This window comes from Dermochelys coriacea, chromosome 2 (genome assembly GCF_009764565.3).
Source record: "Dermochelys coriacea isolate rDerCor1 chromosome 2, rDerCor1.pri.v4, whole genome shotgun sequence".
Lineage (NCBI taxonomy): Eukaryota > Metazoa > Chordata > Testudines > Dermochelyidae > Dermochelys > Dermochelys coriacea.
Window position 1 is genome coordinate 71,985,220 of NC_050069.1, and position 144,179 is coordinate 72,129,398.

The 144,179-nt window shown below is 40.3% G+C and overlaps 1 protein-coding gene across 1 annotated transcript; it reads left to right on the forward strand.

Annotated features, from left to right (window-relative positions):
• Positions 1 to 22,077: 22,077 nt before the first annotated feature.
• Positions 22,078 to 69,959, forward strand: ALKAL1 (ALK and LTK ligand 1). The gene is made up of 5 exons (XM_038392330.2): positions 22,078 to 22,583; positions 58,569 to 58,622; positions 64,267 to 64,347; positions 66,010 to 66,086; positions 69,342 to 69,959. Exons 1-4 carry the CDS (start codon positions 22,238 to 22,240, stop codon positions 66,072 to 66,074), a joined length of 546 nt encoding a protein of 181 aa, XP_038248258.1. The 5' UTR covers positions 22,078 to 22,237; the 3' UTR covers positions 66,075 to 66,086; positions 69,342 to 69,959.
• Positions 69,960 to 144,179: the final 74,220 nt, after the last annotated feature.

Genomic DNA, 144,179 nt, shown 5'->3' on the forward strand with positions numbered 1-144,179 from the left:
CCAGTGCTCTGAGGAGGCAGTGACTATTCTTTTTCTCAGGTGCTTGGCTCACTGGTTCTTGCTCACATGCTTGCAGTCTACGGGATTGCCATATGTGGGATTGGGAAGGGATTTTCTCTCAGGTAAAATTGGCAGTGACCTTGGTTTTTTTTTTTCACCTTCCTCTGCAGCATGTGGATGTGAGTCACTTGCCCGGATTAGCTGAGTATATCTCACTTAATCATCTCCCTGCCATTGTGGGGGCCCTGGACACTGGTGCACCTCGGTCCCGCCTATTCTTTCCCTGTGGTACATAAAATTCTAGTCTTTTATGGACTGTAATATTTTGGCATGATTTTGGTTGTTGGCTTGTGTGTGTTGGTGCTGGGTGGTGCCGGTGGCCTGTGAGATATAGGAGATCAGACTAGATGATCTAGTGGTCCTTTCTGGCCTTAAATTCTATGACTCAGTGACTCTAGATGTGAATTTCAACCCCTCTTTTGGCTAGAACAGGTTAACCATTAGAGGAGGTTCATGCTTCTAGTTCAAGAGGCCCCAGGTTCAAACTCTGCTGATGACTTGAACAGGGTCAATTGCACTAGAAATTATAGAGTGTCTCCATAACTGGCTAAGCAGAGATTCAGCTGGCAGTGAGTACAGATGTGTTTCCCCATTCCCAGTGCTCCAGTTTTGGGGGCAGGCATTTCTTGTAACTCTAGAATATCCTTGTATGGAATTGGGGAAAGTGGCTCCTTCGCTGCTTCTTAGGCCGTGTCTACATTTACTGGTAGATCGGCACTGCTGCGATCAATACAGCAGTGCTGATTTCTTGGGTCTGGTGAAGACCTGCTAAGTCAATGGCAGAGCACTCTCTGGTTGACTCTGGTAATCTAACTCCCCAAAAAGAGTAAGGTAAGTCGGTGGGAGGGCGTCTCCCATTGACATAGCACATTGTAAACACTGTGGTAAGTCAACCTAAGCTATGTCGACTTCAGTTACATTATTCACATAACTGAAGTACCAAAACTTAGATCAGCTTACTGAGGTAGTGTAGATCAGCCCTTAGTTTCTGGGTGACTAGCCACTCAATGACTCCTGAAGACTTGGGGTGTGTTTGAGGGAACTGAAGATACAGAGGGGGAAAAAAAACAACGTTCAAACTGTAGGTGGTATGCTTGAGTCCATCAAGCACCATCTGGTTCTGAGAGAGAGACTGTCTGGAACCCAGCCAGGGCAGACTTGCTGTTTGTCTCTCTTTTCCTGATCTCACATCAGGAGTTGGGAACGGGTGATAAGGGATGGATCACTTGATGATTACCTGTTCTGTTCATTCCCTCTGGGGCATCTGGCATTGGTCACTGTAGGAAGACAAGATACTGGGCTAGATGGACCTTTGGTCTGATCCAGTATGGTCGTTCTTTTGTTCTTATGACATTGGTAGCATAGTAAGCCTAACCTACTTCTATTCTGCTTGATCCTCTTATCAAGGAACGAAAGGAAAAAACAAAACAAGAAAATGCTGAATCTGTCATAGACACAGGTGAGAATAATTCACCAGGCTAACAACAGCATAGAGCAGTTCCTCCAGGGAATTCCCCATTCTTGTTCCCCAAATTTTATCTGGCCGTCAGCCCAGAACAAGACTCTCCAAATAGAGTCTGTGATTGGCCTCAAAATAGGTCACTGTCCAGCCATACTCCAGTCTTCTTCCCAACTTCTTCATCTCCCGGGGCTGATCATTGAACCTAAGGTAGCCACAAAGGGAAGGAAGAAGGGAACAATGAAAAGGGAAAAGATACATCGGAGCCACTTATTCAATGGCAATGGACAGGAAGAAATTATACTGATCAACTAAGGCAGTGGTTCTCAAAGCTGGTCTGTTGCTTGTTCAGGGAAAGCCCCTGGTGGGACGGACCGGTTTGTTTACCTGCCGCATCCGCAGGTTCAGCCGATCATGGCTCCAGGCCAATGGGGGCTGTGGGAAGCGGCATGGGCCAAGGGACATGCTGGCTGCCCTTCCCACAGCCCCCATTGGCCCGGAGTGGCGAACCGCGGCCTGTGGGAGCCACGATCGGCCGAACCTGCGGAAGCAGCAGGTAAACGAACTGTCCGGCCCGCCAGGGGCTTTCCCTGAACAAGCAGTGGACCAGCTTTGAGAACCACTGAACTAAGGTACTGAAGGAATAAATAGTTCAGTGATGAAAACTCCAAGCCATCAAAAACCAAACTGGAGACAACCACGCTGGAGGGCGTAGCATCAAAATAGGTTCTAGTCGCCTGAGAGGGTCAGGTGGCCTGATACCTGCACACATGAAACCATGGAAATGTTCTGTCAAAATACAGATTCAAAAACTTAGGGAGTAGAAAAATGTGTATGTGCAGTGAGTGTATCTGTCTACTGTTCAATGCAACAATGTTATGTCTTCAAGAAAATGAGGGATCGCTGCCATCTATTGGTAGATGAGATACACAGATGAACATTACCTTCTCACGAATGTACTAGAAGCTACTGCATTTACCTAAAAATTGTCGTGTTATAACAAGTATGATTATATGTACTGTCACTCCACTTGGTATCACAATGATTTTTTTTCTTTATAAAAGAAAACTATACCACAGAATATGTGTAGTATATTTTTTTCTTGATAAACTTCTTTCCTTTATATTATCTCAATGTTTTGTCTGTTCTAATATTTAATTTTTTTATGGCACATGTTGTATAAGACCCCACTCATTTTCTCAAAAGCAGGACATCTCTTCTAAGGGCATGTCTACACTACAAAGTTAAGTTCTCTTAATTTAAGTTGACAGCCAGACACCACAGTAATTAAGTCAGTTGGGCATGTCCACACCACACTCATTGCATCCTCATCAATGCATAGAGCAGTGCACCAGAATGCAACTAGCTACAAGGGGTTTTGGGGTGGGCTTGCAATGCGTTATGGGACTAAAACATTGTCACAAAGAGAAATGGGAGCATGGCTTCAACTTTCCATGATGCAGTTTCCTTCCTCCGTACCCTGATATCAATGGCAAACAATTCATGTTTTTTGGTGCCTTTTTTCAAAAGCCAGGCTTAGTCGTGCATATGCCTTGGCCTGAGAAGCATGGACCCCACTCAGCTGTGCGCTCTTGTTGAGAGCATTACAAACACCTTGAGCCCTTATCCCACAGTATTTCCAGAGTCGAGATGGGATCTGCCACACGGAACATTGTAATGTCATTCAAGCAGCCCTGCTGCAAGCCATAGACTGAAAAAATTCCCGGTTGTTGCTGGCAGTCGTTCAGCAGCTGAGCATGGTTGAGCACCATTTCTGATCCCAGGAAAGAAGCACTGACTGGTGGGATTGCATTTTTATGAAGCTATGGAATGATGAGCAGTGGCTGTAGAACTTTCAGATGTGGAAGGCCACTTTCCAGGAACTTTGTGCAGAGCTTTCCCCAACCGTGAAGTACAGCAACACTAAAATGAGACCTGTTTTGACAGAGGAGAAGCAAGTGGTGATGGCTCTGTGGAAGCTTGCAATGCCAGACTGCTACCAGTCGGTGGGCAATTCGGAGTTGGTAAATCCACTGTGGGAGCTATTGTGAGCCAAATGTGAAGGGCCATTAATCGACTTCTGCTAAGAGGGGTAGTGACGCTGGGCAACATGCAGGACATAGTGGATGGTTTTGCCGCAATGGAGTTCCCTAACTGTGGTGGGGTGATAGACAGAACGCATATCTCTATCTTGGCACTAGACCACCTTGCCAAAGAATATATAAACTGAAAGACATACTTTTCAATGGTGTTGCAAGCGCTGGTGGATCACAGAGGGCATTTCATTGACATCAATTTGGGATGATCAGGAAAGGTGCATGACTTGTACATCTTTAGGAATACAGGTCTGTTCAGAAAACTGCAATCATGGACTTTCTTTCCAGATCACAAACTAACCATTGACGATGTTGAAATGCCAATTGTGATCCTGGGACACCCAGCCTACCTCTTCTCCAACATGGTCAGCAGTAAAGAGTGGTTCAACAATAGGCTAAGCAAGTTCAGAATGGTAGTAGAAGGTGCCTTTGGATGTTTAAATGGTCACTGGCACAGTTAGCTTACTAGGTTAGACCTCAGTGAAAGTGATATCTCGTTGTTATTGCTGCCTGCTGTGTGTTCCAAAATATCTGTGAAACAAAGGAAGAAAAGTTTCCAGCAGGGGGTGGGGTTGTGGCAGATCACCTGGCAGCTAATTTTGAGGGCCAGTCATCAGGGCAATAAGAGCAAGTATCCCAAAAGCAGATCTTAAAAACTATATAAAGCTCATCTGATGTTACCATTTCCAAATATTTTGGGCATATCAGATATTATTTTTTGTTTTTTATACCTTTTACTTTTTATCAAGACTTAATGACTGTTAATGTACACTGGCTGTGGAATATAGCTAGGTATTTATGACCCTGTCACACAGAAATCAAGACCTTGGATGAAAACCTGGCCCCACTGAAATCAAGCTAGTTTTGCCATTGACTTCAATAGGGCCAGGATTTTACCTCTAAGCTTCCAGCACTGCAGCATGCTGATGCAGTGGTTAAGTAAGGGTTCTGGGAGAATAGATCCACTGAAATCAAAGGGATTATTTGTGTTGTTAAGGGCTACTTGCTTGAATAAGGTTTGCAGGATGGGATCCATACCATATCCATTGAGATGTCACCCTAGGAAAATAAATGGATCATTGTGTGCATATGAGCATGTACGAGGCTGAAGGTGGTGTAGAATCATTTGGTTTTGTATAACACCTGGTTTGGTGTTCTCTTGTTACGGGCTAGATAGTGAACTCCTTACTCGCATTGGTGAGCAATTATTTGCATAATGTCTGTCAAGTTTAAAATGTTTCTGTTGTTTTAAAATAATATTTTAATGAATTTGTATTTTTTATCCAAAAGGGTTATTATTTTTATTATTAGAAAAACGTCTAGAATGGTAGTTTTTGTCTCCTGCTAATGTTAAGTAGATAATTTTGGCATTAATAACTGTATTTATTCTGAAGGTCTCAGTCTCTATTATATTTCTGTACTTGAAACATTAGATTTGGTGTTGTTAAAAGAGAAGATTTCACTAACACTGTAAGAAGAAATGTGATATTGCATAGTTTAGTTTGGGTTCATTCCTTGTTTCAGAAAGTGTTCTTTAATCCGGTGAGATATAATAAATAATGTTCGAGAAATTATTCCAAAAAAGTCAACAAACTGTCATATTTTCTCATTATTCTCTATTTACTTGAAAAAATCTTAATAATGCACTTTTCAAGTTCTTTAGTAACCAATCAAATGAAATGTTGCTAATGTCAGCATGAAATATGTCTTCATAGGAAATCATAAGGCATAAGTTCATTGCCTATCAGATTGCTGGAAAGCCTGCCCTCTTACAGGCCCTGATTTAGCAAATTACTTAAGCACATGCTTATCTTTGAGCATGCCAGTGAGACATAAATACATGTTTAAGTGGGATCAGAAGAGGACCTAGGAGAGAGTTCTGAGGGACTAGCACAGAAGGGCAGATGGAAGAGGCTTTGAAGTCTCTGAAAGAGACAATGAAGGTGCAGTCAAAAAGGTAAGACAATAACCAGGAGAGTAGTGAATTTCGGAAGCCCAAGGCAAGGAGAGAGTGAAGAATAAAGTCTGTCTAACTCAAATGTCACATAAGAACATAAGAAAGGCCATACTGGATCAGACCAAAGGTCCATCCAGCCCAGTATCCTGTCTACCGATAGTAACCAATGCCAGGTGCCCCAGAGAGAGTGAACCTAACAGGTAATGATCAAGTGATCTCTCTCCTGCCATCCATCTCCACCCTCTGACAAACAGAGGCTAGGGACACCATTCCTACCCATCCTGGCTAATAGCCATTAATGGATTTAACCTCCATGAATTTATCCAGTTCTCTTTTAAACCCTGTTGTAGTCCTAGCCTTCATAACCTCCTCAGGCAAGAAGTTCCACAGGTTGACTGTGTGTTGAATGAAGAAGAACTTCCTTTAATTTGTTTTAAACATGCTACCCATTAATTTCATTTGGTGGCCCCTAGTTGTTATATTATGGGAACAAGTAAATAACTTTTCCTTATTCACTTTCTCCACACCACTCATGATTTTATATACCTTTATCATATCCCCGCTTAGTCTCCTCTTTCCCAAGCTGTAAAGTCCTAGCCTCTTTAATTTCTCCTCAAAGGGGACCCGTTCCAAACCCCTAATCATTTTAGTTTCCCTTTTCTGAACCTTTTCTAATGCCAGTATATCTTTTTTGAGATGAGGAGACCATATCTGTACGCAGTATTCAAGATGTGGGCATACTATAGATTTATATAAGGGCAATAAGATATTCTCTGTCTTATTCTCTATCCCTTTTTAAATTATTCCTAACATCCTGTTTGCTTTTTTTAGTGCTGCTGCACACTACATGGACGTCTTCGGAGAACTATCCACTATGACTCCAAGATCTTTCTCCTGATTAGTTGTAAATTAGCCCTCATCATATTGTATGTATAGTTGGGGTTATTTTTTCCAATATTCATTACTTTACATTTATCCACATTAAATTTCATTTGCCATTTTGTTGCCCCATCACTTAGTTTTGTGAGATCTTTTTGAAGTTCTTCACAGTCTGCTTTGGTCTTAACTATCTTGAGCAGTTTAGTATCATCTGCAAACTTTGCCACCTCACTGTTTACCCCTTTCTCCAGATCATGTATGAATAAGTTGAATAGGATTGTCCTAGGACTGACCCTTAGTTACCCCTAGTTACCCCTCTCCATTCTGAAAATTTACCATTTATTCTTACCCTTTGTTCCCAGTCTTTTAACCAGTTCTCAATCCATGAAAGGATCTTCCCTCTTATCCCATGACAATTTAATTTACATAAGAGCCTTTGGTGGGGACCTTGTCAAAGGCTTTCTGGACATCTAAGTACACTATGTCCATTGGATCCCACTTGTCCACATGTTTGTTGACCCCCCTCAAAGAATTCTAATAGATTAGTAAGACATGATCTCCCTTTACAGAAACCATGTTGACTTTTGCGCAATAATTTATGTTCTTCTATGTGTCTGACAATTTTATTCTTTACTATTGTTTCAACTAATTTGCCCGGTACTGACGTTAGACATATCAGTCTGTAATTGCCAGGATCACCTCTACAGCCCTTCTTAAATATTGGCGTTACATTAGCTTATTATTATTATTTTTATTTATTTATTATTAATAATAGGAAGAACAGAAAGGGGAGAAGAGTTAGGACAGAGAAGAAGTTGTTGAAATTAGCTAGGAGGTGGGCATTAGTGATGTTCGTTAGTAAGAGTGGGTTTTTTGTAATGAAGGGACACGCATCAGATTGGAGGCTATGACAAGACTTAGAATGGCTATCTTGTCCCTTGTGACAGATGGGTAACTTGAGTTCAGCTCTTCCCTTTCCTTGCACAGGTGTCAGGTAAGGGTGCTTGGGAAATAGAGTGGAAAGAATGTTTTCAGGTTCCACAGCAAGGAGTCATTGACCAGAACTGAACCTTAAATTGAAGAGATTTTCTACTGTCTGAGTATGTTCATTATTTTGCTTTCTTGTCATGAATGGAAGACACTTGGCTGACTGCAGTAGGGGAGTTTTCTCATGAGTCACTCTGCCATGTTTCAGAGCTGAAAAGTAGGGCTGGCCAGAAAAGAAGAAAAATTTTGAGGTTTCAAAATTTGTTTTTATCCCACTTTCAGAATAAAACTGAGATCTTTTGAATTTGTGTGTGTGTAAAAATCACACAAGAGAAAGACACCACTCCCCCAGAATAGCCAATAGTCCAGTATTATGGTGCTCACCTGAACTGCCGGAGACTGAAGTTTATCTCCCTGCTCTGCCTGGTTCAGAGCAGGGACCTGAACCTAGATCGCTCACATCCCAACTGAATGTCCTAACTACTGGCCTTTGTTGGTGGGGAGGAGTTAAACTTTCTCTCTCCATTGTGGCCAGAAATTCTATCCTGGACCTCAGAAGCTTTCCAGTGAACATTGTGTTAAAAATTATACTTTTCTGCAAAAAGTTCTGGTTTTGACAAATTGGCATTTCCTGACCTAAACTAAAATAAAGTAAAATAAAATAATTAACAAATTCCCAAACAACTCTACTGAAGAGAGGAAATCGAAGAGTGAAAACAGAATCTATCAAAGTAAGGAGTCTGATAATGGAGGTAATGGAACGCAATTAGAGAGACAGCAGGCTGCAGAGATTTTTAGTTTGCTTGTTTGTTTAGGATAAGGGAGGTGGCATGGCCAAGTGGATGGGGCACTGGAGTGGGGATCAGAAGACCTTACTTTTCTGTGTAACCTTGGGCAAGTCGTATAATCTCTCTGTACCTCTGTTCACCTTCCCACTTTTTGGCTGTATTTCCTGCTTATATTGAAAGCTCTTCAGAGCAGAAAACAATGTGTATTTGTTAGAATTTTCCCTCCTGTGAATTTTTTTTGAGTTTTTGAGAAATGTTTTGTCTCAAATCAGGAAGTCAAAAACTTGTAATTTTTTGTGGGAATGAAATTCCAAAAAAAATCTGTTTTGGCAGAATTTAGATGGAACATTTCAATTTGTTGGGCAGCCTGGTTTCCCAGTCAGCTCCACAGTTCCCCAGCTGCTCAGCTGGCTTAAAGGCCAGTTAATAAGCCAGACAGCATGCAATCAAGGGCAAGAGGTTTAAAGGTCTCTCTCAATTTAAAAATGAGGGGTGGAGGTATTGTGTTGGTGGTACCAGTGACTTCTGTACTCTTCTTTCTCTCCCCACCTTTTACAGAAATAAATCAGTTTGTGTTCCATTAATTGATTATCAACGCTCAAAATTCTATCACACTGAATAATCAAACATTTATTTTCTGTTTAAAATAAAATCTTTATGAAGGTTTTGATGGAATCCTTGAGGTTGGCCATCTGGCACTTAGGGAATGCCTATGCTTCAAACCAGGAGTATAAATTCCAATGATTGAGACAGCACACTAAAATTAGAATGTAGCCACAGTGGTGCGAGGAGCTAACTTCTCCTAGCACATACATAGGGGTTCCAGGCTGTATTCTGGGCAGCTAACCCTTCCTGTTTTTCATGCTGCTGCAGCTACAATCTATTTTTAGCATGCTAGTTCCATCAGAGCTAGCACAGGTATGTCTCCTCAAGCTGGGAATGCCATGCCCAGCTTGAAGTGTAGACATATCCACATGATGCAATTATTACTTCTGTGCTTTATAGAAAGACTGAAGAGGGCACTACGATAATCCATCTCACTTGGTTGATTTTTTTAAGTTAAATTACTCTCCAACTGTCTAGAAAGGTTTAGGCTCAAATTAGTTAAACCTGATCAAGTTAGATTTAATAAAGGGCCATATGGTGCAGGCAATCTGGGGTTGTTAGTGAATGTTCTTTGCTTGACCCTGTCAAAGGCTAGCCCTACTCTTATTTTTTCTCTTGAAATAGATAAATTCCATTGTCTGGGATGAGAATATCTAGTTATCCCAGACCCTTGAGCTTTGGTAATGGATTTTTCACTGGGTCTTATAGCACTTCTAAAGCATCCTTAGTCACTCATGGAATCTCCCTCCTTTTAGTTGGTGTGGGGTGCCCGTCTCAGTCCCCCCCCCCATTTCTTAAATCTCTGAGTAAAGCTGCTGGCCTGTACAATTATCAATAGTCAATAATCAACCACTGTAATCAAAGAATGCACGTTAGTCAAACTAAGAGAGTAACAAATGCAGGGTCCCTGCAAAACAATGTATGTGCCCATTACTTTCTGATCTATGACCAACCCTTCTATCTTTTAGAGTTCTCCTACTGTGACTCCGGAGCTGTGGCTCCGATCTGGGTTTAAGATCGACGTGATTGCTGTGCGCTCGGTGTTAGAATGGGTGCAGAGTGGTTTCCAAATAGTCCACAGAAATGTGCCTTTTGCTCAGCAATGTGAGCAAATTTCCTTCTCCATGATGAAAAGAGCATAGATGAGGAGGATACCTGGTCATGATGCAGGAGAGGCATAGAAAGGGAACTGGTGTTTTAAATACAGCCTGTGAGTTCAATAATGGGCCCAGTCCTCCTTCCATCCAGTCAGTGGGAATTTTACCATTGATTTCAGCAAGAGGAGGATGGGGCCTGACAGGCAAAGCAGCCATTTTTAGGGATATCCAGTTACTCCTCTTGCCAGCCAGGCTTACTCAGGTGTGCTTAGGAACTGCATTTTAAGGAAGAAAGAAGAAGCAAAGGACAGTCATGAGCCATAGGCGCTGCCTCTGTGGGTGCTCCGGGGCTGGAGCAGCCATGGAAAAAAAATAGTGGGTGGTCAGCACCTACCAACCACTGCCGATCAGTTGTTCGGTGGGTCCTTCCGATCAGCTCCTCCCCTCCCCCAGCGCCTCCTGCCCGCTGCTGATTAACTGTTTTGTGGTGGGCAGGAGGCGAGTGGGGGGCCTGATGAGACAGGGTGAGGGTGAGTTTGGGGGAAGGGGAGCGGCCTCGGGGCAGAGTGGGGATGGAGGACCCCTAAGGAAAACTGAAAGTCAGTGCCTGTGGTCATGAGTCCCAGTTGTGATTAGAAATGCTTCTGAAGGTTCACATGAAACATTGTTTCACAGCCAAGCACTTCAAACACATACTCAGCACAGTGATCTTACCAGCACTGCTCTCCTTTCAACTTACTTCACTTTATTAAATTATAGGTAACAAATCACCATTCTTATTGCTGTTCTCTGAAACCTTCATCCACAACCCATAGTGTAAAAGTACACAGCTTAGCCTAGAACAGTCCCTCCAATGGAAATACCCCTGGGAAGTAATCTGTAGGGAGGAAAATCCTGCAAAGATGCCCTTGAGCAGCAGTTATTGACCCTCTGGATCATAGAATCATAGGACTGGAAAGGACCTCAAGAGGTCATCTGGTCCAGTTCCCTGCACTCATGGCACGACTAAGTATTATCTAGACCATCCCTGAGATTCCATAACCTCACTGGGCAATTTATTCCAGTGCTTAACCACTTTGACAGCTAGGAAGTTTTTCCTAATGTCCAACTTAAACTGCCCTTGCTGCAATTTAAGCCCATTGCTTCTTGTCCTATCCTCAGAGGCTAAGAAAAACAAATTTTCTCCCTCCTCCTTATAACAACCTTTTACGTACTTGAAAACTGTTATCATGTCCCCCCTCAGTCGTCTCTTTTCCAGACTAAACAAACCCAATGTTTTCAATCTTCCCTAATAGGTCATGTTTTCTAGACCTTTAATCATTTTTGTTGATCTTCTCTGGATTCTCTCCAATTTGTCCACATCCTTCCTGAAATGTGGTACCCAGAACAGGACACAATATTCCAGCTGAGGCCTAATCAGCGTGGAGTAGAGTGGAAGAATTACTTCTCGTGTCTTGCTTACAATACTCCTGCTAATACATCCCAGAATGACATTTGCTTTTTTTGCAACAGGGTTACACCGTTGACTCGTATTTAGCTTGTGGTCCACGATGACTCCCAGATCCCTTTCCGCAGTACTCCTTCCTAGGCAGTCATTTCCCATTTTGTATGTGTGCAACTGACTGTTCCTTCCTAAGTGGAGTACTTTGCATTTGTCCTTATTGAATTTCATCCTATTTACTTCAGACCATTTCTTCAGTTTGTCCAGATCATTTTGCATTTTAAACCTATCCTCCAAAATACTTGCAACTCTCCCAGCTTGGTATCACCCGCAAACTTTATCAGTGTACTCTCTGTGCCATTATCTAAATCATTCATGAAGATATTGACAGAACCTGCCCCAGAACTGATCCTGCTGGACCCCACTGGTTATGTCCTTCCAGCATGACTATGAACCACTGATAACTACTCTCTGGGAACAGTTTTCCAACCAGATTTGCACCCACCTTATAGTAGCTCCATCTAGGTTGCATTTCCCTAGTTTGTTTATCAGAAGGTCATGCAAGGCAGTATCAGAAGCTTTACTAAAGTCAAGATATACCATGTCTACCACTTCCCCCCCATCCACAAGGCTTGTTACCCGTCAAAGAAACCTATCAGGTTGGTTTGACATGATTTGTTTTTGACAAATCCATGCTAACTGTCACTTATCACCTTATTATCTTCTAGATGTTTGCAAACTGATTGCTTAATTATTTGCTCAATTATCTTTCTGGGTACAGAAGTTAAGCTGACTGGTCAGTAATTCCCTGGGTTATCCTTATTTCCCTTTACATAAATCTCTCCTGTCTTCCATGATTTTTCAAAGATAATCGCTAATAGCTCAGATATTATCTCAGTCAGCTCCTTGAATATTCTAGGATGCATTTCATCAGGCCCTGGTGACTTGAAGCTATCTAATTTGTCTACATAATTTTTAACTTGTTCTTTCCCTAATTTAGCCTCTTATGATCCTACCTCATTTTCACTGATATTCACTATGTTAGACATCCAATCATCACCAACATTCTTGGTGAAAACCAAAACAAAGAAGTCATTAAACACTTCTGCCATTTCCACATTTTCTGTTATTATTTTCCCCTACCCATTGAGTAACAGGCCTATCCTGTCCTTGGTCTTCCTCTTGCTTCTCATGTATTTGTAGAATGTTTTCTCGTTAGCCTTTATGTCTCTAGCTAGTTTGATCTCGCTTGGTGCCCTGGCCTTTCTAATTTTGTCCCTACATACTTGTGTTAGTTGTTTATATTTATCCTTTGTAATTTGACCTAGTTTCCACTTTTTGTAGGACTCTTTTTTGATTTTTAGATCATTGAAGATCTCCTGGTTAAGCCAAGGTGGTCTCTTCCCATACTTCCTATCTTCCTACGCAGGGGGATAGTTTGCTCTTGTGCCCTTTATAATGTCTCTTTGAAGAACTGCCAACTATCTTCAATTGTTTTTCCCCTTAGTCTTGCTTCCCATGGGATTTTACTACCAACTCCCTGAGTTTGCTAAAGTCTGCCTTCTTGAAATCCATTGTCTTTATTTTGCTGTTCTCCCTCCTACCATTCCTTAGAATCATCAACTCTATCATTTCATGATCACTTTCACCCAAGCTGCCTTCCACTTTCAGATTCTCAACCAGTTCCTCCCTATTTGTCAAATCTAGAACAGCCTCCCCTCTAGTAGCTTTCTTCACCTTCTGAAATAAAAAATTGTCTCCAATACATTACAAGCACTTGTTGGATAATCTGTGTTATTTTCCCAGCAGATGTCTGAGTAGCTGACAACTATCATTACCAAGTCCTGTGCTTTGGATGATTTTGTTAATTGTTTAAAAAAAGCCTCATCCACCTCTTCTTCCTGATTAGGTGGCCTGTAGTAGACCCCTACCATGACATCACCCTTGTTTTTTACCCCTTTTATCCTTACCCAGAGACTTTCAACAAGTCTGTGTCCTATTTCTAGCTCAACCTCAGTCCAAGTGTATACATTTTTAATATATAAGGCAAAACCTCCTTCTTTTTTTCCCTGCCTGAGCAAGCTGTACCCTTCTATAGCAATATTCCAGTGATGTGTATTATCCCACCAGGTCTCTGTGATGCCAACTATGTCATAGTTGTGTTTATTTACTAGCATTTAGCGTTCTTCCTGCTTATTTCCCATACTTCTCGCATTATTATATGGACATCTAAGATACTGATTTCATCTTGGGGAACCAAGAGAAGGCTGGGACTATCCATGGGGAAGGCCTTGGGTGTGTCTATGCTGGGTTTAGGGTCTCTCTCACTCTGGGTCCATGCAACTCCTTTGGAGATCTTAGCTGCCAACAGAATCCTCTTAAAAAGGAATTCACAACCAGACTCCACACAAATGCAGTACAGTCTGGCTTCATGCTCTATTTTGTATTGATTCTCTCAGGCTTGAGGGGGGATGACATACATTCTTTTCAGTTCCTCTCTGCCCCTTATGCAGCGGACCAGTCTTCTCCCCATGTGCAGGTCTATGTTTTCAGTGTAGAGTTCTCTATGAGGTACCAGAAAAAGGAAGATGTTGATGAAGAGAGAGTTGCGTGACCCATTATTCCATTTGATGATACTCTTCAAGTGTGCATCCCAATGGTTTTATTGGGCCCCAATTAGATATGCACTTGTTAATTCTTGTACATGGCAAATACCTGTGGTGAAAGGAGATGAACAGGTATGGAACGAGAACTGTACAGCTCAGCATAAATAAACCTCCATTTCAGTTAAACAGAGAAAAAGCCTACAACAGAAGAGCTTATAAGTCATTTACATTGATCACTTCCTGATTTTCTCTTATATTTTTTCTTCTTTTCTCTCCTTAAAAATCCCCATGGAACTAACAAAAATGTTAATGTAACATTACAGTTGCAGGGCCATTAAAAGTTAGGGAATTAAAAATGTTAAGGTTGCCTCAACAATAACTAGGGCACAACTCAAATGCCACAGTGAAAAGCACGATATGACTGATAGATTGCACATATTCAGCATTTTCTCATGTTAAATGTACATCTTAAAATATTGCTGTCTGTTATTAAAATATATGGGATGTACAACATTGAAGCCTTAACTCTTGGAATTTCTTGGTGTTTGATCTTGCAACTGTAGTGTGTGTGTGTGTGTGTGTGTTTATAAATTAAAAGGAAATATAAGGGATGAGAGATTTCTCTGTGTGTGGGTGGATACATGGATGGATGGAAGGGATGGGTAAGGGAGGACTGAGCAACAGAAGGAAGGATTTAAATGAGGAAATAGGGGCACCTGGAGGAAGAGGCAGAGAGACTGTTGCAGAGGATACCATGGCAGAAGTCAGGGAAAAGAGGAAAAAGGGCCAGAAAGGTAACAAGACTAGGAAGAATTAGTGTTTTCATTATATTTAAGCTTTTGAGGATAGGTGCGTCAATGCATCCAATATCATAATACACAAAAAGGGGAAATTAACTGAAAGTGAAATACAAAAAAATTTAAATTCATAAGAAAAACCCACACTACTAAATAATGCATAATTTGCCTGTGAAATTCTTTACAATAAAATACACTTGGGGCAAGAGATTATGTGATTCCAAAAAGGATATGAAAATTTATATGGATAATAAGAACATTTCATAATTTCATGGATTATAAAACCAAAAGGGACCATTGTGATCATCTAATCTGACCTCCAGTATAACACAGGCCACAGAACTTCCTTGAATTAATTCCTGTTTGAACTGAATCACATCTTTAAAAGGAGACATTTAGACTTGATTTATAGATTTCCAGCGCTGGAGAAACCACAACAGACTGGGTAAATTGTTCCAATGGTTAATTATCCTCCCTGTTAAAAATTTGCATTGTATTTCTAGTCTACATTTTTCTAGCTTCAACTTCAGTGATTGGGTCTTGTTATACTTTGTTTGCTGGACTGAAGAGCCCTCTATTATCAAATTTGTGTTCCCTGTGTTGATACTTATAGATTGTGATCAGGTCACCTCATAACTTTCTCTTTGATGAATTAAATAGATTGAGCTCCTTGACTCTTTCACTATAAGGCATGTTTTCTAATCCTTTAAATATTCTTGTGTGTCTTTTCTGACCCCTCTTCAATTTATTAAAATCCTTCTTGAATTGTGGACATCAGAACTGGACACAGTATTCCAGTGGTGGTCAAACTGGTGTCAAATGAAGAGGTACTATTACCTTTGTACTCTGACTTGTATTGTTTATACTTCCAAAGATAACTTCAGCACTTTTGGCCATAGCCAGTTATGTTATTCTTCAAGTATGTGTCAGTGTGTAGACCACTGCAGATGAGCATGTGCCTCATGTGTGAGACTGTAGTTTTTGGGGAGGTTGTTAATAGCAGTGTCTGTCATGACTGTCCATAGGCCTGTGGGTCCTCATGATCCTTCCAAAAGGTGGGGTAGCCACAACCTTCTCCCAGTTCCTTCTTACCACCCATGGCCATGAGACAGAATCTGGTGACTGTCTGATCCACTAGTTCTTAGCTCAGGTTAATATCCAAAATCTTCAGAACAACTTCTGATCTCCTGTTTCCCTCACCATGATCTGATTCCAACCATCTGGACCAAACTTTGTTAGTTGGACCATTCCCCCCACCTCCCAACCCATACAGGGCTCTTCAGAATGGCAGACTCAAACCTGAAGGCTTCCAATTCTGTCCATCCTTTGATAGACTAATTCTACTAAAGGGCAGGCAGAGTAGATTTCTCTTTTGCCTGGGGCAATCACCTTCTGAGCCGATGCTTGGTATTTTTATCCAGGCTTGATATGAGAGGCAGAGACTCCACTCTCTGGAACAGTCCAGGCAGATTTCATCAGACCCTATGGAAACAAGCTCCAGAATCTTACTGGTGGACAAGCCAGCATCTTCAAGCATACTATCAAGAAGGGGGGAGGGTGACATCTAAGACCACGATGGAGAAGACAGCATGAGGAAAGATCTGGAATAGATATTGGTACTGGCACTAAAGTCAGCTTAAACGTTGAAGCCTGCAGCAACACCTCCAGCAAAGAAGTAGAGCATCAAAAGGAGCTGCTCCAAGCACCCAGGCAGAAATTCAAGAAAGAGCTCAGTGTCCTCCCATGAGGACAGTCACAGCAAAGCCTCTGGAGAGAAATCCTACAAACTCTGCAAGACATTAATGCAACAGACTCTGATGGTGTTCCTCTCTGTATTGATCCCACTGGGCATGAGACTCAGACTGAACAAGATCCTTCATTGGTGCTGAAAAATCTACCAACATCAGTACTGACTCTAATACTGACTCTGACACTTTAAACATGGGTGATGTCTATTAAGAAATACATTTTCCCCATCACTGAACAAAGAACCTTCTCCTCTAAGGTCTGCAATCAGCAACACCAAGAGACATACAGAATTCTCCTATAGGACCCAGCTGCCACTGGTTTGTCAAGACTCGCATTTGTCTAGCCAACAACCAGCAAACCTTCCATATGCACATGATATGCTACCGTGGCACTACTGAGGGTCTCTCCAAGCTCAAGACTGGTGCGTAGCTTTTAATTCGTAGGATGTTTACTTCCATACCACCATCCACCTGGGCCACAAGAAGTATCTAAGATTCACGGTGGGGTTAATACAGGGTTCTGCCCTTCTGATTCTCCATGGCACCAAGAGTGTTTACCAAGTGCCTGGAAGTAGTGGCAACACATTAATGAAAACAGGAAATCCACATTTACCCCTACTGGCTGATTAGCAGCAGGTCCCAGCAGGAGCCTGAGACAACCTTAAATTGTGTCCTTTCTCTGTTCTCTCAACTAGGATTCCTTGTGAACTACAGTAAATTGTCTCTCATACCATCACACACTATAGAGTTAATAGGAGTTTTAGTCAGCTTCAGAGCAGCAAGTGGTTACCTGCCAGTAGACAGGTTCTGGTCTCTTCAGTCTGTCATAAACAATTCACAGATGAAATAGACTATGACAGTCCCTATGTGTCTGGAGCTCTTAGGCTACATGTCGGTGTGCACCTTGCCACACTTCACCTGTGGTCCTTACAACTTTGGCCTCCTCATCCAGATGGCTCATGAACACGGTACTGCCTCATTTGGTGGATAGACCCCTTGAATGTATGGAAAGGGGTAATGTTTTCAGTCACTTCCCTGAGGATAGCTTTTATCATGGATAATGCTGGAACAGGCTGGGGCATCCACCTCAACCACCTGCAAATGTACTGAGTAACATAAAATTGATGATTATAAGTTAAAACTCCCATTGACTTGAATAGGAGCAGGATTTCACCTTCTGGGTTTTCTTGTGTAGCCGGGTCAACATGAAAGACATGCTAACAGATTCACTTTGACTCAGTCAGGCACCTATCCTTTGAATCTTCACTTTATCTGCTTTCAGGTATATGGATAATTTGGGGGTAAACTTGGGTAATTTGTGATTTTTTGGAACCTAGAACCTGTGGTAAAACCTCATCACTAAAGCAACACTTGCAAGCAAGTCACCCACTTGCAATTGAGCTGTGTTGACCGAGGATAAGATATGTCAGTATGACTTTAATTTCAGCCCAGCTAAACACAGATTTGTTACTGAGGAATGTCAGAGAAGCAAAAGAAAATACCACTAATCGATGCAGTAACTAAACCAGTGGTTTATAGTTCGGCTAGCACGTAAATATCTCAAACAATTTATGGCTATTGTGGTCAGGTTCTTTACATGTGTCCTAAATAAGGGGCTGTGTCAAATTATAGAATTAAGAATTACTCTCTTTGCTGTCTTCCAAGTACTTTGCTATAAAAATCACACTGGAATTCTTTCCAAGAATACTGATGTAGCGGCTCTTCATGGCCACTGCTAGATAGCCCTGCTGCAGTCCTGGCCTGAGAATAGGTTTTCAACCTATCAAAATTGTCTGGGATTAGTAAAGCAGTCTTCCCCCCCCCTCTCCCCCCAGTTGCTGCCCATGTCTCCTTCTTTGAAATACTTTCTGAAGAATGCACATACCCAAACAACATAAGCAGAGGTAAGGCTTTGCACAATAGCAGAAAATAAATCATTAAAACAAATCATAGTCTCTGAGGCTCTTGGGTGCTTTTTTTAAAAACAAAATAGGAAAAGCTACTTAAAAGTAGAGATTCAGGATGCCTGTTGCCCTAATTAGTTCTTGTCATTATTTTAGGCTTGATCCAACTCCCATTGCAGTCAATGAGAATCTTTGCAGTGACTTTAATGGAAGATAGATCAGCCCTACGGTCTATTATGCTTACTCTCTTTACTCCCTGATTTCTTATTTACTCTCTTGAAAACAGAAGAGGAATACATTAAAAAAATGTAAAAGATGGGATCGTGCATTGGGCTTTCACCTCTGGCAACCTGGTTTGTTCTTTTTATATTTATATTTATTTATTTGAAAGTCTTTATTGTTTTTTTAGATGGGGATACCAGTATATTGTTAATCCCAAAAAGATAAGTGCAGGTCATTGGAAAGAGAGAAAGAATTGGCAGCAAGCATAAAAGAGAAAGGAAGAAGTTGGGTGGTCCACAAGGTATTTGATGAATGGCAATCAAATAAAATGAAAGTGTGACACAGAGCTTTGCAGTATATAACTATAGATTATTGACCATACATGTCAAGGAATAGGTTACGGCTACCTACAACCAAATTTGCTGGTTTTATACTAATTCCTAGCAGACATCCACTTCCCAGAACCACCTCAGAATTTGGATGGCGTGAGTGGTAGTTTTTGCTCAAGAGACGCTCAGGAGTCCAGATCAGGGTCCATAAGATGTTACAGATCAAGATTCAGCTGCATTTGCAGAGTCGATTAGGGAAGCTTGAAAAATGCCTGCTCCTTACTATGGTTTTGAGATCTGAGACTGGGAAGATTAATTTAGAATCATAGTGATTGCCACTGACCAAGGGAAAGTTTCTTCCTAGCTCCCCTATTAGTTAAAGTTTGGCTTATATGTTTAAGCATGAAGATTTATATCTCCTCCAAAACTCTTGCTTAAAAAAACCCCTTCCTCTTACAACTTTTGTTACTCCATATAATGTCCAATTTTTTTTTTTTGAATCCTGTTAAACTTTGGCCTCAGGCAACTTGTGGCAAAGGGCTCCATGGGCTAATTCTGTGCTGCTGTGAAGAAGTATTTTCTCCTATCATTTTTAAATGTGCTGCTTTTCAATTTACTGCAGTACCTTCTGTGCCTGACTGTTCTTCCAGTGCAGAGGTCCAATTCCCAATGATTTCAAAGCTTTCTTTCCAACTTTATGAATCTTCAAGGCATATTTACACACATTTTGAAATTAATGATTTTGCTAAGGGAGTGGTAACTATTTTGCCTTTTTATTTTTTGTCTCCCATGTTTGGAAATTATTTTTTAAAGAAAAGAATTAACTTTTAATGTGCTTTAGTTTATCGGTTCATTAGAAACTCTCTCTCCCTATCTGCCCTCAAAACATAACCACTTTCAATCATGACAAACCTGGGTGTGTGCAATTTATACACACTTCTTTTCTGATGGCTTCTTTTTCCTCTTCATTCAACAATATGAGTTCAATTAATTTTACTTTCTCTCGATGTATTAATAGTTGTACAAGGGAATTCCACTACGTTCAAAAGTGTTCTCCTCTCTTATAGGTGTAGGTTTATTAGCAAGCATTTCTTAATCCACAGAAAAATCTAGTTTCACAAATAGATCGGAGCCACTTCAATTGATGGCTTTCAATTTCTATCCACTGGGGGACGAAAAGGGAGGAGGAAGTTTGTCAGAAACACTTTCGCTGAGCAGAAGAATGATTACCAAAGAGGTCTTCATTGACTGCCACCCACCTACAGTCGATAGTACTCAAATGAATACGCTGACAGTAAACTATATAAGACAGGTGAATGGCTGCTAAAGGCGCATCCTGCTGTTTTGAACCGATCGCTCCCCATTCACTCCCTAACCAAAGAAGTAAGTCTGCACTTGGAGGAAGAGGAAGGAAAGTCTCTTAGCAACTTAGAGATACCAGAACTGAGCAAAATTTGATTCTACTTCAAGGTAAGCGCTCCCCCTTGTTCTCTCTTTAGAGAGAGAGAGAGAGAGCGAGAGAGATTTTACCAGGCTGCTGCAATTCTCTTTGTAATCAAGATGTGGTGGCTGGGGTTTAGCGATTCCTTTAATTATTCCACGGGTATTGTTACCACTTAGAATAATCAGAATCCGCTCGTCGCATCAATGAATGAAAAGCTAAATCCGTTCCTAATTCATTCCCAGAGCTAGTCATATGCAATAGCTGCCGTGGGAGCGCTGGAAACTTGAACCATTTTGAGGGCAGTTCGCTTGCTGCGAGATCTTTTTAACTCTTTGGACAAAAGGGAGTTGGAAGCGATGCAAACATAAATCGGTTTGTAAATAACTGAATTATTCCCCCCTTTCGTAATCCTAATTGTTTGCTATATTTAGAGTGGCTTACTTAAATGTATTAAGTTCTCTGCTAGGAGTCTCAGCCCGTCATGATTGTGTTTGCCTTTTAAACCGCCTTTCATATTTGTCTCCGATCCAGAATAATGAAACACCCCAGCCTCCGTTTTCCTAAGATACTTCTGGAAGTATCTTGGCTGTAGTATCCACACGTGTGCAATGTGCCCGCGTGGAGGGCGTTGAGCTCTCACCCTGATATAGTGAAGCATATTAAAGGTTTGGACTTTTAAAATGTAGTCCTATCAGAACAATAAAGAGCCTAAATTCCCTTACCAGTCACCAAGCCAAATCCCTTACCCCCGCCTCCTCCCCCCCCCCCCAGAATGCCAGGAGTTTGGTCAATGAAAGTGCCTAGTCGATTCACAGAGATGAAAGGAAAGGAGGACTTGGGGCACCTTAGAGACGAACGCATTTATCTGAGCATGAGCTTTCGCGAGCTACAGCTCGCTTCGTCGGATGCATCTCACGAAAGCTGATGCTCCAATAAATGCGTTCGTCTCTTGGGTGCCCCAAGTCCTCCTTTCCTTTGTGCGGATACAGACGGACACGGCTGCTGCTCTGAAACCAGAGATGAAAGGCGAGCCCTTGACAAGAACCGGGGGGACCTGTCATTCTAAGGGGAGAGACCGAGAGAGTGTATTTCACAGGATGAATATCGGTAGGAAACTCCAGAGCAATGCCAGAGTAGTGTGGGGATTTCTAGTCCTACGGTTTACAAGTCCTGGGAAGATTTCTCCCTCCTTCTGTCTGGGTTATTTGTGTCCAGCTGAAAGTTAAAACTGGTTGTGATTCCGCTGAATGACTAAAGCCTTCAAGAGTGATCACAGTGGGAGAAGCAAGCCAGGCAAATCCCCCAAGAAAGCCCTGGATTGTAATATGTGCGGCTTGGTTAATACCCTGGTCCTAATCCGCGTCTATAAATGTGTCCTAAAGGGATCCGGGGTCTGAGCTGAAACGGCGGCGCTCGGCGCGGTGGGCGGGGAAGCGTGGCGGGGCCAGGCAAGCCGGAGACCCCTCCTCCTCCCCCGCCGCCCCGAGCGCGGCGGGGACTGGCACTAGCAAGGTCCCCAGCCCGGCAGCGCGCACTTGGAGATAGGCGCGCGCGAGGCGAGGGCGGCGCTGAGCCCAGCGCCCTTGCGCCCGCCCGGCGCCCACTAGCCCCGCGCCTCCCGCCAGCCGGCTCCCAGCAGCGCTCTTCTTCGCCCGCGCCCTGCAGCCGGCTCAGCCAGCCCCCCTCCCCCCCCCGGATTGGCTCGCTTTCCCCAGCCGGGGGGACAGGAGCCGGCCCCGGCATGAGGAGAGGGCCGGGTGCGGGCATGGCCAGCGGCTAACCGTGCTCTGCTCTCTCTTCTCCCAGGAGCCAGAGAGATGCGAGGGGCAAAGAGATGCCACGCTCTGCCTGCCCTCTTCTTCCTGCTGCTCACTTCAGCCCCTGCGCCGCCGGGGGTCGAGGGCAGCAGCAGGGACCTGGAGGCGCCCGGAGGGGACAGGAGGACTCTGCTCAACCTCCTCTTGCAAGCTATCGGGGACAGCCAGAGCCACCCGCCCCAGCCCCCTCCAAGGGGGGACAGGGTGATCTCCCGGCGCTACAGCGGCAGCGCCCTCTACTCCGCAGCTGTGGACCAAGACCCCCGCGTGACCTCCTCCTCCTCCTCCTCCAGGGAGCGAGCAGCGGGGCAGGTGCCCCGGCTCTTCACCAGCTCCAGGCACGTAGGTAAGAGCGGCGTCCTTTTCCCCTCCGCACCCCCGATCCCAGCAGGCGGGGGGGACGCGTTTCGGGCACTCGCCGCTCAGCCTCTCTCCCCATCCCTGGCCTGGCGCAGGGAACTTGGCCTCAGCAGCTGCGGTGCTCGTCAGGCCCAGGCCGGGAGGAAGGGCGCGTCTCCCCTGCTCCCCCGAGGGCAGGCACGCGTGGGGGATCTGCATTTCGACCCTGCCCTTCTAGCAGCGGGAGCGGGAGCGGGACGTGCTGACGGCTTTCGAGCCAGCAGGAGCCAAGCTGACCGTCACCCCTGGCTGGCCCGAGATCTGCCGCTTTCACGGGGATCCCTGCCGCGCGGGGGAGCTGGCCTGAGCCTCGCAGAAACCCGGGAGCGGAGAGCGAGCTTCCAGGAATCTGCTTCTCCGCTTCCTGCCCCCCTCCGCCCCGGGGTCCCTTGCCGCTGCCGCCTGGCTCCCGCGGCAGCCACCGCGGCGCGAAAGCTGCAAACTTTCGGAGCAGGAGCCGCGCGCGGAGGGTTTGACTGGAGCCGAGCGCGTGGCCCGATGCGGCGGGATGGGAAGCTGCCGCCCGTGTGAGCTGCGCAACTTTCCCCACCTTGTCCTTAAAGCTCCTCCCTAGGCGATTCCCACTCGCTTGCAGGCCCTCGGCTGCCTCGTGAGCCTTTAAGCGCCGCAGGGCTCCCGAGGCTAAGAGCCTGCGTTTGCCCCGTGAGCCGCGGTCCCTCTCCCTTACACACCCGCAGGCGGAGCGCAGGAGGTCGGAGGAGGGGCGGCAGCAGCGGCAAGCGCCGGGGCAGGGAGAGCCGCTGGGGGCGGGGGTGAGCCGCGGCAGCACGGGAGCCTCGTGCAGAACAGGGGCTTCTTTATCAATCGCCCTCGTTTCCAGGCGGCTCTACGCTCGGCAGCCCCTGGATTTGTTTCTGCCTTTGCGTCCCTCCCGGGGCAGACGCAAAGGCAACTAGCAAACAAATACAGGAAGCGATTTGTTATCCTGCCGCCTCCGCCTTGGCTCCATTCCCCAAACTAGGAGTTCAGCTTACTCTCGGGGTGTGTGTGTGTGTCTGTGTCGGGGGGAGGATAAAGTTACACCACACTTACCAAATCACGCGGTCCTTATCTGGAGGTGTGGGGGGGGGGGTGGGGAATCGAGTTTACTGGTGCCATGTGGTTGTCACTTGGGCTGCAAAAATTGAGCTTCGTCCCTTTTTGCAAAAACAAAAGTTGTTTTAGATCAAGCCCTTCGCTTTTCACATTTACATTGACTTGTTCTCTCCTTGGGTCAGCACAGAAACAATTTGCAGGAAAACGAATTCCTACCCACATTCTGCGCTGGCAGTTGTGTTCTTCCTAGAATTAAGCACAGAGAAAATAACTGGTGTTACATTTAGCTCTGGATTTATTAATTCAAGATGTCTTCAGTTTTATTGACACTGACAGCACCATTTGGTCCAGATATTAATTAAATGTTAGCCACTTTCATGAGTCTGCGTGGGGGAAATGCAGTTTAAGTTTTCTTCTTTTTGTGTGAAGAAGCTCGGAGTAGGTCAGAAACGTTAGTACCATTAAGCAATGAAGTATGGCAGGGGAATGAATTGTGGGTTTGGGCACAAAAGTCAATTATGATCAACACAATTGTGCACAATAGAGATCAGGTACTAAGGTCTTATTGTGATGATAACATCTTGTATCCACTGATGATGCCAATACACTGAGTTACGGTGATTAGTTAGCAGAATTCTTTAATAGACAAGTGTACCACACAGTCTTTTGTCTATGCATGGTTAGGCTATGTACATTCTACAATAGTGGTATTTTTGCTTGAAGGCAGCATTATAAGATTTACAAAAAGTAGATTAAAGCGTGAATGTATCCCGGCTGTAGCCCACTGGCGTTTTCCATCAGGCTCACTGCTTTTTCCTCCTGACGATGCTGAGGAAAGGACACATTAGAAAAGTTGACATGGCAAAAACAAATAAAGTTTGGCCCTTCAGTATTGTGCTTTTGCCTCTTCTATACATAGTTCTCCACTTCTACTTTTCAAAGGGGCAGGAAGATGCAATTAGTAAATACAGTCCCAGGAAGGAGAGTATCCTTAATGAACCTGCCAATGTTTCCCCCAGTGCTTAGACTACTAGTTTACTGAAAAGAGACGTGCCCATGATGCTTGATCTATCACTATTCTGGCTTGGACTACATGTGAGACAACTGCAAATATGTCTGATTTTTCACTGGTCCCCGTTTCAAGGCAACATGCAGGATGCTTGCCCAAGTTCCACCATAAGTAATTTATGCTCATGACTGGATGGTAGAAGGACAGAATAATCTCACCCCCCACCCCCCATGGATAGAAATCCTCAGGCAGGGGAGTGCTATTTTTTAAAAAAGCATGATAGATGCAAAAGAAGGATAAACCATTTAGCGCTGAGAGCAGCCAGACTAACCCTGGTAGTTAAGAAAAAGTCTAATAGAAAGCATGTTCAGACAATATCCCCACAGATTCATGTGCTGACAAGAAGGGTGATAGCAGGGAACATAGGTATTGACATACTGGATAAGACTAGTGGGCCATCAAATTCTGTATCCTGTCACTAACAGTTGCTAATATCAGATGCTTTAAAGGAAGGCATAATTATACAATACCTATCATAGAGGAAGTTTCTTATGCATTAAAATATAAAAGTTATAGGCATATAAAATATTTATATCATATCTAATATAACGGTGACTCTTCATTACCCATATAAATCTCTATTTTTTTAGAATCTTTTCTGATGGACAGAGAAATACTTTTGAGTGCAGTGTGGTTTCTTTCTCTTTAAAGACTTAGTTTTAGAGAATGTGGTACTTGTGAAGAATGCAGAACTGATAACCTTGGAAACTACAGACCTCCAGTTATCCATAGAACAGGTACAACATGGTTAACCACCTAGCAAGCTTCCTCCCTGACCTAGAGAGAGCTTCTCTAGAGTTTAGAAATTTTCATGCTTACTCAGCTTCTGGATTTATTGACACAATAGACAGCGACGGTGCCAATTAGCAGCTATTTTTATGGCTGAGGTTTTTGAGGTGGCCACCCATCTACTTGGAACTGGACTTAGTTCATCGACTCTTTTCATTTATGTCGATGGCATGGTGACAACTTTTGTTTCAGATGGTCATAAAGTGTCTATTGAACTGGATTGATAAAGGGATCTCTCAGTCAGAAGGCTGGTTCACTCAGCTCAGGACTCAGGCAGAACTCCTTATTTGGATCATCACTCTTATGTTCATTTCTGAAAATGATCATTTTGTGTCAAATAACAATTCAGTACCGCTTTTTGTTTCTTCTTTCAAAAACAAAAGGTACATGGAGCTATGGAACAGTAGGAGAAACACCTATTTTATGTCCTTCCTTTCCCTTTTCTGCTAGGAGCTATTCAATAGATTTGGAAAAAGAGGTCTTAGATTATACTAAATCATCTCATATTGTGCATGGAGACCATTATTTCCAGATCCAGTGAAGATGTCAGCTTCATCATCACTTTCTCTTTCTCTCCACTCAGAACCCAAGTCTCAGGAACCTCCATCGCCCAGATCCTTCCAAGTTACACTTGTCGTTTTGATTAACGAAAGTGAGCATCTATTCCCCAGAGGGGTATTCAGACAAAGTAATATCTAGCAACCAAAAGACAACCTTCTGCTCGGATTTCTTCTAGAATGTGACTAAAAATACACGTTGTTCCTTTGAATAGTGTTATCCCTAATGGAGTTAAATTTGCTACTGCAACATCCATACTTTGAGCCTCTATAAACCTGACAACCCTTCGTATTAAGAAGCGTATTTTTTGCTTTGAAAAGTTTTTATGGGTCCCTCCTTTTTGAACCATGATTGAAATTATCTCCCTATTCCCTGTATGTAACTGTGGCTCCCTAATCATCATTACTCTGAGTACATGAGTTTTCAATTCAGCCTTTTCATCTGAAAATTAAAGCAGTATTTTCCACAAAGATAAGGTGGTCCTCAGGTTATCTTCTAATTGAATGTTGGGGTAAACATGAACATTTCATTAATTTCATGAGAATTTCTTAGCTGCCTTTTATCCAAATACTTTCTTCAAAACAGGAACAGCTTTGGTATATCCTACATGCTAAAGTAGTCTAAAAATTAAAAGACTGTATGTATTCACTATTCTCTCTTTTTGTAGAGGAAAGAGTCATCTAAATTCACAACAGCTAGGTAGGTCAAATTTTGCCTTTGTTATGGCAGGTCATTATTTTAAAAGATATTAGTTGATTTTTTTCCAGGATTTTAGGCCACAAAGCCAGGTTCTGTTCTCAGTTACATCAGTGTAAATTCAACAGACAACTTCAGATTTTAAATGATGTAATGGAGAACAGAACTGAGGCTGATGAAGAATAGAAATTTGCTAATTATTATAAAAATAATAGGAAATTAAAAAGTATGTTCTGTCACGATGCACATGGGATATTCCAGGCAGTGCCTATGCCTTCTCCTATTAATTATTATTATTTATTATTATTTTCAATTTTGAAATAACCTTTTCCTATTTATGGTGTGAAAGTAAAGATTTCTGGATATTGAGAGAAAAGGAAATAACAGTTAATTGAAATTTTCCATTCTCCAGAATAACATGTCCACCAGACAGACCCACCCCTAAAGATTAGCTAAAGTAACAGATGGAGCCACTTTATAAGTAATTCTACTTTATTAAGTTAAGAAGTCATATATTTTTATTTAACTTCCTTAGTTAATCTTGTGGTTCCAAATCTACAATTTGTTAGTCAATCATTTTTATTGGAAGGTTGGTGAGCAAGTCCTTCTGTGAGCTGCTTCCAGCCACTTAATCCATGATTAAGGATTAGTAGTTTTGCTGTTTTGAAGGAAATAAATTGATAGGTAAGCAAAATTATAATTGTGTGTGTATTCAAAATCTAGTAGCTAATAGACAACAAATTAATTCTTATGGAGTAAACAAACCATAGCATGTTTAGCTCTTCTGATTGTCTTCTTGTTGAAATAATTATCAAGAGATATTTCAGCAGAATTTCTGGACAGTGTTTGTATGATTATCAGGTTTCAGTTAGCTCACAGTTCGTTATTATTTTATAATGGCTAATGTGTATTTTGTATAGTTATTTTGGAAGGAAGATTATTTTTAGCACAGGGTTATACCATGTGCTTTACAACTCAACTAGCTCTTTGTGTTTTCTTCTGTTTTGAGAGGAATCTAATAATATTGTGTTTATTATGGTAGTGCCTAAGAGCCAACCAAGAATGGAGCTCCATTGTGCTAGGCACTGTACAAACAATTGATAGAGGGTGGTTCTTGCCCTGAAGAGCTTACAAATCAAATAGGCAAGACAGACAAAGGGTAGGGGAAGGGGTAAAACACCCAAGCAGATGGCTTGGATGAACAATGTGACGGCAGACCAAATTCAACCAGTATCAGTGCTATTAATACAGAGCCTTTCAGTTACAGTTTTGATTTGTTTGGTGCTATAATTCAGGCCTAATTTGCCCACAGTTTTATGACAGTTTTATTCACATATTGATCCTTAAGGCTAATTTCCATTTTAATCTTAACAGGCGTTGGCAGAGGGTCCGGTTCGGCAAATGAATAATATGAAGCATAACACTTACAACCCTGAGTATTCCTATTGAGTTCAATGAGGCTAACAGTTATATTCTTTATCTACACTGGTACTAAATTTAGCACTGAGCCCTAAATGAACAATAAGAGATGTGAAATAGGTTTCTGTTAATGCTACAGGAGTACATGGGATAGCTCAGTGGTTTGAGCATTGGCCTGCTAAACCCAGGGTTGTGAATTCAATCCTTGAGGGGGCCATTTAGGGATCTGGGGCAAAAATTGAGGATTGTTCCTGCTTTGAGCAAGGGGTTGGACTAGATGATCTCCTGAGGTCCCTTCCAACCCCCATATTCTATGAAACACTATACATTTTGGGTGGAGAGAAAGGATGACATTTTTATTAATTAATTGTACTATTATTTTGCCCTCAGAAATAAAAAATAAATAAACATTTCCCTTAGGATCTTCTCTGTGAGAGCTTATATTAGTCATATTTTTTTTTCTGATCCAGTGTTTAACATTTTTCCTATTGAACATGCAGTTTTATTTTATTTCATTTTATTCCTTTATCTGACACCCTGTTTCTCTGTCCCTACTCCCCTCCCTGGAACGAACCTCTGTGATCTCAGTCTGTCCCCTCCACCTGGTTAGGAGCCATTTTAGACCCACCCTTTCCTACCAGATGCAATATTACTTTGTATTACTACTGACATCGAATCATAGAGATGTAGGGCTAGAAGGGATCTTGAGAAGTCATCAAGTCCAGCCCCCTGTGCTGAGGCAGTATCAAGTAAACATAGACCATCCATGATAGGTTTTTGTCCAATTTGTTCTTAAAATCCTCAACTGATGGGGATTCTACAACCTCCCTTGGAAGCCTATTCTAGAGTTTAACTACCCTTTTATAGCTAGAAGGTTTTTCCTAATATCTAACCTAAATCTCCCTTGATGCAGATTAAGCCCATTATATCTTGTCCTACCTTCAGTGGACATGGAGAACAACTGATCCCAGTCCTCTTTATAACAACCCTAACATATTTGAAGACTGTTATCAGGTCCCTCTCAAACATGCCCAGTTTTTTAATTTTTCATCATAGTTCAGGTTTTCTAAAGCTCTTATCAATTTTTCCTCTGGACTCTTTTTTTCAATTTGTCCACATCTTTCCTAAAGTGTGGCACTCAGAATTGGACACAGTACTGCAGATGAGGCCACACCGGAACCAAGTAGAATGGGACAATTACCTCCTGTGTGTTACATACAACAGTCCTGTTAATACAGCCCAAAATGATATTATCCTTTCTCGCAATTGTGTCACCTTGTTGACTCACATTCAGTTTGTGGTCCACCAAAACCCCTGACCCTTTTCAGTGATATTACAACCAGTTATTCCTCATTTTGTAGTAGTGCATCGGATTTTTCCTTACTAAGTACTTTGCACTTGTCTGCATTGACTTCTGACTAATTCTCCAAAATTTGTCAAGATCTTTTGATTTCTAATCCTGTCCTCCAAAATCCCTGCAATCCCGTCTAGTTTGGTATCATCTGCAAATTTTAGAAGCATTCTCTACACTTCATTATTTAAGTAAGGGATCAGCAACCTTTGGCAAGCGGCCCATCAGAGTAATCCGCTGGTGGGCCAGGACGGTTTGTTTACCTGCAGAGTCTGCAGGTTCGGCCGATTGCAGCTCCCACTGGCCGCAGTTTGCCGTTCCAGGCCAATGGGGACTGCGGGAAGTGGCGGCCAGCACATCCCTCGGCCCGAGCTGCTTCCCACAGCCCCCATTGACCTGGAGTGGCGAACCACGGCCAGAGGGAGCTGCGATTGGCTGAACCTGCCGTCGCTGCAATTAAACAAACCGTCCCGGCCCACCAGCGGATTTCCCTGATGGGCCACGTACCAAAGGTTGCCGATCCCCAATCTAAGTCATTAATGAACATATTGAATAGTACCAGACCCAGGACTGATCCTGGCAGGACCCTACTAGATACACCCTCCCAGTCTGAAAGAACACCATTGATAACTACTATTTGAGTTTGGTCTTTCAACTAGTTATGCACCCACCTTAAAGTAATTTAGCCTAGACCACATTTCCCTAGTTTATAAGAATGTCATCTTTATCTTGGCTCTTAATTTAAATAATCTCCACACAGAATAGGAATATGTGTTCCCTGAGCCCCAAGCACAGGGCAAGTGTTAAAGGGTTAGGATTGTCACTGAATTTACTGAGGTCTCAGTGGATTAGAATTGTGCTGCTACAGTTTCTCACCTGATGGTTCTGCCCTCAGGTTTATTGTGCACAGTATCACACTTACATTTTGAAATCACTGTGTGTGTGCCTGCCAAACATGGTTTGACATGCTGTAAAGGGATATGGACTCACATGTGGACAGCTATTACAAACTATGATTTGCCAGCAGTTCTCAAACCCATACTGGATAGGGTCAAGCCTACAGGCTACTGTCCCAGCTACTGTGTGAACAATTAAAAGTACAATATATTGAGTTTTAAAATATAATGAAATCCATCAAATAAAAATTGTTAGATAAGTTCCAGTGACACTTGCATATCTTTTTACAAATGAAATCCAGACAGGACATATTTCATAGGATGTTGAAAAGCACCTAAGTGATTTAGGAATACAAGTCCCATTGAAATTCAGTAAGAATTGTGCTTCTAAGCCACTTAGGTGTTTTCAAAACCCCACCTTGTGTGACCTTTAAGGCCAGTGACCCCGAACTGTGGGGCAACCCCCATCCTAGGGGGGCACAGAGGAATGTTCAGGGATGTATGGAGGGATCCAGGCCAACTCCCTGGGGCGGGGGGTGGGGAAGTGCCACCCAGCTCCGCTCTTCCCCCAGCTCCCCTTTGGTCCTGCCCCCAGCCTAAGCTCCTGGCCCTGGCTCAAGTCCTGGCCTCAGCCCCCGGCCCCATTCCTGGCCATCGCTCCCAATCACAGCTGCCGGAGGAGTGCACAGACAGATTATATTAGTGGCAAGGGTGGGTGTGGCTTAAAAAGTTTGGGGACCACTGGTTTAGGTTAAGATTTTAAAAAATACGGGCCTAAGGTTAGGTTCCTAAATCCATATCTAGGGATCTAATGAAGTGATGTGATTTTCAAAAATCCTGAGCACTTCAATGAAAACAGCTGGGTGCTCAGCACTTTTGAAAATCAGGTCACATACTTAGGAATCTAGATAAAGACTTAGAAGCCTAACTTTTACCATCTAGGTTGAGATATTCAGTGCTGCATGAAGGATTAAAATTATTAAAAACTATGCACACAGGCCTCCATAGATGGCTTTGCAAACTTCTCCCCAATCTGTAACCTGGATGGGTGCTCACATATTTTGTATGAGGCACTGTTTTTGCTGAGTTCATGTCTCTTTCCCTTTTGTGACTCGCTTTATATACCACTCTAGCAGCTCTTCTTCTGTTACCCTGATTAATGATGGTTTGCCCCATCCTATAAGTAAATGCTGACACATATTGGGCTCACACCTTTTAATGGTTATGAAGGCATTGTGGGTGTGATTATAGATTGTGTTACGAATACCCATTTGTGTATTAGCTACTCCCAACTAGGTGTAGTGGTTTTGTAGCCCAGGCTCAGTTTTCTTGAAATCCTATCTTGCTCTTAGTACAATACAGCTGACATTTCAAATTCTTCTGGGTCACTGTGTACTGGGATTTCATGGGATTTGGTCTGATGCAAGGTGATAGCTGTCAGTATGGGATTTCCTCTTTTCCGTGCTTTCTCATGGACTTGTTATTTACTGTATTCCAGTAACATCCAAAGGGCCCAATCAGGGTCAAGGGCCTGTGCTAGGTATTGAACAACCATATAAATTGACAGTGGGCTGGTTTCTCTGGTCTGCTAAGTCCACAAATTGACTTAAAATGGCCAAACAGGGCCAGTGAAGAATCCCCTCGTGCAGGGGAACTCACCACTGATGAAAACCTGGCAGATGCAGATCAGCCACCTCCTGTAATAGCTGCCCTACCCACTCCCATTGTAGAAAAGGATGAAGGGGGTGGCTAAGTAGAGAGGGAGTGTGGTAGAAAAGCACTCCACTAAGCTATATCCCACAGCTGAAACTGTATCCACTAAGCTATATCCCACAGCACTTCAGGCCTGGATACACAAAAGAAGTTAGGCATTGTGACTCAGAGTCACAGCACCTAATGTTTAGGTGCCTAGAAAATCACAGGAGCACATTACGATTCACCAAGCTGAATTAAGTGCCTAGGCTCCCTGTAGAATAAAGGAGAAGAGAGAGATGCCAGACTGTGATTCACTAAAGTCAGCGTGCTAGTCAGGAAGCTGCCAAAGCTAGCCAATGGGAGTTGCCAACCAGAGGGGTATATGCTAAGCTCCACCCTTCTCTGAGAGATAAACACTTAAATCTGGGCTTCAGGGAGGCCCCTGCCTTTGAGCAATTTACAACCAGGAGCCCTCTTTGGATGCTGGGTATTAGGAAAGGCTTAAAAAAACAACAACGAAAAACAGTGATGTCTCCATTACTAAACAAGGGAAAATCTTCTGATGCTTTCTGGAATCCTGTTTGTATTGTATACCTATATTTAGCATGACAAATGAGCCCCAGTGAATAATGGGTTAAATTTTGACTCCATTGAAATCAATGGCAAAATTCCCATGGACTTTAATAGGGCCAAGATTTTACCCAATATAGAAGTAAGTAAATAACAGGTAACATAAATTAGCTTCAGAATAATCTGTGACGAAGACTGGATGGTTCACAGGATCAATAATGGGATGTGAATTTTTACCTATATGCCAGCAATGTGACTCAGCCTAGCTTGGTAGTGAGTCTGTGACCAAACTGTTGACTGACATAAATCAATAAGCTATTTATTTTATTCTGTATTATTATCCAATTACTTGTTAACCCAGCAGGGGCACAGCAATGAGTCAAAGGTGGTGGGTGATGGTATGGATGAACAAGGGTTACAATAGGGTAAGACTATGGGATATGTTTATTGTTACATAGGCATCTATTCAGTGGCATGTAGTGTACATGTAGCTACAGACAGCAGTGTGGATGCTGTGAAAGGCTCTGGCAGAGGCAAAGCAGTGGAAAAAGGCTTCTGCAGCTTCCTGTTGCTGGAGCCATTCACTGGGATGAGAAAAGGTGTTGGTGAGGGAGAGATAGCAGGGAAAGGCTGAGCCTTTTCCCACTGCTCAAGTCTTCCCCTGAAGTGAAGGAAAGCCTCCTGCGGTGGAGAGCTGCTGGAGTTTTGCCTTGAGACGGGGAAAGGCTTCAGCTGCTGGCAGAGACTTTCCCACTGCTGGAGTCTGTTACTGTGGCAGGGAAGGACTCCAGCAGCAGGGAGCAGCCCCCCACCCCGCCCCGCCCCGCCAGAGCCCTTCGCCTCTGCCTCAGTCTTTTCCAGGGAAAAGCTCCAGCAGTGGGGATCCAGCTGGACACTACACAGCTAAAACAGCATTGTAGGTGGGGAGGAACAGTTTGGGTGAGTAGAACATCATGCAGGGGATGTACTTCAATACACATCCACTCTCTTCAGGTATGTCTTTACTTGTCTAAGCCACACCTTACTGTTTACACTGCTATTTAGACCCATGCTAGAGGGGCTGTATGAGTATCTACAGTACACATCACCAAACAAAGTGGTTCATACCCCCATAGATTTTTAAGGCAAGAAGGGACTACTCTGAGCATCTAGTCTGACCTTCTGTAAACACAGGCCACAAGACTTGCCTCTGTTAATTCTGGCTTCAAGTCTAACATCTGTGCTTGAAGTAGAACATATAATTTAGAAAAACATCCAATCTTGATTTAAAATTTTCCTTTGACGGAGAATTCAACACAACCGTTGATAAATTGTTCCTAGTGCCAGATTAAAGGATATTTGGGCTATGCACTCTGGAAATTGTGGGCTGCCCACCATCATTCAAATTAGTCCTGGCTTCCCCCTCATCATGACTGAGGGGCAGCTAGGCCAAACCTGAGCTGTCCTGAGTCTCTGTGTTCCAGGTCACAGCATCACCCACCCAAATCCTGTGCAAGTGCACTAAATAGACATTGGTTAATCCAGGTATGGTTGTTCCAGTGGTTAAGTATCTTCATAGTTAAAAATGTGCACCTTTATTTTTAGTCTGAATTTGTCTAGCTTCAACTTCCTGTGTTGGATCGGGTTATATCTTTTTCTGCTACACTGAAGAGTGCATTATCAAATATTTGTTCCCTGTGTTGGTACTTATAGACTAGGATCAAATCAACCCTTAACCTTCTCTTTGATAAAATGAATAGATTGAGCTCTTTGAATCTTTCACTATAAGGCATGCTTTCCAACCCTTTAATCATCCTTTTGATTCTTCTCTGAACTCTAATTTATCAGCATCCTTGTTGAATTGTGGATACCAGAATGGACACATATTTCCAGCAGTGGTTGTATCAGTGCTAGATACGGAGGAAACCTACTCTTTCTATGCCTAGTTGATATTCCCCTGCTTATATATCCAAGGATCACATTCACTCTTTTGGCCACAGAATCACACTTGGAGCTCATTTTCAGCTGATTATCTACCATGACCTTCAAGTTTTTTTCAGAGTCACTGCTTCCCAGGATAGAGTCTCCTCCATGCTGTACTTATGGCCAGCATTCTTTGTATGAAAAAGTATAACTTTACATTTGGCCATACTGAAACACATACTGTTTTCTTGCAGTCAGCTTATCCAAGATATCCAGATTGCTGTGTATCAGTGACCTGTCCTTTTCAGTATTTACCAGGTCCCCCTGAATCTTTGCAATATCTGAAAATTTTATCCGTGATTATTTTATGTTTTTTTCCTCCAAGTCATTGATAAAGATGTTATATAGGCCAGGAACCTATCATCCTGAGACCCCTCTAAAAACACAGCCCATCGACAATGAATCCCTCTTTATAATTACATTTTGAGACCTATCATTTAACTAGTTTTTAATTCATTTAATGTATGCCATGTTAAATTTGCATCATTCTAGTTTATTAATCAAGATATCAGGTGGTACTAAGTCAAATGCCTTTACAAAAGTCTAAGTATATTATATCAGCACTATAACCTTTATCAAGCAAACTTGTAATCTCATCATCAAAAAATGATATGAAATTAATTTGACAAGATCTGTTTTCCATAAAGTGATGTTGATTGGCATTATTATGTTAATCTCCTTTAATTCTTTATTAATCAAGTCCCTTATCAGCCATTTCATGATTTTTCCTGGAATCGATATCAGGCTAACAGGGTTGTAGTTACTGGGTCATCCCATTTACCTTTTAAAATATTGGAACATCATTAACTTTCTTTCAGTTCTCTGGAACTTCCCCTTTATTACAAAACTTACTGAAAATCAGTATTAACAGTCCAGAGAGATCCTTGGTCAGATCTTATAAAACTCCTGGATGCAAGTTTTCTGGACCTGCTACTTAAAAATGTTTAAATTTAGTAGCTGCTGTTTAATATCATCCTTACTTTCCATTCCAACAGAAACTATTTCATCATCATCATCTGATATGAATACAGTTTTCTCTCCAAATATAGAATTCTACATGTCCATCTAGTAATGGATTCATTGCCATTGTTAGGATTCCTTTCATTCTTGATATATGTAAACAAAATCTATCTCTGGACCTAAATTTATTACTCTTTGGATTTAGTTTTAATTTAATTTTAAATGTTTTGGACTATGTCTGGAATGAGGGTCAGCAGAGCTGGCCCACAACATTTTGGCCCCTGAGGCGGGGAGCTCAAATGATGCTCCCATGCCTCCTTGCTTGGGCCAAAACTTGGAAAAGTGTCAGTTCTGCCTTCTTCCTGTTCTACTCTCTCATGGTACAGCTCTGCTACCTACCCCAACAAAGGAGAACTAACAACTTAAAATGCCTTGTTCAAAAATTTTAAGTAACACTTAACTTTCACAAAAAAGGAGTACTTGTGGTACCTTAGAGACTAACAAATTTATTTGAGCATAAGCTTTCGTGAGCTACAGCTTTGAGTCTCTTACTTACAACATTTATTTCAAACAGTATGTCATGCCACAACACTAAGCCACACAGAATTTTGAAGTTAACTGTGTTTCTGGTGATTCCATTTCCCTCTGGCAGTGTTCTCCCACGAACAGTTCCTGTCATAGCATTATCCCAAATAATGGCAACTATGGCATCATCTATCTACCCAATTTGGTGTTTGATAGGCTTTATCGCCTCCACTTGACTTTCCCAACGTGTGGCACTCAGTGGTTTCAGTGTCAGAGAGGATGTTCCTAGATGTTGCTTCAAAATTTGCCATTGATGAGTTGATGCAGAAAAAAATACATAGATGCTTTGACTTGCATTAAAAAATTCAGCAGCCTCACTAGAAGCTGATTCTGCATCACTGGCCACCAAGTTCAATGAATGAGAACTGCATGGGACAAAAAAAGCTCGAGGGTTTAACTCTGGGATCCGTGTCTGCATTCCTCTGTTCTTTCCTCTCATGTTGGCACCATTATCATAACCCTGACCTCTCATGTCAGCTATCGCAATTCCCGTATCTTCCAGCTTTTTAAGAAGCACATTTGTCATACCAGCTCCTGTAGTATCATCAATGTCAAGAAATTCTAGAAAATACTGTCTGACAGTCACCTTTGCAGGGACATTTTCACTAGGTTCTGTTGTTGTTACAAAATGCATCATTAAAGTCATTTGTTCCGTATGACTGATGTCAAGTGTGCAGTCCAGAATAACAGAGTAATATCTTGCTGACTTCCAATCTGCCACAATCTTCTGTTTGACTTTTGTTTCCAGTAACTGTATGATCCCATTTTGAATTGTTTTTCCAAGGTAGTGGTGTGTGTACATTTCTTGGGTGGTGACTCTTCTTAGATGCTCCTGGAGTACAGCATCAAACTCAGATGTCAGCTCCACAATTTTAAGGAGTTTCCATGGTTTGGCACATACAGCTGATCTGAAGCACATCTGACATGTTCAAAAGCAGTAGACAAAGAAGATGCAGATAAGTTTGAAGGGTATACTGTGAAATTTGGGGAGGCCAGTGAGAGGATGTTACAGGAGTCAACAGGACCAGAGTAGTGGGAATGGAGAGGAAGGGATGAGTTTTAGAGAAACTCTAAATTAATTCAGCAGAGTTCACGTGGACAATTAATATGGGGCAGGCTAGTCCAGGGTAGATTCACACTCCAGTTTGCCACAAACTAATTGTTTATGTAGACAAACCCTAGATGTGGTGGAGGAAAGGAAAAAGGGTATCCTTAGATTACTCTACTGTTGTTAACCTTGGTGTCATGAGAGATGGTGAAGTTGTTGATAGTGACAGAGAAGAGGGAGGATTTTTTTTTTGGGAGGAAAAAAAAGGAGTTCCTGAATTCCTTTTCACTTTGAGTTTAAATTGATGACTGGACATTTGAGAGATATTTCCCAGTGAAAGAAGCAGGGCCAGATAGAATGAGAGCAGTCAGAAGTGCTAAGGTGGATTTGGGGGTGATAACTGAATCAGTGAGAGTTGGTGGGATCACCCATGTATACCACAAAAAAGTGAGAAGAGAAGGGAGGGAGTGAAGGGGCCCTGAGAGACACTGGATGAGAGTGGAAAGTATGTAAGAAGAAAATGAGGGGCTACCTAGTAATACAGTGACTGGAGAGGTAGGATGGAAACTGATTCAATTTGCCATAGTCCAGTTTCTATCAGAAAAGTGTCCACATCACAGTTAGCAGTTTTTGGAAGCCTTGTTGCCAGTTTCACCAGGTGCCAGAGGCTGATCTTTTATTTTACAGATGTTCTTTCCAAGTGAGAGTGGAGGGAGTTTGCCAGGGTAAAAGTATGCCTGTGCTGTGTCTGTATTGTAGAGAATTTAATCTCCAGCACTGCTTATCTAGCACTTTTCACAAATAAATTTACTAAAATAATAACACATTTTGTGCTTTTTCTAAACAGTGCCATTTAAAATGTTTTTTAAAAATATTTTCTCAATATATCCTTATTTCAAAGAATTACACTTATATAAACATATCACAAGTGTTTTCTTCTGTAGAAGAAGTCCTTGACTGAGACTGTATTGAAAGCTATAATTTCCTGAGTAATATTTTGATGTTTGTGCTTTGAGTAGGTTTGCTTTTGGTGATGAGGTAGGAATTGACTGTGGGTTGTTAGAAAAGTGTATGGTGTCTGTGGACATATATATACACATTCATGTACACAGTGAGATAGTATTTTCTATTAAAACATCTTTTCAACTGATTACTTGTGGCTTTTATAATAACATAAGTTTTTAAGCAATAGTATAAATTCCATATGCATGAAAATAATTCCTCCAATTACTCTGGACAAAAATCAGCAATGTCAAACTATACTTTACCAAATCTCCAAAAATGGCTTATGTACTACGGGAGAAATACCTAGCCGGACACTCTGGGGAGGAGCCAAAACCCACCGAACAGAATGGAAGAACTTCCATTGACCTCAGTGGGCTTTATGTCTAATTCACTTACAAAATCTCTCTGGTAAGTGACAAAGAACTGCCTGGAAGTGAGTTTTAGTTTCTAAAGTGATAGTTACAATAGCTAATAAGTTGACAGTCTGATTTCTTTCACACTACATACTTTTATTAGTCATTGTTATTACACTAGGGCTGGTGATGATTTTGTAAATTTGTCTGCACACAACTTATGAATTCAGACTGATGTTGTGAAATTGATGCCTGATGGAATGCATCAGTGCATAGTGAGTCAGCCATAAATTGACTGGAGTTTGTCAGACAAGGTACACTGTTTAGTTCTAATACGTTAATGATCAGCTTAGGATAGTGGGATGTCTGAAGCCTGGGGAAAACAGTTTGACCGAGTCATCCGATGAAGTCAGCTGTAGCTCACGAAAGCTTATGCTCTAATAAATTTGTTAGTCTCTAAGGTGCCACAAGTACTCCTTTTCTTTTTGCGAATACAGACTAACACGGCTGCTACTCTGAAACCTGTCTACAGGGAGGGGGTCTGGAGAGTGGAAGATCCCCAGATGCAGAACAAAGAAACCAAAGTGTTGATGCTAGCCTTTGAAAACTACAGAGACTGGATGAGTCAGAGGAGACTCACAGAAACACACAGGGAGCTTTGGGCAGGAAAGAGGAAGAGATAGGAAGAGGCAACAGCTATCAGGGATGGTATACTTGGTCCTTCTTCCGCATGGGGGAATGATCTAGGTGAACTCTTGAGGTCCTCCCCAATCACACATTTCTATTCTATGCTTTTGTAGCAGGGGGGTCCTGTTTAATTGTGTGAGCATCTGAGGAAAAAGGGAGCTAGCTGACCTAGAGAGAGAGGATCCTGGACACCCCAGAGGATTCTGTACTAATTCCCGAAAATGCTCCAGAATGGTGAGGAAATTGATGCAGGGAAATAAGTATTAGTATTTGTGATTTGTCTAGATCTGTGTTTCCCTTGTGCTATCTAAGTCAAGAGTATTTGCCTTTAGAATCCCTTGCAAATCTACCTGTGTGTCTATCTGTTGTTCAATGAAGAGCTAAACTGTTATCCCAGAGCACCCAGATGGTTGGAGTTCCAGGAAAAGGTGTACTTAAGCTGTGGGGAAATCTGAGGGGTCGGTACTGGTCCTGGTGGCCACTGGTAGCAGAACTACCCATTTCTGTGAAGGGATAACAGACAGAAGACTTGGTTGGAAATGTTAAAGAGAGGCCACAGACACTGCTGGAGCCTGCTCAGCTAGAGGGAAGCTTAAAGCACTTGGGTCCAGTGGATTAGGACTCAGAATGGCAGCCTGATGCCAGAGAGATCTTGATCATGGTTGTGTGTGTGAGACAGAAGTTATTACTGATTGTTGCTTCAATGACCTTTTTATAGGCTATTTATTCATGTTTAGGACATGTTTAATATCAGTTGGTTGAAACATGGTGGTTCTAGTGAAAATATTGATTTTGCTATCGTGTGATTGTTCATTTTTTACAGTATGCCAAAACTAATAAGAACTGAATCAGAGACATTTAGAATACAGCCATTTGCCTGGCTACTGACATTTTTGATATCATTCTATTCCTACTATATTTTAGTATGCCTAATGGGTAAAATTAAGTGCTGCGCAAGTGGATTTAACCCTGTTAATTTCAATAAACCTGTGCTTACTCTTACAAGAGGTGAATTGTCTCATCTAAAGAAGGAAAGTGTGTTTAATGCAAACACTAGAGCTGATTGAAAATGAGCCCCTGTTACGAAAAAAATGAAAATTTGAAGTTTTTTGTTTTGAAGTGTTAGAAATCAATCCTTTTTATTTTTGAAATATGTGATTTTTTGTCTTAAATTTTTGTTTTTGAAAATGGTTAAGTTCAATAATTTTTTCGATGCTTTTAAAAATAATCGGGAAAATGGCACAATTTGTCTCAAAAATGAAACATTTAAACAGTGTCAACAATTGTTTGTGAAACAATTCATTTTAGAAAAAAGCCAGTTTTTGTTCCAAAATTGAAATCAGCTGTAATAATTGTAGTCTTAGTTCTTTTCTTAGTAGCTTAGTTCTTAGCTATGGTAGTTAAGTTTCATTTTAGCAAATATTCCATTATGATACAGTTGGAACCTAAGTGTCTGGGGATGGTGATGGAAAAAAAAAAGTTAAATTGCACCACCACTTACTGCAGCTATTGTCAGCTTTAAGATTTACTACAAGATTAGGGATGCTATGACACGAGCACAATGACAGATTTGCCTTATAAAGCATAGTGCTCACAACCCTATTAAATCCTTAACTACACTGTTTCTCACCCTTTCACTATTTATGAACCAAGGTTAGGTATTTCAGTGGAAGATACCTTTAGAGAAATAGTGTTAGTAAGTAGTGCATACTTAACAGTGCATGTGGCAGCAGCAATGGATAAATGTGGCAGCACTAGATAAGTACAGTAGATCAGCAAACCGATTAAATCCTGTGGGATTAAAATAGTCAAAGAGTTAGCTGTGATGTTGTTAGAATAGCTTTGATAAAGCATTCTTTATACTCATTCTTTGTCCGTTAATGACATATAACTAATGTATGGGCAGTGTATCATAGTGGATAGAGTAGCGGATTGCTACTCAGAAGACCTGGGTTCTATTAGTGGCTCTGCCACTGGCCTGCTGGGTGACCTTGGACAAGCTGCTCTGTGCCTCAGTTTCCCCATCTATAAAATAGAGATAATGACACTGATCTCCCTTGTAAAGTGCTATGAGATCTACTGCTGAAAAATATTATTTACAACAGACATCTAGTTTGTCAGACAAATTTTAATAATTTCATAGAGATTTTTGTCTTGTATTGTACGTAGTATGGTTTGTTTATATCCATTTGCATCATCTTAAAATTATTTGATATGGCTTCAACTGCATCACCAGCTTGTAATAACCATGAAACCATAGAATATTCTTTCTTGTGTGTAATGCTGGTGAAAGATTTCAGAAAAATGGCCTGTGGTCCTTTTTCCACCACACCCCTTCCAGTATAACCAATGTAATTTATAATCCTTATCTGCTTTGACAAGATGTTAGCAAGCCCTTTCGGACAATAACATGATACCTTTTCAATGCAGTTAAACCCCTGACCACCCTACTACTAATCATTCACTGAAACTTCATATGACTAGAAAACTGATGTGGGTATGAGCTCATGTTGGTTTCCAACTGGCTTCCTGTCATCAGTGACTATTCCACAACCCCCATAGAAGGATTACTTGGTGGCTTAGAAATGTAATTATCTGCTTGAGCCTCCAGCTGCTTGTGCCACAATCAAGCAAATTAAATCATTACAAATCCAATATATCTTACTATACTGATTATAGTAAATTGCAGAGAACCTACATCAGGCATTGTACAATCTTGTCCTCATCTTAAGTGTCCCCTCAGTATTCCCTGGACATATTGTAATAGATTTCATTGTAGCAACAACTCTATTCACTATTATTACTAAATTCAATGCCATTGTGCTTATGGGATCTAAGGCGTTTAGCTTTCAGATAGCCGTGGCTATTTCTGCACTGAATAATGTAATTTAGGAGACCAGAAAAAGTCACAGTTCAATGTTTGGTAGAAAAAAAATTGCTGTGAAAACTCCTTCCTATGTATTCAGAAGCAAAGCATAAATCCTTCATTTGGTAATTTTTCAAAGTACCATTTCCAAATGAACACCATGATTCGCCTTGTCAAGGTTTTTGTAGTAAACAATGGATCTGAGTATTCAGGGCCACATATTGGAAAACCCACAGCAAAATTGGGATACTCTGCAAATTAAATCTTGCAGTTACTTTCACATCACACCATGGAGAGGTGAGCTTTATAGATAGCCATACTAACATGAGGATGTCCTGAGATCTGCAGGGAAAGCTCATGGATCTCAGGAGAATCTGCAAAAGGTTGGCACATCTACATTGAGACCCAGGAACTCTGCTGCTCACTAACTGCACTCTAACCTTGTTCCCCCTGGCTCCTCACTTCTTCCTAAAACAGCTCTTCATCCCCTGTAGGGGCAGAGAGTGGTGTCACGAACAGTACTGAGAATAAGATAATACTATCAAGGTCAGCATTATCTTGCCTAGAAAAATCCTCCTGGGTTTTGTGGGTAATGATACCATTGCTGGCCCAGCTCCCTTTCTCCCCAGCTGTATACGTACATACGTACGTATGTATACACACACACACACACACACACACACACACACACACACACACACATTAAATTACAGTGGTGATAGGCATGGCATAAAAAAACAAATATGGGAACAACAGGGACATAATATATGAAGATTATTTGTAGGGGATTAGATGGAATCTGTTTAAGGCCAACACTCTTTGCCTCCCAAACTTTGGCCCATTTCAATGTGAGGTTTTCACATTTTTCCCTTTGGTTCATCTTTCCTAGATAGGTCCCCATTACCATAGTGTACCTTAGTGTACCATAGTGTATGAACACCTCATAAATACATTAAAGACTTAACACACTGGATAAGCAAATACTTTGAGTCTAATTCTTATTTATAGAAAGGCCTCTTTATACCACTCTGGCAGTGTAAAGTATCCTTAATATGGGTGCAAATATAATTTGTGTTCAATTTGACGCAGTTTTAGGCTAACAGAGCAGTCTAAAGGTGTAAATGAGAATCTGGCCCTAAGCTTTAAGTGTAAGGATTCCTTGTAGACTGGTATGTCCTTTATTTAGATATTCAGTCCAGATTACTAATTACTCTATCTGCACCATTACTGTTCTAATTCAAAGAAAAAATAGAAACATTTCTAAAATAAGCATAGGAAATGTCAAGTACACTGAAACATTACCACCTACACTGCAAGTAAACTGGAGCCTAATATGTCTCATTACTTTAAATAACTTGTCCTTTTAAAGCTTTTTAAGCAGTTAATGTTTATAGTAAATCAGGGTTTGTTCAAAATATAATAAATATTTTTTGTTCCACAGTCAGGTGTGCCTGCTACTTTGTCTCACAAACAGCTAGGGTAGTATCCTATCCTCTTTTTTTATTGAAATCTCTCACTAATGCTCTCAGATTGTGCTCAGATTAATACAACATCTAATAGATTAATATAACATAATGCTCTCACTCAACTTAATTTGTGTGTGGTATATATAATTGTCTTAATGCCTTTTTTAACATAAAAAACCAGGCAATATAAGAAAACTTGATAAGAGGGCTTTTTAAGCAAATATCTGCATTTGCAACTCTGACACAGGAGAAAGAAGAATAGTTTACTGGGGAGCTTTAGACTGGCATCCAAATGATGCTTAAATTCAAATTCATTGTTTGGTATAAGCAGACTCATGATAAAAACTATGGTCGCTAAAATATTTTTTTCTTCATTTTGTTTAATATAAAACCTGCAAAACTGCATATATCTACATTTACTTCCATTGGAATATTTTTAAACAGCTTGCTGGGAAAACCAATCTAGCATGAAGTGAGAAAAAAGTGTGTGTGTGTGTATCTATGCATATATATAGTAAGTTTGGTTTATTTCACTCTCCTGCCAAATTGATGGATTGAAACGGAAGCTTACAATGGAAAAGAAGGAGAAGTCATGTTTCTTAATGGTCTTTTGTTAAGTGAAACCTCAAAGTTTCCATAGGCTAGGGTTAACTCACACAACTATGCTTTATGAGAGAGACCATAGAAGAATCATTAATAAGCATTGCTATAGCTGTTTTTTTGTGCTCAAAGACAATCAGCCTTGTAAATATATCCTGATAATTTCATTGTGGTTGAGGCTGAAGAAGAAGCTGGGCATTTCAGACTCTCTAAGTCAAGTATTACTGAAAGATTAGAAAACAGCTGATTAGAAAGCATTCGGCTTAGAAGAGACCATTGTATTTTGAACATTATTCTTTAATGATTTTTATTTATCTGCTAAGTTAACTCATTCACTGGCAAAGGAATCAAAATCCCTTGGCAAGTGAGGGATCGTGGCCCATGTAGTTATGGGCTTCATTTGCTGGGCCACTACATGGAGCAGAAATGTATGTCTCAGAGAATAGAATTGGTTGGGGTATAAAGAAATAAATACAAAAATTAAATCAGCCTAAAGTGGGCCATAATCCCTCCTCTGTAATGATGCACATGGGGATCAAAAAGGAGGATGGGAGTCTGCCCAAGTATGGGGTCAAATAGGCAGTCACAAGTGGCTAGATAAAGGTGGTGGCCAAGTAAGGGACCCACAAGGTCATTTAATGGCCTTCAGAAGGTCATTAAAAGCTAGGTGAAACTCATTGTGTCCTCCTTGCTCCACCATTCTGTTTGTCTGACTAGTGTTCTTGGTGTCATGTCCCCTCAGATATTTGATTCGGGCCTGGTTTCTTTCAGTTGTGTCTGAAGTGGATAGCTCTTGAATTATTAAGAAAACAAAAAAGACTGATTACCTTTTTAAAGCGACTGCTTAGCACAGTTCACATGCTTTCAGAAGTATAATAAGTGAGTTTCTCTGCAGATTTCTAAATTTCATTCCATGCTCTACACTAGCATTTCACAGCAGAGATACCCAAGTCTACATGTCATTTGTCAAAGCTCAAATAATAATAATAAAAAAAGGCAGCAATGGAGCAGATTGTGGGCCCCTTTTGTGTCCTTTAAACCACTCTCTTTGTAGATCTTTCTGATCTGGAGAACAGTTGTTAACCACAAGACCTGCCCCAGGGAATGGTTAGCAAGTAATCATTTGGATCCATTTGAATGTCCTGTGATATGCCAGAGCTATTGAATTGTGGATTTTCTTCAAATTTGAGGGATTAGGATCATGATTCGCAAGTATAAAATCTACCTTCAGGCTCCTCTCAATGCGCCTAAATGAGTGATCTCTTGGGAGGTTGTTTATTTGGGCTTACAAGTGTCATCATATAGTCTTTTAACATGGTGATTCGTATCTTGAGCAGCCTCTGCAAAATTCAGCTCCTTCTTAGAATGGGTACTAAAAAGTAGAAGAGTAGATTCCTTTTGTTGCACACTTATTGGATACCTTCTTATTTGTTGGGCTTGGGGATATACAGATATAATTTTTAGATTCTCAGTTGCACCTCGTATCTTGCTGGGCAGAGCTGCTTGCACCAAAAGAGCCAGTTGCAGTTTCCTGATCATACTCTGGCCTCATTTTAGTTTAAAACAGTCCAAAGGCTACTCTAAAGCCTCAAGAGACCCGTACACAAAATGAGAATAGCTAGAGTACAGTAGTGCGCTAGTCATGCCCCTTTCTATGCCAAGGACTGAAGGAGCCAGAAGGAGGGAATATAACATAGAAGATGACTGTACAAACTGGAAACTCACTCATTCTGGGGGAATCTCCAACTGGGAAAATCTATTGGTATTATGTCCTTTGTGCCACCAGAGCAGAGAAAAAAAGGCTGTACTGAAGAAGATAATCTGGCTCAACGAACTTAAAATAAATATCAGCTGTTAGAGCTCTGACTTAATTGTTTTGCTAAGTAGATCATTTGAATTACACACAGATTAGGGACCTGTTCTTGCTTCCACTGAAGTCAAAGGGAGCAGGATCAATCCTAAATCTGCTACTACAGTACTGTCTTTCAGCAGCCACAGCTGTATCACATGTGAATATTACACCTTTAGGAAATATACCTACCAGGCACCCCACGCAACAGCTACTGATGCTTTTCAGTTTATTACTTTAGACATAAGTCAGTTATCTAAAACAGTGTATTTTTTTGTCCGTCATTGTTTGGTTGTGATTTTATACAAAGCCTTTTTATAGTTTGATGATACAAGATGTCTAATAATGACATGAATGATTCTAAGTATCATAATAGGAACATCAATTTCAATTTCCAGTTTTATGATAATAGATAATCAATAATATTTAGAAGGTATGTACTGTGATATTAGCAACATTTTCCTTTTCTCAACACATTCTTATCTTAAAACTCTGATGGAATAAAAATGACACTTGTGTCCTAAATGAAAGAGTTTAGTGTTTTATAGATAACTTGAGTAATTCTCTTGATCTGTTTTTTTTTTTACATTTCAGTGAAAATATTTGATCTTTTCCCCCTTAACATATTCATCAGAAATGGTTATTTTCTCTTGAAACTAAAACATTTAAAGCAAATTTCCTTTTATAAAATTAACCACTGATGTTACATGTTTCCTTTGACATTTTAAAATCTTATATTAAATAAAAACATATTTAATCATGGAGTTTCTGCTGCAGTAAACAAACAATCAGGAGAAAGAGAGTAGTAACTGGAAACTTGAAAAGATAATTTAAGCATAACTAGAATTAAATTTACTCAGGATTTGTTTGATAGTCTTGCTCCTTGCATTAAGGATTGAGAGACAGTGGGTGAAGCTTTCACATGTGCAGCTGAAAATATATTTCTGCTGCATAGCTAAAGCCTACACAAGGCGTTACGGACTCAGAGTGAAATACAAGCTGACAGATGACAGTAGGAAAGTATTTGAGAAGATCTACAGTCAATTTATGGATTAACATGTATTGGTATAAATTCTGACTGGGAAGGTAAATGAATACAGATATTATATGTAATTGTTCATAATGTAAATGAGCTGATATATAGAAATGCCTTAATACAGTGGCAAATTTTTAGAGGTGTTCGGAAAACAGTGGAGGCAAATGCCCAAATTATTAGAGAAATGAATAGGTGCTGTCTTCAGATAGCTTTTATTTTCCTTTGTACTGTTCGTCAGTATAATAGGAGAGCTGACCCTTAAATGAAATTGGCATAGTGCTTCTGTTCTAGTCCAGGTGCACCCTACTTTGGTGTAATGAGGATGATGGGGTTGCCCTTGGGAATTATTAAGGAGAGTTCAGAAAGCTGAGAGGGGAGGCTAGAATCCTGAGAAAGTTTAGAGGGAGAGTTTAAAACCCAGAGGCTAGGAAGGGAGATCCCAGTGTCCTCAGGGTAAAGAGAGCTCAAAGGAAGAGCAGAGCAGAGCTGGGCTGAGAGCCTGAGCATGGGGATGCCCCCAAAAAAGGAAAGGTGAGAGTTTTCTGGCTAAGCACTTGAGCCAGATCAGGCTAGTGAAAGTGGAAGGCAATCAGGGGCTCACCTACAAACTTTTCAAGGCCATAGAGCCATGACCAGAGAAAGCTGAGGAATGATGGATACCAAGGGGGACCTTGGTCTGTTAAGACTTCAGGTCTCCCCTTTCTCTTTATGGCAAAAGTCCACCAGCCATATCCTACTTTCCATTTACTTCAGAGAACTGGTCCTTTTATCCTTTATGCACACTGGACACCAGCTGCAAGTTTTGACAAACTAAACATTCCTTTATTACTTCCTAACATTTGAATTCCTACCCTTATTCCTTTTTACCTAAAGTGGGCTCCATAGTACTGCAAGGAAGGGAAAAAACCTTGCAGACTCTTGCCAGTTTGGCCCAACAAATAAAAATTCCTTCCTGATCCCCCGCCCAAAAGAAGTGATTGGTCAGATCTGCAGCATCCTGGAAACACAGCTCCAGTATACTTCAACTACAAGAAGGGAGATCAGGCCAGCAACAGTGGCAAGATGTCCACCAGACACATAGCAGGGGTTTAATGGAGGAGGCAGGGGATACATGAGAGCCAATAAGCTTCCCTCAACACCCCCTGACTAACGAATCAAAGAAAGAGAATCCCCTCCCCCCAGGTACATCCCCAGTAGCAATTTAAGGCACAAATTGCTCTCCCGTTCTCTTCCCAAGAGTTGGCCATCCCGCCTCTGGTCCAACCAAAATTTCTTCTTGCTGAGAGAGAGGGAGGGGCATTTTGTTTGTCTCACCATTTCTGAAGAATTCATGTAGAGATTATAAAAGTGCTACTCGAGACCTTATTCAATCTTGCCTTTCATCTTATGTAGTTATTTACACTGGTGAAAAGTGAGTGTAGAATTCTATCATTCTGATTTGAAATGCGTAACTGAGACACAAAATAATATTCAGTCAAAAAAGTACGCACAGGCATGTTTAAGTAACTTTTTAGATCAGATTCACTTTAGGGCTGTGCACATCTGCTGGTCTCATCATTTTTGCTGCTAGAGTGACATAATGGGTCAAGTTCATCTCTGGTGCAATTCCGTTGATTTCAGCAGATTTACCTCAGGGATGAATCTGGCATATTATTTTGCGACTAAGTGTACCCACTCAATATAATACATGGTCCTACAATTAAACCTCTACACTTGTAATGTTAACCTCTTTAGAATACCTCTTTTTTTTTTTAGCTGAACAGTGAGTGAAATGCCATATGAGATAGCCACACTAGTATACTTACTTGTACATTATGCTTATTTAAAAAGCACTTTAATCTGGGAGAAATACTTTCACATTTATTTTGATATTATATTCATTTGTTTAGTTTTGGCTTTTTTGGTAATTTGGCATATGAGTGTTGCTAATAACCAATAACATTTTTGTTTAAAGAAAAGTTTATCATACAAACATTCTATGTTATTTTTGTTGGCTGATTCCTCAGTGAAGTTATACGTGCTGAAATTTGGACAGCACTAGCTGTTATAATATCACAAAGACAGGATTACAACTTTGCTGGATGGACAGCAAGTTAGAAAGCTGGGTTAGAAATCCACATGGGTAGCAGTAATAGAAAATGGAAAAGAGAAATGCAGGTAAAGTTAGTTTGCATTTTCCTTGTCTGTTCTCTTCTAGTTTTCCTGACTGCGAAAGCCACTGTTGAGGGACTAATTTCTCTGCAAATGTCAACAGACCTGGTGTGTCCCCTGCTTGCATGAGAAAGGGGAGCCAAACATCGGAAATCTGGGCTTGGGAAGGCACAGAAATAGGGAGAGCATTGGTAGGCAGCAGACCTTAAGTATGCTCTTAAAAGGAACTGATTCGAGAATAGCAGTGCAGAGTTAAGGGGCCGCCTAATGGAAGCAAGTTAAAGGGACTGAAGTCCCTGCCTCTTGGACAGGAGGGGAAACCCAACTTTCCCACACATCCCTCCAACAGAAGAACAAAAAGAAAACTCCACAAATCAAAACTCTAGGACTTGGAACTCTGCTATGCAGGAACAACTGGCACAGTAGAATATGGGGCACCATGTTAAGTGTAATTTCTCACGGAAATGGTTGCATATACATCCTGTAAAAGCAGCACTCGTGCTTCTCTCCTCTTGTGGGAGACTGAAGAGCATCTTCTTCAACAGACTTATTTAATGTTAGAAAGGGAAGAATTCTATGTGCCTGGGCCAATGGCTGGTATGTTAATAACTATCAGTCATTTAGAGTTGTAAAACATATCCACAAAGGACATCATAAAAGACAGATGATTTAGCAAGTGCTATTTATGAAACAAACATGGGCTATGGTTCATTGGGAGGAAGTGTTGTTATTTGGGCATTTCAAGTTTAATCTCATGTGACTCTTGTGCAGCTCTAGTCAACTATTTTTTTATTGCACGTTAGCAACAAATAACACTGATTAATTCAGAAACTATCCATAGTTAGGTAACTGAAAAAAAGGATAAACAGAGCAAGTAACTCTTTTAAGAATAATGGGTATAATGTCCCCTTCTGTATAAAGATCGTGGGAAGAGAAAATTCATTCCATAAACTCAGAAATAGCTTCCTGTGTGAAGATTCTAAGGCATCAAACCCTGTAGGGGAAGAATTTGGGGCTGTACAATGGGAACCAGGATATGTTCTCATGTCCAAGAGGAAACTGAAGATATCTCTGCAGAAAGACAGGCCCTCTGTGCTTTACCCCATCTTGATCCTCTCTAGACAGCATCGCTTGTCCACAAGTGGCTTTGCTCCTTGTGGGGCTCTTGCTAATTAAGAGTGAATGCTGCTCTGAAGAGCAATAACATTCAGTGGGAAATTTTCAGGCAGTAGCGCAAAGTTCTCAGCAGATCAGGCTATGCCTCATCTGAACTATCCTCTCCTTCCCTCCACATCCAGAACCTTGCAGAACCCTCATTTTACCACCTAGTATTCAGATGGAAAGGGGAAAAAAGGAGAAACGGTGACAATACCTCCACTTCTTCTCTCCACTATTTTTGGGACCTTTGCAGAACCTGGCATTGATGCAAATGGCTGGAACCCTGTGCTGCAGGGATGTGTGTGATGGAGGTGAAGGATGAAGATTGAAGAAACTGGTGCTCCCTCTGCGCCCTCTTGCACTGCCTCTAAAAATATACCAGGATGGTATTTATATATAAATGTAGAGCTCATGTCAGCAAGTGACTGATATTACTAGCATGAATCAATCATAGTGCAGGAAAGCATTGTCAGGCTAAATTGCAGACACTGTTACACTCCAATCCTGACTCATATCATGCCCCTACTCTTCTAGTCTTTGGCTTTTTAATGACTTGTTACTGAATAAAGACATTCTGGGTCTATCTGTTGGTGTTTGTGTGTGCGTGTGTGTGTGTTCATGTAATACCACAATAGTGCTCCTAACTAAAGCTGGGAGAATAGTGTATAAAATGTTCTTCCTTCAACATTTAATAGAGTTTTCTTGGCCATGTTCATACCCCCTTTGAAGCTCACTTTCTGTGAACATCAAAAAATTTTACTCAGAAGAAAAATCACAAAAAGTGAATTACAAATTCACTAGCTTGAGTATATACAGAAGCAAAATTTAAAAGTTGGACAAACGAATAGGCAGGACGTAAATGCACTCATCTAATAAGGGGACAACAACAATGCCATGTGGCTTGGCTGACAAATCGCAACCAACTATCACAGTTTACATTTTGAATATTCTCTACAACTAGAGTAAAAATACTGAATACAGATTTGTTTTACAGCAAATAAAACCACCAGGCTGGTGCTGTGTTCACAGATATTGCATAACTAGACAAGGAAAATAAATTAGTCAAATGCTTCATTGTGAATTAGTCACTGCACTTGACTCACAGCTTTCATTCCCCAAAACAGACTTTTATTTGGAGAGCTATAGGAGTGGCCTTTACGTGGTGAATTAAATTAACAGCTCAGTTAGCTCAAATAGCAAAGAGGAATGATATGCATGAGCATGTCTGGCATCTTCCATTCAGTAGAGGGCAGTGGTATATAAGTTCATGATATTCTATTGAACAGACAGGTTTCAGAGTAGCAGCCGTGTTAGTCTGTATTCGCAAAAAGAAAAGGAGTACTTGTGGCACCGTAGAGACTAACAAATTTATTTGAGCATAAGCTTTCGTGAGCTACAGCTACAGTAATGCATCCGATGAAGTGAGCTGTAGCTCGCGAAAGCTTATGCTCAAATAAATTTGTTAAGTCTCTAAGGTGCCACAAGTATTCCTTTTCTTATTGAGCAGACAGTGTTTTTTGGTTTGTTTTATTATTTATTTATTTTGAGTCCTATACTAAGATGAAACCAGCCAATCCATTTTCACTTGTGGTATCACTGGTAATAGATCTTAGAAATTGATAAAACATTAGTTAAGTTCCTTAAATCTTCATTACACTACAATGCAGTGCATTGTCAGTTTTGAATTTCAAACAGATTTGTACTACTCCTCGGAAGGAAATCTTCTCTGGGTGTAACATCCCTACTGAGTGTCAAATCATTTCCCATTAATCCCCCATAAAACAATACACATACCAAACCCTCAAAATAACCCTTCAGTCAATAAGAGTTGTGCATCTTTCTTAACAAAAGATATATACAGTGCCTCTTCTTAAACAAAAATAGATATTTCACTTAGGCTGATGGAATCAATGATATATATTGATATAATGATATATATGGTGTGTATATGGTATACACACCATATATATAGGAGGTGTTTTTTTTTTTATTGGGGGTGGGAGGGGGGAGGGCAGGAAATCTACCCAGTTAACTATGCATTTATTAGTTGCACCAATTAGATTGTATCTGGAGAAAGAAAGAGAGAAGCTCAAAAATAGAACAAAGACTGAAATTGATCTGGGAGCCAACATGGATGGATTGATTTACAAGTATTGAACTAGACAGTTGAGATGAATATTTCCTCATTTAGCAGCCATCATATTTCAGGGAGCTCTATACCTTCATGTACACTTGCTCCAGGAAGACGATTTCAGCCCATTTGCAAAGTGGGACACTGGGCAACATGATTCCCCAGAGTGAACTAGACTCAGAAGCTATCATTAAGGAAAGTGAACACTGTGATATTGTACAATGAAAGCACAATGCACCTAGTATGTAAATATAATTTCTCAGTAACAAGCTCAAAATACAATCCTAGCAACAGTCTGCAAGGAATGCAAGAATGTGCGAAGAGGTGTATCCTTGAGTTGCGAGATACCAATACTGCCCGAATAAGCTGTGCATTCATTTGTGAGGCAAACTGAGGTGCTCCATACCTCCATAGCCATTGTGTCAGGAACTGAAAAGGTGACAGTTCCCAACAGTGTATGATATTCTTCCAGAACTTTCCAGGCCAAATATGATGTCGAAACTGGGTTTTGGCACATAGGGCTGAATAGAGTCCACTATGCCTTTTCCTTTGGTCACCACCAGAGTATCTGCAGGATTTCCATAATAATGGGTGAGGAAATATTCCTCTAAATTGTCACAGTGAATGATTTGACTAATTAATTTGCATTGGCAATATTTTGTTTTTGCTTTTAGCATTGTAACATTTTTTATTTATATAAATTTGTTTAAACTGGGTGTAGCAAGATCTAGACAATCTCACAATAACTTTGTTTCATCTTGGTGTTGTAATATTGTCTTAATCGGCTGTCTATGGGCTCCTTAGACATTATGGGATGGTTTTGCTGAATAAAAGCCCCATAGAAATGAATGGAGAATTTCTGTTGTGACAAAGAATGCTACTGAATTTTCCTATTGAGCGTGTTCCAGTATGTTTCAAATCAGAATATCTTCTTGGCCATTTTAAAGTTTTATTCCTAAACCAACAAACAAGCCCAGTCCACATTAAGGACAAGAGCTTTGCAAAATCTTTTTTTTTAACCCCCTCTCCCTTTTTAGTTAAACAATAACAACAACAAATACAACATAATAAACGGTATCATGAATTGAAATAATTTTTTGGAGAAAATGTTGTTTGGATTTATGGCATACATGCCAAAATGTGATTTGGGATGACTGAACATCAAGGTTTATAGCAGAAGAGCCAGATTCTCATTCTCTAGCTGCAATACTGGTGCCAGGAAAATACACAAAAAAAGAGCTTACATAGAGCTTAAAATACATAGTTGTAAAATAATTTGAAGTCCAAATATGTGGAAATAAGTTCAGAGCTGACTTGTAAACATTTGGTTCTTTTTTAAGGCAGATATTCTTAAATGTATATTTTTGTAAGATTACCATTCACAGAGGAGGAGTAAGCAGAGACAATGCTAAATATTTCAATGGAGGGATTCAAAGATAGAAGTGATGATTCTGGGAATTTGTGTAAAATCCATGAAAAATATGTTCCTATAGGCAAGGTAGGTGTATCCATTGGGCTCCTGACAAGTTGTCATTGCCTATCTCAGTTACACAAAGTCTAAGTACCTCTAAACTAGACTAATAGAAAAAATACTACTAAAACATAGTGTAGGATCTGTTCCAAAGTATTCCTTAGTAATGGAATTAATTTGGCTTCAGTAGAACCACAAAATAAAAACCACCTTTTCAGGCATTTCTCCTGAGAAATAGGATGAAACAAAACAGCTTTACACGAAAATGTTTGGTCATATAACCAAAATGAAATACCCCTTGCTTTCTGCTTGAAAAATAATTTATTTAAGACCACTTACACAATATTTGCAAAAGTAAATGCTGTATAGTAATGGTCACTAGAGGCTTGCACAGTGTAATGTTCTATATGTAAGGGGTTGTCCCCTGACTAACATTCAGTGGGGGTGTTTTTGTTGGCTAGCTCCCAGTACCAAAAGGGGAGAGGCCAATGCTCCAGATCAGCCTGATTGACAGGGCAGGCAGGCTAATTAGGGAGTCAGGAGGACGGGGCGGTCCCGTCCCCCGTGTGAGGTGGAATTGCTTGGGTCAGACAGAGTGGGGCCGAGCTAAGGAGAAAGTAGGGGCCCAAGCTGAGCTGGGGAGCAGAGCTGTGCCAGATCCAGGGGGGCCAGAAAAGCAGCCCAGGAAGCAGGTCAGAGTTGGGAGTAGAGTCACAGAAGCAGCCCAGGGAGAGCAGATCCTGTGCTGGGAGCAGAGCTGCAGCCACAGAGCCAGGTGTGGTGAGCAACTGGGGCCAGCCAAGGAGAGACCTTGAGCAAAGGGCCCAGCGCAGAAAGACCCCCCTCCCCAGCCAAGGGTCCTTGCAGGTCTGACTTGCAGGGCAATCTTAACCCAAAGGGGGGCTGACGCTGGGAAGAAGGGTCCCACCACCCAAAGCGGAGGTGTGTGGCCACCACCATCGCAAGTGTCCAACCCGCAGCATCCCTGCAGCACAGCCTGGGCCTGAGAAGAAGGCCTGGGACCTACAAGGAACAGACTGTGAACTGACCGGACATTCCAGAGACACTGTTTGTGATGTTCCCTGCCACAGAGTGGGGTGATGTGTTTTCCTTTAACCTTTCCCATTTTTCCTTGTTCTTTTTTAAAATTAATTGTTAATTAAACAACTTGTGTTTGCTTTAAATTGTATGAAATGGTCAGTGGGTCAGGGAAGTGCCCAGTGCAGAGAGAGTACCAGAGTGAGGACACCCTAGCCCCTGTCCTAGGTGACCACAGCAGGGTTGGGGGTCGAGCCCCTCAGGAAGCCTGGACCCAGCCTTGTCAGGGTTACGAGGACTCTGCCAGACAGAAGAATGGTAAGGGAGTCCTCAAGGGCAGGGAGGCCTCTGGGTAAAGGAAGTGGGAGCGAGGACTCAGATCCTTTCGCTAGCCCACTTCACCGGGGTAGTGCAGAAGCCAGGAAAGTTCCCCACAATAGCAGGACCATTCCCCCACTTACATATAACCCAGACCTTGGAATGCAGAAAGTGAACATGGAGTCACTTGTTTTGTTATAGGAAGAGAATAATGGAGTAAAATAGTACAGAGAGGCCCAGCCAAGGTCCAGGGCCCCATTATGCTAAGTACAGTTCAAGCGGAGTAGAAAACAGTTCATGACCTCATGAGCTCACAGTATATCTAGACAAGACAAAGAATGAGAAGGGAGACAGAAGCAAAGTCATGCACAAAATCTGTGGGTTAGATCCAAGGAAAAGCATAGCTCTCAATCCCCCTTTGATACTTTAACCATAAAACCATCATTCCTGCCCCAGGCATCAGAGCAATTGTAGAACAGTTCTCTCACCACTATTCCAGCCTTAGTAATTTTCATGACTATCACCACCTATGGAGGGGGAAATGAGGGGCAGGATTTGCCCCCATTGTGCTTAATTATCCAAAGGAGACTAGACATCCAAGATGAGAGATCCCACTGGAACCAAGGAAGAAATCCCTGAGTAAAGAAGATTTCTTATGATTATTAATGGGGATTATACTAGGGATGGAACTCTTGCTTATATAATACAAGTACATGCCATTATAATTAACTTGTAACTTTGCCTATCAATAGAAAGGAGAAATGCAAGATTATAAATCTATGCACAATATGTTGTATCATGTATGTTCTATATGAGAACATACATGGCTTAGTATCCTATACTCATATATTTGCGGTGTTTAAATAGTACTGTGATTGTATTTGACCTCCCTATGCCACATTCTCTTCATGTTCAAAGAGTAAAATATATAAGCTGCTTACCTTTATAAAAATTTCCTTTGCATCTTCCACACATAAGATACTATTCTTCTGTATTTATGCCCAGTGCAGCTCCATAGTAAGCATAATTTAAGCAAAACTTTGCAAATATAGCTCATTTCTACTACAATGCTGTTTTCCCTTCATGAAATGATTATGCATCTAAGCAATTTACCTTGCTACGTGAGCATCCTTTAATAGGTGATGCGTACCATGTGAAATGTTACTAAAACTGTTAAAAAGAGCTGGTTACAAGCCTGGCTAAAGTAGCACAGGGCTCTTATCTTTGGAAATTTTACACCAACTTTTGGAAGTTTACTCTGTGTTAAGATTCTGCTTCTGGCTTCTGTTGTTGGGTCCATCATATACAGTCTATCCAGCAATGGCTGCCATTAGTTTCACTTAATTTAAAGTCCTTTGGGAATATGGCTTTTTTTTTGTAGTCCTTTAAATCTTGGTAGAATTTGTTGATCTTTAGTGTCAGTAATTTTGAAAACATGCCTGCTTTTAAAACTGAGAAGACTCGACTAAAAAGATGAGAATTAACTCTCTTAACAAAAGTACCATCATGCTGGCTCTCACTGTTAGCCTCATAGTCTGGTCATGCTTCCTTTAAATTGAGAACTGCTTCAGAGTGCAAGTTACTGTTGCTCCTCTAGTGCTACCAGTTAGTTTCAGGTACAGCTGCTGATGTTAGCAGGTGCAGTTGGGAAAATGCTACCAAAAAAATCTGTGACTATTCACATTTTTAATACAAATTAATTTCAGCTGTGTTTATGGCTTGTGTGTATGTGTGTTTTCACTTTCTGGGAATATTCTAGTGAAATGAAAGTAAAGGCCTTTTTCACATTTCACTGAGAGTAATTTTAAATCCCCTGAAATTTCATGTAAATAACTTTAGTGTGCTGGGGAAGAAATGAATTGGCCAACGAATGAAATCCATGTCAGATCAAGCTGGGATTTTCCAAGGTGCCTATGGGAGTTAGATGCCCAAGTCTCATCAAAATTCAGTAGGATTCAGTAGGGGACATAAATTCCTTTGAAAATTACAACCTAAAAAATACAGTCTCTCCCCATCTCTGCCCCATCCCCCAGCCAAAAGAAACCCCAAGCCAAAATCTCTGCCCAGAGTCACTAACAATTTATTTTGGCAGATTGCTGCCATCTTCCAGTCTATGAAAGGGAACTTGCTTTCTATCTTTAGTTGAATGGGAGTTAATTCAGACCAGAGCTGGATTCATTGCTGATAATATTAAAAAATTCAGGTAGAGCCATTTCCTATTGTTTGTCTCTGGGAACTGGGTAGAGAGCAGCATAAGAATACAGAGACTTTAATGCTATATAAAGAAGAAGGAAGGAAACAGCTTATAGTGCCTATACATGTTTAGTGACAAGTCCATAATGTTAATTCCTAATTTGTCTACTTATTAGCATGTATTTTGTGATCCAAGTATTTACTATCTGATATAATGATATTTAAAGTGTAAATTGACTGATGCAGAGTTATAAGGAATGGATGTTGGAGAAGGGGCAAGATCTAACTCCTACTGACATCAGCGGAAAAGCTCCATTTACCTTAATGGGAATTTAATCATGTTTTAGGTGCATTATTGAGTGTTTCCCCCTTCCTCCGAAGCCAGAAGTTCTAGATATCTGTAGAACAAGATACTGTATTCGGCTATCTAGTTTTTTATATGGCCACAGTCACTGTGGTACCTGAGTACTTATGGTCTAGCACAGCATTCCTGTGTTTAGATTGGTTTCAGAGTAGCAGCCGTGTTAGTCTGTATTCACAAAAAAGAAAAGGAGTCCTTGTGGCTCCTTAGAGACTAACAAATTTATTTGAGCATAAACTTTCGTGAGCTACAGCTCACTTCATCGGATTGTGGTCTTTCTAAAAAATATGGTCTAGGTCTACTAAAAGATATGGATTTAATTAATACAGGAATTACTGGGTGAAATTCTATGGCTTGTTTGATGCAGGAGGTCATACTAGAAGATTGTAATGGTCCCTTCTGGCATTAATCTATTGACCTATGAATTATTTGGAAAAAATATTAAAGCTAAGTTAATAAACTATATCATATCTATGAAACTGAGAATGTTTACCAATATGGGTTGTTATTGTGTGCATGTATAGCATATTTTTGTGCACATTATTTTTAGCTTATTGTAATAAAAGTATCATCTGTATAATTTTTTTTTCTTCAGAAATATTTCCAAGAGATTCTAATTTAAAAGACAAGTTCATAAAACACTTTACAGGTAAGGACAACTCTTTGCTTTAATTCGTGTATATGATTATATTCTAAACAGACATGAAAAACTACTTACATGGCTAATACCATTCTTAATGTCTGGTTCTGAATTTAACATTTGTGAAATTAAATTAAGGCTGGAATTTTCAAAAGAGACTAAGTGAGTTCAGTCCCCATAATATCACTGGATTTAAATTAACAGTTTGCCAGTGCTATAGATGAACAGAATATATCCATATACTGCAATAGATAGATAGATAGATAGATAGATAGATATCAGATTGCCATTTGCAATCTGATACGAGGAAAATGAGGTATACATGAATGTAAATCACATCTGCTTTCTCTTGATGATTTTTTGAAAAGTCACCTTGAGTTCGTCTCTAATTTTACCCTATTCTGTCCTTGACCATAAAGTTATGTCAGAGCTATGTTACTGTTCTTATTTTCAACTTCATTAGTATTATGGCTGTTTCTGGGCTATGTTTATTATTTATAGGTAGGCTCAGAAAGATTAATTTTTTATTGATTAAATGTTAGTAAACATCAATGTCACGATACATAGAAACTGATGACAAAATATTTCCACCGATGATAATTGAATTGCAAATAGGCAAAGTGGGGAAAATGCTACCTGAGAACTTATTAGAGTCAAAATGCAGGGATTTAGACTTCTGAATTAGGCTTATTACAAAAGGACTAGCAAATGAGTAGTAAAAGCAGGTATAATTTGTTGATTTAAGTGTGGAAATTTTGACATGTGATGTTGACAATTTGTGTTTTAACAGATTATAAAGCTTAAACGTTTTGAATTTCAGTGTCTACTGTCATTAAATAATTGTGGCTATTCCATAATTTTATGTAACTGAACATTTAAATCAATCCAAATCTAAAAAAATACTTAAAAATAAACATCAATATTTTCTGTCAAAATTATAAAACATAAAAATAAAAAAAGGATTCTGCCAAGTTTATTTATAGGAAATTCTATGTCACTCATCAGCCTAAAAGTGAAGTGCCTCTCTCTCTGTTCTTATCATGTTCAGTCACACACAGGACCATGATTGATGTGTAAATATCAAAGTTTATTTTAAAGAGCAAAAATAAGTAGACATTTAGGAAATGAAAAAGATTAAATCAAATAAAAATCATAAGAATAATTCATTGTTTAAAATGTATATGTATAAAATGGTTAAAAAACCAAACACTTGTTTCAATTTCAAAGCTTGAAAACCTCCCAACTCCTCTCCAGTCTCTTCCCCCCACCATGTTCAGGAATTAAGGAGTAGGAGAATATCAGATGAGTGGTGATGGTGTGAGACCTGTAGAAGAGTGCTCCTGAACATTATGGGGCATAGAGGACTTGGGAACAAGAGAACTGGAACAGGAGAGAGGAACAGGAGATTGGAAGGGAAATAGCAGCAACCAAATGAAAAAGGAAGCTGGAGAGAAGCCCCAGGTCTGTGGGGAGGAGAACGAGATGCAGCTTAGGGCAGGAAAGAGTGGCAAAGCGGAGACTGGAGAGGAGACAGGGAGATGAGGAAGTCTTGGAGGGTAAGAAGGAGCAGGAGATATGACCTCAGGTAGCAGAGGGATGAGATGTAGCTCCAGCCAAAGTGGAAGATAACTCAACTAGGTGATATAGAGGATTCTCTGCAAGGGTCGAAAGAGATAGAGGGGCAGCAGGGTGGACTGAAAATATGGGAGGAAGGAGGGGGAAGAGTAGGAGAAAGAGACAAAGAGAAATACAATGAGATTAAAAGTCCTGTAGTTCCCAAGTGTTACTATTGTGGTGTAAAGGAATCCAGCTGTTCCAAGCTTTTTTTGACTGAATAGAAGAATGTACATTCAACTGATAACCAAATTTTCTTTTATTAATTCTTGCTTAGTTGTTCTTAAACTAAGAATCCGTATCTACCTCTTTGCTGAAAGATTTAGTGGAGTCAGATTACAATTTTACTTCTCCTGGACAGGGCCTGCTTCCAGCAGCTTTAACTTTCAATGTCTCTTGGGTTGTTCAAGTGTTCTGGATACTACTGATGTTGAGAAATGAGTTGCCTTGGTGTATCGTGGGTACTGTTTTCTAAGGTAGGAAAAAATAAAAAAAAAAGGAAGGGTGGCCTGAATTACTTAAAATGCATATACTCAAAACACAAATCACGTGATTTTTTATTTATAAATAAAATAATAACACTGAGAAGCAGAAAGCTCCTTCTCTTTCTCTCCCCCTCTTTCCCTTCTCTTTAACCCCTCTAAGCTTTCAATCATTTAAAGCCTCCTTAATCACCTTCGGAGCTGGTTTAATAACATGATTTTTTTTATCTTATCCTGTTCCTCCATGCCAAAGTCCTCCCTTTTTCAATGGAAATCCATTTCCATCTGCTAAAATGTCTTCAGATTCTGAAGTTCTTCTACCAATGGACTAATGGCAAGATTAAACAGAATCTTCCTAACCATTCAGCCTCTCCTTCTAACTATTTCATATGCCTCTGTAAATTCACCTCTGACTTTTTCCTACATCACTGAGAGATTTCTTTAAAAATAAAAATTGGTTTTGAACATATTTTTCCTTGATATTTCAAAGCGATATTTAGAGGCAAAAGGCAATGCTTCACAGAGCTTGCTACCTCAGTGCTGTCTTCTTCACTCAGTGTCAAATGTCCACAAATCTTCAAGCTAAGCACAGTTTAAGGGTCATTCTAGAATTTCTGATGACTGTGGATTTTTGCACAGTTGCATCTGCATAGAATCTACTCTATCACCTGAAGTTTTAGAAACCAATAAAGACATGGCCTTGATCATATACACCATTGTTACTTCCTAACTGGTTTACTGCAAGACAGCGTACCTGGGCTTGAAAACTTGAGTCCTGATAAAATTACAAATGGTGTGGAATGTAGTAGCACATCTCAGAAATACAGAATGGAACCAGCACATGATCCTGTACTTTACTAGTTTCCTATAGAACAATGGGTTAAATAGAAGATTTTGGTCCATATTTTTAAGGCTCTAAATGATGGGGCTCAGATTACATAAAGTATTGTCTCACCCTGTGGAATCTCCTTCACTTTTGACTCTTCTCAGGAATGGTAGAATTGTCTACTTTGAGTAAATCATGTGTGAGAGGAGAGAAGGGTTTTCTAGTGCTTGATCCCCAGTTTTAGAATTCACTGTTGAAGGAACTAAGAGTGACTGCAAACCTTACCCCTGTCCAGTACACATTAAAAAAAACAAAAACAAAAACACATAAAACCACCATCAGCAAAAGTCTTTGACTTTGCTTTCCTGTGTAGCAGTGTGTAATACACGCATTTTATTCATTTTAAAAACAACAACAAAAAACACTCGTAAGAGTTCTCTTTTGGGGAGCAAAAAAAGAAAATGTCACTTGACTGATGTTAGTCATATTGTTTAACATTAACTGCTCAAATACTGAAGTGGGTACAGTATAAGAACTTAGATGGAATAGAAATCATGCCTAAAATAGAGTACATTGGTCAAAAATGATAGTGAAAAGTATCCATGAATACTATAGAACATATGACCAGAATACAGAAGTTAGCGATGGATAAAGACCTAAATAAGGCCTGATCCTGAAGCCCTTAATCATATAAGTCCATTTCTATATGAGTAATCCCATTGAAATTAGTCAGACTGTTTACCTCAGTAAGAATTCCTTGCATGAATAGGGAAAGCTTGATTAGCCCATAGATCACGTAGTCTATTCACGTAGTCCAGGATTATTCCCTATGGTATATTTTGTAGTGTTCCCAATATACATTTTAAAGGTCTCAAGTAATGGGGACACTTCCCTTGAAAGACTATTCCATAACTTTAGTAGATCTCACCATCAGTAAATTTTTCTTGAAATTTAGTCTACATTTTCAATGTCTTAATTTCATTCTATCATTCCAAATTATAATCCTGTTTGCCTCACTGTAAACAACATAAGCCATTATACAGACAATCATTGTTAGTTTTAGGGCATCCTAAATTTATGAAGGGGTTGAGATGCAGAAAAATAATCACAGGTTTCAGAGTAGCAGCCGTGTTAGTCTGTATTCGCAAAAAGAAAAGGAGTACTTGTGGCACCTTAGAGACTAACAAATTTATTAGAGCATAAGCTTTCGTGAGCTACAGCTCACTTCATCGGATGCATTTGGTGGAAATGCATCCGATGAAGTGAGCTGTAGCTCACGAAAGCTTATGCTCTAATAAATTTGTTAGTCTCTAAGGTGCCACAAGTACTCCTTTTCTTTTTGGAAAAATAATCAACATTTTTCCACAGTCCATATGCTTCCAAATTAAGAAAAATATTCTACACATCAAATATGCCAAGAGATTGTGATCAATTTAAACATTGAATAAATATTGTATGTAAGATTCTTGGACAATAAACACATTAAACAAAATACGGGTTTAATTTAAAACCCCAGATGTTCCCTAATATAACAATCAATTTTAAATATTTTACTTTTGTTTCATCTCACATGTGTAGGGGGAAAAATAACCATTTTCCCAGGTATTCCTACCACCTTCATCTGACATCCTGGCCTATTAGCTACTTTTGGGCTATTTTGTTTCACATTCTTTAACTCGTGAGCCAAGTTCTGAAGTCATCCTCAGTTTCAGCATATTTGTGCCATGCAAACAGAAGACACTGACCATATGCCCAGACTAGGAGCACAGCTAGGAAGATGTCATGGATCCAAAATAGCAGAGGCAAAACCAGTTACTTTCCCTTGGGCCTAACTCTGAAACACCGTGAGTGGTTGAGGATGCATAATACTTTGCAAGAGACACTATGGGGCCAATCCTGCAAGTTGCTATCTTATTGAAACAGTTTAATAAAACAAATCCTTACATAGAATCAAAAAGTCTCCATGCAGCATCTAAAGCAAACTGAAGTTGTAGTCTAATTACTTTAGCTTTACTGGACTTGGGAACTTTGTTTAAAATGCTGCTTCTTTAAAGATAATAATTATAGCAACCAAACAATGACCTACATCATATTTATTCCTTCTGTGTTCGACTACTGTATATTGAGCTAAAGTGGGCACTGTGGTAGCTACACAATTTTATTTTTTACTTTATTGGAAAATTTACTCCTGGCTTTGGACTTATTTCCAGGACTTAAAGATAAAGAGCTGTTTCACTTTCAAAGGACTGTATTCCTGACACTCAGACCATGATCATATCAGTGAAAGAATGTATGATAGCACCTCATTACGGTGACTAAAGAGATAATGTGTTATATAGAAAAAAAGGAAATAAGGGAAATTTAACGATAAAAATATATTGACTTTGGAATTTAAAATTTCCCACTACCTCTACACCAATTTACATGTAGCTCCCTTTCTGTTATCTTGTGGCATCATAATCAGATTACAATGTAATTGTTTAAATTGTATTAACAGATTAAGCATAATTGTATTAAGGCTGTAAAACATTAGCAGTTGTGAGATGGCTCAGACTTGCTTTTTTCAACCTGTGATGTCTTAGGCAAACACAGATTTTTTTCTGAAGATTGTGTTTCATCCAGAAGAATGTTGGAGCAGGGGGATTTATATACACGTGTACCAGCTATCAAACAGGCTTTGAAATACTCAAACATTTTCTTTTGTCGCTAACTGCTATTTGCGATCCAACAGGGCCAGTCTCATTCTCAGCTGAGTGCAGCAAGCATTTCCATCGGCTCTATCACAACACAAGAGACTGTTCAACACCAGCATGTAAGTAACAGATGAAATGATTTTTAGCTCTAACAGCAGTGTTTTTCCATCTGTAAACATGCTTGTTTTGCCTCCCAAGGATATGTCTTTAATATGTAGACTATGCCAGCATATCTCTGTAGTATAGATGCAGCTGACACCAACAGAAATATGTGATCTGTTGGTGTAGGAACACCACCTCCTCAAATGATGTTAGATAAATGGGTGGAAGGCCTCTTCTGTTAACATAGTGATGTCTACATTGGGGGCTATGTTGGCATAGCTATATTAGTTGGGATGTGTTTTTTCAACCCCCTGATCAATGTAGCTATGCTGATATAACCAGGCCTAAATGTGAGCCATGCTAGGCCTGATCATAACCTTTGCTTATAGCGGTCCTCACTCCAGTGCCATACCATGGAAAATACACTGGGTCTGATTTGTCTCTCACTTTCATTGGTTTTACACTAGTGTAATTCCATTAACTTCAATGGAGATGCTCCTAAATAAGACTAATGTAAGTGAGAAGAGAACCAGGCCTCTGGAAAATGGATAAATTGTAGCAATAAAATGCCAATTTTTAGAAGAATTTTCTGTAATTACATACACACCTTAAAGAATGAAAATCAATGAACTCCCAATTTTCAATTGGTTTTTGCAAATAAAAATAATTCCAGCAAGAAGAAAATCATTGCTTTTACTATTGACAGATTACAGGCCCAGTCCTACAGTCCTTACTGAGCTAAAATTCCCATTTCAACTCAATGGGAGTTTTACCTGAATAAGGACTTCAAGGCCAGGTGCTAAATCTGTCCAAGAGCTTTGTTTAAGAATTTTTTTTCTAAATAATGTATTAAAAGGGGGGGAAATGGAACTCTTAACAAAGAAATTGTTCTAGTGAAACTGAAAGGAAAAGAGAAACTGACTGGCAATCAACAGCACTATTTGTCTACAACATTTAAATCTATTAGTCATGCAAAACCTCACACTTCCAGACGTAAGTCATTATTCTGAAAAGTAGAGAACAGTTCTTGTGAGCTGTTGAGAGCTCAAGTCCCATGGAACATTAGCACCTCATAGAATCTGGCCTTCATACAGGACAGAACAGCCAAGTCCCAGCTTGACTGAATAATACTAGGCCCTAATTCTCCAATCCCTATGCTGAGTAGAACTGGGAATATAGAAATCAAGGTCTGATCCTGTAAAGAATAAATAATAAGTTTGTTCATTGTAGAAAAATTACTTCCTCTTTTCTGTAGTGTATAGGGATTGATTAATATCCCTTTAATTGGTTTGTGACCTCACTATCTTCTGTCTCATAAGACACCAAAACCCTGCCAGAACAGGAATGTATATAAGGCCTTGCACATTATGTATATTTATTAAATTCACAGAGCCATATGATTTCTTAATATTATATAGATTTTGTAAGGAGCAAAAGACAAAATCTACCTTTTTTTAATACAATGGTGTATCATAGATGTGTAATGAACAGCAAAATTATAATAAGCTACTGGTATCATTTTGCAACCAGCACAAATCATTTAATGTATTTCAAACAGAAATTTTTTTACTGTGCAGTTCAAATAAACCTGGTTCCCACTCTGAATATTAATGTTGTTCACCCAGAATATATGACAATTCCAATTATTTATTGTTGTTGTGAATTATTTTATTTTATAGATTACAAAAGGTGTGCAAGATTACTAACAAGGTTGGCAATGAGTCCTTTGTGTACACAACCTTAGAAAGTTTGCTGTGTAAGTATCCTTTTTCTTCATCTGATCCTTGTTTAATTTATGACCTAATGATTTGCTTGATATCTTTCACCTGTTATCTAGAAAACAAACAGAAATATGCTAGTGTTTATAACCTGCTGCTTTGGTATTAATGTGCTCTATTGTGCCACAGTTTGAATTTTGCACCTACTGGTGTATCATGGAGATAGCACATTAATGTACAGACCTGTCCTGCATCTGTTATGCATGCTGCAATGTAGTATTCTTACATTAGCTCATGGCTCCATGTGATGTTTCTGGCATTAAATAATTATGGGTGAGATGACCCACTTCCATGGAAATATCTGAGAAGGAACCTGGAAAGGTGTGGGAGAGCAGGGAATGTGTGAAGCTCCCTCACAGTATTTCCTCCAGATTCTTTCTTCCATGTGGCAGGGTTTGCTCCTCCATGGAAAAAAACAGGAAGTCTGGTTCCCAACCCACAATTCCCCTGATCCCCGATTCTATCCTACCAGGTGGGATAGAATCCCTTAAAGGCACAGTGCAAAACATCCTGTGCCTTTGCACCAGATTCAGGTGCATCTGTAACTCCAAAATCTGCCCCTGGGAATAGGCATGAAGGAGGGTTTGTATTCCCTCCCCTATTGTTTGTTTGAAGGAGGGAAGTGGAGGTTTTGGGGGAGCATAGGAAACATAATACAGCCTGAGGCTTTATTAACTCTTGGGCAGCACACTTTCTGGATACCAATCCCTTGCCTGTGGTTAATTATGGGGCACAGTATCATAAATAGGAAAAAAACAATGCACATCTTTGAAAGAATGTCACTTAACCACTTAGACTCTCAGAAAGCTGTTTAGAATGTTCAGACTTTTCATGCTGATTGTTAAAAGCACTCTAGAGTTATCATAGCTTATAAATATCAAAAGCTGGGATATTTGTTTATTTAAATATCTTCTGCTGGTGTTCACTTCTTACTACACCCAAACAATGATTGCAAAGAAGTTACCACAAGGTAGCATGTAGTACCAAAAACATTTTCCTTTTAAAAATATAGTGATAGTCGTAAGATTTAAGAAGCTGTGTCTTTTTTTCGGTATCAAGACCTCAGTTCAAATTGAAAGGGAACAAGGAAAGAAGAGCAGGATAAAAAGCAGCTGCCTTTGCTGATTTGATTCCCAAGTGAAAATGGGAAGATCCGGGGGGGTGGTTGGGGGGGAACCTTAGAAAAATATATCAATATTCTAGTGCCAGAAGAAATGAGACAACTCTGTCTTTTATTCCTGTATTTTTTATTTTCCTTGTTTAAACCGGAGTCATCACTATCTCAAGATGCTTTGTGCCACTGCCACAGCACACCACTGATTCTAGCCCATTGTCTCCTCACTGACTAGAAGCAGGTGTCTTTCCTAACATCTCTCTTCTGTTTATCTCTATTTTTTTATTTTCTTACTGTGTGTTTCTACAATATTTATCTTACTCCCCTACTCAATTCTATTTTTTTTCCTATTCCTTGTCTCACTCTTACACTATGTCTCACTGGTCTGCTTTCCCCCCCTCTCTTCTGCCTCATCTTCCCTCCTCCACATCTTTTTTTACCCCTCCAGCTCACTCTGCAGGATTCTCACAGACAGTTCTATGTTCCCATTCTTCTCTTCACATGCTCTTCTTACTGATAGAGCTAAAGATGTTTGCTGTAGCCTCAGTGCAGGCCTATTCCCCAGAAAGTTTACTGCCTTCTGCTTTATCCTAAAAATCAGGGTAAATCAGAAGTGGCCCCTGATTTATGGACCCAGCTGTCGTAATTCACTTGCCAAATGGATAGAAAATGAAGAGCTGATTTGGAGGTTAGAAGGGCAGGCAATGTAAGCAGCTTCCCACTCACCATGTTCTCTTTAACATGCATTTGGGCTTTCTTTAAAAAAAAAACAAAGTAAGCATTAGAGGAAAAAAGTAATACAGACAGACAGTCGAAACATGGCCCAAGTCTTCCTTGGCTCCCTCTCCTCTCCCATGTTCTATCCTCCTACAGGGGAGATCAGAGCCTGCTCTGTGTGCCCCCTTTTCCAACCCTAGTACCTTACAGCAGCTGAGGCTTTTCTCTTGGGGAGAGGGGAAGGGCAAGGGGTATGTTTGACCCACCTTCCTCTACCCTACCGGCTACCCATCATGCAATGGGGAGTGTCTTTGCTTGCTCCCTTGCCATCTGTCTTGGCAGCAGTGGGCAGAACTGGTGCTTCTCCTTACCCCATTAGTTGAGGATTTAATTGGTGTGATTGCTTCTTCCCCTCCTGCTGGCTCAATAAGGTCAAAGGTAGTGCTCCCTACAGCAGCTGACAGAGAACCAAAATTATTGTTGTTCCTGTCTCCCATGTAGGACCTGCTCCTTGTGTTACATCTGCGAGAGCCCTTTTGGGTTCCTTCATGGCACCAACAGCAGGACTAACCTCACCACAGATATTTAAGTACCTTCCTCCCCCCCCAACATAAAAAAATAGGCCCATTTTAGGATGTAAGTGACCTTGATAATTTTGTTTAACCAAAACAGCAACTGCAATACAGGGGAGCACAAGCTTGTTCTTCCCCATGCTTTACATGACCTGGGAGAAAAGGGTGGAGTGGTATTTGTACATTATGGCCCAAGTTTTCCTTTGGAAATCCCAAACACTCTTTCCAAAAGTGTATTACACCAGCCTTTCCAGGAAGGGATGTACAAAGGTTTCCTCTGTTTCCATTTCAGGACCATGGAGAAGTCTATTGATGTGATACAATATGTGTAGATTGCCTAGGTGACGTGCTAGCTTGGTTACAAAAATGACAACACTGTAAGGCATTTAGGAGCATAGTTAATATGCAGTATGCTTACGTGGTTGCAATTACAATCTTTATAGTTTTGTTTCATAAAATTTACTATGGTTTGTTGCAGAACAGTACACAATGGTACTTAGGAGTGGCGATAATAAAAATTTAAATGGCAGCCAATGAATAGAAATGCATTTGTACAGTATGCATAGGAAACTTTCTTGAAAGGTTCAGCATGCACCACTAACTTTTAAGCCTCTTATCACCAATAGTCAGGATTTGCAGATGCAAACCTCATTAGTGCTCAACTAAGGGGGGCAAGATCCACCTGCACCACAGAGTTAATCTAAAGGTTTCTTCAAATCTAGAGGTTTATTTAGTTCACACAAAACTGTAATTTGTAAACAGATTTGGATTAAGCAGACCACATCCGTGTTGCACAGCTCTGAAACTAGGTATGTTTGTTCTTCTTGCAGTCCTTTCTATTACAAGAGAACTCTGATTTGCCGAGAAAGTGCCTTTAAATCTTCCCCAAGATAATAGAAAAGTCATCTTGTATCTTTTTGATTTACAGCATTGTTTTGTTACTAGATGCATTTTATTTTCATATGTTGGACATTCCATATTTGTGTGAAGGAAACATTATTTTATTTTAATTTGTAAATTTGTTTCCTATAGCTCAAATAAGCCAATTATTTAAATATATTGTATATAAAGAATAATAATATACTAATTAAATGTTATCATATGCAGTGAGTTGGTAAGTTTTTGCTGTTGATTTTCTTGTTCCATTGTATTTACACCATTTTGCTCAGGCTCCTACTTTCATTATTTGCACTAACTTGAAATGCAAATGTCTATGTAACTGAAATCTGAATAAGCTGTAAGTGGGATGTTCTACTTTCAATGGAAGATATTGTATATTATGAAGCTTTGTTAATATATATACTTTATATATTATTGCGCATAAAAAAATAATTCCCAGAAATGCACCGTGCTTTCAGGAACATTTGTACAGCTATTCTGGATGATCATCAGTTACATTTGTACTGGCACTTATGGAAAGAGTTGCAAATAATGTAAATACTATAAAAGACTGGAAGACTGCAATGCAGTTTTGGTGGAATAAAGAATATAAAAATAACCTGTTTCTAAGTTGTTTTTATTGACACCTTGGATGGAGTTGGCACTTACTACAGAGATAACATAATACTTTAGATGTAACAGAACACTAATGTAATGCTGGAGAACTTGAAAGAAAATTTGGTTAAGAGATCTAACCCTTGATTTTATATAGCATAAGACTTTCACAAAGTTTGCTTTCTAAGAGCTAAATTTGCCTATGTGTTTAGTCTGCAGGTGATTAAGTATGTGAATGCAAGTACAGAATGCACCTAAAGTGCACAATGAACACGGCACCTAGTATAGGGCTAAAGATAGCATCCTGACACAGCCCACAACAGTAGCAATATTTTCACAAAAGTAATGCCAGAGATCAATATAAATGTGCTACAAGGCGCATGCTTAGAACGAACAACCCCCTACAAACCCAGCTGGCAGCCACCCAGAACAAGTGCAATGCACCACAGCAAGCTGCAGTAAGGACAATGCAGTAGGCCAGTTCAATATGCCATCCTGCCCAAGAAAAGCAAGATTTGCATTACACAGGGTATACCGCACTGCATGTATGTGCTTCTGCTGCTGCTGCTCTGAAGCCTCTTGGACATAGTGTAAGAACTTGGACAATAATATAACAAGTTCAGATATTTTAGAAAAATCTCTAACTACTACATCTTTCTTTAATGATTGAAAAAAGAAAAGGAGTACTTGTGGCACCTTAGAGACTAACAAATTTATTAGAGCATAAGCTTTCGTGAGCTACAGCTCACTTCCGATGAAGTGAGCTGTAGCTCACGAAAGCTTATGCTCTAATAAATTTGTTAGTCTCTAAGGTGCCACAAGTACTCCTTTTCTTTTTGTGAATACAGACTAACACGGCTGCTACTCTGAAACCTTTAATGATTGAGCAGCTCCAGCAATTAAGGTAACATTTGGTCTTCCTTTATAAATTCATGTTGTTGTTGTTTCTCAAACTTTTTACGATCACATCCCACTTTTGTCAAAGTGAAGAAGAGCTCAGGCCCTGACCTGATGTATGATGGAGACAATATTCTTATTGATGAAATGCTTAACTATGAAATTCTAGGATCTTTTTCCTGAGACATTTCAGTGAGACAGATGAGCTTGCTTCTTTGCACATACCTTCTCTAGTAGTAGAAAGACTGCCCCAAACCGAAATTGGACCATGCTCTTCTAGTTTTCCAACAAGCAATGAGGCAAGATGGGAGGGAAATTGAGTGATCCCAGGAGTTCTGGGATCAAAGAATAGGGGAAGATCAGAGGCTCATGGGGAATACCTTTCCTCACTCCAGTCAGTTTTCAGAGAGCTTCTATGCATCCATTCTGTTCTGTTTACCTCCCTGCTAGAAAGGCCAACAGGCTGCATCTTTCTCCTTTTCAGTGACTCCATATGACTGAAAGCCATGAGCAGAAGAGAAAATACTGTCTCCCAGACATGAGTTTCTGCATCATAGCCATGGGTAGGAAGAGTCACTGCAGGAAAACCTTGCCCAAGCCCTGCTGGATGCATAATATCCAAGGTCATTTCAGACATGTAGACACACATTCAATTTAAAAGAAAATCCCATGCAGTTTCTTATTTTCAGGCTGAAGAAGCCTGATCTGGGCTATTTAATGTCATTCTTGGCTAACCTATAATAATATAGTAATTTGAAGGTCTGTAACTAAATCATAAGCTTTGCCTCCCCATGATAGGAGGTAAAGACCCTGATCCTTGACTATCAGGAAAATGGTTAATTGCCTTTCCATAGGAAGGGGCACAACTATCTTCTTTCAGTGCAGGGATAGTCAAGAGAGGGTGGAAACATATGTGGAGAAGGGAAGTCCCTCCTTCTCACACTCAGATGCTGGGGTTGAGAGAAAAAGGATGTGAGTGAACTGAATGAGGGAAGAAACATAAGCTTGTGAGCCCTCAGGACTGAGACCAGGAAGAAACTAAACCTAAGAATCAGCCTTTCAGCTTTCTTCTGGTGCCTTGGCTGAGGTAAGTCATGTTTTGCTGGGAACCTTGGGTGAGGAGAAGATTATTTTTTCTGGTTAGCCTTTGAAGGGCTAGGACTCTTAGAGCCTGCTATCTTGTGATGAGCTGGAGTTAAAACTAGCCTTTCCCAGGCTGTGAAACACACACCTACTGTTTGACTTCCCCATGTGGCCACCTTCTTACCACATTCCTTCAATCCAATTGTCTGATACAAACCTAAACAGATCAGAGTAGAAATCTGAACTCATATTCTACTACATGAAGGGCACCCCAGAAATATTTAGATGCAGCATTTTTCAATCTCAAAGATGGTAAAATTTGTTCCTGGGCCACACTTTCAAGACCACAGGAGTCTCGATTGTGCCTGCATATACCACTAACTGCATACATATACTTTATAGATATATTTAGACACTATTCCTTTTTAAGTTTGGCCCTTAATTGCTTCAGTCTTTCTGGGATTCATGTGGTTCCATCAACTACCTGGAGTTGGGACTTTCAGTAGTGGGGCATCCAGGCATTACCCCCCTTTTTTGCTTCAGTCTTTTTTGTGGAGACTCCCTCTGTGGCCTGGAGCTTGATACCACCCACTTTTAATCCCTGCCCTGAGTGTATTGAGGAGCCAACATTTGGAGGAGCAGTCAGCTTTCATGGTGATAGCATAGGTAACTGTTATGAGGCAAAGCGAGCAAGCAAAAATTACCAGGAGCTGAAATGGAGATCAGACATTTATTTGCCAAGAGAACTGCTGAAACAAAGCACTGGGTTACTTTTGCTCAGATGCTAGTATGTAGATGAAGAAATCAGTCTTCATGATGAAGTATTAAAGGAAGATCAAAGCAGCTGCCAATAATGACAGGGAGGTATGATGCACTGCAAGGCACTAGAGCACAGAGACAGAAAGAGGGCCTAGAAAGACTATGAAAATATAGTAGAGCAGCTGGAGGCAAATGCTATACAATGTGGACAGTGGGGCTATATAGTAGGTAGGAACACGTGGAGGTCATATAGAAAAGCTAACGCAGTGCAGATGCATAGCCACAGGGAGCTTTTCCCCCCAAGCCTGGCCTGGAAGGATCTCAGTGGAATGTTCAGAGGACAGCATTTGTGCCCTGCAGGGGATTGTATCAATATCCATTAGTGGGCCCGGCTAATGCTCTTTCTCCACTACCACGGCTCCAGAGGTCAACATGCTATAAGAGCAGTGCACGTTCTCCTAATCTCATGCTAGGGAGCTAAGGCCCAGGAATGAGCATCTTGGCAGATGGTACCAATCGAGATTTTTTTTTGTCCTTTTAACTTTCTCGTTCCTTTAGAATGCAGAAAGAAAAGGCTGTAGTCCAAGTATGGATGGAAATATAACCCAGAGGTTACAGAAATGTGTATTGGCTGCTTAATAACAAGTATATATATTCACTTCCCAGCAGGAGCCACCTTGACCTTAATGAATGCCAGTGGTATATGAATTACAGAGGCATCAAATAATATGGCAAAGTAATGGGGCGGCTTTAACAGTCTAAAAAGACAAGGGAATTCTGAAAAAATCTTGCACAATACTCTGATGACAACCCCTTGTGTTTAATCATTGCATCCTATGGTGGGAAAACAAGATAGATAACATGGTTGAAATACATGTATTGTAAATATATAGCTACTGTATTTTTACCTTATTACAATCTATGGGTCTCATTTTATGACCCATTATTTACATTATGTGACCCATTTCACCTAAGTGATCAATTAACCTTTTTGCATAAGTAAATGTTGGCACGACTCATCCCGATTCCTGAACAAATGTACAGAATACAGGAAAAAATAAAATTAATGGTGCTGTAAATCTGGGAGTCTAGGGAAATGTTTCTTCTTTCCAATTACATGAAGTCCATTTTACAACAGAAAGAGCTTTGTTTTTTTTTTTGATATTCAGTCCAAATATGCCACACAAAGACTAAGCCACATGTAAAACCTATTTAAAGGCTACTCACAACTTTGAAGCAGATCTTAATAGGTGAATAGGGCCTCTCAGAGGGTGCTCTAGATTGGGTGAATCTCAATCTCAGAGCAGTTTAAACACTTTAAATCTAAAAACTGCTTAAACTGCTAAGCCACTCCTACAGCAGATTAGGAAAAGCTATAGTTTAGATCATTGCTATAACTTCAACATGTATTGGTATTTAAAAGTTCTAAAAGTTTAAAATTGAAAACTCCTTAAATGTGCCATGAAAATACATTAATATTGACAGAAAATTTCTAATGGATGAGTGCCACTGCTAACTCTAATGATAAATAATTGGTTGCACTTGCTTAGATTCTTTCATTCAAGGATCAAGAAGTTACTAAAACTCCTTGCTCCAAAAGGAATTCAAGAAGTAAAGCAGTAAAAACTGACACAGAATGAAAAATTATGAAGCATAAAATAAATGTATAATTCAGAATTCAATAAAATGTTTATTGCCATATGTTGAAAAAGACTGGAATTTGTTGTTCTGCTTCTTGGAAGTACTGCAGTCGTGAACTTAAAGCAATAAAAACTTCATTGAAATTCACACACTGTCAGAGTTTCTGTTGTATACATGAGTTGTGAATTACAACTAAGTTATATGTTTCCCACACCATACAATATTCTCTATCCATTCCTAAATATACTTTACATGTTCTAGGTCATACTGTGCCACAAAAATTGGCAATATGTTATTTTAGTGAATCAATTAAAATAAGACATCACATTCTTTGTTGCATAGATGAATTTTTAAAATTTCAGTTGTCTCCTTTGTCAAAATCGCATATGTATGTTTGGTCCAACTGAATGAGTTTTAAAAATTGGAATGAAATATCATACTTTCAGCACTGCACAGAAGACTTTGCCATGCAAATATGATTTCTGGGCACTTGAAACTAAAACAAACAAACAAAAAAACCCTACAAAATCCCTGCTGAGCAAACAAAGTTGTATGGGCAGAATCAATCTTGTGGGGTAGCGTACTATCAGAAATATTTTAATTTATTAGAAGAAATTATATGATGGGCCCTCCTCCCACATGCCGTTGACTTAAGTCTCTACTAACATTAAAAAATATATATATCAACATCTGCCTTACCAAACAACCTACTATTTTATTTTTATTCTCTCTTGATCTACATACACTGTAAGACATATAAAAAAATTGTATAAAAAATTGTACTCAGTTATTTGTTTCTTATTTTGTCAATTAATTGCTGTTAAGACCTTCTCTGACACGTCATTCCCATTTAGCCATCTGTGTTTGGCATCTCTTTAACATATGTCTTGTCAGACATATTAAAATTACATAAGCTAGAACACTGTGAGCAAATCACCTCTGACACCTTAAACAGAATGATTTTTTTCTAGATTGTGTCTATGGATGCTGTGAAACATCAAATTATATTAAAATCTAAAAAGAAAAGGAGTACTTGTGGCACCTTAGAGACTAACAAATTTATTAGTTTGTTAGTCTCTAAGGTGCCACAAGTACTCCTTTTCTTTTTGCGAATACAGACTAACACGGCTGCTACTCTGAAACATTAAAATCTAAGCTACTTATTGTCTAGAAATTTTAATTTAGACATATTAATTTTGACATATTGAGTTGAACATATTATAATCTGCATTCAGTGTGCTCTGTGCCTTCTTCAAGGTGCTAAGAATCCTCAACTCCCAATGTGTGTGAGGGAGGGGGCAATGATATTTAAAGAGTGCAACTACTCAATGTAGATGTGCACATTGGATGGGATTCACAAAGGTACTTGGGCACCTAACTCCCATTGAAATCGATTCCTAAATACCTTTGTGAATCCCATGCTGTGTGTTAAGTGAGCACAGATATAGATGTGCAATTGCATGTGCCTAACTTTGAAAATCTGGCCAGTAACACAATTTCAAGACCAATCAGATGAGTAGTGTGAATTATTTTGAAAATACATTGACTAAATATTCCATATTTTTATGTGTCAGGAAATGGAGCTTAAACTTGTAGTATATAGGATACATGTGACCCTATCTCCCTATATTCTGCACAAATTCTTCTCAGAGGAGCAGTCCCTTTTTCCAGAGTCAGTGGTCCTGTTCTTTTATATCCTAGATGTTGAAATACACAAGTAGTTGTACTGAGCTGGTACATGCAAGTATGACATAACTATACTTCTTACTTTTGCCACATAACCATGACATCTGAATAAAACCCACACCTTTCATAGGAACATAGGAATTGTCAGATTTGTGGTTCACAACAGTGGCTAGTACCAGACTTTCAGAGGAACACTTGCAAGAAACACTTGAGTGGTTATAACTTGATCATAGGCAAAGCTTCTTCCCAGCTCCCATCAGTTATGACTGCATTATGCTCTTAAGCATGAGGGCTTATTCCATATTTTAAACAAACAAACAAGCACTCTCTTATCCTATCTAATGTAACTATGGATGTTCTCATCCATACAAGCATCCTATCTTCATTTGAATTCTATGAAGGTCTTGGCCTCCTGGATACCTTATCTTTGGAGAGAGAACGAACCACAGGTGAGCAATGTTAGTCACATTATTTAATGCAATACTGGAAGGTGCCTTATTGACAAAGGTGGCATAAGTACTTACATAGAATATTACACACACAATTATTAAGGCTGCAAGATCAAGCACTCATAAATTAGGAAATACCAGAGTTAAGGTTGCCTGTTCATCCTTAATTCAGTTCCTTTGCACACACGCATTATGCTAATCTCATGTACTTTGCCCCCCCCACACTCAGGAGAAATGGTAAAATGGAGTGCCCAATTTGCCTTCTGTACACCATTCATTATCTTATACACAGATCATGTTCTCTTTAAACTAAATACTGTTCTAGGAAATGAGCTGTTCCTGCAGGCTAAGAAGGGGAAGAGAGAGTCTTGTTAGGTTTTTGTTCTTTATTTATTTATTCAGGAGGTAGATAGCAATTGCAGTGATGAGGACAATATAAATATCTTCACAGATAGTAGAGACACAATGTGGGTGAGGTAATTTCATTTATTGGGCCAACTTCTGTTGATGAAAGAGACAAGCTTTCAAGCTCCACAACCCTGAAGAGCTCTTTATAAGCTTGAAAGCTTGTCTCTTTGACTAACAGAAGTTGGTCCAATAAAGCTATTACTTTATCCACCTTGTCTCTCTCATATCCTGGGACCAAGACAGCTACAACAATACTGCAAATAGATAGTAGTTGCATAAATTCATTCTAACCACTGTTTGGTATTCTGATATTTACTTTCTTTTGAGAAACACATTTAAAGCACTACTCAAGGGGCACTGCACACCTGTTGAGATTTCAATCAAATGCAAAGAAGGTTACATCTAGGCCAAAGAAAGAGAATTTAACTTTTTTAAAAAGCAATAACCCTAACATATATATTTTTTTAAAATAAAAAAGAGAAGAAACCCATTTGGATCAAAATGCATGCACGCTTTTAAAGAATAATTATTGTTTTTTAAAAAGGAAAGAAATCCACTCCGCTAATAAGGAGATGAAAAATACCTTCCATTTTGGTTACTGTGCTTAGAAATATATTAGTACTGTTCCAAGGGATACCTAAATCATTATGCTTTCCTGAATCATAGGTAGGTTAGATCACATGACTGACACATACAAGTGGATGTTGATAATAATCATACAATTATGTATATAAAAATAGGATCTGAGAATTGTAGGTCTGCTAGTGTTTGTAAAGTACCTCCTCATATAGTCAAAAAATGGTAGCAATAAAACCTTGCACTTTGTTTGTAGGACTAGTAATAGCTTCCCCATGATGAAGGAGATATATGTCTCTCTTTCCAGCCATTCAAGGCTTAACCCAATTGTCCACAGATGTAAATCAAGAATAGCACCATTGGAGTAATCGGAGATAAATGTATGCAAACTTAAAATATAGGCACGCAATCCCTGTCAAACATATAATGCTGTTGGCTTCTAAAATATGTAGATTTTTGTAACCATTCATAGATGGATAAAGGGATCAAAGGAAAACTAGTTGTCTGAGGGGTAAATTGAAACCTGTTAATAACATACACACTCTGAAAAATTTTGCCCCAAGTGACTTAGAAGCCTAAATCTCATTGAATGTCAAAGGGACTTGAGAGCTTGTGAGGATTTTTACCCCATATCTTTTGTTATTGTTAGCCCCAAACTGCACTATGTCTAGACTGAGTCACCGCAACAGTGCAGAAGAGCCCTTATCCTATTTTTCTTTCTCATGGAGCTCCATTATTTGGATTTCATCTTAATGTTTAGTTACAAAGATTCATATAGATTTAACTGAGTTTCCTGAGGTATCAAAGATTTTGAATAGGTGAACATATAATTGCAAATTTTGCTATAACTGGAATTGGACAAGTAAGCTTGTTTGTGATGCAGGGAGAAAAGAGACTCTCTTCTAATCTTCTGAGTCCTAAATTTGGGTGGTTTTGGGTTAGAGTTCTGTTTTGCTGAGAGATTACTCCATAGGTAATCTGGTAGAATTTTACTAACAGCTTTTATCCTCAGATATGGAAATTTTGGCTGCTAAATTCCCTCGTCCCTGGTGCTACACTCAAGTCACTATGGGTTATAGATGGCCTTTGACAGTTAAGAGAGTAGAGACTGCTACAGAACAGGTGACAGAAGTCTATTTAAATGTGAGATATAATTTTGCCATGTCTGTGATAGAAGTGAAGTATGGCTTCTTTGCCTCAACTTGAGCATTCACGGTCTCCCACAATGGAACTATACTGGGCAGTGGACAGTCTAGTTAATCAGGGTTGCCTTTTTGGAAAAAAAAGTTTTTAAAAGTGTGTCATTTTTTCATTTACCAATAGCTGTTTATTTTTAAAAAGTAATTAATTTTTTTGGAAAAATAATAAAAAAGAGGTCCATTTCAAATACTTTGGAACAATTTTTTTGAAGATTTTAATAAAAATAGCATTTTCAACCAGCTCTGCTCATTACAAATGTGTTCTCATGTTGCAGCACAGATAAAATTGCTCAAATGCAGGTTGGGCTGTCTGTCTTTATCGATACAGGGTGTATTTTTGAGGGAGCAAATGTTGACGCTCTTCTGGTTGAGTTTTGAGCAGTTTCACTCAGTGAGATGCCATGGGTGTTCTGCTTCATAAGTTGTGAGATGGACCCTTGATTCTCCTGGCTGCTGAAGGCCATTGGGAAAGTCATGGGTCCACTGTTGATTGATTGAAATCACCAATAGGTGAGACCTATGGAAACACCAGTTGTCCTTAAGGAACTGCTATGAAGCTTCTGCTCAAGAAAGCAGCTCTTGACATGGACCATTTTGCCAACTATTGTCTTGCACCTAAACTCCTTTTATAAGGAAAAGTCATTAAGGAAGTTGTGAAGTTGTGACAGATTGGTTGACTGCTGGTTTAATGAGCCCTCAGATAGCTTCAACTCCAGTCAATTTTGTTGTAGTTTGAGGTACAGTATTGAAACTCAATGACTAGGTCAAACAGTCCAATCTCTAAAGCAATGGTTGAAGATATTAACACCAATTCTTTTAGATCTATCAGCATCCTATTGACCAGAAGAAAGCATGGTGGTTTATGATAGCAAAAATTCCAAATTCATGACTTAACGCCTTCCTCCTCACTGCCCCCCCCAATCAAAATTTGATGAGCAAAAAGTTAAAGGGACAGAACCAGGAAAAGGGGACAGTGGCTGTAGGTCCTTAGCACCCTACAGAGAGCAGGTCAGTGGGGCCAGGCTGCTGGAGCAGGAGTACAGGATTTGTTGTCATTCCCGAGCATGGGGCACAGACAGTGGCAAAGTTTCTTCACTTCCTTGCAGGGGGTAAAAGCAATGGGAGCAACAGCAACGGCAATGGCAAACATTGTTCTTGCATGGCTCAGATCCTATCTTTGTGAAAAGGTCTGGAGTGTAGTGTTGGGCAATTGCTTTCCTGCCCCAGGTGCATTCTCAGACACTATGGTGGTATCTGTTCTGTTAATTCTCCTGCTGGACATGTATATGAGGCCATTGACAGAACTACAAGACGATAAAAGCTCCTGTGTATTCATCATGCTGGAAACACCCTGCTCCACACTTCCATTGCATCTGCCCCAGCTGCAGCATTAGAATAAATAATTCAATGTCTACATGAGATTGGGGCATAGATAAAGGCACCATCCAAACAAGTCTGTGGAGTCTGGATTGAGGTCATGAATGGAAGTATGGGAAATCTAGGAGGAGGCTAGCCATATGGGGGGTCTTAAACTTGACTGAGTTGCTCATTACTAGTGTCTCTGCCAGATTCATGCCCTGAGGGAAATTAATTCTTGCTTTAAAGGCACAATTTTTTAACAGGAAGTCTGATTAATCATTGGAGGAAACTACCAAGAGAAGTGGGGGATTCTCCATCTTTTCATGTCTTCAAACCAGACTGGAGGTTTTTCACAGTTCAGGGCAACTGCACCAGTATTCCCCATCTGTTGTCCCTCAAGGACACCCACTTGCTGTTCCTGGCTCCTTGATCACCTCTCTTGGGCAGAGATCTATGTCTCTCTGATTGCTGAAAGGGTTTTTTTTCTAGGCTACACAGTTCCCTGCCTATATTGTGATATCCCGAGCAAGCCAGACTGCCTAAACGGGTGAGCATCTACACTTTGGTTTCTCTTTGAAGGCTATGAAAACCTGTAATTGCCAGCAGTCACAAGTTAGCACACAGCTCGTTCTAAGCAAGCACATTTATTCTTAAGGTGAAAACATTACAGAGAAAATAAAAGTTCCTAGATGTATGCCAAAAGCTCACCAGAGGTCACCCATCAGCCTTAAGTAGGCCAAAGTGGGGCTTAAGTAAGCCAAAGTATTTCCTACCCTTCCCAAGAAAGGTTGCAGCCCCCCTTGGATATAAGGTCCTGAGTCAGTCTAAACTCATGCTATTTATCCAAAAGTCCATTCCTTGTCTGTTGAACTAGTATATGCAAGTCTCTCCAAGTGATGATACTTCTCTGAAGGTGTTACAACCTGAGATAACTTGCCCAAGCTCTCTCCCCACCACACAGAGTTCATAGTTTCTGAAGGAAACTGCATGCATCCAATGAAGTGAACTGTAGCTCACGAAAGCTTATGCTCAAATAAATTTGTTAGTCTCTAAGGTGTCACAAGTACTTCTTTTCTTTTTGCAGATACAGACTAACATGGCTGCTACTCTGAAACCTGAAGGACTGTGGTCACCCTGATCCATGGAATTACATGCAATCCTTGGCCCACAATGATATATAAACTTAATAGAGTAAAATCTCCCAAAGATATTTCAAGAAACTGCCATTTTGGTCACAGATTGTGTTTAGCTAGACACAATCTCACATGCTCAATTCAGGAGTACTGGATGAAGTCCTATGGCCTCTGTTACACAGGAGATCTGTCTAGATAATACAGCTGTCTCTTCTGGCCTTAAAGCTTATGATTCTGACTGATTATCCAGGTGACACAGTTTGCTTGAATTGAGTTCCTAGCCACCAGTTCAGGCTAGTCTGCACTAGGGTGACCAAATGTCCCAATTTTATAGGAACAGACCTGATATTCCAGGCGTTGTATTATACAGGTGCCAATTCCCCCCCCCCCACACACACACTCTCTTGCCTGATTTTACACACTTGCTATCTGGTTACCCTGGTCTACACTCTTGTTACACTGATGTTGGGGAAGATTAAACAAATCTGCAGTGATGGAGAGGGCCAGGAAGGCTATGAATTGAAGAGTTTCATGTGGTTACTTAGCAGTAAAACATTACGTGCTACTCCCAGCCTGTTTCATCTCAGTGATATGCACCTCTTTAACAGTGGTTCTGATCTATACATTTTTTAAATGTAGTATTGAATTGGCTGGATGGTTGACTGGAATCTATAGTTAACTTGACAGTTAAGTCTTGAGGGTTGTGGCATGCTGCTATTTTTTATTATAACTCCTTACTTGAATTAAATATTGCATAAAGGCTGGGACTCAGGGCCCCATTATGTTAATCACAGTACAAACATACAGTAAAAGACTCAATAAATTTACAATCTTGTTTGAAAGAGACATAAAAGTAGCTTATGCAGGACTGCTAGACTGTCTGAACTAGTACTGAACTGGTTCTGGCCAAGACAGACTGCAAACCGTAGAGTGGAATAAAGCAAGATGTGTTTTGAAGGAAGGGAAAACTGAAGTTAAAGATATTTTTTAGTATTTTTAAAAATATATATATTTAGAGGAAAAAAATGAAGCCCAGGCTGGTTCTGGATTTTAAGCAGAGCACTGACTATTCCTAGAATTCTTTAAAATTTAATTATTTACTTTTAGATTAATAAAGGAAGATGAAATGCAGATGCCAGTATTTCAAAATGGGGAGGGATGGGGAAAACCTGAAGACAATCACATTCTTGTCAGAAAAGGGGAACAAGGGAAGTGAACCTGAAGACTAGCCAGACATCAGGTTCAGATGGAATCCATCCTAGAACTCTGCAGGCAGTGTCAACAAAGACTGGAAAACATTAACGAAACTATTTTAAATTAAAGGTAGGGGCCAATGGACCAGATGGAACCTGATGTCATGGTTAATAGATCCAGGAAAGGGCCCAAGAAAAGTGCAGCTCTATAAGATCTATTAAAGGGGTAAAATATGTAGAATGTAATATTTTTTCCCCAGAAAATGAAGGGTCAACAAATGAGCTGTGTGAAACCCTCTTGGCTCAGCAATTGACTGCTGTATCTTGGCTTTGTGACAATTCTACTTTGGCCAAGAAAAAAAGGGGCTGCTTTTTCTTTGTAATTTAAGACTGTCTTCTTTTTTCACCTTTGAACTTAATTTTGCCCAGCAGAGGGAAAAAAGCATTAATATCATCATCATTAATTTGTTTAGCGCCAAAAATGTGCTTCTGGCCCACAGTGACAGGGAACAACAAGAAATAATAATTACAAAAAACACTTCACTTCTTCAGGGGGAAGAGAAGAATAGCATGCTTTTCAGTAGGCTCCTTATTCTTTTGTGGATTAGTGGGCGCATACAGCAAGACATCAGTCCAGCTGATGCTCTGGCCAGGCTGGAAACACTACAATACTTTACCACAACATGTGCTACAGCCTCAATAAATCTCTCTGGCATACACAAATGTTTATTGAAGCTGCAGATGCTAAAGTTTACTGGGAATTTTTACGAAAGCTGGGTGCAACATCCTCTCATTGTCCCACATCCTTTCCTCCATGTACACCTGGAATCCCATTGTTGATTCCTGCTTCCACAGAGTGATCTCTACTCTTCCCAGAGGCATTGTACATGCAAATTTATTAGTATTCTTGCCATTTTAAGGATGCAGAAGTCTTTTTTCCTCTGGTAAGAATGCCATAATATTTTACATGATGCTTTTGACAACATCTACAATATACATTAGGATGACTTAATAGTTACATTATAATTACAAATTTGTATTACTGTAGTGCCTAGGAGCCCTAGTCATGGACCAGGACCACACTGCCCCTCAGGAGCTTGTTCATGAATTAAGATCAGAATAGACCCCTATGAACATTACGATGTACATAGTCAAAACTCCATTGCTCCTTACAAGAAAATAGGCTGGTCATACTTAAATTACTTTACACTATATTTGCATAAATTGCAAATACTTAAGACAATTGATGGCATATTCATGTTATCTAAGGCTTTTTACACACTGTACTGATGAATACATTTCAGCATCTCAAGGATACTACAGCATTAAACATGTAATAAAACAAAGTCTCAAAGGGCAATACTTCATGTGTGTGTGAGAGACAGAGATGCAACTTATTAAACTGGTATATTTTCACTGATGCCATGGACATCCTTTTTATAGGTCATTTAAAATATAAAGCTTTACAATATATAAATAATTATCTGCACTTTAAAAGATTTCTAACCCCTAGAAACACGATATTTTACAGTTTATTAAAGTAACTGCTTTCTTTGTTTTAGGAAAGCTAGAATAATCTTCAATTTGAAGGATTAAGTTACTTCATTTCTTTGGTTTAATCCTGTTTATGCTCAGATTAAATCTTTCTGAAAATAGGTGTCACAATCAGGAATTAAGGACAAATCCAGCTGAAAAAAAATGGTTACCACTATTTTTAATTGAGCACCACTGAGGTACAACACATAGAAAGACACAATCTTGGTTTCAAGAAGCTTAAATTCTGAATAGCCCAGACAAAACAGTTCTTTCTCTTTCTCTCTCTCACACACACACACCAGCAAACTGGATGATGAGATAAAGTCACAGAGCAGTGCAGATAAGTGCCCTTTTTTCTAGTGTATAATACATTTTTGTTTTGATGGTTTATTGTTGAAAACTTTCATATTTCCTGTGTGATTTTTAAGGAAAGAGATGAATTGTGCCTTATATAAGATGCTGTGGCAGAAATCCTATTACCTGATCATTTAAGGCAACTGGGCCAGATTCACCTCACCGGTGCTAGCTAACTTTTTAAGAAATGCACTCAGAAGAGGGAAGGCAAGAGGTGCCTCCAGGATAACAATCCCTCAGGTAATCTCCTTAAAGATGCACTCTGTCACAAGTTCCAGTGAGATTTATATAGAATCCCACCTGCAGTGGCGATGCACCAAATCAGCATATTCCCTGGTTGCTATAACAATCCCATTTTAGACATCACTGACCCCTTGAAGCTAGCAGAGTAAAGGATTCAGCTGCCTTCTGCTTTGGCCCACTAGTATCTACAATGGTGGGTTGGGTGAATTCAGCCAGCTCTGGTTGGGAAAAGGTGTAGTATACATCCTTCTCTTTTAATTTAGCCTCTCTCAGATTGACTATTAAAACAATCATTCCCAAAAACATGATGAACAAGGAATGCAGGCCATACCCACATAATGGGGAACTATATCCTGGAAAACAGTGACTCTGAGAAGGATTTAGGAGCCATATTGGAAAGCAACTCAAATATGAGCTCCCAGTAGAATGTAATGGCAAAAAGGGCCAATGTGATTCTTAGCTATATAAACAGAGAAATAGAAGTAGAGAGGTGATTTTGACTTCAGAATATGGCAGTGGTGAGACTGACACTGGAATATTGCATACAATTCTGGTGCCCATGTTTTAAAAAGGATGTTGTAAAATTGGAGCAGATGCAGAAAAGAGCTAGAGAAAATGCCTTATAGTGAGAGACTTGCAGCTCAATCTGTTTAATTTAATCAAAAAGCAGACTGAGAGGTGACTTGATTAGTGTCTAGTTACCTTCAAGGAGAGGAAATACTGGATATTAAAGAGCTCTTTAATCTAACAGAGAATGACATAGTGTAAACCAGTGACTGGAAGCTGAAACCAGACAAGGCACAACTTTTTTTATTTTTAAAGTGAGGGTCATTAAACTCTGGAACCAGCTAACCAGTGAAATAATGGATTCTCCATCTTTTGATGTCTTTAGATCAAGACTAGGTGCAGGGCTGGCCTTACTGTGAGGCAAACTGAGGTGGCTGCCTCAGGTGCTAAACTGGGAAGGGGGGGCACTAGGACCCAGAGTGTAGGAGATTGTGTCTGCTGCTGGTGCATATGTATCCTCTTTGCTCTAGATGCACAGAGATGGTGGAGTGCTGTGCTGGAGGAAGGAGGGCACAAGAGACAGAGCAGGCAAGCAGGAGAAAAGGTGAGAGGGAATAACAGAAAGCAGCAGGAGCTGCAGGGACAGAGAGGAGGAGGAGCCTCTTATGTACCTTTCTAACACCCCCAGGAGCCTGGACTGATTAACATCAGCTTCTCAGGGAGCTTCCTGTTTCCTGCTGCTTCCCTGAACCCATTGAGGAGAACAGGCAGTCAATTGAAGTAGTAGGAGCCAGTTAGGCCCTTAGGACGCTGATATCTTCCCTCACTCAGTCCCTGCTACCAGCCTGCTTATTTGTCCCCTTCAACTGAGTGTTGAGAGCCACTCTAGCTGGCACAGAACAGCAGTCATGAGTGAAAGAAAAAAACGCCCCTCTGGGGCAGCATTCAGAAAAAGAAAGAAAGCAAAGGAAGCTTTTCTATCTAAGCAGGAAGGAGGTCTCCTGAGATACATAAACACAAATGTTCTGGCCCCAGTGAGGATGTGACTGGTGAAGAAATGCCTGATCTTCCAGTTAGTCAGAGTGCAGGTGACCTGGCAACTTCTGCAGCAACCATATCTCAATCTCAAAAGGATGTAACTATGCATATTCCCAAAGAAAAGTGTAGATCAGATAAGAGTGTGGTGGAGGTGCAAGAAACAGCTGCTGCTGAGTTTAGTTCCTTAAGTGTAAATGATCCAGGACAGTGGACCCATTTGAGCAGTAGCCTTAGGGACTTCCTTGTACTGCATGGGCCACAGCAAGTGAAAAACTTCATGTACCCCAAAGACAATGAAAATAGAAGTTTCCATCCAACACATTACTGGCGTGAAATCCCCAATGGTGACAAAGTGGAGAGGCAATGGCTTATGTACTCAAAACCCCAGAACGCTGCATACCGTTTTTGTTGCAAACTCTTCCAGTCTAATGTTCCAGCCACATTGGGTTCTACAGGAGCAAAGGACTGGAAGAATCTGGCTAGAAATCTGGCGTGCCATGAGAAGGCAGCAAATCACCAGAGAGCATTCCATAGGTGGAAAGAGCTTTAGATGAGACTAAAGTTAAAGGCCACCAGAGATGATCAGCATCAAGAGAAGATTGCATAGAGTCTCTTTACTGGCAAAATGTTCTGAAAAGGCCATTGCAATTGTGAGGATGCTTGCAGCCCAAAACCTAGCACTGTGTGGCGTTTCAGATCAGCTGTATGTGCCAAACAATGGAAACTTCCTTAAAATTGTGGAACTGACGTCTGAGTTTGATGCTGTACTGCAGGAGCATGTAAGAGGAGTCACCACCCAAGAAATGTACACACACCACTACCTTGGAAAAACAATTCAAAATGAGATCATACAGTTACTGGAAACAAAAGTCAAACAGAAGATTGTGGCAGATTGGAAGTCAGCAAGATATTACTCTGTTATTCTGGACTGCACACTTGACATCAGTCATACGGAACAAATGACTTTAATGATGCATTTTGTAACAACAACAGAACCTAGTGAAAATGTCCCTGCAAAGGTGACTGTCAGACAGTATTTTCTAGAATTTCTTGACATTGATGATACTACAGGAGCTGGTATGACAAATGTGCTTCTTAAAAAGCTGGAAGATACGGGAATTGCGATAGCTGACATGAGAGGTCAGGGTTATGATAATGGTTCCAACATGAGAGGAAAGAACAGAGGAATGCAGACACGGATCCCAGAGTTAAACCCTTGAGCTTTTATTGTCCCTTGCAGTTCTCATTCATTGAACTTGGTGGCCAGTGATGCAGAATCAGCTTCTAGTGAGGCTGCTGAATTTTTTAATGTAAGTCAAAGCATCTATATATTTTTCTCTGCATCAACTCATTGATGGCAAATTTTGAAGCAACATCTGGGAACATCCTCTCTGACATTGAAACCACTGAGTGCCACATGATGGGAAAGTCAAGTGGAGGTGATAAAGCCTATCAAACACCAAATTGGGAAGATAGATGATGCCACAGTTGCCATTATGTAGGATAATGCTATGACAGGAATTGTTCATGGGAGAACACTGCCAGAGGGAAATGAAATCACCAGAAACATAGATAACTTCAAATTTCTGTGTGGCTTCGTGTTGTGGCATGACATACTGTTTGAAATAAATGTTGTAAGCAAAAGACTCCAAAGTGTTGACCATGATATATCTGGAGCAATGGAACAACTGGACAAAGCAAAGTCATGCCTACAGTCTTACCTGTCAGATGGGATTTCAAAGCATTCTGAAGAATACACAGATATTGGCAGAGGAACTTCACACTGAAGCTGTTTTCCCACTCATTGAAGAATACAAGAGTCACCGAAGAAGACATTTTGATTACGAGGCATGGGATAATCCCGTAAGAGACCCCAAACAACAATTCAAAGTTGAATTCTTTATCCAGGTGCTAGATTGTGCAATACAGTCAATTGAAGAACATTTCATGCAGCTCAAGGAACAACAAAATATATTTGGGATGTTGTATGATATTCCAAAATGCCTCACTATACCTGAAGAACACCTACAACAGCAATGCAGGGCACTAGAAACAGTGTTGACGCATGATGACATGTGCGATATTGATGCAAGTGATTTAGGTGATGAACTGAAAGCCCTTTCAAGATACATTTCAGCAGGATCAACTCCAAAGGATGTTCTGGAATATATGTGCACAAATAAAATGACCACCTTATTTCCAAATGCTTTTGTTGCTCAGCGCATCCTTCTAACACTTCCTGTAACAGTTGCCAGTGGAGAACGCAGCTTCTCCAAGCTGAAGTTAATAAAAACACATCTAAGCTCCACAAGAGAGACTGGTTGGCTTTGCGACCATCTCAATAGAGAATGAGCTGGCCCAGATTGTGGACCTTCAGGAAGCAGTTCAAATCTTTTCAGTCAAGAAGACATAGAAAGCACCACTTTGATTATTCAAACAGATAAAAATGCCAGTGTTTTCTATGCAGACAAGAAAAGTTACATTTGCTGTTCAGGCGTTTGAAAGTTAAGTGTTACTTAAAATTTTTGAACAAGGCATTTTAAGTTGTTAGTTCTCCTTTATTGGAGTAGGTAGCAGAGCTGTACTATGAGAGGAGTAGAACAGGAAGAAGGCAGAATTGAGACCTTTCGAAATTTTGGCCCAAGCACGGGGGCATGGGAGTGTCATTTGAGCTCCCCGTCTCAGGTGCCAAAATGTTGTGGGCCGGCCCTGACTAGGTACCTTTCTGGAAGATATGCTTTAGCCAAAAACAAGTTAGTGGGTGGCTAACTGATGGAGAATTTCAGACTATATGTCTAATGGTCATTTCTGAATTTATGAATCTTAGCCTTGCTGTTGCTTTCTCAATGAAGCTAGTGGTCGACTGACATTATTTGTGCATGATAATTGTGAACATACTGGGGTGAGTTTTACTAGAGTTTTACTCTACTAAGTAGAGCTGCTTGGAAACATTTTGCTGGAACCATTTTCTGTCAAAATGCAGCTCCACTGAAATCAGAATGCTTTGTGAAATTGTGAATTTTTCTGAAGTTTGCAGGACAAGGAAGGTTCTGACCCCATTGAAATGTACAGTTTTGACATTTTTCAGAACGTTTCAGTATTTCCTTTCCAAAGGATTTTTTTGGTTCTGAAATGTTATCTTTTTATTTTGTATTATTGTCCAGGGGTTCACTCACTGTGAGCAGCACTGCCTGCTGGCCATCCTGGGGATCAGCTCTGCCAGCTTGTGCTCTCCCTCTGATGTTACCTTCTCCTACTTGTCTCGCTCTGATGCCCTGCTCACTCCCAGATCTGCAGCTTCCTCTGTGTGTGGCTTGGCCCTCCAGCCAGGTCTCTAAAGTTCTCCCCTTCTGGGGAATTCAACAATCTTTCTAGACCTGCTGTCTGGCTGGCACCTCCAATACCCTTGCCACTCCCCAATGGCTAGTAGGGGAACCCAGGCCCTCTCACTACACTAGGTTCCAGCTCAAGGACCCTATAACAAGCAGCCCCAGTCCCTGTACAGTCCTCCTACTTGCTGCTGTTTCCCTGGGCTTCTTCCTACATATCTGGCTTCCCTATTCTCTGGGTTTGCCAGCCTCCAACTCCCTCTACTGAGGAGGTGTCTACAGCAGTGGTTCCCAAACTTGTTCCGCCGCTTGTGCAGGGAAAGCCCCTGGCAGGCCAGTCCAGTTTGTTTACCTGCCATGTCCGCAGGTTCAGCCAATTGCAGCTCCCAGTAGCTGTGGTTCGTGGGTCCAGGCTGATGGGAGCTGCTGGAAGCGGCACGGGCCGAGGGATGTGCTTTCCCTGCACAAGCAGCAGAACAAGTTTGGGAACCACTGCTCTAATGTGATATTATCACAAGAAATACTGTGGAGATAATTTTAAGGTAATGTGTCTGCTGTACAATGTAAAATTAGAAAGATCTTCATTTGCGGTAAATTGGTTTACGGTTCATTTTCCACAATAAATAAAACACATTAGTGGTTGATCAAAAATAACATATAAAGGTTAAATCCTCCACTCACTGAGGTATGAGAGTAACCCCATTTCCTGTGCATCTCTTCAGATCAGTGAAATGGCAGAACTCATTTTTGAACGTCTTTTGCCTGCCACTCAGACCTGAGTGCTGCTGATCCAGCTGGGGAAAAAGTTTCTAGATTTACAGCTCCCTTGTACAGGGCCAGTGTGAAATCCAAAACTAACCCCATAACTGAGATTACATTTGGAGTTACAGTTTTTAGTTCAAAGCCTTTTATACTGACTGGTGAACACAGAATAGATTATTTCTGTTCAAGTATACAACCATCATTTTTACAGGTACTGCTTGTTCTATGTACAATGCCACTTTTTCCTGTTTTTAACCACTATATTTGAAATGGATTCATGCCAACCATATTTTTTCCCCTACATCAAGGCCAACAACTACCTCTACAGCAGCTAAATTGGACAATCCAGTTAAGTGACACAAAGTGCCATCTTCCATGAAACATATATCCAGCTCACTAAGTATCTCCCAGCTGTGGTCTGTGGACCACTGGTGGCCTGAGGGTCACTTGCTGGTATTATCTGATACGGGGATCTGACACAGATGTGCAAGCAAGAACCACATTTCAGCGCTAGGTCCTAATCACAGCTTGGATTAGAGCTCTGAAGCCAAATACCCCTGTCACATGATAGAGGTCAATAGGTGTTGACATCCGTGCTTACTGGCTCCTTGTATGGTGCAGACTTTCCTGCTTTTGACTGCAGACACAGCAGATTAGAGGGGAGATTAAATAAAGGGCAAAACTGGACAATGTAACTTTCTTTTTTCATAAAGAACAGATTACTTAATGCTTATTTTAAAGATAAAATATGTCAGTATGTTTCTAATATTAATGTGCCATGTGTAATGTGGTACATGATTGTGAGTGAGGTAGCCCACATGATTGCTAGACAGAGAGAAGTATTCCACAAGAAAATACCTCTATTGAGATCTGGTCTGAACTTTGAAAAGGTTTGGGAATTCCTGCTGTAATGTAATACCCAACTAGTTGAGGATCAAAACTAGGCAATGGCACAAGAAGCCAGAATAAGCCTTAGACCAAACAGGATATTGCACACCTTTCTTGACAACTCCCAGAATCCTCTCTGAAAAGAAAATTCATATTATAGTCAGTGACACTGGCAGAGCAGGTGCCAGCTCCTGCTAAACTCATAGGCCTCACTGAACACTGACAAAAATCAATCTGGCTCACCCATATGCTAGTATTGTTAAAATAGGTATTAAATAGGCATAGAGATGTGTTTACTGTTTGGACTTTATGAAATGCTTGTGAGTTGCAGCATGCAGTAATCTCACTTATAATAGCTGTATCCCATGTTAGAAGGTAATATTTAAGTGTTTTGCTCTGTAACTATAAAAGTGTTTGCTGTGAAACCGAAAACTCCCAGTCAGGACAATGGCTTGTCTGATGTCTACAGGCCTGCCCAACAAAAGGAGGCCTGTAGACACCAGACAAGCCATTGTGGAACATAAGTGGACAAAAGACTTTGTTGATTGCTCCCACCACCACCACCCATGAAGAGGGGATTTGCACAAACTTTCATCCCATCACAGTTTGACCTGGAGAAAGAAAATAAAAATTCCTGTCAAGAAGAAATTGTTGTCCTTCTGCTGCTTAAACTTCAGGGAGTGGGCAAGACTTCTAAGCATAAGCAGGAGATGCCTGGCTGTTTAGCTTGGGTTAGCCTTAAAAGCCATATTACATTGCACATTACAGCAGCTCCTACTACTTTTTGAAACCTACACTGTAATTCATTTGTGTGTATGTTTACCAGTTTTTCCTTAGTTAATAAATCTTCAGTTAATTTGTTATAGGCTTGGCTACAAGCATTGTCTCTGGTTTGAGATCTGAAGTGCAGTGGGCCTGGGGTAAGTGATTGGTCCTTTGGGCTTGGGAGTAACCTGAATAGTGTTGTGATTTGGAGTGTAAGGTACCATCTACCACAAAGGCAGGCTTGCCTGGATGGCAAGATAGGCTGGAGAACCCCAGGGGACTGTCTGTGACTCCATGTTAAGGCTGTTGTAGTGCTTGAGGTGTTCACACTTGATACATGGTTGATAAAATCTAATTATAGAATACACAACCTATTTGGGTTTTGTGCCCTGTTTCTTAACAGTCTGCCCTAGGGTTGGCACCCATGGGCATGAGCCACTCTAGACAGTTTGACACAGGCCTTGGTCACAGTTGCATCCACGTGAAAGATCCTCTGACAATACTTATATTGCAAATGAAAGAAGACAGGGCAGTACGTAGAGTGTATATAAATACTGTTTCATTGTCACAATAAACATCTTATTCTGATGTCCAGTACAAAATTATAGCTGTTTAAAGGAGGAGCCAAAGCTATTTTACTTACAGATCCTTTGGCCATCAGAGACTTAGCTATGCATTCATACCTGGGGACATATCCATCCATGCTAAACTATTCCTACATAAGGGTTTTATTAATCTCTGGTCTAATTCAAACAGTCTTAGCTTATGTTATGATGACAGGTTTCAGAGTAGCAGCCATGTTAGTCTGTATTCGCAAAAAGAAAAGGAGTACTTGTGGCACCTTAGAGACTAACAAATTTATTAGAGCATAAGCTTTCGTGAGCTACAGCTCACTTCATCGGCTGCATTTGCTGTAGCTCACGAAAGCTTATGCTCTAATAAATTTGTTAGTCTCTAAGGTGCCACAAGTACTCCTTTTCTTGTTATGATGACAGTCATACCTCCCATGGGTCAGATACTGGTGATCTGATATCCATCCTTTGTTTTGACCTGTCTGGCTCTCTCCCCATGGCAAGGAATAGTTGGTTTAAAATATCAGTTTTATAATGATGTGAGGGAAGGCTAGGCTCATGAGAAACTTATTATTGCAAGGGACAGTTTTGCCCTAATTCATGTTAGGAGAACCCAGAGTTACCCTTGGTCTTAAAAAGAACGAGAAGAGAGAAATAGAGAGAGCAATACAAAAATACTGTGGAGGAAAAACAATACAGTATTAACATACTGCATGTGTCAAATCTGACATTTAGTCACATCTGTTCACCATGCACACAGTGAAGCTGACACGTGTGCTTTAAAGTAGGATGTTAAGCAAAGTTTGAACTGCACACATACATATTCCCCATCATCCTTCAAACAAAGGATGTTCTTATGGGACATCACTGACAAAAACGTACTTCAGTATATATAGGATTTCTGACTTTAGGTTTTAACTGAGAAACACTGATAAAATACCCCAATACATGAAACCAAATCAAACCAAACCAACAAAATGTTGTTTATCCACTAATCACCTGAAAAACATCAGAAATGGTTACTTACATCTGAGGGCTTGTCTACATGGAGCATCATTAGGAACTATAGTGGTGTCATTGTACACTAATGTGTGGCACATTAATTAGTTTGAGTAGACACTGCCGGTGCATGCTGATGTTTTCCTAGTGCGCTTTTATATAGCTCTGTTTGAATCAGTAGTATGTTAAAGCACACTAGGGAACATCACAAAGACATTACAGTGTAGACAAAGAGAGACCTGAAAACCCCTGACTTTTGGACATCTACATAAAACTAAAAAACTGGTAAAAATAACCTCCAAAATGAAACTAATAAACCCTACAAAATCTAGAAGTCCTAAATATATTACAGATCCCAAATACACATCTTACAACGTTACCCCTGAGCTCTGAACCCTTACTGTAGAATCTTATATTTTATAAAGGACACATTGTCAACACACAAATTAATGAGAACAATGTTTCAGTATAGACATATCATGTACTAACAATTGCGTGCGTTCACACCATACAATTGTATTCTGTTTGTATAGCAATTCCATATGCTACCTGCATGTGGTAAACCTTCTATCATTAGGATTTCTGGTGCAGATTTTCTGCATGAGTGCCATAAAAGTACTGTCAGCCAAGATGGGAAAGACCTACCTGAAGAGTACAAAAACTTTTTCACATCATGCACTAGATACTTTCATATGGGGTAAAAACTTTGTTATGATAAGTAGCACTGTTAATTAATCACAGTTAACTCACACAATTAACTCCAAAAATTAATTATGACTTTAAAAAGTAATTGCGATTAATCACAGTTTTAATCACACTGTTAAAAAATAATAGAATACCAAATGAAATTTATTAAATATTTTTGGCTGTTTTTCTACATTTTAAAATATATTGAGCTCAATTACAACACTGAATGCAAAGTGTACAGTGCTCACTTTTTATTATTTTATATTACAAATATTTGCATTGTAAAAATTATAAACAAAAGAAATAGTATTTTTCAGTTCACCTGATACAAATACTGAAGAGCAATCTCTTTATTGTGAAAGTGCAATTTACAAATGTACATTTTTTTATTACATAATTGCACTCAAAAACAAAACAATGTTAAACTTTAGAGCCCACAAGGTCACTCAGTCCTACCTCTTGTTCAGACAATTGCTAAGGCAAACAAGTTTGTTTACATTTACAGAAGATAATGCTGCCCGCTTCTTATTTACAATGTCATCTGAAAGTGAGAACAGGTATTTGCATGGTACTTTTGTAGACAGTGTGGCAAGGTATTTATGAGCCAGATATGCTAAATATTCATATGCCCCTTCGTGCTTTGGCCACCATTCCAAAGAACATGCTTCCATGCTGATGATGCTCATTACAAAAATAATGTGTTCATTAAATTTGTGACTGAACTCCTTGAGGGAGAATTGTATGTCTCCTGCTGTGTTTTACCTGCATTCTGTCATATATTTCATGGTATAGCAGTCTCCGATGATGACCCGGCATATATTTGTCATTACTGACACCTAGAGGTAGTTTCATAAGATAACATTTTGCTGTACTGTAATAGCTGGTAATAGTATCGATAAGTACTAGAACAACGGCTAAAATGGTAATGAAAATTTGGGAAATGTTTGAATACAGACTTACTTAAGTTAAAATGGTATCCTATGCGTAGGTAGCTGAAAACCAGCATATAGGAAGGTAAAGGACATGAAAATCATGGCAAAATTGTTTTGGTTCCTTGAACAGCCCAGCACAGTTGCATGAGGAGACCTTATGCTATTTTGGTTTGTGGTCCAGGTGCAGCTGATTCAGGTGATTGCTGCCCAACCATCTCGTTAATTTTATTGTAGCACATAGCTTGTGTATGCTAAAAATTCAGCCATGAACTTTGCTGACACCTGGTGGATTCCACTGACAAAACAGTGAGATACTAATCTGCGTTTACTTCATGTGTGTGGCTGGCTGTCTGATGTCTCCCTTAAAATTAACAGTCACTTAAGTTTCTTCAAATGATCATTCCTGCATTTTAGCAAAGCTATCTGTGCAATGTTTGCTTCTCTGAGTCAAAAATTATTTGCTTTCTAACAATATCTTGGATATGAATGAACTGATATGTTTGGAGAATGTGTTCTGTTTTATTTCACGCTCTAATTATGACCAGAATCTGCTGTAGGGAATAACATGACAAATTGGTCTGTCTTAAAGTTGTCTAGGTTGTCTTTTAACTCGAAGACTGTAATCTAATTGGAAGTCTACAACTTCTCTCAAATGGCACCACGGGCAACACAGTGGAATATCTAAAATGGAACTGAGATCAATGATTCAGCCCTTGATTTTTGGTTTTGTGTATACTCATGTAAATCAGAAGTTACTTTACTGAAGCCAAAAGAAATTACATTGGTTTAATGCTTCTGTAAGTGAGATCAGAAGCAGGCCCATGCTACTTAGTATATCTGCATATATAATATGAAAGAAAAGTAATGAGAAAGGCAGTATGGTCCAATAGATAGGGAGTCAGGTGATCTGGATTTTATTCCTTGCTCTGCAACCTTGGGCAAGTCAGTTTCCTTATCTGTGCCTCAGTTTCCCCTCCCACGTTTGGGGATCCTGTCTGTTTAGAATATAAACTTTTGGGGACAGAGTTTGTCTCTTAGGCGTGGGCTACTCTAGAAAATTAGATCTGTTTAACTTAGTTGGTCAGCGGTGTGAAAAATCCACGCCCCTGAGCGGCATAGTTAAGCCGACCAAATCCCTGTGTAGACACACTGGGTTGACAGAAGAATTCTTCCATTAATCTAGATACAACCTCTCGGGGTGGTGGATTACCTATGTTGACAGGAGAATCCCTCCCTTCAGCGTAGGTAGTGTCTACACTGAAGCGCTGCGTGTCACAGATGCAGTGGTGCCACTGTAGTGTTTTAAGGGTAGACAAGCCTTTATATGCACAGCACCTAGCTCAATGGGAATTCAGTGTCAATGGCGATTTCAAGATGCTACTATAACACAAATAATAGCATTACCATAATCTTTGAAAGATGCTCCATTAGAGATCAGCCCTGTGGGCTAGTGACAGCATCATGCACTAATACTGAAATCTTTGCCATAGCTCTCAGGATGGTTAGTCAAAAGATAGCACTTTGACCCATTGAAGGAGAATGTTTCTTATCGCTATACAGGCAGTCCCTGACAGAATGAAGACATTGCTTTTCTAGGCTCAGTAGGGAACCTCCTTCTCACTGGAGACACTGATGGGGCAAAGGGAAGTATCTTTTCCATGCTCAACAACTTTACACATTATTAATTTCCTTTTCAGTCATTTTTAAGAGCAAAAAGTCATCAATCTGTTTATTTTACTAATGGTTTATTGGATTTTCTGGTTTAACATTGTCAATATGCATATGAATATACATAGAAAAGCTCTTTCACTGGAGGATTTCAAAAAGAGGCTTGGTAACCATCTGTCTTGGATGGTTTAGACATAACAAATCCTGCATCTCAGCAGGGGGTTAGACCAGATGATCCTTGTGGTCCCTTGTAACCCTATTGTAATATAAGAAAAGTCATTTAAACTCTTCTTCCTAGAAGGAGACATTAAAACAGTGGTTCCCAAACTTGTTCCGCCGCTTGTGCGGGGAAAGCCCCTGGCGGGCCGGGCCAGTTTGTTTACCTGCTGCGTCTGCAGGTTTGGCCAATCACAGCTCCCAGTGGCCACGATTCACTGCTCCAGGCCAATGGGAGCTGCTGGAAGAGGCAGCCAGCGCAGCCCTCTGCTCACACCGCTTCCAGCAGCTCCCATTGGGCTGGAGCAGCAAACTGCGGCCACTGGGAGCTGCGATTGACCAAACTTGCGGACGCGGCAGGTAAACAAATTGGCCCGGCCTGCCAGGGGCTTTCCCTGCACAAGTGGTGGAACAAGTCTGGGAACGACTGCATTAAAAAATGTAAGTCAAGAAAGGATAAAAAGCACTGGTTACAATAATACCTACTTCCGTTGGTTGTAAAGAACTTTATTGAACTTTATTTATTAAATAAAGGACATAACCCCTTCTCAAAAATTCTTTAGTCTTTTATAACCAGGGAAGACTGGACAATTTCCTATTAGAAAACAGAAGGAAAGACCCTCTTAAGTTCCTATAGAAGTAACTATCCTGTATAACCAAAAGATGGATCCACCCGTGTCAGTGGGAGTTTTGCGATGGATCTCAAGACGAATAGATTCTAGGACCTAAACTCTTACAGTTTTATTTTTGTTATTTTATTACACTGTTAAAATTTAAATTTTCTATGATTTAATTAGGCACAACTGTCACCACTTGTTTAAAATATATATTTATGTATATTTTAAAATGAAAAGAAACCTCAAAGGCTGGTTTAGTGGCTATCTTTTGTCTTCTACAAAATACAGTAGGTTTCAGTGAAACTAGTTAAAACAAATGCTTTGTGTTAGATTTGGGTAACAGCAGTTTGAGTTATTTATATAGCAAATACTAAACTTATTTTCAACACTCCTCAGATTTTACTTTTAGAGCTAAACATGTTTTTAAAATGGCCTCTGTGGAAATCAGACAAGTACAAAATTTTTAACTCTCCTCCGAATCACCCCCATGCAATGTTATACACCAAATAACATTTAAATAAACAAATAACCAACAGACAGCTGCAGTGGCACAGGAGCTAGCAAACAGAGCTCTAAACAGGGGAGTTTGAGTGGGAGTTCTGTTGGAGGAGAAGGTAGTTGTACTTGGTTTTGTATTTTTAGTATTTGTGTGTGTGTGAAGGGGTTTTGTGCTGGGAGAGCAGCTGAGCCCTGCCTAGGGGGTGGGGCTTCTGACTAGGGGCCCTATAAAGGTAGCCAGCCAGTCAGGCAGTGGCACAGGAGCTAGCAAACAGAGCTCTAAACAGGGGAGTTTGAGTGGAAGTTTGCAAGGGGAGTTTGGATTGTGGTGCTTGTTTGGGGTTTGCTTTTGCTGGGGGGGGGGGGGTGGTCTTTTTGGTGTGGCTTGTGTTTCCCAGATTAACAGGATTTAGGTGGGAAGGCGATGACAGATACGGAGGCAGCTGTGGGAGTGACTCCTGTAGTGGAAGACACATTGAGGATGACTAGATGTGGAAGCTGTGGTATGTACATGATCCTGGAGGGGGGAAACGGTAAGAGTTTTTTCTGCATGAAATGCCGTCTGATAGAGCTGATGGAGGAAAAGATCCGAGGTTTGGAGATGCAGGTGGAAAGTCTCGTTGAGTTTCGGAAGGGGTTTGAGCAGATGATGGAGCAAAGATATGAGGTATCTGAAGGGAAAAGCTCAGACTCACAGATGGAAGCAGGGCTGGGGAATTTTGAGGAGAGACTGGATGAGGAAAGTGGTCAGTGGAAACATGTGACTAAAAGAACCAGGCAGAGAAAAAGATGGGTTAGTGAAGGAGAAATAGAGCTTAGGAACAGGTTTGCAGAGTTGGAAAATGAAGAAGGGGCTCAGCAGGTACTTGTTGAAGGTGGAAGGGTAAGGAAGAAGAGAAGAGAGGCTAGTCCTATAGAAAAAGGGGAAGAGTCAAGGGACACTACACCAAATATGAGCCCCAGGAGGATACAGGATGGGTTGAAGAAGATTGTAAGGGAAAATAGGAATGGAAAGAACTTGCAGCCAGAGGGAACAGGGGAGAGACTGGAGAATAGCACTGTCACCAGGAAAAGGCAGGTCTATGTGTTCGGGGACTCTTTATTGAGAAGAATAGACAGGCCTGTAACTAGAGCTGATCCTGAGAATAGAAGGGTGTGCTGTCTTCTGGGTGCTAAGATACGGGATGTAGACCTGAGGTTGAAAAGGATCCTAAAGGGAGTGGGAAAGAATCCCCTAATTATCCTTCATGTGGGAACAAATGATACGGCTAGATTCTCGCTGGAAAGTATTAAGGGAGACTATGCTAGGCTGGGGAAGACGCTTAAGGAAATTGAGGCTCAGGTGATCTTTAGTGGGATCCTTCCTGTTCCTAGAGAAGGGCAACAAATGTCTGACAAGATTATGACTGTCAACAGATGGCTTAGGCAGTGGTGCTATAAGGAGGGCTTTGGGATGTATGGCCACTGGGAGGCATTCACGGACAGAGGCCAGTTCTCTCGGGATGGACTTCATCTGAGTAGGGAAGGAAATAGACTTCTAGGATCGAGGCTGGCACAACTGATAAAGAGAGCTTTAAACTAGGAATTGGGGGGAGATGGATGGGAGATGTCCAGAAAATCTCCACGCCAGATTTTAGCATTGAGAGGGAAAAAGACAAAGTAAGAAAGGATACAGCCGTGGGTAGGAGAATGTATATAAGGAGCGAGGGCGGTGTGGATACTAGTCTAATAGGTTATACTGGCTGTAGAATGACTGTGCCTAATAGGGTACAAAATGTGAGCGAGTCCAAACAGCAAAAATTAAGATGTTTGTACACCAATGCGAGGAGTCTAGGTAACAAAATGGAGGAACTAGATCTACTGGTGCAGGAAGTGAAACCAGATATTATAGGGATAACAGAAACATGGTGGAATAGTAGTCATGACTGGACTACAGGTATTGAAGGGTATGTGCTCTTTAGGAAAGACAGAAACAAAGGTAAAGGGGGTGGAGTAGCATTGTATATCAACGATGAGGTAGAATGTAAAGAAATAAGAAGCGATGCAATGGATAAGACAGAGTCCGTCTAGGCAAAAATTACATTGGGGAAGAAAACTAGTAAAGGCTCTCCTACGATAGTGCTTGGGGTGTGCTATAGACCTCCAGGATCTAATTTGGATATGGATAGAGCCCTTTTTAATGTCTTTAATAAAGTAAATACTAATGGAAACTGCATGATCATGGGAGACTTTAACTTCCCAGATATAGACTGGAGGACCAGTGCTAGTAATAATAGGGCTCAGATTTTCCTAGATGCGATAGCTGATGGATTCCTTCATCAAGTAGTTGCTGAACCGACTAGAGGGGATGCCATTTTAGATTTAATTTTGGTGAGTAGTGAGGACCTCATAGAAGAAATGGTTGTAGGAGACAATCTTGGCTCAAGTGATCATGAGCTAATTCAGTTCAAACTAAATGGAAGGATTAACAAAAATAAATCTGCAACTAGGGTTTTTGATTTCAAAAGGGCTGACTTTCAAAAATTAAGGAAATTAGTTAGGGAAGTGGATTGGACTGAAGAATTTATGGATCTAAAGGTAGAGGAGGCCTGGGATTACTTTAAATCAAAACTGCAGAAGCTATCGGAAGCCTGTATCCCAAGAAAGGGGAAAAAATTCATAGGAAGGAGTTGTAGACCAAGCTGGATGAGCAAACGTCTTAGAGAGGTGATTAAGAAGAAGCAGAAAGCATACAGGGAGTGGAAGATGGGAGGGATCAGCAAGGAAAGCTACCTAATTGAGGTCAGAACATGTAGGGATAAAGTGAGACGGGCTAAAAGTCAAGTCGAGTTGGACCTTGCAAAGGGAATTAAAACCAATAGTAAAAGGTTCTATAGCCATATAAATAAGAAGAAAACTAAGAAGGAAGAAGTGGGGCCGCTTAACACTGAGGATGGAGTGGAGGTTAAAGATAATCTAGGCATGGCCCAATATCTAAACAAATACTTTGCCTCAGTCTTTAAGGCTAAAGAGGATCTTGGGAATAATGGTAACATGACAAATGGGAAGGAGGATATAGAGGTAGATATTACCATATCAGAGGTAGAAGCGAAACTGAAACAGCTTAATGGGACTAAATCGGGGGGCCCAGATACTCTTCATCCAAGAATATTAAAGGAATTGGCATCTGAAATTGCAAGCCCATTAGCAAGAATTTTTAATGAATCTGTAAACTCAGGAATAGTACCGAATGATTGGAGAATTGCTAATATAGTTCCTATTTTTAAGAAAGGAAAAAAAAGTGATCCGGGTAACTACAGGCCAGTTAGTTTGACATCTGTAGTATGCAAGGTCCTGGAAAAAATTTTGAAGGAGAAATTAGTTAAGGACATTGAAGTCAATGGTAAATGGGACAAAATACAACATGGTTTTACAAAAGGTAGATCGTGCCAAACCAACCTAATCTCCTTTTTTTGAAAAAGTAACAGATTTTTTAGATAAAGGAAATGCAGTGGATCTAATTTACCTAGATTTCAGTAAGGCATTTGATACCGTGCCACATGGGGAATTATTAGTTAAATTGGAGAAGATGGGGATCAATATGAACATCAAAAGGTGGATAAGGAATTGGTTAAAGGGGAGACTGCAACGGGTCCTACTGAAAGGCGAACTGTCAGGTTGGAGGGAGGTTACCAGTGGAGTTCCTCAGGGATCGGTTTTGGGACCAATCTTATTTAATCTTTTTATTACTGACCTTGGCACAAAAAGTGGGAGTGTGCTAATAAAGTTTGCAGATGATACAAAGCTGGGAGGTATTGCCAATTCGGAGAAGGATCGGGATATTATACAGGAGGATCTGGATTACCTTGTAAACTGGAGTAATAGTAATAGGATGAAATTTAATAGTGAGAAGTGTAAGGTTATGCATTTAGGGATTAATAACAAGAATTTTAGCTATAAATTGGGGATGCATCAATTAGAAGTAACAGAAGAGGAGAAGGACCTTGGAGTATTAGTTGATCATAGGATGACTATGAGCTGCCAGTGTGATATGGCTGTGAAAAAAGCTAATGCGGTTTTGGGATGCATCAGGAGAGGCATTTCCAGTAGGGATAAGGAGGTGTTAGTACCGTTATACAAGACACTGGTGAGACCTCACCTAGAATACTGTGTGCAGTTCTGGTCTCCCATGTTTAAAAAGGATGAAGGGCTACTAGGATGATCCGAGGAATGGAAAACTTGTCTTATGAAAGGAGACTTAAGGAGCTTGGCTTGTTTAGCCTAACTAAAAGAAGGTTGAGGGGAGATATGATTGCTCTCTATAAATATATCAGAGGGATAAATATAGGAGAGGGAGAGGAATTATTTAAGCTCAGCACCAATGTGGACACAAGAACAAATGGGTATAAACTGGCCACCAGGAAGTTTAGACTTGAAATCAGACGAAGGTTTTTAACCATCAGAGGAGTGAAGTTTTGGAATAACCTTCCAAGGGAAGCAGTGGGGGCAAAAGATCTATCTGGTTTTAAGATTCTACTCGATAAGTTTATGGAGGAGATGGTATGATGGGATCATGGGATTTTGGTAAGTAATTGATCTTTAAATATTCAGGGTAAATAGGCCAAATCCCCTGAGATGGGATATTAGATGGATGGGATCTGAGTTACTATAGAAAATTCTTTCCTGGGTATCTGGCTGGTGAATCTTGCCCATATGCTCAGGGTTTAGCTGATTGCCATATTTGGGGTCGGGAAGGAATTTTCCTCCAGGGCAGATTGGAGAGGCCCTGGAGGTTTTTCGCCTTCCTCTGTAGCATGGGGCATGGTTGACTTGAGGGAGGCTTCTCTGCTCCTTGAAGTCTTTGAACCATGATTTAAGGACTTCAATAGCTCAGACATGGGTGAGGATTTTCATAGGAGTGGGTGGGTGAGATTCTGTGGCCTGCGCTGTGCAGGAGGTCGGACTAGATGATCAGAATGGTCCCTTCTGACCTTAGTATCTATGAATCTAAATGCTCAGTATATTAGAAGCAGAAAATACAAATTCTGGAAGCATCAAATTCTAAAAATAAGAATATGCATAGAAAAAGTTACAGAGCTGAGTGATGGAATCCTCAGCCTCCACCTGAAATTGCTAGTTTACGGTGAGATCAGTGTTGTTCCTGCAGGAATATGGCTCCACAGCATGCAGAGGCTTTCGGCTGCCTACTATTTGCTTTGCATTGGGAATCTTTTAGAGGCATGGAAGCCCTTAGCTGAAAGACATGAAGTGAGTTAGTTCCCTGAAACACAGAATTATAAATGACAGGAGCATTAAGAAACTCTTATGCTGAATTTCAGCATAGCATCGTAATATATCGTTGGGCGGGAGGGGTAGATTGGCCATCCTTGCCTCTCGTGTAGTCTTATTACCAGAAAGAAAAACACGTGACAGATGTTAGTCACTCATTTAATGGACTAATGAGTCATTCAGACACCACAGTGATGGATGTGTTAAGAGAGGCTAAATAAACCACTATTCTCAAACTCTGCTTTTAACCACAACATAACCCAGTGCCTTGAACAACTCTGGAGTTCTCATGTTATCTAGTGTATGCCTCATCCAATACTCCTTCCACAATCCCAGCTCTCATGGGCAAAAGCAAACACTGGAAACAGCAATTGACAAGAAAATGTCCTTAAATCCATCATATCACACATGGCAAAAATAGAACTCTCCCATACTCAAAACTGTGCTGATCATCGGTGCTAGATCGTAAGTCAAGAATCCAGTCATTATGCATGACCTAATAGCAGGTAAGACCCAAACATTTACCTACCAGACAAGAACTTGCTTAGATCAGCATTTCTCAACTGGTGGGTCACAACCTCCAAGGTGATTGCAAAAGATGATTAGGAGGCCATGAATCTAAAGCAGGGGTGGGGAACCTACTGCATGAGGGCTGGATCCGGCCCCCTTGCTTAATTTCATCTGGCTCACGGTGCCCCACCACCACCCGCAGGGTGAGCGCCGGCTCATCCAGCTGCAGGAGGAAGCCCTGAGCCTCTGAGGACCCCCTCCCCGAGAAGGTGAGTGGCCCACAATTGATTTTTTTCTGTGGGTCAATGGCCCATGACAGAAAAAAGGTTCCCTACCCCTCGTCTAAAGCAAGGAAAACTCATCCTCCCTCTCTGCACATTCTTACCCTTCAAGATCAAGTATTCTCTGTCAGCCTATTGAAATATTGAGTTAGATGACACCTTGGACTCACTGCTGAACCACATACATCATACTCTAAGAACATGCAAAACCTGTGGTGGGCTGGTGATCCCGTTACCTGTCATTCTGAAACACAAACGAAAATCCACAGGAACTATTATAAAGCATTTGACTGTTCCAACTCAATCTGTGAGTCACACAAAATCAACAGATATATAAATATATCAATAAATATACAGACTTCAAGAAATGAAAAGTTTTTGGTGGTATTGATAGGTCTGAAGATTTCGCCATTATGATCAGGATCTATCAGCCAAGAATTTAAAAGCAGGTGCCTAAGATTAGGTTGCTAAGTCTGTAAAATGTTTGGGCATCCAGCAGCTCCTACTGTAGTCAGAACATCCCTGTGCTTTGCATATTTCACAATGAATTGCTGATACCATTAACCATTCCAGGAAACGTGGACCATACTTTGTGAGGAAAATCCATTTTGCCTTGACCTTCCTCGTCTCTTGCTTGTGTACCAGGACTTGATTCTGAGATAGCTGGAGTCTCCTACAAAACTGTTTTGTTGTAAATAGTTTGTTTTCCTTTCTCTGATGTTTAACAGAGGTCAAGGATTTCTTGTTCTTATCCACTATATCTGAAACAACGTTAGTCTCTCGGTCTGTAATATGTTTTATAATTTGATACGTATTTCCATTTTTTAAAAAGCCATGTTAGGGATATATCAATTCTAAAGAAAATACTGTGTGGGCCAACAATGCACAATGCAGTAGGATAATGGGGAACACTCTGTGCTCATGTGACCAAGCAACTTAAGACACATTAATAGGCATTTCATATGGTTGAAAGATATCTGTAGAGTCACTTTATAATTTCTTCTGAGCATGCTGTCAGGGATGACTCTCACCTTTGGTAAGCTTGAACCATGTTCATCTGATTCTCAGTTACACTAAGGCCTCTAAGGCCACTAAGACAGAATGAATGATAACAATTCCTTGAGACTGTTCCCCATGCAGGGTGCCTATCTGGTCAACAGAGAAAGGCCTTACACTGGCATTGCTCCCAGACCCTTAGTTTAGGGGCATATCTGAGAAGTGGCCAGACTGCCTTTCACCATGTGCATATATTCTGCTCCTAAGGCCTATATGGCACCATGAGAAGCAAAGCTCAAATTGAAGCAGACTTGCACTGGGGACTAGGCAGGACACAAAATACAGAAAGCACAAAGATGGCTTAACACGACCATCATTCCTCCCCTCCTCCTTCCCAAAGCTTAGGGGAAAACTAACTCCAAATAAGTCCATGTGTGACTACATTGAAAATAGATGCTTGTTGGGCCAAAATCTAGCTCCATGAATCAATAGATTAATGACTATTTGCACCAGCTGAGGATCTGGACCACTGAGTCTCTAAAGAGGGGAAAAAAATCTGAAAAACATTTTGATTCTTCTTGAAATACCTTGGTATTTTGAGCTTTTTGTCCCTTTCTTTTTAAAAGCTCTATCTCAGAGATCTCCTCACTCTCAGAGGCAAGAAAATCACTCCGGAATGCCTTCTCACTGCCAGAAGAGATCATATAGCACAGCAGCATGACATGCAGCAAAGAAAGAAAATGATCTTGCTTGCATGTTTGTGCACATGAGCACTTGCCGAGCCTCATCACTTAGGATCATAGAATCATAGGACTGGAAGGGACCTAGATCAAGAGGTCATCTAGTCCAGTCCCCTGCACTCGTGGCAGGACTAAGTATTATCTAGACCATCGGTGACAGGTGTTTTTCTAACCTACTCTGAAAAATGTCCAATAATGGAGATTCCACAACCTCCCTAGGCAATTTATTCCAGTGCTTAACCACTCTGACTGTTAGGAAGTTTTTCCTAATGGCCAACCTAAACCGCCCTTGCTGTAATTTAAGCCCATTGCTTCTAGTCCTATCCTCAGAGGTTAAAAGAACAATTTATCTCCCTCCTCCTTGTAACCACCCTTTTATGTACTTGAAAACTGTTTATCATGTCCTTTCTCAGTCTTCTCTTCCCCAGGCTAAACAAACCCAGGATTTTTTCAATCTTCCCTCATAGGTCATGCTTTCTAGACCTTTAATAATTTTTATTGCTTTTCTCTGGACTTTCTCTAATTTGTCCACATCTTTCCTGAAATGTGGCATCTGGAACCAGACACAATACTCCAGTTGAGGCCTAATCAGCGTGGAGTGGAAGAATTTCTTCTCCCATCTTGCTTACAACACCCCTGCTAATACATCCCAGAATGACGTTTGCTTTTTTTTTTGCAACAATGCTACACTGTTCACTCATATTTAGCTTGTGATCCACTTAATCAATATGTGGATAATTAAGGGCACAAATGATCTTCTTACTTTAAAAAAAACCTGCTAGATTGTTTTAAAACTGAAGGTATCATCAAGGAAAGCTGAATGGAATTTGTTTTATTTCACAAAGAGAATAATTTTGGCCCAAATTGCTCAGTACTTACAATTTCATGAGTAAAGGTTAATGTTTTAAACTGAAGTTTGAGGCACAGGCTAATTGTCTTGAATCTATTTTCACAGCATGGCGGGGTGGGAGGGAATAGCACATGAAACCAAAATTACTAAAATATGCATACACTAAAAAAATAATCACTTTGAAACATGATACAGCACACACACACACACACACACACACACACAATATAACATCAGGAGCTAAACCACCAGTTACATAGTTTCCTGCCTTCTTTTCCCTTTTCCCTTTCAGACATTTACAGCAAATCTTTGAATTAAGATTGTCCTAGTTATCATGGCAAGGATACAAGACTGAATCATTATTGTAGGCTTTCCTAACATTTTAAGGGATTGAGGGTATTACAGTAAATATTTTCTCTTGGAATAAATTAGCAGCATGGAAGATGAGGGAAGTTTTCTCATAGTTCAAAACCAAAACTAATTTGCTTTTATTTTTCTTACATGAAGAAAAAATAATTGCTCTCTTTAAGTTTTAAAATCATAATTTGTCATTTATTTCATGGTTTAAAAACTTTCAGTTCATTTAGATTAAAATAAAATTTTGTCCAAAACAAATATACTCAGAGATTTACTGTATAACAACACAGTGGGGACATGATCTATCATTCTCTGCCACGGACACTTAACAGTGGGCAAGTCACTAACACATCCTTCAGTTTTGCCATGTTTATACTGGGGTCTTAGTCACCAGAATAAGTTAAAGAAGCTCTGGGACTGTTCTCTTTTGCACCAGAGGTCAGTTTGGTTCCCTGCAACCTCTAGGACTGGGAAAAGAAAGCGGACATAAAACCACACTTCTGAGGTGAACTGAGCACTGTTGTCAGAGGGGTTTTACTTTTGTGTGTGTGGGTGTTAATTTCTTAATTTTTTTTAAAAAAACATTGTGAATCACCGTATCATAGTACCTTTAATTTTTTTGTCTCCAAACTAATTTGGAGGTGATCAACATTCTCTGTCACTGAAAGCTATATAGTGGCTGCACTGTGAATTGGGGAAAGAATGGTGCACACATTGTTTCTTTGAAAAGATTATATCTGCAAAGATATGCAGCTACATTCTGCCTACTCAAGGTCTTGGCCCATCCTTTCCCTTGCCTTCCAGTTTCATTTTTTCTCAAGCTTTCCAGTTTCTCTGTCTCTGCTGAACTCTTCCTTCTAACCAATCTGCAAGACTTCCATTTAATTTAACATATTTTCCCCTGTCTTGCACCTTGTATAGTCATCTGCACCTGTGCAAAGTGAACATAATCCAGATCAGAGGCACAAGTCAATACAAACCAAGGGGGCTTGCTTTATCTTACCTCTCTCTACCCCCCAGTTACTTGCAAAGCTGATTGGGGGCTGTAGTGAAAAGAGGTTTAAAAGAAATAAAAGCATTATAATAGTATGTAATATTCAAGCAATCTAGTGGTATGGTTGCCCAAGAATCATTTTAAAATTTGTAATAGAAATTGCTGGTACAGTTTTAGAGGCTGAGATATTCCATGAAATTTAACAAAATGAAGACTGAAAACAGAAAAATCGCAATTTCAATAAGACCTTTATGGAAAAATCTTCCAAGGAGTGTGATGGAAGCCACTTCATGTGGAATATTTAAAAGTTGACTGCACAAATAATGAGAAAAAATATATTGCAGGAAAAAATCCTAAACGGAAGGAAGATGGATTAATGACCAATGGATCTTATATTTCTAACTTCTATGGGACCAATTTTGCCCTCCATATCTCCCACACAAATCCACCCCTGAAGAATTGACTGTGAGTCTGATACTGCATGTAATCACTACATCGAACTGGTGTTCCTATCAATGGCTTGAGGGCCCTTTTTCTGAGCGTGTGTACAAAATGAATTGACAAATTGCTAACAACCAATGTTTCAAAGAGAATCTTTTAACTGCATGACCTAAGTCAAGTCTCAGGACTATTTTTGTGGGATGCTCTCACTCTCAAAGTCTTACAACAGCTGATGAGTAGGTAGCAAACAGTGTCCGGAAAAATAATCAAAGATAACTTGAGAGGACTGAGCTGTGAGATTAGGGTTTATAATGATAAACTTCATGATTAGTATAATTATGATTTGCAGACAGATGGTACAGATATCATTATGAACAACTGGAAAAACCCAGTTGGCAAGCAAGGTCTCCATTTTTGTTTAATAAGCTCTCCAAGTCCACACAAACCCTTGTGGAGCTTAATTTGATTAAATGAGAAATCTACAAGACTGACAAAATTAAGCCCATAAATACAGTGGCTCAGATCCTCATCTGTCATCAAAGAGGCAGAAAGATGCCTTTTGCCCTTTCCTGACCCTGAGCAGCTCTGCACTAGTCTGTTCCACTCCCCCACTCCTCTCCTCACAAATTGGATCAGGGTTAAAGCTGGTTTAAATGGCACCGGTTTCCAAGGACCCTGAGAGGCCATAAGTGTAGCCAGGAATCACTTTGGGTTCAGGGATACCAAATCTACAAACAACCAACTCGCCAAGTGCTAGTCAATAGCCACTGGGAGACTTCATGCTTGCTTTTCATCTCCTGAGTACATGGATCTCTGGTAAAATGCTTCTTGCAGCCATAGTGAGAATAAATGAAGCCAAACAATGAATGTGTAGCTACAACAGCCCTATGTTTCTTTTTACTCTAGAAAAAGACAAGATTTGGTGCCTCCTTTTTGGGGAAAAAAATCACTCATTGCTCTCTCCTTTCCAATTAGTCTCCTACTGGTATCTTTCCCCTTACTGTTTCTGCAGTGTCCATCTTTGTTTTCCTGAAGCAATCCAGAATCTTTGTATTTGAATCAGGTGAGCTTCAAAACAGGTGTCCCATGAACTGGGGCAAAAGATTCTGGAGCACAAGAGTGATCCAAAGGAGCCAGCTGCACATAATTGAACGAAAACGAGAACAACCTTTTTGGAACTGGGAGGGAAGGGAGCGGGAAAAAAATAAAAGTGCTGAAATTCTACAGGATGATAACAGCAGTTTAGGACTTGCATCACAGCTAAATGCAAGGTGGAAGAGATTTTTTGTTTAGCATAACTACAGGTTTCAGAGTAGCAGCCGTGTTAGTCTGTATCTGCAAAAAGAAAAAGAGGTCTTGTGGCACCTTAGAGACTAACAAATTTATTTGAGCATAAGTGAGCTGTAGCTCACGAAAGCTTATGCTCAAATAAATTTGTTAATCTCTAAGGTGCCACAAGCCCTCCTTTTCTTTTAGCATAAGTAGTTAGCACACATTCAAGTACAGTGGCCCACTAATACCCCTCCAGTCATAGGACAAAAAGAAGGGATTAGTGGGTTACAGATGATTGAAATAAGCCATACATCCATAAATCCTGTCTCCATTCAGTCCATGATTTTTAGTGTCTGGAAGAGTTATGAATTTAAGCTCCCAGGCTCATCTTTTGAAAGTGTTGTGCAGGTTTCCTTTGAGGATGAAGATTGAGAGGTCAGATATAGAGTGATCGCTTTGTGAAAAGGGTTCATCCACTGGTGATCTGATGTTTTTGTTTTGATTCACTTACATTAGCTGGAGGAGATGGCGTAGCTTTACAGTAGGACCAGTCATTTGATCAACAGGACCTTGAAAGTGGCAAAGAACAACTGCTCTTCTCAGAAGAATATTTTTTGCAGTGAGATGACATGGACACCATGTAGCATCAGTGACACAGATGTCACCTTCCTCCTTTATCTTACTAGGAGATTTGTCCCTTCTTCCCTAGCAAGGTTCTGGCCACAGCAATATACACATTCAGCACCTCCAGACTCGATTACTGTAACTCATTGTGTCAATGTCTGAAGGTAGCTTCAATGTGGAGGCTCAGGTTTGTGCCAAATGGCTCCATAATGGGTTGGGCTGTTGTGAGCATATTTCCCCTGTGCTCCAGTCCCACAGTGGGCTCACCATTTGCTTCTGTTGCTGGTTCAAGTTTTTAGTCCTGATTTTCATTAGAGAGCTAGAACTTGATGACATTAGTATCAGTATCTCTAGACACACCTGAGGCTGGATTTATATAGATTTTTAGCTTTAGACTTCTAAATAAGGTGGCTGGTGAGATTTTCATAAGCACCTAAGTGCCTGATTTCCATTGATTTCAGAGCTTTAGTGATGAGTAGAGCTGACTAGAGGATGACAATTCCATCTTCCAACAAATTTTGAGGTTTCAAAATTTGTTTGCATTCAGTATTGGAAGGAAAACAAAACCTTTTTAACATTTTTGTGACAAGAGACTTGTGTAGAAATGTCCATTTTTGGATCAAACTGTGTGTGTGAACTTACATCCATTTGGGCACTAACCTAGGACGTGAGAGACCCAGGTTCAAGTCCATGTCTGATTCAGAGTGATTGGGGATTTAAAAACTCTTCTCTACTCAGGCAGAGTAAAGGACTTTCATGTGGGTCTCCCACATCTGAGACCAGCGCCCTAACCACCTGGCTATAGAGTGGAGTCTCTTTCTCTCAACATGCTTTCTGGCTGAAAACTTCACTGAAACTGACCATCTCCATGATGAAATTTCATTTTCTTGAAAATGTTCCAACCAGCTGTAGTAGTGAGTGCAATATAAAACCCTAAAATAGACAGAAACAAGTAAATGCTCTCTAAACGAAAGTGTTACTGCATCCCACTCTTTCAAAATTAGACTGTTCTCATTTAAAACCTATACTTCTTTTAAGCTGACAACAGCATGGGGAAATTAGGAACAGTAAGACAGCAATTCCCAGAACAGATGTGGTACAGTGGGAATTGAGTCTTTACAGTGCTCACATTTATTACCTACTTCAGTGCCCTTTAGGATCGAGCAATTTATTGCATTTAATATATACCCACACAAAATAATGTTTCCGAAATTGAAAGCTTTTTCACAGCATTTTACCATTGATCTTCTACTGTAAAATGCTCATTACATTAAATACTTACAATCTGAGGGATAATTTGCTGATGAACCAGGTCATTTTAATGTAGAACTTTTAGTGCCCCACTGTGGAAATCATCAGGCTATATGTGTAAATAGCTGCTCGCCAACAAAGTAGAAGGTTTTACAAATGAGGCCATTAGATTTGCATTAAACTGACCTGGCTTGTGGAAAAAAAATATCCTCCAGAACTTAAATGGTTGATATGACAAATGTTACAATAGACTATAAGGGTAAGATGGCATTGAAAAGTTTTCAGTAGCAGGAACATAACTATGAGTGGGTATATGTGAATACCAACTGAGCAGAAGGCCTGTAGCAGATGAAGTCACTAAGTAATAATGTGTTCAGAATCCTTGCAGCACATCTATAATTAAGGATTATTAAAAAGTGACAGTAAGAATTAACCCTAAATTGAGAGAGAGCCAGAGAGAAACAAAACATTAACAACGGAAATGTTGACATTAGCTATCCAGCAGTTTGTAATTAGTTCATCTTGGTCACATGCATGTATATACATTTTAAATAGAAGAGCAAATACCTTTATTTCACTTGGCTGTATGGCAAAGCAAGCATACAGTAACTGTTTAATATCACTGTTGTAGGTCTAAGGTGAAATTCTGACCCCACCAAAGTGAATGACAAAATTTTCATTGATTTCAGTGGAGCAAGGATATCACCCATCGTTTCTTGACAGATTTTTGCTTTTAAGGTACATTTGAAAAACCTGATAAATAGTAAAATGTTACTAGAAAAACTAACTAGCCATTTCTATTTGTCTTGTCAGTTTTGGTTACATCAATGTCATATTGATCTATTTGGAGCTAATTTCCAGATATTGTAATTATTTACTTTTTGATATATTTTAAAATATGATTACTGCTCAGCATTACATTATACTAAATGAAGACACTTAGAACATTTTCTAGTCAGTATTAAGAATTTGGGAATAGAAACTGGTTTGACTTAAACTGCTTTTATTTTAGAGAAGTGATTTGGATTTGCACTGATATAATCAAGCTCAAAACTGGGCCATATTACATTATTTTTTCAAGCTAAATATGCATGTATCTGATTTTTATATTGTATACAGTTGTGTGTACCAGGAGTGAGGGAAAGAGAACTAATTGGCTGGATTGGCTATCCATCACCCAGTTATACAGAGGAGGGATTTTCCTTCTCTGCAAAGGATTCTGGGTATAAAACTCTATAAAACTACCTTGTGCCCAGTATGGAGTCAGAGTCGCAGAAGGAAAAGTCCAATGGAGGAATCTGGATATGCTGTAGTTGTTATGGAAGGTAATTTTTAGAATTACTATTATTTAAAATAAATCTTGGCATATTTTTAAAGAAAAACCTCTGAACTGCTGTATTCTGTCACAGCCTTAATACTTGAACATTTATATTGTTCACCTACAAATCATACAATTTTTTAAATTCAAATACAATTCACCTTCCATATTAACTCTGTTCTTTTTCCCCACAAGCAAAAACTGTACTGCTTGGGTACCAAAAAGTACGACAATTTTGCTAGGTCAGTTTCTATAATATAATATCTATAATAATATCAGTACACAATAGTTATCACAAAGAAGGCATGTCTGTTACAAGAACATGTGGTTTTGTTTTTTTAAACTTAAATGTAACCATTCCTTTGAGTTAAGAGTCTTGTCTTCAACAAAGAATTTACACTCTCCTTTTTGGCTCCCCCTGCCACCTTCCTTTCCCTCCAGAGAGACAGACGGAAACACACACACACAACATTTTACAAAATTCTCTTTGGTCGCTTTTTTGTGCAATCAAAGAATGAAACAATGACTATCACCAGTATGAAAAAGGTGGGATTTTTTTGTTTTGCATTTAGATGATTAAAAGATAACTTCATTTTCAGATGGCTTAAATAGTATCCTGTATATGAAGCTATAGACACTCAAAAATAACTTATGTGCAGTAGGCTGTTCAGTATTAACTCTCTAAACAATACACACAAATACAGTGCTTGTATGTATAACCATCACACAATGAAATACTTTATATAATGGAGGCAGTCCAGCTGGGCTAGGTAATCTCAACCTTTGTCACTGTAGAACTTTGATGTCCCCAGTCAGCCAGGGCTGGGAAATCATATTTATTAGTGTGCAGAATGGTTATATTGCATATGCAATCTAAATCTCACTGGCTCATCTATGTACCTCATAGTACGTGCAACTATGAAAATGGCACTCGGTATCCAATGATAGCTTAAAGTTTACTGTGAATAGTGAGGGCATAACCTCAACAATAGGTACTATATCAATAACAGTATAATATTAATGGACCTGATGTTTCAGAAGTGCCCACAAACTCCATGAAGTTAATGGGAGCTGCAGAGGCTCAACCCCTTTGAAAATCAGGTCATTAGTCTCTACAGTAGAAATAATTTGCCTAGCTACTGTAACCCTATAGATTTTTCTCTGCCCAACTCACACTTTTTAGTTATACAACATTCTGTAGAATAGATCAGTGGTTCTCAACCAGGGGTACGTGTACCCCTGAGGGTACGTAGAAGTTTTCCAATGGGTACACCAACTCATCTGGATAGTTGACTAGTTCTACAACAGGCTACAGAAAAAGCACTAGCAAAGTCACTAAAAGCTAAAATTTCAGATACACAAAAGACCAGCTTTCACGGGGTGAGGAGACCAGATTTCATTGTCTGTGATGCATTTTTCATGGCCGTGAATTTGGTAGGACCCTAAATTTATGTATCTCTCTGTACCCTTCTTCATAAAAATCTGACTGATATTACCACAAGTTCCCCTATCAACTTAAATAGATGTTCAGGGACAGTTTTTGGTGATGAATTGCATGGTACATGTACGTATTGATGATCACTTGGTAATTAAGATTCAGCTCCTTACCAACAGATGAAAGTTTATACCATCTTCTAATAGCAATAGGCAAAGCCATGGGATGAATTAATAAGTTATTAGTGCACCACTCAGATGGTTGAAGGGATCAGTCTTTGCTTTCATCAATGCACAGAGGATGTGAGCAAATAGTTTTCTAATGTTTACAGCAAATTAGTCATTGACAGGTTAAAATTGCAAGCTCAGAATGAAACTACCATCCCATGCAGAATAACTGAACACCGTGTCTTACTAAAATGGTACACATTTTTTGGGGGGGGTTAGATTCTCATTTTTAAAAAAAGACTGTCTGTGTGGTGTGTTCAGAATCCATTTGGAAATGTCAAGTCCATTATGTATGAATGGTACCTGAGTGCCAAATATATTTCTGCCAATGATCGGTTCTGCACTATATTTATAATACAGATGGAGTAGTTATATGCAAATTAGTTAGAATGGAAGCTGTTTTTCTTGTGTTACAAGTCAACAATCTCTTCCAATCTGCAAAAAGAGAAAACTGAACATTTCATTAATGTAACTAAAATATGGTAGTTCAACAATTATCTACACAATTGTGTAAAATATATTAACATTTAGCCCTGTGTGGTACCTTCCACCTGAGGATCTTCAAGTGCTTCACAAGCACTAACTGAATAAATGTCTTAATACTCCTGTCAGGTCCATATGGTGGTATTTTCACCATGTCACCAGTGGGGAAAGTGAGACACAAAGAGATTAAATGCTTAGTCTACTGGCACACGAGTATTGTCAGAACTAGGATCCGGTACAGGTATCCTTATTCCAGACCAGTGCTCTAGCTCCATGTTGCTTCCCTGTAAGCAATTACTTTTCTAAGGTCTAGCATTCAGCAATACCATAAACCCTAAGTAAGGGCCAGCATGTAGCTACACTGGTCCAGGAGCAGACCAGGGAATGAACTATGACGCAGTCACAGTTTGATCCTTGGCTCCCTATTCAATGGGGAGTTGGGAGGGGGAAAGTCAGAAGCATTTATTTAAGGGGTCAAGGTGTTACAATGTATCAATGTGGAGGAAGAAATTAAATGTGTTATGGACCCCTGCTAAGAAGTCACAGGTACGGCTGTCCATGAATTAGGATCTATCACCTAATTGATCTCAGTGCATATAAGGATAAGGGACAAGAAAAGATAAATGAAAAAGGTGCTTTATTTACATAAGGTAAGTATATGGACAAAATATCTCAGTGGCTTGCATGGGCATGAAGCCCAAAACCCTTTTCCTCTACAAATGACAGACAAAGGTGTTTATACTTTACAGATCAAAGTTCATCTGATCGTCTGCCTTGGCCTGGAGATGTTGAATCCGGACCTACCATTGTGCTTGAGGATGACACATGGCACAGAAGGAACTCGGACCTTTGATGACAGCTGAATCAGGATTAGGATCAGGATCAGGATTGAATTACTTCTCAGGTAAGTATCTGTGGTGGTTTCTCTCAGAGATCTTCTGGTTGTTCTTGATCCGACAACGTGAGCGTGGGTTGCCACTAGGGAGGACAGCACCCTAGAGCTTGTGAGTGGGGCTTTTATATTCTCTAGTCTCTAGGCAGATTAGTGACCACCTAACCAGTCCTTTTCCCACCTTTCCACAAAAGAGCTCCAAACTCATACAAAAGGCACCAAAGTTCCAAAGAGAAGAGTAGCCAACAACTATCAAACAACTACTAGACACCATTCAAGATGGCGATTTTAACAAATTTTTGACATTACCATTTCCCAGATAGATAATACAAGATATCACATAGACATAAATCAGAGCATGCATATTAAAATATAAATACATGAATAATGCTGAACAAAGCAGGGCTTTGTCAAAAGCCCCATGTATGAGTGAGCTACAGGCTCGCTGCCCACTGCACTGCCCAGAAGCAGGCTGTGACTCAGTCATAATTTGCTTCCCATTTTCCTTCTGCTCCAGAGTGGGGATGTATCCTTCATCAACCCTGTACCTAATGCAGTGTATTTTCCCCCTTCCTCCCCGCCGCACAGTCACCAGGATGTAGGTGCAGTTGTGAGGGCTGGCATGTTATTGGAGGAAACAAGGCTCTGACCTTTCCCTCTCCCCTCCTGCCCATGTAACCTTGTAGAGATGACTTTCCTCCTTGCACAGGTACCCATCATATGAGTAAGCAGCCCAGAGCCTTACTCCTCTGCACAGGTGTACAGGACAGGTCACAATCTGGGCCCAACAAAGCAGTAACACGCAAACAGATACCATTAGTTTTCTCCATTTATTTCTATGGAACTTCTGAAATCATTATAAATACAGAGCCTGTTTGGTTTTTTGATTTTCAAAAGATTAAAATTCAGGAATCTAATAAACAGTAGAGAAGTTTGGATGACTCAAAGCAGCAAAATCCAGCAGCCACTGGAAAAACAGAGCATGTAGTCATGGGAAAGAGGGTCACATGTGAATTTACTGTCCGATCTAAAAATAATCCGTCACAAGGAAAACCATGATAGACAGTTGGCAAGCTTTCAGCTAATTCCTTTAATAACTTTAGCTGGATGAGTCTAGAATCCACAAAAGCAAATAGTATATCTAATCTCTTGACTTCATTTTCAAAATAGACAAGTGAGTAGAACCGAACCACTGATGAAAATGAGGAAAATCAAAAACACAGTTCTCCCTGGCTGATACTAAGGAGCAATAAAAAGTGATAATCCATCCAGTGCAGAAAGTGTAATGGCAAATCATTAGCAACCAATTAAATAACATCTTGACACATTTATTGCTGATTCTAACTGATTGAGTTCTATAAGATGTTTCTCTACAATTATTGTATATACACAGTAATACAAGTAGTACATACCAAGACGGATATGCCTTGGAAGCGGTATATATCCAAAGTTGCATGGGATGTACAACCTCACTTTTGCATGTGTATCTTTAACTTTTACTTGGAATTCTTAATTTTAAGTCATACATTGGAATTTTCAAGAATGCTTAGTCTAATTTTTGCTCCCATTGACTGAAATCAGAGTGAAATTAGGCCAGCTGAGTTCTTTTAAAAAAATCTCATCCTAAATCAGTAAAAGAATTAAATGCATTTTGTTGACAGCTGTTGAAGGGACAGAACAATCTGTAAGTATTTGAAAGATGTAATCACTAGAGCTGCTCCAATTTGGGACGTACTTACATGAATATTTCCATGACAAATTTATTCTCTCCTTCCTACCTCCCTCGCCCCATCTTGGGCAAAACTTTTCAAAATTAGAATTTTTTTTTTTACCATTTCTAGTAAATATCAAGGATCAAGAGGAATTACTGGGAATAATACCCGAGGCTGAAAGTAGGGCTAATTAGAATTAAGAAAGGAAAAATTTTTGGTTAAATGTCATGGAAAATGTTGGGCTTGTCTACACAGAGAGTTCGTGCACAACAAGCTGGGGTATAAATCTACAGCACATTAGATACACTTTATATTTCTAGATCTATTAGTATGAAAAAGTGAAATAATCTCCCAGAGAAGATGTTTTTGACTTCAACCAGTTATTATTTATTCCTCATGTACTAACTACAACTCTTTGCAGGCCAGAGTTGTGTACAATAAAAACATAAATTGGCAGCCTGTTCTGGATTAGATAGCTGGAATAGGTATGTTTGTGTCTATCATGTACCTTAAGTAGAGAGTGAGGCCTGGTTTTTCGCCTCTGGATGAGCTTTGCTCAGTGCAGGAACTGATGAGTGGGGACAAATGTGTCTTTATTTCACTTATGTGCCTGGCCAGGCTAATAGTTTATTCACTGAAGAATGTAGTTTCAGGTCACCTGAAACAATTTGTGAATTTGGTGAATAGCTTTGAGGGAAAAGCAGGGGGAGAGGGGCACTAGATTTCCAGGGAAACTTAAAAACCATATCCAGGTCATTCACTTGGGATGCGGGGGGAAGCTTAGGTTCAAATCCCCACAGAGGAGCAAGGACTAGAAGGTAGGTCTCTCCTCCTTTCAAGGGAGTACTTTAACCACCAGGCTATACAGTGATTCTCACTGGGCTCGTTCTATGGCCCAGTGACTGTTCAGATATTTCATATGGAGTGAAACAGTTTCAGAAGGAGAGATTGAGGGCTCCCCATGCCTCAGAATATTCAGTAGCCTGGGAGTTAGGGAGCTTGCCTGCAAGCTTATGTGGGAGAGCTACATTCAAGTGCCCGATCCAGAGTGACCACCCCACTGGAATATTGGGTGTAAGGGGGAGCAGCACCATGTCTTCCTCTGCAGGTTTTGTGTATCTTTATTTCATTTGCTATTATATGTAGAATATATATTTTAATTTAAAAATGCCAAGACACATAACTGGCTGGGAGCCTGCTCTGCTCTCAGGGTTGCTCTAAATTAAGCTCGGCTGCCCTAAGGAGTCATTCTGGCAGCTAAGAAGAGCCAATTCCCACCACTGCCGCTTCTTCTTTGCCATATTTCAAGTGCTGACGGATATGAGAGGAGGTGGTATAGAGATATTACCAGGGGAATTGCTCTGCAACAGGGACATTCACTGGTGGTGGGATCTTCTAGTTTTATGGCTAGGGCAGCAAAGAGGGGCCAGAGAATAAATAGGGCCTCTATAATGTGTGTATGTAAGTTAAACACAGAACTTATTTTGCAGAAATAGTCATCTGGAAAGCTCAGCAACAACCAAATGCAATGTTCAGAAGCTATGAAAGTTTTACTTCTTTGGCTATGTAACCTTGAGTAAACTTCCCAGATAGTCAAATGCATTTAATGTGGCTTTAGGCAGGGTTACTTTAATGACAGAAATCTTGTAGAACATTTTAGAATAATCCTCCTACTCTTCTTTGTATGGTGGATTTTTAATGGTTTATAATAGGTATGGATATTAATTGAGACTAATAAGAACACTCTTAAAAAACAAAGTCCTCAAGTTTGCACTTTAGGGAAGAAGCCCACATTGGCATTGAGATGACCTCATAGGTAAGGCTAAGATTTTTGTCACAGATATTTTTAGTAAAAGTCACGAACAGGTCATGGGCAATAATGAAAAATTCACGGAAGCCCAAGACCTGCCTCTGAATTTTAATAAAAATATCCATGACAAAATGAGGAACCTGGGCAGCTGTGGGCAGGCTGGGAGCTCCAGGGGCCCCCACCACCTTTGGGGGCTCAGAGCTCCAGGGTCCCCATCTGGTGGCTCTGGGGGTCCCTCCTGCCACCCGCAGTGGCCGGGAGCTCCAGCGGTCCCTCCTGCTGCCCACGGTGGATGAGAGCCGCGGGGGTCCCCCTGCCGCCCACGGCTGTGGGGAGGGACAGGGATCCCCCCAGCCACCTGGGGCGGTGGAGAGCGGTAGGGGTCTCCCCTGCTGCTCGTGGAGGTGGAGAGCTCTGGGGGTCCCCCTACCATATGCAGAGGCAGAGAGCTGCAGGGGTCCCCGCTGCTGTCTGCGGTGGCTGGAAGCTGTGGGGGGGCTCCTGGGTATGCGGTGGTACCCCATAGCTCCCTGTCTCTGCAGACAGCAGGGGACCTTGCAGTTTCCAGCTAGCGCTGGCTGAAGTCACAGAGGTCTTTGGAAGTCATGGAATCCGTGACTTCTGTGACCTCTGTGACTAAATTGCAGACTTACTCACAGGCATTCCAAACCTTTAGATTTCATGAATGTCCTATCCTGAATATATTGTGGCATTTGGAGTATGAGAGAATATCTAGTAGTGATATGAATTCTGAGAAAATATCATTCCTGAAAGGCCCTTACATAAGACTATCTGAGGAAACTAAGATTATCCAAATAACTGGAAAATATTTGGCTCTTGATAACTTTTTAAAGCAGTGGAAAGATAACAGGATAACAAAAGATAACTTTTGTTCCTACTGCAGAATGGTCAGCTTGCAAAGAAGAATCTTCCCAGGATTTTGGGTGCACTGCAGGTAGAAAACCCATCAAATACATGGTAACATGAATGTGGTATAAAAATGTAGATAAACAGATCTGGTGGTTCTGAAAACAGCTGATGGGTAGAATGGCTATCTGCCATCCCCTGAAAATCAGTGAAGGATAGCAGCTGCTGTCTGATGTCATGTGGATGGCTTGCAGGCCATCAGGGTCTGTAGAGGGCAAATTCATTGTCTTTGTGGAGGTAAGTCCAGGGATCTAAGGCCATGTCTACACTAGAAACTTTGGCTGATGCAAATTACATCAGCATAAAGCTGCTGCAGTTAGTATATTGCTTGTATGCATGCACACTTGGCTCCTTGGGTCGATGGTGCGTGTACTCACCAGGAGTGCTTGTATTGATGCACAGGGTGGTGCACCACATTTAGTTATCTCACTGTGCAACCCATCACCTTCCAGCACACTGTTTCTTGAAGTTTTGGCAATGGATGGTAGGGCATAAATGAGTCACACAGGAGTGACTGGGAGTAAGGGTCAACTTCCTAGTGTGAAAGTGTTTTCATCTCATAATGTTATCAATATCCCATAATTTTCACACTTTTTAAAAAATACCACAAACTCACACAGCCCTTTTCACTGTCCGCCATCTCTGATGCACAATCTTCTGGTATTTGCAGAGCCACACGAAGAACTGAATCAGTGGGGAACATGATAATATCTTGGAGGACAGATGGCTGTGGGATGTAGCAAGAACCAGTACAAGGTTGGTGGTGGTGTGCACGGAGCAGCTGCAGATGGTGGAGTGCCACTTCTGGGCCTCAGAAATGATCACTGACTAGTGGGATTACATTGTAATGCAGGTTTGGGATGATGAGTATTGACTGAGGAACTTTTGGATGCACAAAGTCACATTCCTGGCTCTGTGTGCTCAGCTCACCCCAGCCCTCCGGCACACGGACACCAAAATGAGAGCTGCACTGACATTGGAGAAGCGAGTGGCGATTGCACTCTGGAAACTTGCAATGTTGGATTGTGACCACTCAGTGGGAAATCATTTTGGAGTTGGAAAATCCAGTGCAGGGGCCGCTGTCATGCAAATGTGCAGAGCCATTAATTGCCTTCTGTTACCCAGGACTGTGCCTCTTGGCAATGTGCAGCATATAGTGGGTGAAGCAATAGACGGCATATCCCTATTTTTTCACCAGCCCATCTTGCCACAGAGTACATCAACAGAAAGGGCTACTTTTCTAAGGTTATGCAAGCATTGGTAGATCACTGAAGATGCTTTACCTACATCAGTGTGGGCTAGTCAGGGTAGGTACATGACACTCACATCTTTAAGAACACAGGACTGTTCAGAAAGTTATAAGCAGGGACTTTCTTTCCTGACCAGTGGATTACCATTGGGAATGTTGAAATGCCAATAGTGATCCTGGGGGACCCAGCCTACTCCTTGCTCCCCTGGCTCATGAAGCTGTACACTGGCCACCTCCACAGCACCAAGGAAAGATTCAACTGCCAGCTCCACAGGTGCAGAATGACAGTTGAATATGATTTTTGGCAGAGTATAGTCAGTAGATACACAATGGAAAGTGAAATTTAAGATTCAGAACTCCCTTCCCTTGTTCCCCTAAAGCTTTAAACAATATAGGCTCATTTACACTTGTGCTTGGGAGTGCTTGTACATGGTGCCACTCACTGCACCAGCCATGGTGAGCATGGCCCACCTGGAGTCAGAGAATTGCTTGAAACGATAAGTATATGGCAATAACACTGAATATTGGCACCTGTTTGCTGCAGGCGGTGGTGATTATAGCTGATATCTTACTCCTGAGGGTAACAAAGGCAGAAAGATCACAGCTGTGCTGGGCCCATATGCTGCTCGCCTGTGTACTGCAATGGTGCCAGCCGAAGTTATCACTGACTGGCGTGGGAAAGTTTCCTACTGCAGAGGAAGAAATAAGGCTGCCATCCCTAAAACCTTTGGGAGAGGACTGCAGAGTGCCTCCATGAAACTTTCATCAGGATCTCTCAAGAGGATTCAAGAAACATCCCTGTGTTCATAAACAAACTGCTTGCCAAGCTGGTCAATCAAGAAAAGACATTTCAAAAATTCACTGGGCTTTAAAGGAGAGGTGGCCTTCCGGTCTCCATGAAGGTCACATTTGTGACCAGCATGGTCAGTCTTGCGCTTTGTGGGACAGCTGCTGGAGGACTATTAGGGTCAACGTAAGTAACACAGTGTTCACTCACACCGCTTTGACCTCAATACATCGAACATAGCCCAACGCCATTCGGGGAGGTGATGTTACTATATCGTAGTAACAAGGTTCTTACATCACTGTGAGATAAATTTAAAAATGGAAACATGCATAACTAGTTGACACAAGATGACTTACATCGACCTAACTTTGTAGCGTGGACTAGGCCTAAGGCAAAGACTAAGAGGAGGGAAGTTTATAACTCTGGATTCAGATGCCTGACTCTCACTTGAATATCAAAACCAATGAATCAAAAAAAGAAAAGGAGTACTTGTGGCACCTTAGAGACTAACAAATTTATTAGAGCATAAGCTTTCGTGAGCTACAGCTCACTTCATCCGATGAAGTGAGCTGTAGCTCACGAAAGCTTATGCTCTAATAAATTTGTTAGTCTCTAAGGTGCCACAAGTACTCCTTTTCTTTTTGCGAATACAGACTAACACGGCTGCTACTCTAAAACCAATGAATATCGTTTATACCCTAAGATTAGATTATTTGACCTCTTTAGTGTTAGTCACTTGCAAATCTACAAATACCCCTCTTCAGTGGTGGCTCAGATTGCTATGGGGCAGATAAGAACTTTTCTCCAGCCTAAGTGCACCTTAATACAGCACTATTTTATTTTGGGGTGTGGAAGGGAGAGGAGAAACACTGGGTAACAGAATACCAAAACTTTTGGGATGACACTAGAAAATCCCATATAATAGATAGAGCCAATCATTTGGTTAAATTAAAAATTGGAAACACCTCAAACTAACAAGTCAGTTTAAATTTATATAAAAACCCAATTCTTCAGCCAGGGCAAATGCATTATTTCAAAGGGTTTTCTTCCATTCATTCAGCAGTGCTACTTAGAAATTGTTCTTTGATGCACCAATAAACATTTCTTTAACTTTGTAATCCATGTGGAATTTCTAGCCAACAAGTAACACTTTGAAGAACAAAAATAAATATGCCATATATGACAGAACGAGGCTTGTTAAAGGAATACAAACTGCCTGAAAAGTCACCATATTATGATCTCTCAACCATATTATGATCCACATTAGAACTGACTTTGACATGTTTTTTCAGTACCAACAAACCAAATAATATTGTCTGAGGAGTTATACAGTCTGTCATACTTACTGTCAGATCAGCTAACTTGTATTCACTGTCAGAGGGTACCATCACACTAACATTATTAACATTATATTAGCTAATGCCCTCATATTAGCTTTGAAAGCTCATTGGACAGGAACTCAATATTCATATTTGCCTGTATTGCACCTAGTACACATTTATTAAATCATTATGATTGTGTATAGTCATTTTCATCCTGGATGGGAGGGATAAGAACCACCTTTGGGCCTCTCTTCTCCCTGGTCTCTGAAAGGAGGAGTGGAGAGAAGGAATAACTCCGCAACCTCCTCCTGGGGGCAGGGACATTCTCTCTCTGGTTCCTCTTCCACCTGCTTCTCCCTCTGGAGAGGGCGAAAAGAATCCGCACTCTCTTTACTGGGACTGAGAAGAATCATTTGAGGGCTGAAATCCTCCTTCTCCGTGGAGGAGTCCAAGGAGGATACAACTGGCAGCCTGCCTTCTGCTGACTTTTCTTAGCCCAGGGACAGAGATGAATGACCGTGGTTTCTGTATCAACTGATGTGTGCCCGGGAGGTGCTGCTGGGTGGAAAGAGAAGAAAGGAACATGGGGAAATGGGAAATAAATGTGTATGTGTGTGTGGGAGAGGGGGGATATTTGTCCCATTTATATTTTTGCTTGGGGCCCTTCTAAAGATATTTTAATTACCCCTGTTCTTTATGGGTCTCTGGAGTGCTGCTGTAACCCACACACCTCCTGGGTGTGGTGTTCTGTTCCATCTAGTGACGCACCAAGACCACTTAGAGAGAGTTAAATGATCTGCTCTACAGCCTTGGCTAACAGCCAGTTGGCTTTTAGCTCATGTGGTAGAGGCTCATGCACTAAGCTCCAGAGGCCTCAGGTTCCATCCTGCCCATCAACGCCTGGGCTCTGTCAGTGTTACACTGAGATACACTAACCCTTTCAGTACTTGCTAGTGTGCCAAGTATCCCAGGACTCAGAGACAAGAATTAAAGGTGTTTCAGCTTCTAGGCCCAATAGGTTCTAGTGCCTGGTAGTTCTCACTATGCACTCAGACATATGATTCAAATGAAAAGATGGTTTATAAGGGCTGGGAGTAATGGTTGCAAATACCCTCGGCTTAGTAACCTAAAATTACAAATAATAATAGAGGTGTGTGATGGGGAGTACTTGGCCCTGTGAGGACCCCTGCTGGAAGCCCCATGGTCCTACCACATCCTGCCCCAGGAAAGGAGCCACAAAGGCCTGCCTAGAGAGGCTGCATAGAAGGAGTCAATCAGAGCCCAACAGGCTCAGATAAAAGGAACTGCAGGGGCTGAGCTGCTCAGTTCCTGGCAGGTGCAAGGAAGGGTGCTCTGCTCTGGCGAAAGGGTGAGTGATGAGCTGCATTAGTTACATCTGGGAGTGAGAAGACCCTAGAGCTGTAGACCTAAGGTAATGGACAGAGATAAAGAAGCCAGGTGGAAAGAGTCCCAGGGAATGTAGCAGCAACCAAGTGAAGGAAGCCGCATGTGGCTGCTATTTATAGGGTCCCTGTATTTGAACCTGGAGTCATGGGTGGGCCTAGGTTTCCCCCCATCAGTCAGGGCTGGAGTGACCTAAGCCCCAGAAAGGGGACATGGCTAGTTTAAAAAGCCCCAAGAAAAGGGGCTATATTTAAAGGGCCCAGAGACAGGGCTGAAGATTCTCGTGACGGCAGTCAGTTTTGTTGAACTCTTTGCTACCCTGGGCGGGGTTCATCTGTGTGACTTGGCTGGAGCGCTGAGCACTGAAGGCCTGTCTAACAAGGTTAAAAACCTATGAGGGTGCTAGGGAAAAGGATTGCAGCACCACACCAAGCAATAGGAGGCTCTCAAGAGATGAGTGACCCTGTCACAAGGTGTCTAGTTTGGCCTTGAGGAATCCATCTGAAAGTAGGCTTAGTACTTGGGATGCCCCCTTTTAGTCCATTCCTCTCTGGAAGTATTTAGAAATCTTGCAGGTTCCTTGGCCAGGAGTCAGTTGTGCAGTACATCTCCTTGGGGGGCCACTCTACATTGTTCTGTGCACATGCAACAGCCTCTGTACTGTTCCCACAAGCAGGCTTCTCCACAAATGCTTGGCTTGGTGTCGAACTAAACAGTCAGTGCTGGAGCAGCTGTTCTAGATCCTCGTGCACCAGATCTCATAGCTCAGCTGCCTCTGAACACCATAATACTTCTGGGTTCCCTGGCCATCCTGCCTCATGGATCCAGCCTTGACCAATCAACTTCTCTACTGTCATAGAATCTTCACTTCCCCCTCTCTCCTCATCTATGACTGCTCAGCAGATTCACCATACTAGTAATATCCGTGGATAAGAAATCTGCTTTTTGTATGGTGGTTTATTTTATAGGGGCATAAAATTATAGCTAATTTACATATTTTAATACAACCATTTTTATATCAACTTACTGGCTGAGATTTATGGTATAGGTGCTTGAAGTGGCCACAAATATCTTTCATGATGAATTTGACCTAATTAATCTTAAAAGCATGGATGCTTTTGACCCAAACACAGATTTAACACTTACTGTCTATTAACTACTTTAGGAGATCTAGAGTAACAGATTCTAAATCCAAAAGGAAACACTGGGATCAACTAGTCTGACCATCTGTCTGACACAGACCATGGCACTTCCCTTATTCCTGATCAGACTAGAGCATATCTTTTAGAAAACATCCAATATTGATTTAACAATTGCCAGTTGTAGAGAATCCATCACAACCCTTCATAAATTGTTTCAATGGCCAATTAGTTTCACTTAAAAATTTCACTCTTATTTCCATCTGAATTTGTCTAGCTTCAACTTCCAACCATTGGGTCATCCCATAGCTTTGTCTTCTAGATCAAACTTCTGTTCCCCATGTATAGAGTTACCAGATAGCAACTGTGAAAAAAAGGGACCGGGGGTGGTGGGTAATAGGTGCCTATATAAAAAAAAGTCCCCAAAAACGGGACTGTCCCTTTAAAAATGGGACGTCTGGTCACCCTATCCATGTAGGTACTTATAGACTATGGCCAAGGCACCCCTTAACCTTCTCTAAGCTAAGTTGAGCACCTGCAGTCTACCCCTATAAGGCATATTTTCCAATCTTTTAATAATGTTCATGGCTCTTCTCTGAACCCTCTTCCATTTATCAACATCCTCCTTGAATTGTGGGCACCAGAACTGGACATAGCATTCCAGTAGCAGTTGCATCAGTGCCAAAAAGAGAGGTAATATTACCAGACATGCCATACCTGTGGGGAAAAACACAGAAATTGGGCTTGTTTTTGGCTTAATTGGCTTGTGAGTTACTTGTTGGCTAGTTTTGGGCTTATAGCTTGTTGCTCGTTGCAGCTTGTTGCTTCTTTTTTTTAACGGCTCCCAGCAAGCCGGGGCAAAGGGGGACAAGCAGAAGTAAGGGCGGGGAGAGAGTCGGGGTGCAAAGTGATCCCACCACAGTCCCAGACTGCACGCCGAGGGGGATCTAGTCACATAGAGTGTTGGGGTTTTTAGGGATTGGCTTGTTTTGGCCTTGTTTTGAAATGGGATTAGCTTGATTTTGAGCTTACTGTGAAAGTTGGGATGCTTATTTACGGCGTGAAAGTTGGCAACTGTGAATATAACCTCTGTACTCTGACGTGAGGTTTCTCTGTTCATACATCCAAGGACCATGTTAGTCCTTTTAACCACACTGCAACACTTGGAGCTCAAATTCAATTGATTATCCACCATCACCCACGTGTTTTCAGTCATTTTTTCCCAGGAGAGAGTCACCTATCCTCTAGGTATGGCCTACGTTTTTTATTCCTAGATATAAACTTAATTTTTGTCTATATGAAAACACACTTTGTTTGCTTGCCCTCCTAAGAGATCCAGATTGCTATTCATATCAACATTTCGTCTTCATTATTTACCATTCTGCCCATTTTTTGTGTTATCTGCAAACTTTTATCAGTGATTTTGTTTTCTTCTGGGTTACTGAAAAATATTTTAAATTGCAAAGGGCTGAAAACCAACCTCTACAGGACTCCATTAAAAACACACCCTCTCAGTGATGGTTCCCCATTTACAAGTACATTTTGAAGCCTGTCAGTTAGCCAGTTTTTAATCCATTGAATGTGGGCCATATTTTGTTTTTTAATCAAAATGTTGTGAGGTACCAAGTCAAGTGGCTTGCAGAAATCTAAGACAATTACATCAACGCTATTACCTTTATCAACCAAACTTGACATTTCAGCAAAAAAGATATCAAGTTAGTTTGGCAGGATCTATTTTCCATAAAACCATATTGATTGGAATTAATTATATTTTCCTCCTTTATTTTTTAATCAAGTCCCATATGAGCCATTCCATTATTTTGCCCATAATTGATGTAAGACTGAGAGGTCTATAGTCACCTAGGTCATCTCATTTAACTGCCCCCCCTTTTTAAAAAATTATTGACATACTAGCTTCTTTCCAATCTTGTGGAACTTCCCAGTTCTCCAAGAGTTATTGAAAAATCAACATTAAGGGCCCAGAAAGCTCTTTGACTAGTTCTTTTAAATCTTTTGAATGCAAGTTATTCAGACCTGAAGATTTAGAAATGTCTAACTTTAGTAGCTACTGTTTAACATTTTCCCAAGTTACTATTGGAATGGAAAATGTGTTTCATCATCATATGACTACATATGTTTTTTTCCCAAATACAGAACAGAAATATTTATTTAATACTTCTGCCTCTTCAGAATTATTATTGACATTATTGTTCTACCACTTCCATCTATTAATGGACCAATACCATTATTAGGATTCCTTTTGTTCCTAATATATTTAAACTCCTTAATGTCCTTAACTCTGCTGGCCATGGAGTTTGCCTTGCACACTTTTGCTTCCCTTATCAATTTTCTATAATGCCTAGCTTCTAACATATTCTTTATTATCAAATTCCCCTTTCTTCCATTTATCATATATTGCTTTTAAAAAAGAATTATAACAGCTTTTGCTTTCCCTCTAAGCAAGTTTTTTTTTTAAAACTAGTGTTTCTCAATTGTGGCTTTATGGACATCTCATTGACATTTTGGCATAGTGTTCACCTTTTTAAAGTTAACACTTGCCAACAGATACCACATAGTTACCAGTGACTTCCAACTATAAATCTTGCTGAGAAACTGTGGTATTTCAGGTTTCAGAGTAGCAGCCGTGTTAGTCTGTATTCGCAAAAAGAAAATGAGTACTTGTGGCACCTTAGAGACTAACAAATTTATTAGAGCATAAGCTTTCGTGAGCTACAGCTCACTTCATCGGATGCATTACTAGTGGTAGCAGTTGTCAAATGTTGATGTTAATGACAGCCACATAATTGGTAACCTTTTGCCTTTTTAACTAGGTCTACGTAACAGATGCAGAGTAAGAGCATTGCCTTGATTCCACATCACAACAGTGACTAGTTCCTATACATCCCAATGTGTAAGGATTGCTCTTGAGTGCAGCCCCCCTTATAGCAATGCAAGGGGGCTGAATACCACTTGCTACTCAGTTTGTGTCTGTACACAATGTAGAATTTTAAAAATGTACATTGCGAGGAAAACTGTTGTCTAGGTTTTGATGTTAACTTGGAGTAATTTGTCAGACATAAATATTTCGTTGCTATAACTTGTGTGTTGTTGGTATTCATGGGAACGTATAGACATAAAACAAGATTCTTGGCCCAAAGAATTTGCTTTCTCAATTAGACAGGTAACACAATGAAAACAGACCAGGATGTGCAGAGAGGATGAAGAGAAAACAGTAAAGATGACAAGGGAATGGTGATCTTGGGACAGCAATGCTTTCTCCAGAAAAGTAAATCACAATGTTTTTGTTCAATATATAAAACTTCCTTGTTCAGGGTTTTCTGATGTTTGTTCACTGTGTTTTGTAAATGGCTAATCAAAGAAACTACTTGACAGGGATTGGAAAGAGTGAGATCATGTGCTGTTGCTCTAACCATAGAGAGCAGCATGAATACTTGGTCATGTGTGGGAGGAGGCAAAAGAAAGTACTAGAATGGAGAGAATTACCCAGAGAATATGGGACAAACTGGGTGTAGAGGGGGGAACTAGAGCGGCATCTGAAACTTTGTTCAATTTATCCATTAATTGTGTTGTTTTGTTTTGGAAGATGCCTAGCTGGGATGAAGAGTCAGAAAAATGTGGTAGCAGCTTAGGATATCACCAACCCTAATGCATAACCTTTTGTGCTTTTATGTTTAAAGTTTTTTTTGGTCATGCACTACACTTTGCACCATTAGCACCATAAAAAGCAAAATTCTATCTGTTCTATCTTTGACCATGGGAAAGAAACTTGTGTTAATTAATAGGGAAAGGTATCACTTGGGTCAAGCCAGCCAGCAGATTGCCCTTCTATTTTTTTTTTTGGCCTTTGCATAATAAGTGTTTTGATTTGCCCTTTGCTCCATGTGTCATGTCCATGTGTCACATAAACTGAAATATTAAGCCACCATCAGAAGAAACATCAAAATGCACTGCTGGAATTTTGGAAGGCTCACTGAACCAACTAAAAGGCTTAAGTTTTGAAACCAATGGAAATCTTGAACTACAAGATGCTCAGATGCTATGGTGATGAGGACCATATAAGTACCTAGACATAACAAAATGAGCCAAATTCCTCAGGCTTTATTGTATTCAGTGAGAATCTTGTCTAAGCACTCGTCTGTCTCACTGAAATTAGAGACCCATCTAATGCATAAGGGTATACTTCAGCTAACTTCCTGCCTTAGGTCAAACCACCATCCTTCCACACAGGACTTTCTCCAAGAGACATGTGGTTCTTCGGGCTTGTCTAAAAAGTCAGTGCATGGTAAGCCAGGGTGTAAATCTACATTACTCTAGGCTGCCATGCGCTACTGACCATGTAGATCGTGCTACTACATGCTAAAAGTTTTTGGTAGTGATTTTTAACATACTGGTATTTGAACAATCTCAGTTAGCAGCAGCAGTTCTAGTAGGAGCTGGAAGAGAGAATCAGGCATGTAAGCTTAAAACCAGCAGCAAGTGACATCATTATGATCTTTTATTTTCACTCCACAGAATTTTGCATATTGACTAATATCACCTGTTCTTCCTGCAGTGATGCATCCTCCCTGTCACACTCCCTAGATTCAGTCATATCTACACACTATCCACCTCATTTTATTTCCCTTGGCCTTCATCCTTCTACTTTCTTCGCATCTGTCTAGTGTAGCCTATAGAAATGATGCTTACTTATGTTACAAATTCTATTACCGAAAAATAGCTTTGACCATAGTCAAACAGGCCTGATAAAATATAGTGAAGATGGCTCAAAAGCAAGTTAGAGGGAAAAGTAGGGACATAGCCCCAGGTCATGTTGTAAATGTATTTTGGTCCTAACTGTTTTTTACAAGTGTTTTAGATAAATTGTTAATGTCTTGGAAAATGCTATCTATAGTGATAGTTATTCGTATGGTATTTAAGCAGATGGTATTAAGCTGATATTTTCTACTTCCTAATTAGCTATTTAACATTAACATTTGATTATGGTAAAAAGGTTATTTAATGTTAATTAAGGGGTATTATTATAATTGATTATAACTTTAGATTAGGCATCTCTATCCACCATCAAGATACCATTAGAGAGAGGATTACCTCCATTCTCATTTTTTAGGGACTGATCACCCCTAAATGCATCATATCATCTTAGAATTTGAGACTAAATGCAGCGTAGGATTATATTGTAATGCCTCTTTGATTAGCCAACTATTTTATATTAAAGTCTTTAATTTTATCACTCTTTGTGTTAATCAGTCCTCCACTAAATTATCTGTAACCACCCTGGAGGCTTGAACCTTAAAGAATTTAGTTTGGTTTTATTCCTTATTTTTAAACTACTAATTGGGGAAACATAAATCAAAGGTTACACTAGGCAGCCATCTTCAGCCCCTTTGAGTGTACATCCTCAAAACACTCAATGTTAAGGGGAGTGTGTATGTCCTTGGGCCAGCATGTTAGCAAATGAGTGACTAGATTAGAAACAGGACAATTTATCAGCAGCTTGAACAGCTTCTAAAGCTACTGTGGCCAAAAACATACTGTGGCTTTGCTACTAAGGGCAAAATGGGTATGTTCTGTTTGTTAAAGTGCAACATCTTCGTAGCACAAGTTCATAACAGTGGATGGGAGCAAAACAGTATCTTGATTTTGGTAAGCCTTTTGACACAGCATTTTCCTAAGCATATTAGGAAATATTGTCTATGTTAAATTACTATAAAGTCAGTTATAACCGCTTGAAAGACCATTCTCAAAGAGTAGTTATCTGGTTTGCTGTCAAACTGGGAGGGTGCATCAAATGGGATCCCAAAGAGGTCAGTCCTGAGTCTGATATTGTTCATTATTTTCACTAATCACTTGGATGATCAAAGTGGAGAGTAGATTTACACAATTTGTGGATTATACCAATCTGAGATGGGTTCCAAACACTTTGGAGGACAGGATTAGAATTCAAAATGATCTTGGTAAATGGGAGAATTGGTCTGAAATCAATGAGATAACATAATTAAAGATAAGTGCAAAGTACAGCATGTAGGAAGGAAAAATCAAATGCACAAATACAAAATAGGTAATAAATGGCTAGGCAGCAATACTGCAGAAAAGGATCTGGGGGTTACAGTGGATCACAAATTGATCATAAGTCAATGAAATGATGCTCTTTCAAAAAAAGAAAATGTTGTTCTGGGATGTATTAACAGGAGTATTGTAGGTAAGACAGGTCTGGAGAAGAGAAGACAGCAGTGGGCTACAAGTCTTCATGTATATAAAAGGTTGTTATGAAGAGGACAGTGATCAACTGTTCTCCAGGTGCACTAAGTTTAGAACAAGAAGTAATTGGCTTAGTTTTCAGCAAGGGAGGTTTAGGTTGTACATTAGGAAAATCTTTCTAATTACAAGGATAGTTAAGCACTAGAATAGGCTTCTGATCGAGGTTGTGGAATTCTTGTCATCAGAGGTGTTTGTCTAACCTGTTCTTAACCTGTCAGAGATGATCTAGTTATACTTAATCATGCCTTCAGCATGTGGGGAACAGGAATGAACTAGATGATCTCTTGAGTCCCCTTCCTGTTCTACATTTCCATGATTCTATGATAACAGGAACAGTTAGTTTATTCATAGACAGACTGCATACATCCTGAGTCTTCCATGCTTGCATGGAATCTTCCATGATTAAACCTGACCAAGGCAAGGTTTAATCACATACACTGTTAAGTCAAAATTTTACAGTGTAATACGTATCTGTCTTAAAGTATATTATTCCAAATATAAGGAGACAGCTTCTTGAACATTGATTACACTAGTATTTTTTTAAACAGGATTTTTTTCCCTTTCACAGCAGGAATGATTTGAAGCTAAACATTTATACTCAATCAGATTTATAAATGTCTAACAAGTCCATTAACACCTAGCCCCTATGTTACATTTTGCCAACAAAATGGTTATGAAACTGTGTATAAATGATCTGTCTCCTCTATAACTTACCTCCTTTTGCCCCCACCTGTGCAGTAATGTCAAATAGCACTCTGAAATATCTTGGAGTGGTTATGACAGTACTATAAGCACAGTACAGTATGTGAATGCATTGTAATATGAGTGAAAGATCATGGTTTATGAGGAATACAACTTCTACTCATGTGCATATTTCCCAAATTATCAGTTATGGGAAGAGATTCATGGAAATACAGACAATACGAGTGGGAGTAGTCTAAGACCATGATCCTGCAAAGACGCACATGCATAATGGGACTACTCACTGTAAGTTAAAGTAAAGTTAAGCCCATACATAAGCCTCTGCAGAATGAAGGACTGATTGAATTTGAGTACCAATTACAGGGCCAAATCTTGTAGTCCATATTCAGGAAAACTTTTCCATCAGAATCTTACCTCAATGTGAGCCTTGTCAATATTAGATCAGTAGAATTTAGCCATTTATCTAACCCATCAATTTGACACACATGGACCATTAGAAAAAAAGAAAGGTAAACTGTGAGATGCAAAAATTGAACTTTACAACTTTTACTGAAAATATATCACCAGCTGTATGGCTTCAAAATCCTAAAATATACTCAAAACAAAGATATGAATGTCCGCTTAACAATGATTCTGGGCTTGTTTCAAATAAAATAACCATAAGGATTGTGACATTCCCTTTTGGTGTTGTCTGGACCGGTGACCTGCTAGGTCACTCCAGTCGTTGACTCTAGGAGCCAGCCTTACCCTGCTCTGCTGTGAGAACCTGTGCTCCTAGGCTGTTCATGCACAGCCTCTGGCATGTAAGCTGCTCCTTGGATTGTGCAATTGAATGACACTAGCCCATATCTCCGGTCCCCGTCACACCCTTATGAACCTCCATCTTGTCTCGTCCAGTTATGCCCACTGGATGCTGCAAGCTTATATGAGTTCATCAATTTAACAAAGAAGTTGATATGTACCCGGCTTGTTATCCCAAGGGGAGTCTCTGACACACTTCAAACCAAACATACCGCTTCTGGTAGAATAAACAAACAAATTTATTAACTATAAAGATAGATTTTAAGTGATTATAAGTCAACGCATAACAAGTCAGATTTGGTCAAATGAAATAAAAGCAAAATGCATTCTAAGCTGATCTTAACACTTTCAATGCCCTTGCAAACTTAGATGCTTCTCATCACAGGCTGGCTAGTTGCTCTTCAGCCAGACTCTCCCCTTCGATCAGCGCTTCAGTCACTTGGTGGTGGTGGTGTCTGTAGACATAAGTGGAAGAGAGCAAGAGAGCATGGCAAATGCCTCTCCCTTTTATCATGTCCTTTCTTCCCTCTTGGCTCCTCCCCTTTCAGAGTCAGGTGAGCATTACTTCATTGCAGTCCCAAACTGACCAAAGGAAGGGGGTGACTCACTCGAGAGTCTAACAGATTCTTGTGTTGCTGCCTAGGCCAGCAACTATTGTTCCTGTGAGGCTGGGCTGAGTTTGTCCCATCCATGCCCTGATGAGGTGTGAACTGCTTCTCTGCTTCTGGAAAGTTTTTGTCTGGGCTTGCTTTAAGCCTTGAGGATACATTTTCAGCTGTATAACTTAATACATGAAATTATAACCTATAACATCACTATAACGATTACTGTAACATTACTATAACAAACTTGATCAGTGCATCATGATCCTTCTAAAGACACCCAATATGACAAACTTTGCATTGGATACCACACAATCATTTTATAAAGGTGAACATGGGGGTGTAGGCTGTTCCCCAAGTATATATTGCTATTGTAGGTGGCACGGTAGTGACACCTATTGTTGAGGGTGTCTAACACTTTGCATTATAATCTCCCCTTTTCCATTGCTTATAAGATTCACAAACTTTAATCTTTCAGGCTGAAATTTCCCTTGCTTGGTGGCTGATTTAAGTTGAAATTTTTTGTTTTGTTTTGGAACGAGGACCTGCCCAAACCCCTTTCTAACCTACAGCCATAGAGAAGGAACTCTTAAGTTACCATAGCTGCCCACCTAGGTCTACCAATTTATAAATATTGATGCACATATTGATAGTCCAGCTCTCATATGGAGGACAGACATACCACCTTAACATTTGGCAAATGTAGAGATAAATACATTCCTTCTTTCTACACAGGCTTTATTTAAATTGACTTACACTTATATATACATACATGGAAAATATTAAAGAGCATGGCATCTTTCCATTGTGGATGCAGGACATCAGAGTGCACACACAGAGAATTACCCTGACCCTTTTCAGAGTTTTCTTCCACTTTGTTTTTGATATATATATATATATATATATATATATATAGATATAGATATATATATATAATGTTAATTCCATTTTAATGAAGCTTTTAGCTGAGAATTTTAACTTGTTGGGAGAAAAAAAGCCTTTGAGAATTTAAACTCTTGATCCAGGTGTTTAAAATATTTTAGTTCTTTCTCTTGATCCAGAAACACTACATTTCTGCATCCATTAATTTTAATCTCATTTCAGAAAATAGGAGTTACAACCACTATGAATCTGGAAACAGTGCCTTTAAGAGATACTTTTATCCTGATTTGTTGCCAAATTATAAGAGTTTTGTTAACCCATATGTTTGATTGTATCTGGAATTTTACTTTGTTTATATTAGAAAAAGGAAGTGAACTCAGTAGTAATAAAAAAGACAGAAAACTTATTCATTTCTACTCAAGATGTATGAACCAGAAGTCCAATAAAAAATTTCAAGTACTGAGCTTTCATAAAAAGAAAAGGAGTACTTGTGGCACCTTAGAGACTAACAAATTTATTAGAGCATAAGCTTTCGTGAGCTACAGCTCACTTCATCGGAAATGCATCCGATGAAGTGAGCTGTAGCTCACGAAAGCTTATGCTCTAATAAATTTGTTAGTCTCTAAGGTGCCACAAGTACTCCTTTTCTTTTTGCGAATACAGACTAACACGGCTGCTACTCTGAAACCTGAGCTTTCATAATAAGTTTTAAAATTAGCCCTTAGTACCACTGCACAAAAATGATGCTTCTTTATTGCTTCCACAGTCTTCTGAAGGGAAAAAAATCCATAGAGCCACCTAGAGTCTCTGTCTTTCTGTAGAAATTGTTCAGAACTCCAGTAGTTTTGTGCTAGCTTTACACAGGGTGGAAGCACAGTGAAGGATATCTACTCTACTCTAATTCTTAAACACCCAAAAACCAGAGGTAACGAGGGCCCAGAATTTCTGATTGCTTTTACACCAATGGCACTTAATGTTTTGTAACCTCTTTGAAGCAACAAAATGAATTTAAAAAGATTCTCTTTTTAAAAACTTCTGGTAGATGTAAGATCTATCACAGTACAGTAAAAATCATACCCTCTCAGACCTGAATGTACTAATCCTACAACCATTAAAGTGGATATTCAAGAAAACATCTGTTTTTTTACTGATTATTTCACGGCAGAAAAAGGCTTATTCCATTGTCTAATAGAGTGTGTAGTGTGTTGAATAGATAATAAACTGGAATGGGGTCATGACACTTGCTACAAAAATCAGAATCTCTTCTGGAGGATTTTCCAAATGTAGGATGGATAGCAAATTTGAACTACTGTTTGGTTTCCTTTGAATAAGAGTGTCTTCACAAATAAGCCAGCTTTATATTCTTATTACTTAGCCTCACTGCCATATTTATAATATCACTCTGAAGAAATGTGACTTGAAAAATATTTCCTTCCTGAAGAGGCATCCAATGACCCTTAAAGAACAGAACCATAAGAGTTAACATTATTCCTGAGAAAAGGGGAAGTGTATATCAAAGGAATGTAGGTATCACCTGGATGAAGGAACCTTGGACTCAGCAGTATTACCAGAGGGTCAGAATGGAATTGTTCAAAGGTAGCAAGAATAGTCTGAGAGGAATAAATATTCTTCAGGGGAACACAAGCAATGTCATTCTAGATGTGACCACTGGTCCATTACATTTGGTATTCTCTGACTATAGCCAGTATCAGATGCTTCAGAGGAAGAGGCAAAAATTCCATTACTGGTAATTATAGAATAACTTTGCTTTAACAAAGTATTCTTTTATGGTGGTCAATTAATCATAGTTAATTCAAGTGATTAACTCAAAAAAATTAATCACAATTAATCACAGTTTTAATTGCACCGTTAAACAGTAGACTACCAATTGAAATTTATTAAATGTTTTAGATGTTTTTCTACATTTTTAGATATGTTGATTTCAATTAAAACACAGAATACAAAGTGTACAGTACTCACTTTATATTATTTTTATTACAAATATTTGCACTGTAAAAATTATAACAAAAGAAGTAGTATTTTTCAGTTCACCTCAGACAAGTATCATACTGCAATCTCTTTATCATAAAAATGCAACTTAGAAATGTAGATTTATTTTATTACAGAACTGCACTCAAAAGCAAAACAATGTAAAACTTTAGAGCCTACATGTCCACTCAGTCCTACTGCTTGTTCAGCCAATTGCTAAGAGAAACAAGTTTGTTTACATTTACGGGAGATAATGCTGCCCGTTTCTTATTTATAATTTCATCTGAAAGTGAGAACAGACATTTGCATGGCATTTTTGTAGCTGGCATTGAAAGCACATGCCACATATGCTAAATATATTTGAAAATGTGGAAAACATCCAAAAATATTTATATAAATAGTATTCTATTATTGTTTAACAGTGCAATTAATTGCAATTAATTTTTTAATTGTGATTAATTTTTTTAATTGCTTGACAGCCCTTGTTTCTTCTGAATCCCAGGCAGTTAGTGGAAGGCTTATTGTCAATTATTCGTATTATGGGAGTACCCAAGCTCCCCATGTGTGTAGAATAGCCCCTTGTTGTGCTAGTTTGTAGGGTGCTATGGTTGAAGGGTATGCACTTCATTTTGGAAGGTACAGCCCTTGAGTTCAGGGGCAGAGTGAGGTGCAGGCTGTAGTCAATTCCGGGCTCTGGCTTCTCATATGTTTGAGCTATGTGATCTTAAAAATAATGTAGTTGTTAAATAGAAGCTCTTGATGTTGTAATATGAAGAACATATCATGGGCATTTTTACCTGTTGTAGAGTTTTACCTAGCCTATGGATAATCTTATTTATAGACATAAAATTCTATTCAGCTCTTGGCTTCAATTATATTTTGTCACTGAGCTGCACAGGATAATTATGTGCGATGTTGTTGTTTAACTGCTTTAAATTTGTTGTGATTCAATTCCACAGGCTGTTGCTCATGCTTGTATTGCAAAAGAAGGTAACGCAGTGCCTGATCTACCTTTCCTAGATCTGCTGTCAGGTCCCTCCTCATTTGTCTCCTCTGTAAACTAAATCTGCTACTCAGAGCATACCATTATTGTATAAAATGGCATTATAATATTCTCAGTATTCTTTTTAAATCCCATTATTTAAACATCCTAACCTTTTGTTTGCTTTTTCACTGCTGCTGCACATTGGGCAGGAATTTTCAATGAGATGTCTACAAAGATATGTTGTCACAGGGATAAACTAATCTGTAAAGCTTTGTGCAAAAGCACTTTGCTGAGGTTATATCATTTTTGTTCTAAAATTATTCCACAAGAAATAGTTTTAGAGGTTTGTTAAGCTATCAAGTAAATGTTCTTTTTTTTCTCTTACATTTCTGAGTTTTCATATTTTGTTACTGATCTAGGGGAGAAACCAGTGATTTTTAGCTCTGTGGCAGTGTAAAACAGATGTTTCTCCTTAAAGGCCCTCATATGCTATAGTGATGAGGGTCATCTAAACCAGGGTTTTTTTGATGGCCTCTTCCTGGTGGCCACACTGACACTTTCTCCTAAAATTTTGTATTTTTCCTAAAGTTAATAAAGTAATATGCACATATATACATCCAAATCATTGTAATTTATTTGTGTAAGGTTTTGGGGTTTTTTTGCAGACTCAATAATAAAAATCATGCACAGTTATATCTATTCTTTACTGGACCTAACAGAATAGAAACACAAATAAGGTACTTTGCATGTTCTTGTCTTTTTTATTATTGTTTCTTTTGCTTTTTTGGCAAAAGAGGTTGTCTGTATAACAATTCTGAAGTAAACTTAAAAATGCTTTGACATAATAGAAGTCCAAATAATAATGAAAAACATATCTGGGTGGTTTGGGTCTGAGGAGGGGAGGAAAGGCACAGGTGTGGCTGGCCTGGGGCTCCTCCGGGCAGGTGCATGTGGGGGGGGGGGTCTTGGGACCTCAGCCAGCCCGGGGCTTCTCTGGCTGCGAGGGGGAGGCACTCGGGGCTTCTCCAGGCAGGGGTCTTAGGGCTCCAGCTGCTGAGGTGGGGGAAATGCAGGCAGAAGGATGGAGTAAGGGGCTAGCCTCCTCAAAGGGGGGTGCCACTCACTGTCCATGCACCTGATGCTCACTTCCTCACCCCTCCACTCGCCTCCTGCATCCCTCCTCAATCCCCCACCCGCTGCTCGTCTCCTCACTCCCCTGCCACAGACACCCCCCTGCCCACCGTGAGAACTCCTGCTCGGTGGTGGCTCACCGCTCACCTCCTCACTCCCCTGCTCGCAGCCAAACCCTCTTACCCACCTCCTCACCCTACTGCTGCCTCACCACTCACCTCCTTACTCCTCTGCCAGGACCTCCCCCCACCACTTGTCTCTCCACTTACTTTCTCATCACCACCACCCCACTCACCTCCTCACTCCCCCGCTTGCAGCCTGCCCCCTCTACTCACCTCCTCACCCTGCTGCTGGCTCACCACTTGCCTCCTTACTCCTCTGCCAGGCCCCCCTGCTCGCCTTACCACTCGCCTTACCTTCTCACCCCCTCCTCGCCACCTTACCTTGCTCCTTAAGCATTGTGTGTCCCATCTGTGTCTGCAGAGAGGTGGCGCATGCAGGAGCAATAGGGAGGAAAGGAAGAGGCTGATGCTTCCCCCTACTACCCAGGAAACTGCTGTGGTCGCAAGGAAATCCCCTGGTGGCCGCATTTGAGAAACTGACATTTAAACAGACGTCCTCACCAGCTCTCAAAAACTGAGTGTTCACATCTGAGAACTAAATTACAGAAGGAAAATGGATCAGGAGTTTGTCAAAGAAGGTGTCTGGAGATAGTTTAGAAGGCATAACGTAGGTGACTTGCTGAAAAATGCATATGAAATTGCAGAAGTATGTGATATAAATTGCATTGTTCTTGCACCTTTCTATATTAGCTTTTCTGAAAAGCATGTGGCATAAATACGTGATGGTTTGTGCTGATACAAAGATTTTATTGTTCCTGAATTTGATTGACTCCCTCTTAGACTCATATTTGTGAATAATCCAGCCAACCGAAACCTGTACATTAAACCCTTTCTATCACTTCTAGCCACCTGTCACTTGCACAAAATATGTATAGCACTTTAATTTTCTACTAAATGTGTCCCATAAATAAAAATAATGTTGCACCTTCCCTTGTGCTGATTATATTTGAATCACACAACCACAGGAGTCCTATGGTGTACAAGGTGCAAATATGCCCATACATTTCCTCAGACAGAGCAGGTTATCTGGGCATCCAATTTTAAAATAGAATTTCCTGTACAATCTGAAGTTTGTAGTTGTCTGTGTATATTCTGAAGAAGTCAGGCCAGACAGCTGTCAGAGTAGTGGAAGGCAGTAGGGTTGCCAACTTTCTAATTGCTGAAAACTGGACACCCCTGCCCAGCAACTTCCCTGAGGCAATGCCCCATTTCCCCCAAGGCCCTGCTTCCTGCCTCAACTCTTCTCCTGAGGCCCCGCCCTCTGCTCGCTCCCCATTCCCCAGAAGCTGGTGTGATTGAGCAAGATAGTGCTGATTCATGAGACTTAGAACTGCATGAGAGGTTTAAAAGAAGGGTTTGTTCTTTGCCTTTGGAAAACTTTTTTCTCATGCTTGATTCCTTTCTACAACAAAACTCCACAGAAAAATCATGCAAAAAAACCCTCTAGCCTTAGGAGCATTCATTAAATGCCTCACCTGTTCTGTAGGTTGGTTTTCCCCACACACCTTCTCAGGGATTTTTTATTTTTAAAAGAGAAAACTTATTGCACACTCAAACGAAGCAAACCTAATGAAGAATTAGGGTGGGTGAGATTCTGTGGCCTGCGCTGTGCAGGAGGTCGGACTAGATGATCAGAATGGTCCCTTCTGACCTTAGTATCTATGAATCTATAAGGAGCAGATTCAGTGTGGTATTATACATATACATACTGACATTTACCCAATGTGCATCTATCTGCAATTGTGTCCTAATACTTAGGGCTTGTCTATATCAGAAAAGTTGTACAGTCTTAACTAAATTCATTTGAAGTCTGTGTAGTTAAATAGGTGATGCCCCTAAAGTAGATGCACCTAAACCCATTTAAACCTTGTTTAGCATGTACTAGTAAATTACTAAATTAAACTAAACTGACTTAAGTGAGGATTGAACAGGTTTAAGTTCATCTACATTAAGTGAGAAGTACCACTCCTCACTAATATCCAGAAACAAAGTTTAAAATCTTCTTATAACTTGGTTAGAAGCCCAACCCACCTCTTTTCTATGAGTCATTAGATTCCAAATGGCAGAGGAATCTGAGTTTTTTATTGCAGTGAGGGTGAAAAGAATTTCCACAAACTTAGAAAAAGAAAGTTTTAGTTATACAAACACGAATGCCTTGCTAAAACATAATATGCCAAGATAATGCCAAACAAACCTGGCAGCATATGTAATTCTGCTATAAAAGGCAGCTATCCATTTGCCAGGCTGGTGCTAGCTACCCATCCCATTTTCCATTGTCCTAATCATCTTGTTTCTGTTTTAGAATCTCTAAATTTGGTACACATTTTATGGCTTCTGGCATATTATGCATAGTAAGATTTGTTCTGTAACAAATAGGTCTTTTTAGGTGTCTAAACAATTCTTTAAATAGCTGGCAAGTGATTTTTGGCTGGCGAAGAAAGTATTATATTTGAAACTTATTTTTTACATTGTCACTGCTTTGTGCGAGAAGAAAGGAGGCAACCCTATTTATACTGGATCATGTGATGGGGGTGTACAAACCTGGGTAGGGTTACTGAACGCTTTAAGCTCAATCACTGCTGTCTAGTATACCTGTAGTGGGTGTTGGGCCTAAAGGAAGGGGCTAAATGGGCGAGCCTTTTGTAGTAACTTCTCTAGAGGGCTGAGCCACATAAGCCACAAGAGTGGGCTGGGAATTTTGTTTGGGAAAACTGAGTCAGAGCGGGTGCAGACCCATGCTTTGTTACAAGGAGGCATGTGGGGCAGGGACATGATGAGAGACCTCCTTTTTATGCAATATTTATCACGTTTTCGCTCAAGTAGTTTACTTTCTTACCTCTGCCTCTTTTTCTTTCATTCTGTTTCTATGGGAAAACTGTCTTGAATATTGGCTCAAACCTGATTTTTTGAGGCAGATTTGAATCTGTCCCACAATTGACAGTTGCTGCCTTGTCAAAAACACCATATATTTTGTCAGCAAAATCTCCAGTGAGGACCACACAAGGACTGGAATAGCAGAGGCAGATTTAAGTGGAGGTGCTCAAACCAAGTTCTGTTAAGAAACTGAGATGGGCCTTATTATTATTATAGATTTCAAATCTCTCACTTGTTCTAGCATCAAAATTCAAACCCTCACATCACTTCTCCTAAGCTACCTACAATACAGGCTGATTATGCATATATTCCTGCTGCTTTCATAGAATCATAGAAGATTAAGGTTGGAAGAGACTTCAGGAGGTCATCTAGTCCAACCCCCTGCTCAAAGCAGGACCAACCCCAACGAAATCATCCCAGCTTTATACAGACATTTCCCCACATTCCACCTGGCCTCCTTCAAATTAATCTCAATTTTGTTTGCATTGTTTTCCATCGCTAATTCCCTCCTAGGGCTCTCTTGATCCTAATCATACATTATTTTGGGCACAATTGTCTAACATATGTTAGTTTTGTAAGCTCCTAGAGCAGGGATCTTGTCTTCTTACATGTTTTTAAACAAAACTGTGCATATCAATTTAAGAGGAGGAGAAAGAGTCAATAAAGGCTCTTGCCTAAAACTGTGCCAGGCTACACTTGCAAATTAGAGTGCATTAAAGGAGCCCTGAGCGCACTAGCTCACTACCTGTCCACACTGGCAAGGCACGTAAAGCGCACTGACTCCACGGCTGGTCCGCTTCTGGTACTCCTCCTTGGCGAGTGGAATAACATCTTGTGCACCCCCACTGGAGTGCCACAGCGCCAGTGTGGATACCCTGGTCTGTTAGTGCACTCTGATCGGCCTCCTGAAATGTCCCACAGTGCCTGTTCTAGCCATTCTGGTCATCACTTTGAACTCTACTGCCCTGCCCTCAGGTGACCAACCATCAGACCCACCCTTTAAATTCTCTGGGAATTTTGAAAATCCCCTTCCTATTTGCTGAGCCAGGCGTGGAGTGCTCTCACTGAATCTTTCCAGGTGACCATGCTCCATGTGCCAGGCGATCCCCAGTATGGAGCAATGGCGACATGCTGTACCTCATCAGTGTTTGTGCGGAGGAAGGTGTCCTGTCCCAGCTGCACTTCAGCCATAGGAATTATGCTGCCTGCGGGCAGATAGCGAAGAACATGATGGAAAGGGGCCATGACCAGGATACACTGTAGTGCAGGATTAAAGTGAAGGAGCTGTGAAATGCCTACCGCACAAATGTTATGGAGGATACAGCACGCAAATATAACCACGGGGATGCTGTCATTGGCCGGGTCCAGCTTCCCATACAGAAAGTGCCACTGGCCATTTAAACAGACAAAGGCACACTCCTCAGTCATTCTGCAGAAGCTCAGCCTGTTGTTGAACCACTCCTTGCTGCTGTCAAGGCTCCCTGTGTAGAGTTTAATGAGCCATGGCATTAAATGGTAAGCGGG

Bases quoted from the DNA above. Each gene is read 5' to 3' on its own strand.
- ALKAL1 (XM_038392330.2), top strand. From the start codon at position 22,238: ATGCGAGGGGCAAAGAGATGCCACGCTCTGCCTGCCCTCTTCTTCCTG. The intron at 22,584-58,568 runs GTAAGAGCGGCG...TTTTTTCTTCAG, and splicing joins CACCAGCTCCAGGCACGTAG to AAATATTTCCAAGAGATTCT. The intron at 64,348-66,009 runs GTAAGTAACAGA...TTTATTTTATAG, and splicing joins AGACTGTTCAACACCAGCAT to ATTACAAAAGGTGTGCAAGA.